This window comes from Somniosus microcephalus, chromosome 31 (genome assembly GCF_052327205.1).
Source record: "Somniosus microcephalus isolate GS21.2 chromosome 31, FLI_Smic_1.0, whole genome shotgun sequence".
NCBI lineage: Eukaryota > Metazoa > Chordata > Chondrichthyes > Squaliformes > Somniosidae > Somniosus > Somniosus microcephalus.
In genome coordinates this window covers 13418070-13560172 of record NC_141017.1, presented here as the reverse complement: position 1 = coordinate 13560172, position 142103 = coordinate 13418070, and the positions used below count along the sequence as shown (strand labels likewise).

The 142103-nt window shown below is 47.7% G+C and overlaps 1 protein-coding gene across 1 annotated transcript; it reads left to right on the top strand.

Moving 5' to 3' along the window:
• Positions 1-21185: 21185 nt before the first annotated feature.
• mcoln1a (mucolipin TRP cation channel 1a) lies at positions 21186-87946 on the top strand (the record flags this gene model as incomplete). Its single annotated transcript, XM_085971539.1, has 14 exons — positions 21186-21288; positions 25682-25914; positions 28407-28574; positions 33991-34147; positions 36360-36447; positions 46014-46110; positions 46733-46832; positions 48746-48855; positions 54217-54366; positions 57856-57957; positions 59119-59241; positions 61313-61519; positions 81570-81700; positions 84608-87946. Coding segments are annotated over 14 exons (1806 nt in total), but the record flags the coding sequence as incomplete, so codon positions are not given.
• Positions 87947-142103: the final 54157 nt, after the last annotated feature.

Here is a 142103-nt window from a genome sequence, read left to right as displayed (position 1 = left end):
AAGAGAGAGACATTCTATTCGATCATGGCTCATCTGCTACCTCAACTCCTGAGCTCCATATCCTTTAATGCCCTTGCATAACAAAAACCTATCATAACTTGGGGAACAAATACAATAGTAAGCTGTGCAACAACAGCGTGCCTTTTAACATAGTAAAAAATCCCAAAGTGCTTCACAGGAGCCTTATCAAAACACCGAGACAAAGAATGAGATAGTGGGACAGGTGTCCAAAAGCTTGGTCAAAGAGGTCAGGGTGATTGGGCAGATGCAGTATAATGTGGATAAATGCGAGGTTATCCACTTTGGTGGCAAAAACAGGAAGGCAGATTATTATCTGAACGGCAATAGATTGGGAGAAGGGGAAGTGCAACGAGACCTGGGTGTCCTTGTGCACCAGTCGCTGAAGGTAAGCATGCAGATGCAGCAGGCGGTTAAGAAGGCAAATGGTATGTTGGCCTTCGTAGCGAGAGGGTTCGAGTACAGGAACAAGGATGTCTTGCTGCAGTTGTACAGGGCCTTGGTGAGACCACACCTTGAGTATTGTGTGCAGTTTTGGTTGCCTTATCTGAGGAAGGATGTTCTTGCCATGGAGGGAGTGCAGCGAAGATTCACCAGACTGATACCTGGGATGGCAGGAATGACGTATGAGGAGAGATTGTGTCGATTGGGCTTATACTCGCTGGAGTTTAGAAGAATGAGGGGATCTCATCGAAACTTATAAAATTCTAACGGGACTAGACAGACTAGATGCAGGAAGGATGTTCCCGATGGCGGGGAGTCCAGAACCAGGGGTCACAGTCTAAGGATAAGGGGTATGCCATTTAGGACAGAGATGAGGAGGAATTTCTTCACCCAGAGAGTGGTGAACCTGTGGAATTCTCTACCACAGAAGGCAGTTGAGGCCAATTCATTAAAGATATTCAAGAAGGAGTTGGATATATTTCTTAAGGCTAAAGGGATCAAGGGATATGGGGAGAAGGCAGGGACAGGGTACTGAGTTTGGATGATCAGCCATGATCGCATTGAATGGCGGAGCAGGCTCGAGGGGCCGAATGGCCTACTCCTGCTCCTATCTTCTATGTTTCTATATTTTAAGGAGCTTCTTAAAGGAGGAGAGGCGGAGAGGTTTAGGGCCTCAGCAGTTTAAGGCATGGCCGCCGATGGTGGAGTGAAGGGAGTGGGGGGGCGAAGAAGAGACCAGAGTTGGAAGGTCCCAGGTTGGATCCCTGGTCAGTGCTGAGTTAGCTCATTTTAGCTGGATTGGGAGGATGGGGATTAGCAGGGAGGTGGGGAGGGGGCAGGGAAGTCTCTTTAATTGGAGTGGAGATGCCGGAGTTGGACTGGGGTGGACAAATGTAAAAAGTTACACAACACCAGTCTTTAATTGGACTATAAGGCTTCTAGAGACGGGGGGAAGGGACGGGACTGGCCCAGGTTCCAGCTCGTTGTGTGTGCGGACACTGGGTGAGGAAGCTGCTGCTGTTTGTGTAACTGTACCTCAGAATGAATCATCGCTTTTTAAGAAAGTGAGGAGCCAGAAAAGCCAGAGGCTTTGGACAGGACCTGGTGCATGTGACTGTTGTTCAGGACGGTTTGCAGCCGACACTTGGAGTTTCTGCACTCGCTTCCTGTTGTGAAATCAGTTTTTCTATGTCGTTTCTCAGCTTTTCTCACAGACGAACAATAAAAGACAGGAACAGACCGTCTGGTCCATCCAGACTATCCCGCACAACAGTCACGGTGGCATAGTGGTTAGCACTGTTGCCTCACAGCGCCAGAGACCCGGGTTCGAATCCGGCCTCGGGCGACTGTCTGTGTGGAGTTTGCACATTCTCCCCGTGTTTGCGTGGGTTTTCTCCGGGTGCTCCGGTTTCCTCCCACAGTCCAAAGATGTGCGGGTTAGGTTGATTGGCTATGATAAATTGACCCTTAGTGTTAGGGGGATTAAATACGTGGGGTTACGGGGATCGGGTGGGATATGTGTCGGTGCAGGCTCGATGGGCCGAAATGGCATCTATCTGCACTGTGGGGTTTCTGTGATTCTGAATACTTGTACATGAATCACAAAAAGTTAGCATGCAGGTACAGCAAGTAATTAGGACGGCAAATGGAATGTTGGCCTTTATTGCAAAGGGAATGGAGTATAAAAGTAGGGAAGTCCTGCTACAACTATGCAGGGTATTGGTGAGACCACACCTGGAGTACTGCGTACAGTTTTGGTCTCCTTATTTAAGGAAGGATATACTTGCATTGGAGGCAGTTCAGAGAAGGTTCACGAGGTTGATTCCTGGGATGAAGGGGTTGTCTTATGAAGAAAGGTTGAGCAGGTTGGGCCTGTACTCATTGGAGTTTAGAAGAATGAGAGGGGATCTTATTGAAACGTATAAGATTCTGAAGGGGCTTGACAGGGTAGATGCAGAGAGGATGTTTCCCCTCGTGGGGGAATCTAGAACGAGGGGGCATAATTTCAGAAGGGGGCACCTTTTAAAACAGAAATGAGGAGGAATTTCTTCTCCGAGGGTCGTGAATCTTTGGAATTCTCTTCCCCAGAGAGCTGTGGAGGCGGAGTCAGTGAATATATTTAAGGCGGAGATAGACAGATATTTGAACGATAAGGGAGTCGAGGGTTATGGGGAGCGGGCAGGGAAGTGAAGTTGAGGTCAATGATCAGCCATGATCTTATTGAATGGCGGAGCAGGCTCGAGGGGCCAAATGGCCGACTCCTGCTCCTATGTCTTATGTTATTATTACCTTGTGCAGCGGAATACAGACACTCCCCATCCCACCCGAAACCATTGATCTCCTGGGAGAGGTGAAAAATCGGATGAAACCCAGGCCAGTTTTTTTTTTGGGGGGGGGGGTGGTGAGGGGATTCTAAAAATTTCCTCTCCGACCCTCTTCAGCGATCGAAACCAGTCCAGACGCTGTACAGATGTAGCCTGAGCATTGATGGCGCGAGTGCATCGGGTCATGTTTTTGGCTCCTGGGATCGCGGCACGTGCGGGGGGGGGCGCCCCCCCCGAGCTTCAAATTGCCCGAATGCTCCAGTTGTTTTCTTCTTCTTCCGCCGCCTGACGACACACGAGGCAGCCCATGGCTTCCACGTCCAGCAGCTCGTGCTTTGGGTTGTTCCCGGAGGCAGATGCCCCCTTTCTCCACTCCAGAGACTGGAGCACAAAAATCCAGGCTGGCACTGGCGGTACTGAGGGGGTGCTGCCGTGGGACGTTCGAGGCGCCATATAAATACAAGTTGTTGGGTCTGTCCCTTTGGAATAGAGCTGCTGCTTCTCTCGAAGGGGGGAAAAAAAGTAGAAAAATCAATTTCTATGAAATAAACGAACAACTTATGGAAGTAAAAGTCACTAATAAATCCAATAGGCCGTTCAGGAGAAACTTCTTTCCCCAGAGAGTTGTGAGAACGTGGAGCAAATAGCATCGGTGCCTTTAAGGGGGCGCTCGATAAACACCAGGGAGAAAGCAATAGAAGGTAGAAAAAGAAAATACTGCGGATGCTGGAAATCTGAAATCAAAACAGAAAATGCTGGAATACAATACTGGAAAGTGTGAGGTTATGCACTTTGGCAGGAAAAATCGTAGAGCAAGTTATTATCTTAATGGCAAGAAACTGGAAAGTACTGAAGTACAAAGGGATCTGGAGGTCCTGGTGCACGAAACTCAAAAGGTTAGTATGCAGGTGCAGCAAGTGATTAAGAAGGCCAATGGAATGTTGGCTTTCATTGCTAGGGGGATAGAATATAAAAATAGGGAGGTATTGCTTCAGTTGTACAAGGTATTGGTGAGACTGCACCTGGAATACTGCGTACAGTTTTGGTGTCCATACTTAAGAAAGGACATACTTGCTCTCGAGTCAGTACAAAGAAGGTTCACTCGGTTAATCCCGGGGATGAGGGGATGGACATATGAGGAGAGGTTGAGTAGATTGGGACTCTACTCATTGGAGTTCAGAAGAATGAGAGGCGATCTTATTGAAACATATAAGATTGTGAAGGGGTTGGATCGGGTGGATGTGGGGAGGATGTTCCCGATGATGGGTGAAACTAGAACTAGGGGGCATAGTCTTAGAATAAGGGGCTGCTCTTTCAAAACTGAGATGAGGAGGAACTACTTCACTCAGAGGGTGGTAGGTCCATGGAATATGCTGCCCCAAAAAGCTGTAGAAACTACATCATTACATAAATTTAAAACAGAAATAGACAGTTTCCTAGAAGTAAAGGGAATTAAGGGTTACGGGGAGCGGGCAGGAATTTGGACATGAGACTAGGTTCGGATCGGTCATGGCCCTGTGGGTAGCGGAGCGGGCCCAGGGGCCGTGTAGCCTGATCCTGCTCCTATTTCGTGTGTCTAATTCTGTTAGATTCAGGAGATGGTTCTGTGATAGTGGATTGGCGGTTAGGATCAGATCAGCCATGATCTTATTGAATGGCGGAGCAGGCTCGAGGGGCCGATTGGCCTACTCCTGCTCCTATTTCTTATGTTCTTATACTCAGCAGGTCAGGCGGCATCTGTGAAGAGAGAAACAGAGTTAACGTTTCAGGTCGATGACCCTTCGTCAGAACTGGAAATAAGCAGGAAATGGCACAGATTTTCTGTTTTTATTAAGGAACAGAAGGTTATGCTGATGGGGTTAGATGTAGTACGGTGGGAGGAGGCTCGTGTGGAACGTACACGCCAGTTGGGCCGAATGGCCTGTTTCTGTGCTGTACACTCAATGTAACTATGGAGTGATGTGAAATAAACTCCCGCTGGCCCAGGCTACTGAGGCCTATTGTACTGTTGCCCCAGCGACGATCAGCTGACTTGGCACAGATGGGCCCTGGAAGCTGGGGCCTCCCTGGCCTGTTTGGCTCTCGGCCACACCGAGCAGGGCAATCCTAACCCGGTCAGGGAATCCTTTCCCAGCTACTCTCCCACCCAGTGCCTGAATTGAAGCGAATATAATTCCGCAATGCGATCGACCAGCAAGAGGGAAGCACAAGAGGCCGAGGTCAGGTGACTGGGGTGCCCACCCCACGAGAGAGAGAGAGAGAGATTGCGTGATGTGGCTGAGCTGGTACGAGGCTCTCTCTTAATCCTCCGAGGCCAGTTTGATGTTTCTCCTCAGTTGTCTGAGTCCTGCCTCGCTCCTTGTTTGTAACATTGTGCACATGGGCTGTTCAAACGTGTGCTGGGAGCAGCTTGCTGAGTGTTACACTGAATCTTGCTGCACAGGAGGGGGTCCCATTCGGCCCTTCTGCCCCTGCCAACTCTCAAAGACCCATTCCCCGGCCCTTTTCTTATCGTTAAAAGGTATATATATTTCATTTTCACATGCTTGTTCCTTTGGTGATGAGCTTAAATTCATGCCCACTGGTTACTGACTCACTGACTAGTGGAAGTAGGTTTTTCCCCCCCTGATTTTGCTTCATCAAAACTTCTCGCAATGACTCCCGTTTACACAGCACCTTTCATAGCCCAAAACGTCCCAAGGTGCTTCACAGGTCGGGATAGGAGCTGGGTTGGAGGGAAATTCGGGGGGTGGGGGGGGGGGGGTCGGGGAGGGGGAGGTGGAAGGCAGAGTTAACAAGGCCTTGGATGGCTGGAGATGAGAGAGGATTTGTGTTTATATAGTGCCTTATACCCGCCCCCCCCGCCCCGGGATGTCCAAAGGGCTTTGCAGCCAGTACATTACATTTTAAGTGCAGTCATTCTTACACAGGTAACACTATTGCCAATTTACACTCAGCAAGATCCCACACAGTAATGAGACAGATGACCAGATAATCAGTTTTGGTGATGATGGTTGAGTGAAAAATTTTGGCCAGAGAGAATCGCTCCTCTTCGAACAGCGTCTTGGGATCTTGTGTCCACCTGATGACACATCTGACAGTGCGGCGCTCCCTCGGCGCTGCCCCTCTGAGGGCGCGGCGCTCCCTCGGCGCTGCCCCTCTGAGGGCGCGGCGCTCCCTCGGCGCTGCCCCTCTGAGGGCGCGGCGCTCCCTCGGCGCTGCCCCTCTGAGGGCGCGGCGCTCCCTCGGCGCTGCCCCTCTGAGGGCGCGGCGCTCCCTCGGCGCTGCCCCTCTGAGGGCGCGGCGCTCCCTCGGCGCTGCCCCTCTGAGGGCGCGGCGCTCCCTCGGCGCTGCCCGCCTAGATTATATGCTCAAGTCTCTGGAGTGAGACTTGAACCCATGACATTCTGATGCAGATGTGAATACTATTGAATTATTCGCTGTCCTTGTTGGGGACATTCGAATGGATATAGCTGCTTTAATGTTGCTCCTTAGTCACTCAGTGTCCACAGCTGCTCCTGTTCTGTGCGGTCGATGGATGGAAGGTCCTGTCATCTTGCTGTGCACAAAATACCTTCTGCATTTGCTGGTGAAGCACTAATTGATTGCATGTGACAGGCGTGTGAATGCAGGTTCTTCAATCTAAGGCCAGGGAGGGGAAGTGGTTTGCAGAGCCTGCAATCTGGAATAAATATAATTGTAGTAACTGTTATTCTTGTGACCTAGAATTGACCCACGCAATGTCCTCACTTGCAGTTGTATGATCAATTTTACAGTCCAATAATGTCTTAACAAATGTTAGGATCAGCTATACCCGTTCTGTATTTTAACCCTGTGCGAGTACAGTGTCCAGGTGTGAGTTAGACTGTTCTGTGCACTATCCTTGTTGTAGTACAGTGCCCAGTTGTTTTATGTGTGGATTTAATCCTGAATTGTGTTTGCATGTCTCTAAACACACTGGTAGCCAAATGCTGACGAGATGCTTGTTTGCGCTGACGAGTGTTGCTTTATACAAAACAGGTTTTTTGTTAATGTAAATGGGAATGAGAGTGTGAGGTGGGGGAATGTGGGATATCTGGGAGGGGCAGTGGACACATGTCTGTGTGCATGGTACCGAGTCCGCTCTACAATCTGTTGTTGCTCCTTACCCTGAAGTCTGAACAGTTGACCTGTTGGAAGTGCTGTGTCTGTGTTTATGGTTTAGTCATTTTGTGCCAGTAATGCATTGAGTTAAATGACTGACTGACTGGTTAATCTGCATTGTTGGTGGTAGCTGTTGAGGGTGAAGTCTTGGTCAGGGCACCGGGGAAAGTCCCTGCTCCCTGTAGAATGGAGACACTCGACCTTTAACTCTTCACGTGAACAAGCCGAAGGAACCTTGGTTTCACGATCCACGCGAGGTGCGGTTAGTGATGTACGAAAGCCGTTCAGTCCGCACTGGAGTAACACGTCTCCTGGCACAAGGAGGTGGGGCGGTCCGGTGTCTGGGAACGGTTTGCTCGGCGTTTGAGGGAGAGATGAGTGCACCAGTGTCTGGGGTCGGGGCTTGGAGTCCTGTTCACCCCTCACCCCTGTGCTCGCTGACCTATATCGGCTCCCGGTTAAGCAACCCCTCAATTATAAAATTCTCATCCTTTTCGAATCCCTCCATGGCTTCGCCCCTCCCTATCTCTGTAATCTCTTCCAGCCCCCCCCCCCGAGATATCTGCACTCCTCCAATTCTGGCCTCTTGAGCATCCCCGAATTTAGTCGCTTCACCATTGGTGGCCGAACCTTCAGCTGCCTAGGCGATAAGCTCTGGAATTCCTTCCCTAAACACCTCTGCCTCACTACCTCTCTTTCTTCCTTTAAGACCAACCTTATCTGCTGTAATATCTCCTAATGTGGCTCGGTGTCAAATTTAGTCTTGTATCGCTCCTGTGGGACAGTTTACTATGTTAAAGGCACGATATAAATATGAGTTGTTCAACATCATTTCAGTAATTGTTATTCTTGTGACCTAGAATTGGACCATGCAACGTCCTCATTGGCAGTTGTATGATCAATTTTGCAGTCCCTTAATGTCTGATCAAATGTTAGGGTCCGGTATACCGTTCTGTATTTTAACCCTGTGCTAGCACAATGCCTCGGTGTGAGTTAGACTGTTCTGTGCTCTCTCCTTGTTGGAGTACAGTGCCCAGGTGTGAGTTAGACTGTTCTGTGCTCTCTCCTTGTTGGAGTACAGTGCCCAGGTGTGAGTTAGACTGTTCTGTGCTCTCCCCTTCTTGTAGTACAGTGCCCAGGTGTGAGTTAGACTGTTCTGTGCTCTCCCCTTGTTGTAGTCCAGTGCCCAGGTGTGAGTTAGACTGTTCTGTGCACTACAATAGCCACTTTTTCCAGTTTCTTGGCCCCAACTGCCTCTTCACCATGGACGTACAATCCCTCTACACCTCCATCCCCCACCAGGATGGCCTGAGGGCACGCCGCCACTTCCTTGAACAGAGGCCCAGCCAGTCCCCATCCACCACCACCCTCCTCCGCCTGGCTGAACTTGTTCTCACATTGAACACCTTCTCCTTTGACTCCACTCACTTCCTCCAAATTAAAGGTGTTGCTATGGGAACCCGCATGGGTCCTAGCTAAGCCTGCCTTTTCGTGGGACATGTGGAACATTCTTTGTTCCAGTCCTACTCGGGTCTCCTCCCTCACCTCTTTTTCCGTTATATTGATGACTGTATTGGTGCTGTTTCCTGCTCTCTCCCTGAACTAGACAATTTCAACCACTTTGCTTCCAATTTCCACCCTTCCCTCACCTTTACATGATCGATTTCCGACTCTTCCCTTCCCTTCCTCGACTTCTCTCTCTCCATTTCTGGGGATAGGTCATTGACAAACATTCACTACATGCCCACTGACTCCCACAGCTACCTGGACTACACTTCCTCCCACCCCGCTTCCTGTAAGAACATAAGAACATAAGAAATAGGAGCAGGAGTAGGCCAATCGGCCCCTCGAGCCTGCTCCGCCATTCAATAAGATCATGGCTGATCTGATCCTAACCGCCAATCTACTATCACTGAACCATCTCCTGAATCTAACAGAATTAGACACACGAAATAGGAGCAGGATCAGGCTACATGGCCCCTGGGCCCGCTCCGCTACCCACAGGGCCATGACCGATCCGAACCTAGACTCATGTCCAAATTCCTGCCTGCTCCCCGTAACCCTTTATTCCCTTTACTTCTAGGAAACTGTCTATTTCTGTTTTAAATTTATGTAATGATGTAGCTTCTACAGCTTTTTGGGGCAGCATATTCCATGGACCTACCACCCTCTGAGTGAAGTAGTTCCTCCTCATCTCAGTTTTGAAAGAGCAGCCCCTTATTCTAAGACTATGCCCCCTAGTTCTAGTTTCACCCATCATCGGGAACATCTTCCCCGCATCCACCCGATCCAACCCCTTCACAATCTTATATGTTTCAATAAGATCGCCTCTCATTCTTCTGAACTCCAATGAGTAGAGTCCCAATCTACTCAACCTCTCCTCATATGTCCATCCCCTCATCCCCGGGATTAACCGAGTGAACCTTCTTTGTACTGACTCGAGAGCAAGTATGTCCTTTCTTAAGTATGGACACCAAAACTGTACGCAGTATTCCAGGTGCGGTCTCACCAATACCTTGTACAACTGAAGCAATACCTCCCTATTTTTATATTCTATCCCCCTAGCAATGAAAGCCAACATTCCATTGGCCTTCTTAATCACTTGCTGCACCTGCATACTAACCTTTTGAGTTTCGTGCACCAGGACCCCCAGATCCCTTTTGTACTTCAGTACTTTCCAGTTTCTTGCCATTAAGATAATAACTTGCTCTACGATTTTGTAGGGGGTTTCTCTTGCTCGTTCTGGTCTCCTGCCAGGCTTTGTGCAATAGTTACCCTTGAGTGGTTCGACCCACTCTCCCCTACGGTTCTAGACCTTGGACTTAGATGCAGAGAACTGTAGTGCAGAGAAAGGACTCAATAGACCAGGTTGAATAGCACGAAATGGATGCTTTTATTTTTAAACAGTTTGAAGCATTTCAAAATACATGTCATAGGCACAGATTAAAGTAACTACAATCATGCACAAATTTATGAACTTGACTCTATGGGAATGGGGAACACACGGCACATCGTAAAAGGGAAAAACACATTACGATTACCCTTAACTCCCTCCCCTATACCTAAACTAAGTTTTGACCTGAGGAACTCGGGATCATGCTCACCACTCTCAAAATCGCGAAAAAGGGGGTTCGCAGCCTTTTGGCACAGCTTTCCGTCGTCACGTGGATTTGGAAACTTCTGGCGCAGTCGATATTCTCTCTCTCTCTCTCTCTCTCTCGAGGCGGCGGGGTAGACACAGCCTCGATGAGCGCTCGTCAAGGTTGGATCAGCTAAAAGCTGTTGAAGAACTGCATGCAAATGGGAGAATCTGAAGGTCCCTGGCCGAATGGTATGTCGAGGACCTTTCTCGCTCCCGCCTGGCTCGGTGGCTTTCCAGAGGGTGTCTTCTCCTTCGGCCTGGGTCGTCGATGATCTCCCGACAACAGTACCCGGGCCACCCTCGTCGTCTTCCCGTCGTCACCGAGCCTTGTCTGGCTGAACACCGACCACGTTGTCTTTTCACCGAAATTGTCCGTCCGAAGCGTCTTTAAAAAGACGAAGCGTCTTCATCGATTCCGAAGCTACCGAGGTAGAAGAGGCGCGCTTGATCCTGGATCTGTGTAACCGTCACCGTTCGTTCGTCCGTAACTTTTTATGGACTTTCAATCCATAGTTATACCCTTTTGGGACAGTCTTATCTCCCGCCAAATCATAGTCCTGTCTTTGTATTAATTTTGGCGGGCAGAAATCTCTGCAGGGGCGCTTTGTCTTGTAACGGGAGCCGGTGATAATTTAACTGGCCTTCCTGGCCGATAATGTCTCTTAATGTCTTTTACATTGTCACCGTGACTCGGTTCGCATATTGATCGGTCTGGAGATTTCCCTTGATGGCTGTTAAACGGTTTCTCCTTTGTACATTAAATGGGTATAAGTGTTTTTGCATTGTCCGCCCATATCTTGATGGGCCCCATCCTGTACTTAGAATCCATTGAATATGTATGCTGTTTCCCTGAGTTTCGGTTCCCCGATACTGGCTTTCGCGGGCTTACTGTCTTCAATCCACAAGCCTGTCTGGCTTGCAGTAACAGAAATTAAATGGTCCAGAAAACTGATCACGAGGCCCGGCGGCCATTTTGTATGCCCTTTTATCAAAGGTTTTTCTGTGCAAGCTTACTTTGGTCAATAAACTGTCTTATTTTATCCTGTTTTCTTGCGTGATTATTGCTGAAAATTTCGAATCTTACAATTTTTCCTGCCAAAGTGCATAACCTCACACTCTCCAGTATTGTATTCCATCTGCCAAATCTCTGCCCACTTACTTAGCCTGTCTATGTCCCCTTGCAGGTTTTTTATGTCCTCCTCACTCACTACTTTCCCTCCCATCTTAGTATCATCTGCAAACTTTGATATGTTACACTCGGTCCCCTCCTCCAAATCGTTAATATAGATTGTAAAGAGTTGGGGACCCAGCACTGACCCCTGTGGAACACCACTAGTTACTGATTGCCAGTCCGAGAATGAACCATTTATCCCAACTCTGCTTTCTGTTAGATAGCCAATCCTCTATCCATGCCAGAATATTACCCCCAATCCCGTGATTTTTTATCTTAAGCAATAATCTTTTGTGTGGCGCCTTGTCAAATGCCTTTTGGAAGTCTAAATACACTACGTCCACTGGTTCCCCTTTATCCACCCTGTATGTTACTTCCTCAAAGAACTCCAGCAAATTTGTCAAACATGACTTCCCCTTCATAAAACCATGCTGACTTTGTCCTATTAAATTATGATTATCCAAATGTCCTGTTACTGTCTCCTTAATAATGGACTCCAATATTTTACCTACCACAGATGTTAGGCTAACCGGTCTATAGTTTCCAGCCTTCTGTCTACTGCCCTTTTTAAATAAGGGCGTTACATTAGCAGTTTTCCAGTCTGCTGGGACCTTTGCTAAATTTCAGGGAGTTTTGGAAAATTATTACCAATGCATCCACAATCCCTACCGCCACTTCCCTCAAGACCCTAGGATGTAAGCCATCAGGTCCAGGTGATTTATCCGCCTTGAGTCCCATTATTTTACCAAGTACCACTTCCTTAGTGATTTTGATCGTGTTTAGCTCCTCTCCCCCCCCCCCCCCCCCCCCATAGCCCCCTGTTTGTCCAGTGTTGGGATAGTCTTAGTGTCTTCTACTGTAAAGACTGATACAAAATATTCATTCAGTGTTTTTGCCATCTCCATATTTCCCACCATTAATTTCCTGGTCTCATCCTCTAAGGGACCAACATTTACTTTAGCCACCCTTTTTCTTTTTATATAACTATAAAAACTCTTACTATCTGTTTTTATATTTTTTGCTAATTTACTTTCATAATCTATCTTCCCTTTCTTAATCAATCTTTTTGTTACTTTTTGCTGTCTTTTAAAGTTTTCCCAATCCTCTATCCTCCTACTAGATTTGGCTACCTTATATGCCCTTGTTTTTAGTCGAATACTATCCTTAATTTCTTTACTTAGCCACGGATGGCTGTCTTTTCTTTTACACCCTTTTCTTCTCAGTGGAATATTTTTTTTTGGAAGTTGTAAAATAACTCCTTAAATGTACACCACTGATCATGTATTGTTTTACCCTTTAATCTATTTTCCCAATCCACTCTACTCGATTCCGCTCTCATACCTTCATAGTCTCCTTTATTCAAGCTTAGCACGCTTGTTTGAGATCCAACCTTCTCACCCTCTAATTGAATGTGAAATTCAACCATGTTATGGTCACTCATTCCAAGGGGATCCTTTACTAGGACATTTTTAATTAATCCTGTCTCGTTACACAGGACCAGATCTAAGGTTGCTTGCCCCCTGGTTGGTTCAGTTACATACTGCTCAAGAAACCCATCCCTAATACACTCAATGAACTCATCCTCAAGGCAGCCCCGCCCAATTTGATTTGTCCAATTAATATGATAGTTAAAATCCCCCATAATTATAGATGTTCCCTTATTACAAGCCTCAACTATTTCCCGATTGATACTCCGTCCAACAGAGTTGCAACTGTTCGGAGGCCTATAGACTACGCCCACTAGTGTTTTTTCCCCTTATTATTCCTTACCTCCACCCAAACTGTTTCATTATCCTGATCTTTTGACCCAATATCATTTCTCTGTATTACAGTGATTCCTTCCTTTATTAACATAGCCACCCCACCTCCCCTTCCTTCCTGCCTGTCCTTCCTGATCGTTAAATAACCTGGTATGTTTAATTCCCAGGCATTGTCACCCTGCAGCCATGTTTCTGTAATGGCCACAAGACCATACCCATATGTAGTTATTTGTGCCATTAACTCGTCTATTTTGTTACGAATGCTGCATGCATTCAGATAGAGAACTTTCAAATATGTTTTGTGACACTTAGTTCCTGCTTTTGCCCTTTTTATTACTTTACCTTTTACTCCATACCTTCTGCCCCTTCCTGACACACTCTGGTTTTTAATTTCCCCACTGCTACCTAAGTCTATGACCTTCTCTGTTGTCATTTTTATTATTTGCTCTTTAGGAACCTCCCCCCCACTAGTTAGTTTAAAGCCCTCTCTACAGCCCTAGTTATATGATCCGCCAGGACTCTAGTCCCAGCACTGGCCAAGTGAAGCCCGTCCCAACGGAACAGCTCCCTCCTGCCCCAGTACTGGTGCCAGTGTCCCAGGAAGCAAAACCCATTTCTCCCACACCAGTCTTTGAGCCACGCATTTAACTCTCTAATTTTATTTGTCCTAGCCAAATTTGCTCGTGGCTCAGGTAATAATCCAGAGATTATTACCCTTGAGGTTCTGTTTTTTAATTTGACCCCTAGCTGCTCATACTCCTTTAACAGAACCGGCTTCCTAGTCCTATCTACGTCGTTTGTACCAACATGGACCACGACAACTGGATCCACCCCCTCCCACTGCAAGTTTCTTTCCAGCCCAGAGAAGATGTCCTTAACCCTGGCACTGGGTAGGCAACACAGCCTTCGGGACTCTCGCTCTCGGCTGCAGAGAACTCTATCTATCCCCCTAATAATACTATCCCCTACCACTACAACATTTCTATTTACTCCCCCCTCTTGAATGGCCCCCCGTTCCACGGTGCTGTGGCCAGGTTGCTCATCCTCCCTGCAGTCCCTGCTCCTATCCCCACAGGGAGTAAGAACCTCGAACCTGTTGGTCAAGAGCAAGGGCTGCGGCTCCTCCAGCTCTACCTCCTGGATCCCCGTACCTGCCTCACTCGTAGTCACACCGTCCTGTATCTGACCATGGGCTACATCTGAATTACTTAACTTCATAGGTGTGACCACCTCCTGATACACAGAGTCCAGGTACTTCTCCCCCTCCCTGATGTGTCGCAGTGTCTGCAGCTCAGACTCCAGCTCATCAACACGGAGCTGGAGTTCCTGTAGCAGCAGACACTTGTCACAGACGTAATCACCGTGAGCCTCAATGGGGTTCACCGGCTCCCACATCTCGCAACAGTAACACATCACCTGCTCCATTCTATTTAATTAATTAAATTTTTTATTGTTAGTTATGGACACCCTCTGCCCGATTTTAGATGCTAGTATCCCCTTTAATTAATTGGATTTAAATTAAATCAATCCCTCTAGTTACACCAGTTAAATGGTTTACCAACAGTCACTCTGCACCAGAAAGGCCTTGGTACACCACAGCAACCTTAAAAACTATAAACCACAGACTTAAAGTTTTAAAACGAGAGAAATACTCCAACCAATCACCTACCTGTTTTGTGGTGACGTCACACCTTGAATACTTTTTACCTCTCTCCTTGCCTGAGATTGGAGATTGGTGAGGCCTACCTGAGCCTCTGGGGTCTCTTGTAGTCGCTCTGCCGCACTGCTCCGCCTCCACCCGCTGCCGATGCCGGACTCTATTCCATTCTCCCAGTTTCGCCGAATCTGCTCCGACGATGCCACCTTCCATGCTAGTGCTTCCGATATGTCTTCCTTTTTCCTCAACCGAGGATTCCCCTCTACTGTGCTAGACACTGCCCTCGACCGTGTCCATTCTATCTCCTGTACTTCTGCTCTCACCCCTTCCCCTTCCTCCCAGAACCACGATAAGGTTCCTCTTGTCCTCACCTTTCACCCCACCAGCCTCCACATTCAACAGATCGTCCTCTGCCATTTCCGCCACCTCCAGCGTGATCCCACCACCAAACACCTCTTCCAATCCCCTTTCAGCATTCCGAAGGGACCGCTTCCTCCGCGACACGCTGGTCCACTCCTCCAGCACCCCCACCACCCCTTCCCCTTCCCACGGCACCTTCCCGTGCAAGCGCAGGAGATGCAACACCTGCCCTTTTACCTCCTCCCTTCCCACTGTCCAGGGCCCCAAACACGCCTTCCAGGTGAAACAGTGATTTACTTGTACTTCTCGCAATCTAGTATACTGTATTCGCTGCTCACGATGTGGTCTCCTCTACATTGGAGAGACCAAACGCAGATTGGGCGACCGCTTTGCGGAACACCTCCGTTCAGTCCATAAGGGGGACCCCGAGCTTCCGGTCGCCTGTCACTTTAATTCTCTGCTCCACTCCCTCTCTGATCTCTATCCTCGGCCTCTTACACTGTTCCAACGAAGCTCAACGTAAGCTCGAGGAACAGCACCTTATCTTCCGATTAGGCACTTTTCAACCTTTTGGACTCAACTTCGAGTTCAACAATTTCAGACTATAACCTCGGCCCCTATGGTTTTTTCTTTCTCTCACATGGTAGCTGTCGATCATTCTGCCATCGCCATCCACACATCATCTAGAGCCATCTTTTGTTTCTTAACTTGTCCCATTACCATCTCCTTTTGCCTTGCACCATCCTTCCCTTTGTCTCTCAATCTCTCCTGCCTTCCATCCTATCACAGACTTTCCCTTTTGTTCTTTCCTCCCCTCCTCCCTTTCCCTGCCCAGGTGTGAGTTAGACTGTTCTGTGCTCCCTCCTTGTTGTTGTCCAGTGCCCAGGTGTGAGTTAGACTGTTCTGTGCTCTCTCCTTGTTGTTGTCCAGTGCCCAGGTGTGAGTTAGACTGTTCTGTGCTCTCTCCTTGTTGTAGTCCAGTGCCCAGTGTGAGTTAGACTGTTCTGTGCTCTCTCCTTGTTGTAGTCCAGTGCCCAGTGTGAGTTAGACTGTTCTGTGCTCCCTCCTTGTTGTTGTCCAGTGCCCAGGTGTGAGTTAGACTGTTCTGTGCTCTCTCCTTGTTGTTGTCCAGTGCCCAGGTGTGAGTTAGACTGTTCTGTGCTCTCTCCTTGTTGTTGTCCAGTGCCCAGGTGTGAGTTAGACTGTTCTGTGCTCTCTCCTTGTTGTAGTCCAGTGCCCAGTGTGAGTTAGACTGTTCTGTGCTCCCTCCTTGTTGTTGTCCAGTGCCCAGGTGTGAGTTAGACTGTTCTGTGCTCTCTCCTTGTTGTTGTCCAGTGCCCAGGTGTGAGTTAGACTGTTCTGTGCTCTCTCCTTGTTGTTGTCCAGTGCCCAGGTGTGAGTTAGACTGTTCTGTGCTCTCTCCTTGTTGTAGTCCAGTGCCCAGTGTGAGTTAGACTGTTCTGTGCTCTCTCCTTGTTGTAGTCCAGTGCCCAGGTGTGAGTTAGACTGTTCTGTGCTCTCTCCTTGTTGTAGTCCAGTGCCCAGTGTGAGTTAGACTGTTCTGTGCTCTCTCCTTGTTGTAGTCCAGTGCCCAGGTGTGAGTTAGACTGTTCTGTGCTCTCTCCTTGTTGTAGTCCAGTGCCCAGTGTGAGTTAGACTGTTCTGTGCTCTCTCCTTGTTGTTGTCCAGTGCCCAGGTGTGAGTTAGACTGTTCTGTGCTCTCTCCTTGTTGTTGTCCAGTGCCCAGGTGTGAGTTAGACTGTTCTGTGCTCTCTCCTTGTTGTTGTCCAGTGCCCAGGTGTGAGTTAGACTGTTCTGTGCTCTCTCCTTGTTGTTGTCCAGTGCCCAGGTGTGAGTTAGACTGTTCTGTGCTCTCTCCTTGTTGTAGTCCAGTGCCCAGTGTGAGTTAGACTGTTCTGTGCTCTCTCCTTGTTGTAGTCCAGTGCCCAGTGTGAGTTAGACTGTTCTGTGCTCTCTCCTTGTTGTTGTCCAGTGCCCAGGTGTGAGTTAGACTGTTCTGTGCTCTCTCCTTGTTGTTGTCCAGTGCCCAGGTGTGAGTTAGACTGTTCTGTGCTCTCTCCTTGTTGTAGTCCAGTGCCCAGGTGTGAGTTAGACTGTTCTGTGCTCTCTCCTTGTTGTTGTCCAGTGCCCAGGTGTGAGTTAGACTGTTCTGTGCTCTCTCCTTGTTGTAGTCCAGTGCCCAGTGTGAGTTAGACTGTTCTGTGCTCTCTCCTTGTTGTTGTCCAGTGCCCAGGTGTGAGTTAGACTGTTCTGTGCTCTCTCCTTGTTGTTGTCCAGTGCCCAGGTGTGAGTTAGACTGTTCTGTGCTCTCTCCTTGTTGTAGTCCAGTGCCCAGTGTGAGTTAGACTGTTCTGTGCTCTCTCCTTGTTGTTGTCCAGTGCCCAGGTGTGAGTTAGACTGTTCTGTGCTCTCTCCTTGTTGTTGTCCAGTGCCCAGTGTGAGTTAGACTGTTCTGTGCTCTCTCCTTGTTGTAGTCCAGTGCCCAGTGTGAGTTAGACTGTTCTGTGCTCTCTCCTTGTTGTTGTCCAGTGCCCAGGTGTGAGTTAGACTGTTCTGTGCTCTCTCCTTGTTGTAGTCCAGTGCCCAGTGTGAGTTAGACTGTTCTGTGCTCTCTCCTTGTTGTTGTCCAGTGCCCAGGTGTGAGTTAGACTGTTCTGTGCTCTCTCCTTGTTGTAGTCCAGTGCCCAGTGTGAGTTAGACTGTTCTGTGCTCTCTCGTTGTTGTCCAGTGCCCAGTGTGAGTTAGACTGTTCTGTGCTCTCTCCATGTTGTAGTCCAGTGCCCAGTGTGAGTTAGACTGTTCTGTGCTCTCTCCTTGTTGTTGTCCAGTGCCCAGTGTGAGTTAGACTGTTCTGTGCTCTCTCCTTGTTGTAGTCCAGTGCCCAGTGTGAGTTAGACTGTTCTGTGCTCTCTCCTTGTTGTAGTCCAGTGCCCAGTGTGAGTTAGACTGTTCTGTGCTCTCTCCTTGTTGTTGTCCAGTGCCCAGTGTGAGTTAGACTGTTCTGTGCTCTCTCCTTGTTGTAGTCCAGTGCCCAGTGTGAGTTAGACTGTTCTGTGCTCTCTCCTTGTTGTTGTCCAGTGCCCAGGTGTGAGTTAGACTGTTCTGTGCTCTCCCCTTGTTGTTGTCCAGTGCCCAGTGTGAGTTAGACTGTTCTGTGCTCTCTCCTTGTTGTTGTCCAGTGCCCAGTGTGAGTTAGACTGTTCTGTGCTCTCTCCTTGTTGTAGTCCAGTGCCCAGTGTGAGTTAGACTGTTCTGTGCTCTCTCCTTGTTGTTGTCCAGTGCCCAGGTGTGAGTTAGACTGTTCTGTGCTCTCCCCTTGTTGTAGTCCAGTGCCCAGGTGTGAGTTAGACTGTTCTGTGCTCTCTCCTTGTTGTTGTCCAGTGCCCAGGTGTGAGTTAGACTGTTCTGTGCTCTCCCCTTGTTGTTGTCCAGTGCCCAGGTGTGAGTTAGACTGTTCTGTGCTCTCTCCTTGTTGTTGTCCAGTGCCCAGGTGTGAGTTAGACTGTTCTGTGCTCTCTCCTTGTTGTAGTCCAGTGCCCAGGTGTGAGTTAGACTGTTCTGTGCTCTCTCCTTGTTGTTGTCCAGTGCCCAGTGTGAGTTAGACTGTTCTGTGCTCTCTCCTTGTTGTTGTCCAGTGCCCAGGTGTGAGTTAGACTGTTCTGTGCTCTCTCCTTGTTGTTGTCCAGTGCCCAGGTGTGAGTTAGACTGTTCTGTGCTCTCTCCTTGTTGTTGTCCAGTGCCCAGTGTGAGTTAGACTGTTCTGTGCTCTCTCCTTGTTGTTGTCCAGTGCCCAGGTGTGAGTTAGACTGTTCTGTGCTCTCTCCTTGTTGTAGTCCAGTGCCCAGTGTGAGTTAGACTGTTCTGTGCTCTCTCCTTGTTGTTGTCCAGTGCCCAGGTGTGAGTTAGACTGTTCTGTGCTCTCTCCTTGTTGTTGTCCAGTGCCCAGGTGTGAGTTAGACTGTTCTGTGCTCTCTCCTTGTTGTCCAGTGCCCAGGTGTGAGTTAGACTGTTCTGTGCTCTCTCCTTGTTGTTGTCCAGTGCCCAGGTGTGAGTTAGACTGTTCTGTGCTCTCTCCTTGTTGTTGTCCAGTGCCCAGTGTGAGTTAGACTGTTCTGTGCTCTCTCCTTGTTGTTGTCCAGTGCCCAGGTGTGAGTTAGACTGTTCTGTGCTCTCTCCTTGTTGTTGTCCAGTGCCCAGTGTGAGTTAGACTGTTCTGTGCTCTCTCCTTGTTGTTGTCCAGTGCCCAGGTGTGAGTTAGACTGTTCTGTGCTCTCTCCTTGTTGTAGTCCAGTGCCCAGGTGTGAGTTAGACTGTTCTGTGCTCTCTCCTTGTTGTTGTCCAGTGCCCAGGTGTGAGTTAGACTGTTCTGTGCTCTCTCCTTGTTGTAGTCCAGTGCCCAGTGTGAGTTAGACTGTTCTGTGCTCTCTCCTTGTTGTTGTCCAGTGCCCAGGTGTGAGTTAGACTGTTCTGTGCTCTCTCCTTGTTGTTGTCCAGTGCCCAGGTGTGAGTTAGACTGTTCTGTGCTCTCTCCTTGTTGTTGTCCAGTGCCCAGTGTGAGTTAGACTGTTCTGTGCTCTCTCCTTGTTGTTGTCCAGTGCCCAGTGTGAGTTAGACTGTTCTGTGCTCTCTCCTTGTTGTTGTCCAGTGCCCAGGTGTGAGTTAGACTGTTCTGTGCTCTCTCCTTGTTGTTGTCCAGTGCCCAGTGTGAGTTAGACTGTTCTGTGCTCTCTCCTTGTTGTTGTCCAGTGCCCAGGTGTGAGTTAGACTGTTCTGTGCTCTCTCCTTGTTGTAGTCCAGTGCCCAGTGTGAGTTAGACTGTTCTGTGCTCTCTCCTTGTTGTTGTCCAGTGCCCAGGTGTGAGTTAGACTGTTCTGTGCTCTCTCCTTGTTGTTGTCCAGTGCCCAGTGTGAGTTAGACTGTTCTGTGCTCTCTCCTTGTTGTAGTCCAGTGCCCAGGTGTGAGTTAGACTGTTCTGTGCTCTCTCCTTGTTGTTGTCCAGTGCCCAGTGTGAGTTAGACTGTTCTGTGCTCTCTCCTTGTTGTAGTCCAGTGCCCAGTGTGAGTTAGACTGTTCTGTGCTCTCTCCTTGTTGTTGTCCAGTGCCCAGGTGTGAGTTAGACTGTTCTGTGCTCTCTCCTTGTTGTAGTCCAGTGCCCAGTGTGAGTTAGACTGTTCTGTGCTCTCTCCTTGTTGTTGTCCAGTGCCCAGTGTGAGTTAGACTGTTCTGTGCTCTCTCCTTGTTGTTGTCCAGTGCCCAGGTGTGAGTTAGACTGTTCTGTGCTCTCTCCTTGTTGTAGTCCAGTGCCCAGTGTGAGTTAGACTGTTCTGTGCTCTCTCCTTGTTGTTGTCCAGTGCCCAGTGTGAGTTAGACTGTTCTGTGCTCTCTCCTTGTTGTAGTCCAGTGCCCAGTGTGAGTTAGACTGTTCTGTGCTCTCTCCTTGTTGTTGTCCAGTGCCCAGGTGTGAGTTAGACTGTTCTGTGCTCTCTCCTTGTTGTAGTCCAGTGCCCAGTGTGAGTTAGACTGTTCTGTGCTCTCTCCTTGTTGTTGTCCAGTGCCCAGGTGTGAGTTAGACTGTTCTGTGCTCTCTCCTTGTTGTAGTCCAGTGCCCAGGTGTGAGTTAGACTGTTCTGTGCTCTCTCCTTGTTGTTGTCCAGTGCCCAGGTGTGAGTTAGACTGTTCTGTGCTCTCTCCTTGTTGTTGTCCAGTGCCCAGGTGTGAGTTAGACTGTTCTGTGCTCTCTCCTTGTTGTTGTCCAGTGCCCAGGTGTGAGTTAGACTGTTCTGTGCTCTCTTTGTTGTAGTATAGTGCCCAGTGTGAGATACGCAGTGATGCCAACCAATGTCCCTGCTGATTTTTTTTGGGTGCGCGGCCCAGTCAAATTATCGCACGTGGGTGTTTTTTTCCCTTTAAAAGCCGGCGAACGGTTTGTCCGGGACGTCCAGACCGCTGCGTGGCCGCGCTGCTTAACAGGAGCGTTGATGTCAACCCCACCGTGTCTCAAATAATGGGACAATCGCTTAAAAATCATGAGATTTTTCGAACATTAACCAATATAGACTTACGGTTTGTTTATAAACCTCATTTGTGGCTTTATTTAATCTCTAGCAGCTCTTTACAAAAACTATATCGCTGCATCTGAAAATGCTTTACGAAAAACCTTTTAAACATCCTACCCGTTATCACCACCCCTCACCTGGTGCCCAACACAACCAGCACAGAGTGCAGCCCTTTGCAGCTACCAATCAAAGGTATTCAGTCAATAAAATATTTTCAGAAGGCTTTTGATAAAGTCCCACATAAGAGGTTAGTGTGCAAAATTAAAGCCCATGGGATTGGGGGTAATATACTGACATGGATTGAAAATTGGTTAATAGACAGGAAGAGGGTAGTAATAGATGGGTGTTTTTCGGGGTGGCAGGTGGTGACTAGTGGGGTACCGCAGGGATCAGTGCTTAGGCCCCAGCTATTCACAATATATATCAATGATTTGGATGACGACACAAAACTAGGTGGGGCTTTGAGGAGGACGCAAAGAGGCTTCAAGGCGATTTAGACAAGTTGAGTGACTGGGCAAATACATGCAGTATAACATGGATAAATGTGAAGTTATCCACTTCGGTAGGAAAAACAGAAAGACAGTATTATTTAAATGGTGGTAGATTGGGAAATGTTGAAGTACAAAGGGACCTGGGTGCCCTTGTACACCAGTCACAAAGCAAACATGCAGGAAGCAGTTAGGAAGGCAAGAGGATTTGAGTACAGGAACAAAGATGTCTTACTACAGTTATACAGGGCCTTGGAGAGACCACACCTGGAGTACTGTGTGCAGTTTTGGTCTCCTTACCTAAGAAATGATATACTTGCCATAGAGGGAGTGCAGCGAAGGTTCACCAGACTGATTCCTGGGATGGCAGGACTGTCGTGTGAGGAGAGATTGGGTCGACTAGGCCTGTATTCACTAGAGTTTAGAAGGATGAGAGGGGATCTCATTGAAACGTATAAAATTCTGACAGGGCTAGACAGACTGGATGCAGGGAGGAGGTTTCACCTGGCTGGGGGGGTCTAGAATGAGGGGTCACAGTCTCAGGATACGTGGTAGGACAGTTAGGACTGAGATGAGGAGAAATGTCTTCACTCAGAGGGTGGTGAACCTGTGGAATTCTCTACCACAGAAGGCTGTGGAGGCCAAGTCACTGAATATATTTAAGAAGGAGATAGATAGATTTCTAGACACAAAAGGCATCAAGGGGTATGGGGAGAGAGCGGGAATATGATATTGAGATAGAGGATCAGCCATGATCATATTGAATGGCGGAGCAGGCTCGAAGGGCCGAATGGCCGACTCCTGCTCTTCTATGTTTCTATCCCTCGAGAACCCTATAAAAAGAAAGACTTGCATTTATATAGCGCCTTTCACGACCACCGGACGTCTCAAAGCGCTTTACAGCCAATGAAGTACTTTTTGAAGTGTAGTCACTGTTGTAATGTGGGAAACGTGGCAGCCAATCTGCGCACAGCAAGCTCCCACAAACAGCACTGTGATAATGACCAGATAATCTGTTGTTGTTATTATGTTGGTTGAGGGATAAATATTGGCCAGGACACCTGGTATAACTCCCCTGCTCTTCTTCAATAGTGCCATGGGATCTTTTACGTCCACCTGAGAGAGCAGACGGGGCCTCGTCTCATCCGAAAGACGGCACCTCCGACAGTGCAGCGCTCCCTCAGCACTGCACTGGGAGTGTCAGCCTAGCTTTATGTGCTCAAGTCCCTGGAGTGGGACTTGAACCCACAACCTTCTGACTCCGAGGCGAGTTGTGCTGCCCACTGAGCCACAGCTGACATCAACTATGCTGTCCATCCAACTTTAACTTGAACTATTAAAATCAGCAGTGATGGAGACCAATGTTCCCTTTAAGCTGCGCTGCGCTCTGGACCTCCCTCGTAACCGCCTCACGGGCTTTTAAATGGAAAAACCGCACGAGCGGAATTTTGAATGGGCCACGCAGCCCGTTAAAGGGGCCGCACCGTCCAAAGAAAAATGAGCGGGAACATTGATGGACGCTATTTGCTCCATTGTGCCATATTTTGGTACTAACCTTTCAACTGGGGCTATCCAATCCCATTTCCTTTACCCATCTGATTTTGTATTCATCCCTTTTCAAATACTTATCCAATTTCCTTCTAAGTAATGCTACAGCGCCTGTCTGAATAGCCACTTGTGGTGAAGCACCTTATGTTGCAACAACCCTGTGTGAAAACATAAGAACATAAGAAATAGGAGCAGGAATAGGCCACTTGGCCCCTTGAGCCTGCTCCGCCATTCAATAAGATCATGGCTGATCTTGGGTTTAAAGCCACTTCCCAGCTCGCTCCCCATAACCCTTCACTCCCAGAATCTGTCTATCTCCACCTTAAATGTATTTAATGACCCAGCCTCCACAGCTCTCTGGGGCAGAGAATTCCACAGATTTACGACCCTCTGAGAGAAGAAATTCCTCCTCATCTCAGTTCTAAAAGGGCGACCCTTTATTCTGAAACTATGCCCCCGAGTTCTAGATTTCCCCACGAGGGGAAACATCCTCTCTGCATCTACCTTGTCGAGCCCCCTCAGTATCTTATAAGTTTCAATAAGATCCCCTCTCATTCTTCTAAACTCCAATGAGTATAGGCCCAACCTGCTCAACATTTCTTTATAAGACAACCCCTTCATCTCAGGAATCAACCTCATGAATCATCTCTGAACTGCCTCTAACTTTGTCTTTGATATTAATTTTGATTGTTACCAATTCAGCAATCAATCTTTCACTATTTACCCAATCAAAACCGTTATGATTTTGGAAACCCTTTATTAGATTCCTCTAAACCTGGAGTGAGAAAACCCCTAATTTATTTGAAACTGCACGTTCCAGTACCCCCTACCTCACAGGGCTCAGCACTCAGTGCTGCTGGCGGTCAGGGCCTCCTGCTGGTCTCTCCATAATCTGGATTAATTTAAGGCTTCAATATTTGACAAGATCCCAAAAAAAGATAGGCTACGCTCTGACCGTAAAATACTCCTCATGATAGAGTTACATAGAACGTACAGCACAGAAACAGGCCATTCGGCCCAACAGGTCCATGCCGGTGTTTATGCTCCACACCAGCCTCCTCCCCACCCTATCCGCATATCTAAAGACGGCACCTCCGACAGTGCCGCAGTCCCTTGGTACTGCACCGGAACTGCCAACCCAGATTTTTGTGCCCAAGTCTTTGCTGTGGGCCTCGAACCTGCAACCTTCTAACTCCGAGGCGAGGGTGCCACCCTCTGAGCCGTGACTGACACTTCAGTGCAGCACTGGGAGGAGGGCCCACCTGCCAGTTCAGGTGGATGTAAAAGATTCCATAGCACCGTTCTTAGCACAGGTGAGCTTTCCTGGGGTCCTGGTCAACATCCATCTCTCATCCAAACACTGGTTATTTATGTCACTGCTGTTTGTGGGGCCTTGCTGTGCGCAGATTGGCTACCGCGTTTCCTACATTACAACAGTGACTACACTTCAAAATTACTTCATGGACGGTAAAGCGCTTTGGGACATCCTGAGGTGGTGAAAGACGCTCCAGAAATGCTTTCTTTCTTTCATGGTGCAGAGTCTGTTGTAGCTCCTTATCCTGAAGTCGGAACAGTTGACCTGTTGGAAGTGCTGTGTCTGTGTTTATGGTTTAGTCATTTTGTGCCAGTAATGCATTGAGTTGAATGACTGGTTAATCTGCATTGTTGGTGGCAGTTGTTGAGGGTGAAGTCTTGGCCAGGGCACCGAGGAAAGTCCCTGCTCCCTGTAGAATGGAGACACGCGACCTTTAACTCTTCACGTGAACAAGCTGAAGGAACCTTGGTTTCACAATCCACGCGAGGTGCGGCTAGTGATGTACGAAAGCCGTTCAGTCCGCACTGGAGTAACACGTCTCATGGCACAAGGAGGTGGGGCGGTCCGGGAATGGTTTGCTTGGAACTTGAGGGAGCGACAAGTGTGCCAGTGTCTGGGGTCGGGGCTTGGGGTCGAGTGGGCCGGGGGTCAGGGGTTGGGGTCGAGTGGGCCGGGGGTCAGGGGTTGGGGTCGAGTGGGCCGGGGGTCAAGTCGGCCGGGGGTCGAGTGGGCCGGGGGTCGGGCTGGGGTCGAGTGGGCCGGGGTCGAGTGGGCTGGGGGTCATGGGTTGGGGGTCGAGTGGGCCCGGGGGTCATGGGCTGGGGTCGAGTGGGCTGGGGCCGAGTGGGCTGGGGGGTCATGGGTTGGGGTCGAGTGGGCCCGGGGGTCATGGATTGGAGTAGAGTGGGCCGGGGGTCAGGGGTTGGGGTCGAGTGGGCCCGGGGGTCATGGGTTGGGGTCGAGTGGGTCGGGGGTCATGGGTTGAGGTCGAGTGGGCCAGGGGTCAGGGGTTGGGGTCGAGTGGGCCGGGGGGGGGGGTCGAGTGGGCCGGGGGCCAGGGGTTGGGGTCGAGTGGGCCGGGGGTCAAGGGCTGGGGTCGAGTGGGCCGGGGGTCGTGGGCTGGGGTCGAGTGGGCCGAGGGTCGGACTGAGAGCTCAGAAGATTGACATTTGCTGCTTTATTGAATGTGTGACTTCAGACCCTGATTGTTGGACTTTCTTTCCTGTCCATTTAGAAAGGGATAAGCTACTGACTCAAGTGAACAGTTATGGCTCCCAGGATAATGTCTACATGAACTCTCCTCGCTCCAGCCTGCCATCCCAGGCTGCATTGGACATGCAGGAGGAGGACCTGAGGAGGAAGCTGAAATATTTCTTCATGAGTCCCTGCGATAAATACCGAGCGAAAGGCCGGAAACCCTACAAACTGCTGGTGCAAATCGTCAAGCTCGTCGCAGTCACGGCACAGGTAAGGCATAACATCTGCAGCCATCCGCTGCATCGGAGTTCCACAGGTCGGAACGTAAGCTGGACTGACTCTGGGGCCTCCCTGTCCTCTGATGGTGATGTTAAACAGAAACCCTGGACTCACTGCCGTCTGTGCTCCCCAGGGGAGCTGGGATACTGGCTGTTGCCCCAGCTGATGAGCTGCATTGGTACAGGCCAGAGATCCTTCATGGTCCGTGTGGCTCGATACAATCATAGGTGGTGTGTTCATCTACACAGGTCTCTGCACTTGTTACTCATTTGTGCAAAGCGCTTTGACACGATGAGCAGTTTTATAAATTGAAGGTTTATTTACCCAGTGTTTAGGAGAACACCACCACCTCCAAGTAACGCACCATCCCGACTTGGTTGTATATTGGCTGTTCCTTCATCGTTACTGGGTCAAAATCCTAGAACCTCCTACCAACAGCACTGTGGGAGTACCTTCACCACACGGACTGCTGCGGTTCAAGAAGGCGGCTCACCACCACCTTCTTGAGGGCAACTAGGGATGGGCAATAAATGCTGGCCTTTCCAGTGATGCCTTTATCCAGAGATTTTTTTTTTTTTTTTAAGTGTGTGGCCACAGGGGTCGTGGGAGTGAGTTTAGCACATGGACATACAGACTCTGGTTCACTGACTATAATCCACTCACATCACTGCTCGTGGGAACTAAGTACTGTAATATTCTAACATGCTGCTAAATCTAAAGAGATTTGTTCTAAATCTATAGTACCTTTCACAACCTCAGGACGTCCCAAAGCACTTTACGGCCAATGAAGTAATTTTGGAGTGTAGTCCCTGTTGTAATGTGGGAAACGCGGCAGCCAATTTGCGCACAGCAAGCTCCCACAAACAGCAATGTGATAATGACAAAAAAAATCTTTTTTAGTGATGTTGATTGAGGGATAAATATTGGCCAGGACACCGGGGAGAACTCCCCTGCTCTACTTCGAAATAGTGCCATGGGATCTTTTACGTCCACGTGAGTGGGCAGAAGGGACCTCGGTTTATTGTCTCATCGAAAGACGGCACCTCCGACAGTGCAGCACTCCCTCACTACTGCACTGGAGAGTCAGCCTAGATTTTTGTGCTCAAGTCTCTGGAGTGGGACTTGAACCCACGACCTTCTGACTCCGAGGCAAGAGTGCTACTCACTGAGCTATGGCTGACACTGATTACGTGTACAGGTGCTGACAGTGAGGCACACACTGGCCGTACAATACCAGACGGGAGTGAATCGTCCCTTTTACCCGACCCAACCGTCTGGCTCAGGCGAGGGTGCTACCAACTGAGCCACAGCTGAAGGGTAGTTGGATACTGGGTTGGGCGAGTTTGGTATTTTGGTGGGTTGGGAGTGAGGTGTAGAGGGGTCAAATAGCTTGTTCTTAGTGTGTGTGTACTGTGGGGGGGAATCACGCTATATATAGGCAAGATGGACTGGGGTGGGGGCAGTAAGGTAAGGGTGCCAAGAAAACTGAGGGAGATTTATCAACATTAGATACTACATAGTGGACAACTGGAGCTGAAGACCAATAATACTGTTTACACAGGTCTGTGACAGGGAATTATACAGCGCCTTTCACGACCACCGGACGTCCCAAAGTGCTTTACAGCCAATGAAGTACTTTTGAAGTGGAGTCACTGTTGTAATGTGGGAAACGTGGCAGCCAATTTGCGCACAGCAAGCTCCCACAAACAGCAATGTGATAATGACCAGATAATCTGTTGTTGTTATGTTGGTTGAGGGATAAATATTGGCCGGGACACCCGGGATAACTCCCCTGCTCTTCTTCGAAATCGTGCCGTGGGATCTTTTACGTCCACCCGAGAGAGCAGATGGGGCCTCGGTTTAACGTCTCATCCAAAAGACGGCACCTCCGACAGTGCGGCGCTCCCTCAGCACTGCACTGGAGTGGGACTTGAACCCACAACCTTCTGACTCGGAGGCGAGTGTGCTACCCACTGAACCACAGCTGACATCGCTATTTGCGCACAGCAAGCTCCCACAAACCGCAATGAGATGAATAAGCAGAATAATTTTTTTAAACTTTTGATTGAGGGAATAAATCTTGGTCCCAAGACGAAGCAGGCTGTCTGCACTCTTTGCCAGTGCGCTCGTTGGGGCAACAAGTCCTGCCTTTATATTTATTTCATGCCCCATTTTATTAGCTCAGGAGCAAAATACTGCGGATGCTGGAAATCTGAAATAACAACAGAAAATGCGGAAACGCTCAGCGGGTCAGGCAGCATCGAGGAGAGAGAAACGGAGTCAACGTTTCGGGTTGCCATGTAGGGACGTACAAGGCTCCCTGCCACAGCCAAGCCATCACAGGAACTTGTCGAAAGTGGAAAGCATCCCCAACATGTACAAGTTTGCTCCCTACAGGACACACAGCTTGATGAGAGAGAGCCCCATTACCAGGGCAGTGAATTCATGTTTAAAAACTGATGCCTCTTGCTGTTTCCCCACAGTTGATCCTGTTTGGGTTGAGTAACCAGATGGTGGTGGATTTTACGGAGGAAAACACCATGACCTTTAAACACCTCTTCCTGAAGGATTACGCGGATGGGTTGGACGATTCCTACGCTGTGTATACACAGAGCGATGTCTACGATTCTATTTTCTACACCGTTGATCAGGTTGGTGGCTGCAGTTGGAACAGGCTTTCTTTCTCTCGTTACGAGTTGAACTCTTTCCCAGTTTTCTCTTGGTGTTATCACGCCAAACTGCAATTTCTGCTGGCAGCCCATGCTCATTATAGAAACATAGAACATAGGAGCAGGCCATTCGGCCCCTCGAGCCTGCTCCGCCATTCAATGAGATCATGGCTGATCATCCAAATTCAGTACCCTGTCCCTGCCTTTTCCCCATATCCCTTGACCCCTTTAGCCTTAAGAAATATATCCGACTCCTTCTTGAATATATTTAATGAATTGGCCTCAACTGCCTTCTGTGGTAGAGAATTCCACAGATTCACCACTCTCTGGGTGAAGAAATTCCTCCTCATCTCAGTCTTAAATGGCTTACCCCTTATCCTTAGACTGTGACCCCTGGTTCTGGACTCCCCGGCCATCGGGAGCATCTTTCCTGTGTCTAGTCCTGTTAGAATTTTATAAGTTTCAATGAGTCCACTTGCTATTTAGCAAGAACTGGATGAAAAGGTACCTCATTATAAAATAGATAGTACATAGGGTTCTACCATGTTGACAGAAAGATATAGCGTTTCACGACCTCAGCACATCCTAAAGCACTTTACAGCCAATGAAGTACTTTTTGGAGTGTAGTCACTGCTGTAATGTAGGAAACGCGGCAGCCAATTTGCACACAGCAAGCTCCCACAAGCAGCAATGAACAGATAATCTGTTGTTAGTGATGTTGGTTGAGGGATAAATATTGGCCAGGACACCGGGGAGAACTCCTCTGCTCTTTGAAGTACTGCCATGGGATCTTTTAAGTTCACCTGAGAGGGCGGACAGGGCCTCGGTTTCACTTCTCATCCAAAAGATGCACCTCTGACCGTGCAGCACTCCCTCAGCGCGGCACTGGAGTGTCAGCCTAGAATTTGTGCTCGAGTCTCTGGAGTGGGACTTGAACCCACAACCTTCTGACTCTCGGGTGAGAGTACTACCCACTGAGCCACAGCTGACAGTGCACAACACAACACTTCAGAAGGTTGTGGTTTCAGCTTGTTCTTGCCCCACGGAACTTATCTCTTCCTATCTCGACTCTATCTTTTCTCCCCTTGTTCAGTCTCTTCCCACCTACATCCGCGACTCTTCGGACGCCCTCCGCCACTTTAACAGTTTCCAGTTTCCTGGCCCCAACCGCTTCCTTTTCACCATGGACGTACAATCCCTCTACACCGCCATCCCCCACCAGGATGGCCTGAGGGCGCTCTGCTTCTTCCTTGAACAGAGGCCCGTCCAGTCCCCATCCACCACCACCCTCCTCCGCCTGGCTGAACTTGTTCTCACATTGAACAACTTCTCCTTTAACTCCACTCATTTCCTCCAAATCAAAGGTGTTGCTATGGGTACCCGCATGGGTCCTAGCTATGCCTGCCTTTTCATGGGATATGTGGAACACTCTTTGTTCCAGTCCTACTCGGGTCCCCTCCTTCACCTCTTTTTCCGATACATTGATGACTGTATTGGTGCCGTTTCCTGCTCTCGCCCCGAACTAGACAATTTCATTCACTTTGCCTCCAATTTCCACCCTTCCCTCATCTTCACATGGTCCATCTCTGACTCTTCCCTTCCCTTCCCTTCCTCGACTTCTCCGTCTCCATCTCTGGGGATAGGTTATCGACCAATATTCACTACAAGCCCACTGACTCCCACAGCTACCTGGACTACACTTCCTCCCACCCCGCCTCCTGTAAGGACTCTATTCCATTCTCCCAGTTTCTCCGCCTCCGCCGTATCTGCTCCGACGATGCCACCTTCCACACCAGTGCTTCTGACATGTCTTCCTTTTTCCGCAACCGAGGATTCCCCTCTACCGTGATTGACACGGTCGTGTCCGTTCTATCTCCCGCACTTCTGCCCTCACCCCTGCCCCTCCCTCCCGGAACCACGATAGGGTTCCCCTTGTCCTCACCTTTCACCCCACCAGCCTCCGCATTCAACGGATCATCCTCTGCCATTTCTGCCACCTCCAACGTGATCCCACCACCAAATGCATCTTCCCCTCCCCTCTCCTTTCAGCATTCCGTAGGGACCGCTCCCTCCGAGACACCCTAGTCCACTCCTCTATCACCCCCAACAGCCCTTCCCCTTCGCCTGGCACCTTCCCGTGCAAACGCGGGAGATGTAACACCTGCCCCTATACCTCCCCTCTTCCCACTGTCCAGGGCCCCAAACACCCCTTCCAGGTGAAACAGCGATTTACTTGTACTTCTTGCAATCTAGTACAGGAAACTTCACGATATCCGGCACCGGCGTGATGCCGATCTATGAAAACTTCCGGACAGACCAGCGCTAATGTTGAAGGATACGGAGGTTTTCATCTCCGTATCTGACAACAAACATTGTTGCTTAGCAACAGCTTGTAAACAGTTGGCCCGTACCTTGGAAGCATCTCTGTAGCTTAGCAACAGCTTCAGCGAGGCTTTCCAGAGACTGACTGTTTTATAAAAAAAAAATTAAAAAAAATTAAAAAATGCTAGGAGAAGAAAAAAAAAGAAAAAAAACCTAACAAAACGGCTGCTGATTTCTGCCGTTAGATCGAGGTTTCCGGCCGTACAACCTCCGGATAAACCAATGTTTCCTGTATACTGTATTCGCTGCTCACGATGCGGTGGTCTCCTCTACATTGGGGAGACCAAACGCAGATTGGGTGACCGCTTTGCGGAACACCTCCGTTCAGTCTGTAAGGGTGACCCCGAGCTTCCGGTCGCCTGTCATTTTAATTCACCGCTCCATTCCCACTTGGACCTCACCGTACTCGGCCTCTTGTATTGTTCCACGGAAGCTCAGCGTAAACTCGAGGAACAGCACCTCATCTTCCGGTTAGGCACTTTGCCGCCTTCCGGACTCAATATCAAGTTCAACAATTTCAGATCATAACCTCGGCCCCTATTACATTTTTACTTATTTTTTTCTTTCCACCCCTTTGTTTTGGGTTTTCCCCCCCCCCCTTCCTTTTTTTTCTCTCTCCCACATGGCAGCTGTCTCTCATCCTGCCAGTACACTTCACACATAATCTGAGCCCTCTTTTGTCTCCGCTGTCCTATCACCATCTCGTCTGGTTTTGAATACCTCTTAATGTCTCTTTACTTCTTTTGTTCTATCGCAGCCCTGCCTTCGATCTATTTCATTTCTTTTCCAGTTTTGAAAAAGGGTTTCGACCCGAAACGTCGACTTTAATTTCTCTCCACGGATGTTGCCTGGCCTGCTGAGTTTTTCCAGCATTTTCTGTTGTTATTTCGGATTTCCAGCATGTGCAGTATTTTGCTATCGTACTTCAGAAGGTGTGTAGCATTAGCTATACAAGACACTTTTCATAATCGGCCAATCTACTAATCAGCAGGTCAGGCAGCATCTGTGAAGAGAGAATGTTTCAGGTCAATGACCTTTCATCAGAACTGGAAAGGGTTCGAGATGTAACCGGTTTTAAGCAAATAGAGGCGGGGGGAGGGGAGGAAAGAACAAAAGAGAAGGTCTGTGATAAGGTGGAAGGCAGAAGAGACTGAATGACAAAAGGGATGATGGTGCGAGGCAAAGGTAATGGGACAAGTAAAGAAACAAAAGATGGGTCTAGAAGAGGTGTAAATGTGATTAGCAGAATCGGCACCTGCTGGCCGAAAAAATGGGGGCAAAGGTTACGATCTAAAATTGTTGAACTCAATGTGGAGTCCTGAGCATTTTACAGCCTTCCGGTCTCAACAAACCATACATAGCAGGGACCCTGGACACTTTCCCCCTCCCCAACTCTGGTGTTGAGCCAATAGTAGGAGACCATACGAGGTTAGCTAAGTGATGTTGGTTAAGGGATAAATATTGGCCAGAACCAGGGAGTGAATTTGGCCAAAGTCCCCGAACCGCCTTTTATTTAAATATAAGCAAAATTGTCAGCTTCCTTCTAGAGCATTACGCTTCAGCTTGGCTCAGCTTGTAGCACTTGGGCCGATCAGCCACAAGGTTGAGGGTTCAAATCCCACTCCGGGAGTTGAGCACATTCTGTAGGCTGACACTTGGCGGAAGTCTGCATTGTTGGAGGTGACATCAATCTGCCTGTTGAGACGAGCAGGAAGTTCTCCAGTGTCCTGGCCAACATTCGTCCCTCAACCAGCAGCACGAGAACGGGTTAACTAATCATTCAGCTCATTTGTTGTTTCTGGGACCTTGCTGTGCACAAACTGGCTGTCATTTTTGCCTCACTTTGAAAGTAACTCACTGGCCCAGAGGGTTACCTCCCAGTCTTTTGGTAATGTCGCTGTGGAATTTCCTTCCCGTGTCTCCTGAAGGTGCACAGAGCCAGCCTCGATCCCAAAGGATTGTTCTTCATGTGAACTATTCTTCAGGCAATGAGTGCCTGCAGCACCTTGCCTTTAACGTAGAAAAAAAGTACCTAGAGGCTTCAGACATGAAAGGATATAAATGGGCAATGAGCCAAAGAAAGATATTGGGAGGGGTAACCAAAAGCTTGGTCAAAGAGGAGGATCGTGAAGAAAGACAGGGAGGGGTTTGGGAGCGAAGTCCAGAGCTTGGGGGGCCTCGGCAGCTGAAAGCACGGCCCTCAGTGGTGAGGTGAAGGGATTGAGGCAGTACACAGGAGGCTGGAGTCCGGTTATTTAGCCTTGGGTTTTGGAGAGGAGGAGGTCGAAATCACAGCTTAACATGGTCCCCAGAGAACTGGCCTGTGATCATTGTCCAGTGGGCCTTGTTGGTAGGCGTGACGTGCAGACAGAGGGTGTGGAGTGGTGCTGCTCAGACAGTGAAGGGAGAGCCAGCACCATCAGGAGAAAGGGGCAAAATCCAAACACCCAGATATTCTCCTCCCCCAGATCTCGCGGGGTCCTTATCTCCTGTATCTTCTGCTCCCAGACACACACTAGTGATACTCTGAGCAAGATCCCACGGCACTATTTTGAAGAGGAGCTGGGGAGGTCTAACTGGTCAACATTTATCTCTCAACCAACATCACTAAAACTGATTATTTGATCATTTATCTCATTGCGGATTCTTGCTGTGCGCAAATTGGCTGCCGCATTTCCTACATTACAACAGTGACTACTTCAAAAAGTACTTCATTGACTGTAAAGCACTTTGGGATGTCTTGTGATTGTGAAAGGTGCTATAGAAATGAGGTTTTTTAAAATGTATTTATCGTGCCCTTCCAAGGTAACATTCTGCAACTCTTACCCTTGAGTACTTCCCTCCTTACCGATGACTTAATTTTATTTTAAATTGTGCGTCTCCATTATTTGACCACGTTTGTCAAATTGCCTGATTGCCCTGAAAGTGCAGTGGCTCGATCCTGCGTTCTATAACTGGGTGGATCTAGAGTAGCTACGGTACGGCTCGAGTGAGATGCCTTATTTTCCTTTTTTAGTACCTTGCTCTGCAAAATATGACTCTGGGACGGTACGCCTACGTGTTTGGAGGTGACGCGAATCGGACCGCTCTGCAGCTCTGCCAGCGCTTTTATAAGAAGGGCAACATCAATCCTGCAAATGACACCTTCAACATCAACCCAGAGGTGATAACAGGTGAGAGAGTCAGTGGCCGTGGCTCGTGAAACCAGCTCATCACGTTTTCTCACCCCAAGCCCATTGTCATTGTGCAGACCACTCGTGATTCGTCCGAGTGTCTCTTCATCCTCCCACCGTCCGCACTTTATAAGATTTGATTTTTGAGATGTGGATGATTCTGCGCAGGTCGGCAATTGTTCTCTTCCCCCCCACCCCCCCACCACCACCATGTGGCCATGAGAAGGTGGTGAAAGTACTCCCACCCATGTGCTGTTGGGGAGTTCCAGGATTTTGACCCAGCAACGATGAAGGATCGGGGATATATGTCCACAAGGCGGGATGGTGTGAGACTTGGGGAACTTGGAGGTGGTGGTGTTCCCATGCGCCTGCTGCCCTTGTCCTTCTAGGTGGTAGAGGTCACTGATTTGGGAAGTGCTGTCCAAGTAACCTTGGCGAGTTGCTGCAGTGCATCTTGTAGATTGTATACCCTGCAGCCACGGTACACCAGTTGGAGGGGGGCTGGCGGGAGGGGTGGAGATGGAGTCCAGTGCCAGGGGCTCTGTCCTGGATGGTGCGAGCTTCTTGAGTGCTGTTGCGTTTCACCCATCTAGGTGAGTGAGTGTTCCACCACACTCCTGACTTAAGCCCTGTAGATGATGGCAAGGCTTTGAGAGGTCAGGAGGTGAGCCCCAGAGTACCCAGCCTCTGACCTCCTCTTGTTGTCATGGTGTTGATATGCCTGGTCTAGTTTAGCTTCCAGTTTTATCTGTCTTTCCCCCCCCCCCCCCCCCCCCCCCGCAAGGTGCTGGCTCGTGCTCTGTGGGCCATGGTGTCCCCATGTACCTTTCCCGAGTGACCTTCCTTCATGTGTGAAACTAGGTGGCGAGCACCAGCAGGTTTGACTGTTGGAATTTGTAGGCCCACGTCGCCGTGTTGCTATAGGAACAGTGCTGAGCCGCAGCAAGCGACACACTTGGGCTCCCACTGGAGGGTGACTGACCCCTGTAGAACCCTGAACCCAGCGAGAATCGGCATCTTCAGGAGAGGAGGGGAGGGCATTGGGGTAACGGCTCGGGCTCTCGCTCTCCATCCTAGGTAGGATCACCCTTTATGCTGTAATTTCTCATCTACATGCTGCCCCTTGGCGACATCATCTGAAAACACAGCATCAGTTTCCACACGTACGCTGACGACACCCAGCTCTACCTCACCACCACTTCTCTCGACCCCTCCACGGTCTCTAAATTGTCAGACTGCTTGTCCGACATACAGTTCTGGATGAGCAGAAATTTTCTCCAATTAAATATTGGGAAGACCGAAGCCATTGTTTTCAATCCCCGCCACAAACTCCATTCCCTAGCCACTGACTCCATCCCTCTCCCTAACATCTGTCTGAGGCTGAACCACACTGTTCGCAACCTTGGTGTCATATTTGACCCTGAAATGAGCTTCCGACCACATATCCGCAGCATAACTAAGACCGCCTAATTCCACCTCTGTAACATCGCCCGTCTCCGCCCTTGCCTCAGCTCATCCGCTGCTGAAGCCGTCATCCATGCCTTTGTTACCTCTAGACTTGACTATTCCAACGCACTCCTGGCTGGCCTCCCACATTCTACCCTACGTAAACTTGAGGTGATCCAAAACTCGGCTGCCCGTGTCCTAACTCGCACCAAGTCCCGTTCACCCATCACCCCCTGTGCTCGCTAACCTACATTGGCTCCTGCTTAATCAGCGCCTCGATTTCAAAATTCTCATCCTTGTTTTCAAATCCCTCTGTGGCCTCACCCCTCCTTATCTCTGGAATCTCCTGCAGCCCCACAACCCCTGAGATATCTGTGCTCCTCTAATTCTGCCCTCCTGAGCATCCCCGATTTCAATCGCTCAACCATTGGTGGCCGTGCCTTCAGCTGCCTAGGCCCTAAGCTCTGGAATTCCCTCCCTAAACCTCTCCGCCTCGCTACCCCTCTCTCCTCCTTTAAGACGCTCCTTAAAACCTACCTCTTTGACCAAGCTTTTGGCCACCTGTCCTAATATCTCCTTATGTGGCTCGGTGTCGAATTGTGTTTGATAATCGCTCCCGTGAAGCGACTTGGGATGTTTTGCTACATTAACGGTGCTGTATGAATACAAGTTGTGGTTGAATGACTGGCAGTGCAAGGGGCTCGACGTGTTACTGCGATTGGGTTTCTTGCATTCTTTGTAGATAATTCTACTCCTTTTCTTGCAGAGTGCGTGAGTGTGAGCCCCAGCCCCCACATCCACCCCAGAGAGAGAGAGACGCAGACGTACAGGAACTTCACACTGAAATTCTACAAGTAAAGTCATCCTCGTTTTAAAATAAGATTTGTGATTTATTTCATTGAACCCAGTTTGATCGGCTGCATGCAGTTGTTAGCCTGAATATGTAACTCCATTGGTCAGACCAAGAGCTAGTGATGAGGCTGTATAAAACTTAGAGTTAGAGCACTAAGTGCAACATTGGGCTCTGTGCAACATTGGGCTCTGCACTACAGGAAAGATGTTGAGGTTTTAGAGGGTACAGAGCAGATTCACGAGGGTGCTGTCTGGTATGAGGAAATACAAATAGGAAGGACTTGAAAACCTGCCGCTTTTTCCATTCGAACAACTCTGATTACTGTGTGATAGAATAGTGTGTCAAATCATGAAAGGATGGGACTGGATAGATGGACACAGACTGCCAGCACGAGGCAGTACCAGATTAAATGTGGGCGATTTCGAACAGAGGGCAGGAGAAACTTCTTCACACAGAGAGTTGTACGGCTGTGGAATTCACTCCCAGGGTTAGTGGTCGAGGCAGAAATTGTAGCCAGATTCAAAGTTAAATTGAATTAGTGTTAAAGTGGTTCCCCCACTCTCGGCAGCACCCCTCCTTTTAAATCTGTGTAGTACACGGCACGGTGGTTGTTGCCAATGGGTAGGGATGCTTGTCACCAGACACTTCGTAGAATGTACAGCACAGAAACAGGCCATTCGGCCCAACTGGCCTGTGCCTCCTCCCAACCTGCTTCATCTAACTGTATCTGCATACCTTCTGTTCCTTTCTCGTACTTCCGTAGCTTCCCTTTAAATACATCTAATATTTTCGCCTCAACCACTCCTTGTAGCGAGTTCCACATTCTAACCACTCTCTGGGTAAAGTTTCTCCTGATTTCTTTATTGGATTTATTAGTGACTATGGCCCCTATTTTGAATATATAATATGTCGATACTGATCATCTCCGAGGTCCTACCGCGGTCAACGTCCCAGTATGCACTGGAAGCCATTTGAATCATAGAAAGTTACAGCACGGAAGGAGGCCATTTCGGCCCATCGTGTCCGCGCCGGCCAGCAACGAGCTATCCAGCCTAATCCCACTCCCCAGCTCTTGGTCCGTAGCCCTGCAGGTTACAGCATCCCAAGTGCACATCCAAGTACAGGAAACTCTTTGGTATCCGGCACCGACGGGACCGGCGTGTTGCCGGTTGATCAAAAATTCCGGATGACGGAGAGGGTTATCTACCGAGGCTATTTTTAACAAAGAAAAATTAAAAAATCAAGAAATGTGCGGTATACAGTAATTGGGTACTCACCTACAGAATGTTGTGTTAAATGGATGGTGGAAGATGCTCGATTAAGTACAGTACTGCCAGTTGAGGGTAATGCAATGCAATGACTACCGGCAGCGTGGGAGAGTCGGACTCCTGTTATTGAGGTGTTCCGACTTCCGACGGCACCAGCCGAGTAGTGGCAGTTTGGAGAACTACCCCCACTGACTAACTCGGCCACCGCGGGAGACTCGGACTCGGCAACATTGACGGTTATTGAGGTGTTGTTTTCAGTGTGAGAATTTTGCCGGTTAATAGAGAATTCCGGAAATTTAGGTGCCGTTTAAATGAGAGTTTCCTGTACTTTTTAAATGTGGCTAGGGTTCCTGCCTCTACCACCCTTTAAGGCCGTGAGTTCCAGACCCCCACAACCCTCTGGGTGAAGAAATTTCCCCTCAAATCCTCTCTAAATCTTCCACCAATTACTTTAAATCTGTGCCCCCTGGTTTTTGACCCCTCTGCTAAGGGAAATAGGTCCTTTCTATTCACTTTATCTAGGCCCCTCATAATTTTATACACCTCAATAAAGTCTCCCCTCAGCCTCCTCTGTTCCAAGGAAAACAGACCCAGCCTATCCAGTCTTTTCTCATAGCTACGATTCTCTACCCCAGGCCACATCCTTGTAAATCTCCTCTGTACCCTCTCTAGTGCAATCACATCTTTCCTGTAATGTGGTGACCAGAACTGCTCGCAGTACTCTAGCTGAGGCCTAACTAGTGTTTTATACAGTTGAAGCATAACCCTCCTGCTCTTGTATTCTATGCCATGGCTAATAAAGGAAAGCATTCCGTATGCTGCCTTAACTACCTTATCTACCTGGCCTGCTACCTTCAGGGATCTGTGGACATGCACTCCAAGGTCCCTTTGTTCCTCTACACTACTCAGTGTCCTACCATTTAATGTGTATTCCCTTTCCTTGTTAGCCCTCCCCAAATGCATTACCTCACACTTCTCTGGATTGAATTCCATTTGCCACTGTTCTGCCCACCTGACCAATTTATTGATATCTTCCTGCAGTCTACAGCTTCCTTCTTCAGTATCAACCACACAGCTGATTTTAGTATCATCTGGAAACTTCTTAACCATACCTCCTATATTCAAGTCTAGATCATTGATATATACCACAAAAAGCCAGGGACCTAGTGCTGAGCCCTGCGGAACCCCACTGGAAACAGCTTTCCAGTCACAAAAACACCCTTCGACCATTACTCTCTGCTTCCTGCCTCCGAGCCAGTTTTGAATCCAACTTGACACTTTGCCCTGGATCGCATGGGCTTTTACTTTCGTGACCAGTCTGCCATGTGGAACCTTATCAAAACCCTTGCTGAAGTCCATATACACTACATCAAACGCACTACCCCATCTACCCTCCTTGTTACCACCTCAAAAAATTCAATCAAGTTTGTCAGACACAACCTTCCCTTAACAAATAACAACAGAAAATGCTGGAAAAACTCAGTAGGCCAGGCAACATCCGTGGAGAGAGAAATAGTCAATGTTTCGGGTTGAAACCCTTCTACAGAACCTTAACCATACCCCCTATATTCAAGTCTGGATCATTGATATATATCACAAAAAGCAAGGGACGTAGTACTGAGCCCTTAACAAATCCGCTACCCTTGCACCCGCTGGCCTTTGGCAGGCCTCTCTCACTGGTGTCTGTCCTCATCCCTCCCAGCTGGGAGCTATTGCAAAAGCTCTCCATCCCTGTAGGGGCGGGGGGGGTGGGGGGGTGCGGTGGGGAGACCAGTGTCTTGAAGCGTTCCTGATGTTGGCTGTAGAGGAAGCACCGCTCGGGACTGCAGCCCTCAAGCGAGTTCATGAGTTACCCTGGACAGCCCCGTTTCCCCTTCGCATTGGAGCACATTGGGATCAGACTGGTGGGGTGAGACCGGAGCCTCGCTCTCGGTTTAACCTGTACAGTGTTCCTGTACCTAAGATGAGGTTTTGCTGGCAATGTTGCTGAGGCAGTTAAGTACTGCCCTGTGTGGAACAGACCAGGAGGATGCCTGCGTCAGTCCCTGCTGCGTGCTAAGTTAGCTGGGATGACTGGTTTCGAATGAGGACAGGGTGTGATAAAGCTTGCCAACACGTTCTGCCTCGGGCTATCTTGAAGAATGGCACTGGTGCGAGCTAAAGGTGTGTGCCCATACCCCAGTGAGAGTCTGTGCCCTCAGGAGAGGAGGGGACCTGTACCCCAGTGAGAGTCCGTGCCCTCTGGAGAGATGGGGACCTGTACCCCAGTGAGAGTCCGTGCCCTCTGGAGAGATGGGGACCTGTACCCCAGTGAGAGTCCTGCCCTCAGGAGAGATGGGGACCTGTACCCCAGTGAGAGTCCGTGCCCTCAGGAGAGATGGGGACCTGTACCCCAGTGAGAGTCCGTGCCCTCAGGAGAGATGGGGACCTGTACCCCAGTGAGAGTCCTGCCCTCGGGAGAGGGGGGGGACCTTTACCCCAGTGAGAGTCAGTGCCCTCAGGAGAGATGGGGACCTGTACCCCAGTGAGAGTCCGCACCATCAGGAGATATGGGGACCTGTACCCCAGTGAGATTCCGTGCCCTCGGGAGAGGGGGGGACCTTTACCCCAGTGCGAGTCAGCACCATCAGGAGAGGAGGGGACTGTACCCCAGTGAGAGTCAGTGGCCTTGTGAGATGAGGGGACTGTACCCCAGTGAGGGTCAGTGCCCTTGGGAGAGGAGGGGACTGTACCCCAGTGAGAGTCAGAGCCCTCAGGAGATGAGGGGACCTGTACCCCAGTGAGAGTCCGCACCATCAGGAGAGGAAGGGACCTTTACCCCAGTGAGTGTCAGAGTCCTCTGGAGATGAGGGGACCTGTACCCCAGTGAGAGTCAGGAGAGAAGGGAGAAGTAGCTGTTTAAATAAAGTGGTATTGAGTTGACCAGAGACACTTCAGATTGTTTTAGTGGGTCTGGAATCTTGGATGGTGAAGACCCTGTCTCAATTGAACCAGTTACGGATAGCCTGATTTGGGCCTGATGAAAAGTTTAGACCTCACTCTCTTTTAAGGGCGGGTTGGCCTGATGTTTGGCGACACACTCCAGGGCGTGTGAACCAGACCCCCAGCCTAACACTGGACTGAAACCGGACGCACGTGGAACCTGGAAGCAAGCCCAGTGAGGCGGACTAGCACGTTCTTAGAGAAGTGGAACGTCTACAGGTTTCCGACAAGCCTTTGATGGTTTGACTCTTGATTGGCCATGTGAACATTGCATAAGGAACTGTTGTGATGCGACAGCCCAGATGTCCCACTCCCTCTGGTCACCTGTCTTCAGCTCGGCCCCCCCAGTTGCTCCCGGGCTTGAGTCCTGAGTTTTATTTTCCAAGAAAGGGAGAACTGTGTTGCCTACCCGGTGCCAGGGTTAAGGACATCTCCTCTGGGCTGGACAGAAACTTGGAGTGGGAGGGGGAGGATCCAGTTGTCGTGGTCCATGTTGGTACCAACGACATAGATAGGACAAGGAAGGAGGTTCTGCTGAGGGAGTTTGAGCAGCTAGGGGCCAAATTAAAAAGCAGAACCACAAGGGTAATAATCTCTGGATTATTACCTGAGCCACGAGCGAATTTGGCTAGGACAAATAAAATAAGAGAGTTAAATGCGTGGCTCAAAGACTGGTGTGGGAGAAATGGGTTTTGCTTCCTGGGACACTGGCACCAGTACTGGGACAGGAGGGAGCTGTTCCGTTGGGACGGGCTTCACTTGGCCAGTGCTGGGACTAGAGTCCTGGCGGATCATATAACTAGGGCTGTAGAGAGGGCTTTAAACTAACTAGTGGGGGGGAGGTTCCCAGAGAGCAAATAATACAAACGACAACAGAGAAGGTCATAGACTTAGGTAGCAGTGGGGAAATTAAAAACCAGAGCGTGTCAGGAAGGGGTAGAAGGTGTGGAGTAAAAGGTAAAGTAATAAAAAGGGCAATAGCAGGAACTAAGTGTCACAAAACATATTTGAAAGTTCTCTATCTGAATGCACGTAGCATTCGTAACAAAATAGACGAGTTAAAGGCACAAATAGCTACATATGGGTATAATCTTGTGGCCATTACAGAAACATGGCTGCAGGGTGACAATGCCTGGGAATTAAACATACCAGGTTATTTAACAATCAGGAAGGACAGGCAGGAAGGAAGGGGAGGTGGGGTGGCTATGCTAATAAAGGAAGGAATCACTGTAATACAGAGAAATGATATTGGGTCAAAGGATCAGGATAATGAAACAGTTTGGGTGGAGATAAGGAATAATAAGGGGAAAAAAACACTAGTGGGTGTAGTATATAGGCCTCCGAACAGTCGCAACTCGGTTGGACGGAGTATCAATCAGGAAATAGTTGAGGCTTGTAATAAGGGAACATCTATAATTATGGGGGATTTTAACTATCATATAAATTGGACGAATCAAATTGGGCAGGGCTGCCTTGAGGATGAGTTCATTGAGTGTATTAGGGATGGGTTTCTTGAGCAGTATGTAACTGAACCAACCAGGGGGCAAGCAACCTTAGATCTGGTCCTGTGTAACGAGACAGGATTAATTAAAAATGTCCTAGTAAAGGATCCCCTTGGAATGAGTGACCATAACATGGTTGAATTCCATATTCAGTTAGAGGGTGAGGAGGCTGTATCTCAAACAAGCGTGCTAAGCTTAAAGGAGACTATGAAGGTATGAGAGCGGAATTGAGTAAAGTGGATTGGGAAAATAGGTTAAAGGATAAGACTATACATGATCAGTGGTGTACATTTAAGGAGTTATTTTACAAATTCCAAAAAAAGTATATTCCACTGAGGAAAAAAAGGGTGTAAAAGAAAAGACAGCCATCCGTGGCTAAGTAAAGAAATTAAGGATAGTATTCGACTAAAAACAAGGGCATATAAGGTAGCCAAATCTAGTGGGAGGATAGAGGATTGGGAAAACTTTAAAAGACAGCAAAAAATAACAAAAAGATTGATTAAGAAAGGGAAGATACATTATGAAAGTAAATTAGCAAAAAATATAAAGACAGATAGTAAGAGTTTTTATAGTTATATAAAAAGAAAAAGGGTGGCTAAAGTAAATGTTGGTCCCTTAGAGGATGAGACCGGGAAATTAATGGTGGGAAATATGGAGATGGCAAAAACACTGAATGAATATTTTACATCAGTCTTTACAGTAGAGGACACCAAGAATATCCCAACACTTGACAAGCAGGGGGCTATAGGGGGGGAGGAGCTAAATACGATTAAAATCACTAAGGAAGTAGTACTTGGTAAAATAATGGGACTCAAGGCGGATAAATCACCTGGACCTGATGGCTTACATCCCAGGGTTTTGAGGGAAGTGGCGGTAGGGATTGTGGATGCATTGGTAATAATCTTCCAAAACTCCCTGGACTCAGCAAAGGTCCCGGCAGACTGGAAAACTGCTAATGTAACACCCTTATTTAAAAAGGGCAGTAGACAGAAGGCTGGAAACTATAGACCGGTTAGCCTAACATCTGTGGTAGGTAAAATTTTGGAGTCCATTATTAAGGAGACAGTAACAGGACATTTGGATAATCATAATTTAATAAGACAAAGTCAGCATGGTTTTATGAAGGGGAAGTCATGTTTGACAAATTTGCTGGAGTTCTTTGAGGAAGTAACATATAGGGTGGATAAAGGTGAACCAGTGGACGTAGTGTATTTAGACTTCCAAAAGGCATTTGACAAGGTGCCACACAAAAGATTATTGCTTAAGATAAAAAATCACGGGATTGGGGGTAATATTCTGGCATGGATAGAGGATTGGCTATCTAACAGAAGGCAGAGAGTTGGGATAAATGGTTCATATTCAGACTGGCAATCAGTAACCAGTGGTGTTCCACAGGGGTCAGTGCTGGGTCCCCAACTCTTTACAATCTATATTAACGATTTGGAGGAGGGGACCGAGTGTAACACGTCAAAGTTTGCAGATGATACTAAGATGGGAGGGAAAGTAGTGAGTGAGGAGGACATAAAAAACCTGCAAGGGGACATAGACAGGCTAAGTAAGTGGGCAGAGATTTGGCAGATGGAATACAATACTGGAAAGTGTGAGGTTATGCACTTTGGCAGGAAAAATCGTAGAGCAAGTTATTATCTTAATGGCAAGAAACTTGAAAGTACTGAAGTACAAAGGGATCTGGGGGTCCTGGTGCACGAAACTCAAAAGGTTAGTATGCAGGTGCAGCAAGTGATTAAGAAGGCCAATGGAATGTTGGCTTTCATTGCTAGGGGGATAGAATATAAAAATAGGGAGGTATTGCTTCAGTTGTACAAGGTATTGGTGAGACCGCACCTGGAATACTGCATACAGTTTTGGTGTCCATACTTAAGAAAGGACATACTTGCTCTCGAGTCAGTACAAAGAAGGTTCACTCGATTAATCCCGGGGATGAGGGGATGGACATATGAGGAGAGGTTGAGTAGATTGGGACTCTACTCATTGGAGTTCAGAAGAATGAGAGGCGATCTTATTGAAACATATAAGATTATGAAGGGGTTGGATCGGGTGGATGCAGGGAGGATGTTCCAGATGATGGGTGAAACTAGAACTAGGGGGCATAGTCTTAGAATAAGGGGCTGCTCTTTCAAAACTGAGATGAGGAGGAACTACTTCACTCAGAGGGTGGTAGGTCCATGGAATATGCTGCCCCAAAAAGCTGTCGAAGCTACATCATTACATAAATTTAAAACAGAAATAGACAGTTTCCTAGTAGAAAAGGGAATTAAGGGTTACGGGGAGCGGGCAGGAATTTGGACATGAGTCTAGGTTCGGATAGGTCATGGCCCTATGGGTAGCGGAGCGGGCCCAGGGGCCGTGTAGCCTGATCCTGCTCCTGTTTTCGTGTGTCTAATGCTGTTAGATTCAGGAGATAGTCCTGTCATAGTGGATTGGCGGTTAGGATCAGATCAGCCATGATCTTATTGAATGGCGGAGCAGGCTCGAGGGGCCAATTGGCCTACTCCTGCTCCTATTTCTTATGTTCTTATGAACTGCTCCTGTTGATTTTAGTGACCGATTCAACGTGGAATAGCAAATCCCTTTTGCACTTTTCCCAGTAAGGTTAATGTGCGGGATTTCCGTAGATGTATCGAGCCACTTGTGATGTATCTAAACAATCCGAGCGAGGTGATAATTCTACTTTACTGATGAACCTGAGGTTTGTACGACATGCAGAATAACTGCAGGGAGAGTTTGGTGAGGTGATGTGCTGGGTGTGCCTTGCCTCTGAGGTTATATTCTACCTGAGTTTGGGCGTCCATGTTTCTGCTATCACTGGTTACTGAGCCTTCCTGATGCCTTATTGAGTAAATAGCACCACCTATTGTCTCTGTTCTACTGCAGCACAAGTCCCAGATTCAACCCCTGGTCTGTACGGAGTGAGCTGATCTGAGTCTGCACGCACACTGCCCAGAACTCCTGGGCAAGGAAGGGGCAAATCGACCAAGATTTCCGCTCCTTGCATCCTGTGCTCACCGGAGTTGTGGGATACGGTGCCCCTCACGGTTGAATGGCTTGTCTGCGTTCACTCCTGAGGAATATGGCCACCTGAGTGTGTGTGACCAACACACATGGAACCACAACCCAGTGTGAGTTAGTGTCTCCGAGAGAGGAGGGAGAGAATTAGTGGTATGGGGAAGAGTTAATGGTTCGATTTTATTTTGCTGCAAGTTGTCTCGCTGTCCCTTCTCTTGCTGTTCACTTGGTGCCTGTTAGAATCGTAAACTTACAGCACAAAAGGAGGCCATTGGCCCATCGTGCCTGTGCCAGCTCTTTGAAAGACCTAACCAATTAACCCCACTCTTTTCCTCCTCTCCCCCCCACTCTATCCCCATAGCCCTGCAAATGTTTTCCTTTTCAAGTATTCATCAAAACCCCTTCTGAAAGTTACTATCGAATCTGCTTCCACTGCCCTTTCAGGCAGTGCATTCCACTGTGGACTCTTCATGTGTGAACCTTGGCCATAAGTGTCAGAAGACTATTCCACCGTGTGGGGCATTTTCGCCAAGCCCAATCCTGACCCTCCTCGACCTCTATGCCCTTGCAGCAGGGGTCAGCCCTGCGCTCTCTGACCCGCTGGCACCACTCCTGCCTTGACAGATGGGCTAACAGCGCAGACCATGGATTGAATTTGGGTCTTTCTCTTTCGTGCTGTGTCGCTCAGTCAGTCACTGGGGAAACTCACTGGGCTTATGGCAGGTGGGGGAGGGAAGGGAAGACACTCACAGCCAGCCTGTTAAATTCTATTCTCGTTGTGTTCTCAGGCTTATAAATGTCTCCATAAGGTTTAAACTGAAGGCCATAAACATCCAGACAATCATCAACCATGAAATCCCGGATTGTTACACATTTCAGATTCTAGTAAGTGCGATCCTCATTCATGTTTTGTGAATAACCTGTCCCCCTCTCCAAGTGGGTAGCTTAATGTTACGCTCTCTTGCATGTTATCTCGTGAAATGAGCCTGTTCAGCTGCCCACATGACGGCGATGATGTAGGAATCGATCTTGAACTGATATAGTGCAGCAAAAAGCTTAACGTCCACAAAGATTACATATCCCTCTCCACCACCGGCACACCGTGGCTGCACCGCGGCAACTCGCCAAAGCTTCTTCAGCAGCACCTCCCAAACCTGTGATTTCCACCAGCTAGAAGGGCAAGGGCAGCAGGCGCATTGGGAACACCACCACCTCCAAGTTCCCCTCCAAGTCGCACACCACCCTGACTTGGCCATGTATCACCGTCCCCCTCATGGTCGTTGGGTCAAATCCAGGAACTCTCTCCCGAACAGCACTGTGGGTGAATAGCCTACTGCTGTTCACTGGTTCGGCTCTTGGATAAGGAGGAATAGTAGCTTTGGGAAGCCGGGACCCACAACCCCAGCAGATAGGTGGCACGTTCAGGAGATTGTGGGGGGGTGGGGGTGGTGGGGTGGGGGAGCAAGAGAAGAGGAAATTGTGACTAATTATTTCAATTCCATTGCAGATCCTGTTTGATAATAAAGCGCACAGTGGCCGGATAAAGATCAGTCTGGATAACGATGTGGTTATTAACGAGTGTACTGATCCCAGTGTTTTTGGATATGGTGAGGATACCTAATAGACATAGGCCCTCTAAACAAAATGCTGCTAGCTTTAATCGGGTAACCTCTGTCTGATGTGGTCTATGGGGAGAGAGCGGGGCAGTGGGGTTAGTTTGGGATTGATACAGGGCTATGGGGAGAGAGCGGGGCAGTGGGATTAGTTTGGGATTGATACAGGGCTATGGGGAGAGCGAGGCAGTGGGATTAGTTTGGGATTGATACAGGGCTATGGGGAGAGAGCGGGGCAGTGGGATTAGTTTGGGATTGATACAGGGCTATGGGGAGAGAGTGGGGCAGTGGGATTAGTTTGGGATTGATACAGGGCTATGGGGAGAGCGAGGCAGTGGGATTAGTTTGGGATTGATGCAGGGCTATGGGGAGCGAGCGGGGCAGTGGGATTAGTTTGGGATTGATGCAGGGCTATGGGGAGAGCGAGGCAGTGGGATTAGTTTGAGATTGATACAGGGCTATGAGGAGAGAGCGGGGCAGTGGGATTAGTTTGGGATTGATACAGGGCTATCACAGGGTAGCCAGGGGTCCCGAGGCCAATTGTAGCATCCCATACTGCTGTATCCCGGCTGAAATCGGGCTATAGATTTATACAGCGCCTTTCACTACAACAGGACAGCCCAAAGCATTTTACAGGCAATGATGTACTTTTGAAGTGTTGTCTCTGTTATAATGTAGAAAATGTGCACAGCAAGCTCCCACAAACAGCAGCGTGATAAATGACCAGATGATCTGGTTTAGTGATGTTAGTTGAGGGATAAATATTGGCCAGGGTACCGGGGAGAACTCCCCTGCTCTTCGAATAGTGCCGTGGGATCTGCTACGTCCAGCTGAGGGGGCAGGCAGGGCCTTGGTTTGATGTCTCATCCGAAAGGCGGCACCTCCGACAATGCTGCGCTCCCTCAGCACTGCACTGGGAGTGTCCGCCTAGATTTTATGCTCAAGTCTCTGGAGTGGGGACTTGAACCGTCTGACTCGGGCGAGAGGGTTACCCACCGAGACATGGCATGTTTTATGGTGCAGTTGAGCCTGGCGCGAATTCCGGAGGCTGCATCTTCTTGAACGTTGTTCCCAGTAAACCTCTCCAGTCTATTCCCAGGAACACGTGCCGTGTTGTCATTGGGCTGACTTAACTGTACTGCTTCCATTGCACGAGAGGAGCTCCCACTTAACCCTGCAACCGTTTGGTGTGCCAGTGCACCTCTTGGTTGGCGCGCGATTCGCCCCCCCCCCAGCTCCACCTCCTCCAGGGACCAGCCCGCACCCACCTGTACTGCACCCCAGTCCTTGTACAGCTCAAAATGACCCCTGCGGATATGACCCAAGTGTAGCACTGCCTGAAAGGACGGTGGAAGCTGATTCAATAGTAACTTTCAAAAATACTGGAGTAAATACTTGAAAGGGAAAAAAATTGCAGCGCTGTGGGGAAAGAGTAGCAAAGTAATGTTCCATTTAGGCCACATGGCCAAGCAGCGCTCCAGGGGTCTCGCGCAACCAGGGAGCTGGCTTCTAAATTGAAAACACTGTGCCGCGCGGGGAGCATTGCAGGGGAGTGGGACTAATTGGATAGCATTTTCAAAGAGCCGGCACGGACACCATGGGCCGAATGGGGGCCTCCTGTACGGTATGATTTTATGAGAAGTTTGGAAGGATAGCTGTACTTGGTGCTTTATCTGTTTTTAAACAGTTCAAGTGGAAGTAAAAAAAAAAAATCCACCCGCTTATTGAAGTCCCAGTGGCAACACTGAATAATGCATACACGAGCCGTAATAGGCCCCGAGACCTGGAATTGTAGGCATACTGAAAGGCTGTGCGGTCTCGCTCACCCCTGCTCGTCAAGATCCCACAGTGGTTTTACTCGCTTTTAAAATTTTTGGCTTCTCTCTCTCTCTCCCTCTCCCTCACAGCTGATGATAACGCTAGGAGACTGATCTTTGACATTTGTGTCATTGTGCTTTGCGTGCTGTCCTTTGGCCTGTGCATGAGGTCACTCATCCGAGGATTCACGCTGCAACGCGTGAGTACTTGCATTTTTCCATCACCCGAAGGTGCGGGCTGTCGACTGTGGGGCATGGGATCGTTTTACACAGTTTCTGGCCCAGTGTTGAAAGTCCAGCACTGCCAGCTTGAGCTGTCCAAACCATGGCGCACTTGCCACGCGTGGGCCTTGGGCTCGGACCATGAAACGCCATTCTCCCTCACTCTCTCTGCGCTTGCGTTTCTCACTCGCCCATTTGTCCTGTGTGAACTCTGTGCCCCAGAAGCTTTGTGAAGGATTTTTGTCGGCAGTGTTGCCTCATTGGTGGATTGACCCAGGATCAGAACACCTGAGATCTATTGAGCAATTCTGCCGAAGCTTCTTTACCCTAAGAATGTGGAACTTGCTACCACGGGGAGTGGTTGAGGCGAATCGCACAGATGCATTTAAGGGGAAGCAAGATAACCACATGAGGAAGAAAGGAATAGAAGGTTATGCTGATGGGGTTAGATGAATTTCAATTTCAATTTTATTGGTCACATAACTAAATACAAGAAGTGTAATCTAGTCAGTGAAATGCTTTGTTCTTGACGAGCCAAGAGCACCAAGCAGCAAGAACACTGAGCTGCCTGGTACGCTCGGAGCTCGCAAGGACGGCAGCCATCTTCATCGGCGCCATCACAAAAAGCACATACCAACATATACACGCATACATACTTTAAATATAAATGAAGCAGACATAAAATAAATAAAAGACATAAAAAGACAACACATAAAATGAACAAGCAATAACGTAAAAAAAGTAGTTTCTACAGTAATTACATTGATATTTCTACCCAGGCTTCTAGAATAATCTCTGGTTACAGGGTGGCCGCACTGGGAGAGCATCGTGAGGAACTCACAACTTATAATTAAATAAATTTAATTAATTAATTAATTAATAAAATTAAATAAATAAAGTGCCCCCTCAGTCTTTCTTGATGTTTCCATCTTGGTCTCTCTCGATGTTTCCCCTCTCTCTCGATGTTTCCTCTGTCTTTCTCGATGTTTCCTCTCAGTTTTTCTTGATGTTTCCCCTCGGTTTCTTCCACACACCTGGCCTGCACATTACCCCTGGCTGTCCAACTTGGCGTCCTGGTAACCGGGTTCCGCTCCAGCTCTCATCCTTCAAACTGTCTCTCCAGCTCTCGACCTTCAAACTGTCTCTCCAGCTCTCGACCTTCAAACTGTCTCTCCAGTTCTCGACCTTCAAACTGTCTCTCCAGCTCTCGACCTTCAAACTGTCTCTCCAGCTCTCGACCTTCAAACTGTCTCTCCAGCTCTCGACCTTCAAACTGTCTCTCCAGCTCTCGACCTTCAAACTGTCTCTCCAGCTCTCATCCTTCAAACTGTCTCTCCAGCTCTCATCCTTCAAACTCTCTCCAGCTCTCATCCTTCAAACTGTCTCTCCAGCTCTCGACCTTCAAACTGTCTCTCCAGCTCTCGACCTTCAAACTGTCTCTCCAGCTATCGACCTTCAAACTGTCTCTCCAGCTCTCGACCTTCAAACTGTCTCTCCAGCTCTCGACCTTCAAACTGTCTCTCCAGCTCTCGACCTTCAAACTGTCCTCTCTCCAGCTCTCGACCTTCAAACTGTCCTCTCTCCAGCTCTCGACCTTCAAACTGTCTCTCCAGCTCTCGACCTTCAAAGTGTCTCTCCAGCTCTCGTCCTTCAAACTGTCTCTCCAGCTCTCGTCCTTCAAACTGTCTCTCCAGCTCTCGACCTTCAAACTGCCTCTCCAGCTCTCGTCCTTCAAACTGTCACTTCAGCTCTCGACCTTCAAACTGTCTCTCCAGCTCTCGACCTTCAAACTGTCTCTCCAGCTCTCGACCTTCAAACTGTCTCTCCAGCTCTCGACCTTCAAACTGTCACTTCAGCTCTCATCCTTCAAACTGTCTCTCCAGCTCTCGACCTTCAAACTGTCTCTCCAGCTCTCGACCTTCAAACTGTCCGCCCCAGCTCTCGACCTTCAAACTGTCACTCCAGCTCTCGACCTTCAAACTGTCTCTCCAGCTCTCGACCTTCAAACTGTCTCTCCAGCTCTCGACCTTCAAACTGTCTCTCCAGCTCTCGACCTTCAAACTGTCTCTCCAGCTCTCGACCTTCAAACTGTCTCTCCAGCTCTCGACCTTCAAACTGTCTCTCCAGCTCTCGACCTTCAAACTGTCACTTCAGCTCTCATCCTTCAAACTGTCTCTCCAGCTCTCGACCTTCAAACTGTCTCTCCAGCTCTCGACCTTCAAACTGTCCGCCCCAGCTCTCGACCTTCAAACTGTCTCTCCAGCTCTCGACCTTCAAACTGTCTCTCCAGCTCTCGACCTTCAAACTGTCTCTCCAGCTCTCGACCTTCAAACTGTCTCTCCAGCTCTCGACCTTCAAACTGTCTCTCCAGCTCTCGACCTTCAAACTGTCTCTCCAGCTCTCGACCTTCAAACTGTCTCTCCAGCTCTCGACCTTCAAACTGTCTCTCCAGCTCTCGACCTTCCAGCTCTCGACCTTCAAACTGTCTCCAGCTCTCGACCTTCAAACTGTCTCTCCAGCTCTCGTCCTTCAAACTGTCTCCCCAGCTCTCGACCTTCAAACTGTCTCCCCAGCTCTCGACCTTCAAACTGTCTCTCCAGCTCTCGACCTTCAAACTGTCTCTCCAGCTCTCGACCTTCAAACTGTCCTCTCTCCAGCTCTCGACCTTCAAACTGTCTCTCCAGCTCTCGTCCTTCAAACTGTCTCTCCAGCTCTCGACCTTCAAACTGCCTCTCCAGCTCTCGTCCTTCAAACTGTCACTTCAGCTCTCATCCTTCAAACTGTCTCTCCAGCTCTCGACCTTCAAACTGTCTCTCCAGCTCTCGACCTTCAAACTGTCTCTCCAGCTCTCGACCTTCAAACTGTCACTCCAGCTCTCGACCTTCAAACTGTCTCTCCAGCTCTCGACCTTCAAACTGTCTCTCCAGCTCTTGACCTTCAAACTGTCTCTCCCGCTCTCGACCTTCAAACTGTCTCTCCAGCTCCCGACCTTCAAACTGTCTCTCCAACTCTCGTCCTTCAAACTGTCTCTCCAGCTCTAACCCTTCAAACTGTCTCTCCAGCTCTCGACCTTCAAATTGTCCTCTCTCCAGCTCTCGACCTTCAAACTGTCTCTCCAGCTCTCGACCTTCAAACTGTCTCTCCAGCTCTCGACCTTCAAACTGTCTCTCCAGCTCTCGACCTTCAAACTGTCTCTCCAGCTCTCGACCTTCAAACTGTCTCTCCAGCTCTCGACCTTCAAACTGTCTCTCCAGCTCTCGACCTTCAAACTGTCTCTCCAGCTCTCGACCTTCCAGCTCTCGACCTTCAAACTGTCTCTCCAGCTCTCGTCCTTCAAAATGTCTCTCCACCTCTCCTTCAAACTGTCTCTCCAGCTCTCGTCCTTCAAACTGTCTCTCCAGCTCTCGACCTTCAAACTGTCTCTCCAGCTCTCGTCCTTCAAACTGTCTCCCCAGCTCTCGACCTTCAAACTGTCTCTCCAGCTCTCGACCTTCAAACTGTCTCTCCAGCTCTCGACCTTCAAACTGTCTCTCCAGCTCTCGACCTTCAAACTGTCACTTCAGCTCTCGTCCTTCAAACTGTCTCCAGCACTCGTCCTTCAAACTCTCTCCAGCTCTCATCATTCAAACTCTCTCTCCAGCTCTCGACCTTCAAACTGTCACTCCAGCTCTCGACCTTCAAACTGTCTCTCCAGCTCTCGACCTTCAAACTGTCACTCCAGCTCTCGACCTTCAAACTGTCTCCAGCTCTCGACCTTCAAAACAAAGTAGGGTGGGAGGAGGCTTGTGTGGAGCATAAAGGCCGAATGGCCTGTTTCTGCATTGTAAATTCTATGTAAAGGAATCTGATTATAATTTTAAAAAATTCATTCATGGGATGTGGGCGTCGCTGGCAAGGCCGGCATTTATTGCCCATCCCTAATTGCCCTTGAGAAGGTGGTGGTGAAGGTACTCCCACAGTGCTGTTTGGGACTTGGAGGGGAACTTGCAGGTGGTGGTGTTCCCATGCGCCTGCTGCCCTTGTCTTTCTAGGTGGTAGGGGTCACGGGTTTAGGAGGCGCTGCCGAATATGTTCACTTGCTGTGACGTGAAGCAGCTTAACGATTCATACCTGGCCTCGTCTTATCGAATGTTTTAAAGGTCTACTTTCAAAAGCATTGGAGTAGGACATGTGGGAAAAATGCAATATCTAGTTCAGATTACAAGGGGGCGCTATTATCACACCCCCAGGTTATTGGGCAGCTCGGGCGCACTCCTGAACACAAGACGCTCAGACCGCTTAGGGGAATGACCAGCAGTGTTGTACTGAGAGAATATCAAAGGCAATTTGTAACGGGTACATAGTTTTGGCTCCATGGTATTCGCACAGCTCCCCCCGGAAGGCAAAAAGCTTGGACATTCCTGAAGTTACAACACGGATCAGCATCAGAGTGAAGCTCCCTCTGCTCCGCCCAAACAATGAGGAACTATTTGCTATAGTTAATAATAAGGTAGACATAATTAAGATTTCTTATGTTTGCCATTTCTTTTGAAATTGTGAGAGTCTGTTAAAACCTTTGCCCCTCCCCCGCACCCAATGTCCCTTTAATCCCATCCCCTACTCTGGCCTGTTTCCTCCTCCAGTCATCCTTGCCGTCTCTCCATGGGACTTCCAAGTTGTCAGAATCTGGTCCAACCCCACGAGTTAACGGTTAGCGATCGTTCTCCACGTCGTTGAGCTGGGAGCTCTAAAGCTAGCAGAGAGGGAACTTTAATCTCATCAGTCTGGGTCTGGCCAGGTCAGAGGGGTGGACGGGCAGTCTGTAACCCCCTGCGCCTCCCGATGGACAGTGCTGTCCAAGTGTTTGATGACCGTACTTCTCATCACCGTCATTCTGAGCGCGCAGGCCCCAGAACAATTCCCTTGCAGCACACTGCACTGAAAGTGGCTGCGATTCATCAGGACAATCACCCCACTGCATCCTGTGCCTAGTCCACACAGGCTTATAGGTTTGTCTGGAAGTGCCCCTTGGTGTCTCTCCTAACGAACCTCATTCCTCATTGTCTCCATCTCTCTCTTGCCACCTGTCTGGAGCCTCATTCCCCGCTGTCTTGTCCATTCTTCCATCTCTGGTGCTCTGTAATGTGAAAATCTGTCTGCGCTGAATACAGACATTTTCTTTTCTCGGAGGGAGCAGTAAGTGTTAAGGTGCTCTGTGTTACCTGCCCTTTTCGGGCAGAGTTTCGGCACTCTTCCCCTCGCTGACCCCGGGGCAGTGATGATGCTGGAGCCTGGGGTTGCCGAGAGATTTGAAACCGCAGATCCTGGAGGAGCCAGTAAACACCTCCCTCTGTCCCCAGGAATTTGGGAAATTCTTCCGGCTAAAGCACAAGAAGGAGATGTCGTGCGACACTCGCATGGAGTTTCTCAACGGCTGGTACGTCCTGCTCATAGTCAGCGACATTCTCACCACCTTTGGAACAGTCATGAAGATAGGAATCGAGTCCAAGGTAAAGGAGGTTGTGCCATTTCATAGTGACTGCTGGCTGGTCTGTGATTTCACCCAGTGCTGGCCCGGGTAGAATTCTGTCAAAGGATGGTTTAGTTCATGAGGAAAGGGCAGCTCGACGGAATTACTGCTGTGAACACGTCAGTGAGATAAAAACAGCTGGATGGTTTGTGTCAATTTAGCAATATTTGGTACTGGGTGCGAAGGTGAGGAGCGTGTGCGTGTGCGCACGCGTGTGTGTTCAGTGATTGCGGCGGGGGGGTGAGTGGGGCTGGGGGGAGTGTGATCAGTGTATGGGGAGGGGGGGTGATGGGGGTGAGTGGGGCTGGGGGGAATGTGTGATCAGTGGATGGGGAGGGTGGTGGTGATGCGGGTGAGTGGGGCTGGGAGTGAGTGATCAGTGTGGGGGGTGGGGGGTGATGTGGGGTGAGTGGGGCTGGGAGTGAGTGATCAGTGTATGGGGTGGGGGGTGGGGGTGATGTGGGGTGAGTGGGGCTGGGAGGAGTGTGATCAGTGTATGGGGATGGGGGTGAGTGGGGCTGGGGGGGGGGGGGAGTGTGATCAGTTTTTGGGGAGGGGTGTGGGGGTGATGCGGGGTGAGTGGGGCTGGGGGGGAGTGAGTGATCAGTGTATGGGGAGGGGTGGGGGCGATGCGGGGTGAGTGGGGCTGGGAGTGAGTGATCAGTGTATGGGGAGGGGTGGGGGCGATGCGGGGTGAGTGGGGCTGGGGGCGGGGGGGGAGTGTGTGATCAGTGAATGGGGAGGGGATGGGTGGTGATGGGAGTGAGTGGGGCTGGGGGCGAGTGATCAGTGTATGGGGAGGGGTGTGGGGGTGAGTGCGAGGTGAGTGGGGCTGGGGGAGTGTGATCAGTGTATGGGGAGGGGTGTGGGCATGAGTGGGACTGGGGGGAGTGTGATCAGTGTATGGGGAGGGGATGTTGATGCAGGGTGAGTGGGGCTGGGGGGGAGTGAGTGATCAGTGTATGGGGAGGGGTGTGGGGTGAGTGGGGCTGGGGGGAGTGAGTGATCAGTGTATGGGGATGGGGGGTTGATGGGGGTGAGTGGGGCTGGAGTGAGTGATCAGTGTATGGGGAGGGGTGTGGGGGTGTGTGCGAGGTGAGTGGGGCTGGGGGAGTGTGATCAGTGTATGGGGAGGGTGTGGGGTGAGTGGGGCTGGGGGGAGTGAGTGATCAGTGGATGGGGAGGGGGGGTGATGCGGGGTGAGTGGGGCTGGGAGTGAGTGATCAGTGTATGGGGAGGGGTGTGGGGGCGATGCGGGGTGAGTGGGGCTGGGGGGGGGAGTGCGTGATCAGTGTATGGGGAGGGGTGATGGGGTGAGTGGGGCTGGGGGTGAGTGTGATCAGTGTATGGGGAGGGGTGGCGAGGTGAGTGGGGCTGGGGGGGAGTGAGTGATCAGTGTATGGGGAGGGGTGTGGGGGCGATGCGGGGTGAGTGGGGCTGGGGGGGGGAGTGAGTGATCAGTGTATGGGGAGGGGTGTGGGGGCGATGCGGGGTGAGTGGGGCTGGGGGGGGGGAGTGAGTGATCAGTGTATGGGAGGGTGTGGGGGCGATGCGGGGTGAGTGGGGCTGGGGGGAGTGAGTGATCAGTGTATGGGGTGGGGGTGATGGGGATGAGTGGGGCTGGGGGGGGGGGGAGTGGTGTGATCAGTGTATGGGGAGGGGGGGTGATGCGGGGTGAGTGGGGCTGGGGGGAGTGAGTGATCAGTGTATGGGGAGGGTGTGGGTTGATGCGGGGTGAGTGGGGCTGGGGGGGGGAGTGTGATCAGTGTATGGGGAGGTGTGTGGGTTGATGCGGGGTGAGTGGGGCTGGGGGGCGGTTGCATGACTTGTTGGCGGTTAGAAATTGGAGAATTTTTTCGCAGTGTAAAACGAATCAGTGTGCAGTGGGGACCTTCAGGTGCTGGAGGTGGGCTGGATAGTCTTTTGCTGTCCTATAAATGCTGGAGGTTTTCTATTGTGCTTTTTTTATACCCGGAGCACTCCTGGTTCCTGTCGGAATCTCAAATCTGTCTCCATAAAGTGAGACCAGGACTGGATCCACAGTGCCACCCGGTGGGACCTGGTGGTACTGTCGTGCCATTGTGAAAGTCAGTGCAATAAAGACTTACATTTATAAAGCTCCTCGATCATGTTGCAACATCTTCGTATGGTGTACTTCACACGAGTTACTTCTGAAGTGCAGTGACTGCTTTGTAGAGAGGTGCAGCAACCACCCTTGAACAGCAAATGAGATAAAAGAAAGACTTGCATTTCTATAGCGCCTTTCATGACCACCGGACGTCTCAAAGCGCTTTACAGCCATTGAAGTACTTTTGAAGTGTAGTCACTGTTGTAATGTAGGAAACGCAGCAGCCAATTTGATCACAGCAAGATGAATAACTATTTATTTAATTTTTTTTGGTGGAGGGAGCAATGTTGACCAAGGCACCTTGAATAGTACAATGGGATCATTCCCACCCACTGCAACAGGCAGACAGGGCTTCGGATTCATAGCTCGACTGGTGACTGGCCTCTCTGCTCATGCAGCACGCCCTCGGTACTGCGCTCGAGTGTCAGCATGTGCAATTTGTCAGCTTGGCTCAGTTGGGAGCACTCTGACCCGAGTCGGGAGGTCGTGGCTCGGAGCCCCACTGCGGGACCCGAACACTTAATCTGGGCTGACGCTTCAGTGCAGTACCGAGGGCGTCTTGAATGATCAAAAGCGTCATCCTGCAGCTGAGACACTAAACCGAGGGCCCTTGCGCCTGTTCAGGTGGATGTTAAAGATCCCAGGGCACTATTTAAACTAGAGCAGGGAGTTCTCCCGGTGTCCTGTCCGGTATTCATCGCTCACAAAAAGGTTGGTCATTTGTCTCCGCACTGCCGGCGCAGAGCGGCTGCTGTGTAAGGCTCCGTAGCAGTAACTGAGATTAACAGGTGATTCATTGGCTGTGAAAGGCTTTGCACCACCCCAAGAGATAGGATAAAAGCAAGTTTGTTCTGTTCAAGTCCTGAGGTGGTGGGGCTGGAATGTTGAGACCCTGAGGTGAGCGTACTGACCGCTGAGCCCTTCTACAGCACCTTTCATGACCTCGGGACGTCTCAACGCGCTTTACAGCCAATGAAGTACTTTCGAAGTGTAGTCACTGTTATAATGTGGGAAACGCGGCAGCCAATTTGCGCACAGCAAGCTCCCACAAACAGCAATGGGATAATGACCAGATAATGTGTGTTGAGGATGCTGGTTGAGGGATAAATATTGGCCCAGGACACCGGGGAGAATGCCCACTGCTCCTCTTCAAATAGTGCTGTGGGATCTCTTGCATCCCCCTGAGAGGGCAGACGGGACCTCGGTTTAATGGCAGCAAAAGTTTACAATGTTTGAGTCTTTGGAACGTTAGACTGAAAAAAAGGCGCTCGCTATTCCACACCTATTCAATGACCCTCACCCATGACATGCTGCTTATTCCAAATTCTTGGGCTTTTTCAGAATTTTGCATCCTACGACGTCTGCAGTATTCTACTCGGAACCTCGACCCTGTTGGTTTGGGTTGGAGTTATTCGATATCTGAGTTTCTTTCAGAAATATAATGTAAGTATGAGCGCTGTGCCTCCCCGCAGATTGTGGTGAAATCCGAAACGTCACTCTCATCGAGCCAAGAGATTGGACAAAGAAGGATGTTGCATTTAACCAGCACCTTTCACAACCTCAGCCCCTCCAGCCTGTTCCGTCACTCAGCTAGATCACGGCTGATCTGTATCTCAACTCCGTTTACTTGCCTTGGTTCTGTATCCCTTAATACCCTTGCCTAACAAAACTCTCTTGATTTCAGTTTTGAAATTTTCAATTGACCTCCAGCCTCAACAGCTTTCTGGGGAGAGTTTTCCAGATTTCCACAACCCTTTGTGTGAAGAAGTGCTTCCTGACATCACCCCTGAACGGCCTGGCTCTAATTTTAAGGTTCTGCCCCCTTGTTTTGGACTCCCCCCACCAGAGGAAATAGTTTCTATCGACCCTATCAACTCCTTTAAACTTTTCAATTCCTCAATTAGATCTCTTAATCTTCTATGATCAAGTGAATACAAGCCTAGTCTGTGCAACGTGTCCTCATAATTTAGCTCTTTTAGCCCGGTATCATTCTGGTGAATCTGCACTGCACCCCCTCCAAAGCCGATACAGGAAACCCTTTGGTATCCGGCACCGACGGGACCGGCGTGGTGCCGGTTTATCAAAAAGTCCGGATTACAGAGCGGTATAGTTTAAAAGGTACGAGAGCTCTGTACACAGCAACAAATCCAGGCTTCCCTGTTGCTTAGCAACATGTGCAGGAACCCGGCCACAGACCAAGCGTCCCTGTTGCTTAGCAACAAGTAGGAGCCCCAGTTACACGGCCACAGATCCAGGAACTGCCACTAATATGAAGTAAAACTTACCTGAACCTACTCCTGAATTTTGCCGGTTAACACAGATTTCCGGTTATTTAGGTGCTGGTAAATCGAGAATTTCCCGTATATCCTTCCTGAGTTGCGGGGCCCAGAGCTTGAACATCTCGCCTTGCTCCCTGTCTCCCTCCTTCAAAACCTTTCTGACCCATGACCCATGCTTTCAGTCCTCTAACTCCAACCCGACTTTCTCTGTTTTCCAACACTCCCCCCAGAAGTTACTTGCCATGTCACGGTGTGCGCCGCGGCTGTGTGATGCACCCTGTGCCCTTGTACCCGGGTTACTGAGGTGGCGCTGCTTTCTCCACAGATCCTCATCGTGACTCTCCGAGTGGCTTTCCCCAACGTGATCCGATTCTGCTTCTGTGTGGCCGTTATCTACATGGGTTACTGCTTCTGTGGGTGGATCGTGCTGGGGCCTTATCACGACAAGGTATGTGGGGGGAAACGCTGGTCTGTGAGAGGCGGGGGTAAAGAATGAACCTGCATTTCGATAGCGCCTTTTACGACCTTGGGACCTCCCAAATCGCTTTACAGCCAGTGCAGTACTTTTTGAAGTGTAGTCACTGTTGTAATGTAGGAAACATGGCAGCCAATTTGCGCACAGCAAGATCCCACAAACTGCAATGTAGTAAATGACCAGATAATCTGTTTTAGTGATAGTTGCGAGATAAATATAGACCAGGATACCGAAGTGGCCATGTGATCTTTTACATACACCCAAGAGGGCAGACGATGCTTCAGTTTAACATCTGAGTGCAGCACTCCCTCAGTACTGCCCCTCCGGCAGTGCAGCGCTCCCTCAGTACTGCCCCTCCGACAGTGCAGCGCTCCCTCAGTACTGCCCCTCCGACAGTGCAGCGCTCCCTCAGTACTGCCCCTCCGACAGTGCAGCGCTCCCTCAGTACTGCCCCTCCGACAGTGCAGCGCTCCCTCAGTACTGCCCCTCCGACAGTGCAGCGCTCCCTCAGTACTGCCCCTCCGACAGTGCAGCGCTTCCTCAGTACTGCCCCTCCGGCAGTAGTGCAGCGCTCCCTCAGTACTGTTCCCTTCGACAGTGCAGCGCTCCCTCAGTACTGCCCCTCCGACAGTGCAGCGCTCCCTCAGTACTACCCCTCCGACAGTGCAGCGCTCCCTCGGTACTGCCCCTCCGACAGTGCGGCGCTCCCTCAGTACTGTCCCCTCCGACAGTGCGGCGCTCCCTCAGTACTGCCCCCTCCGACAGTGCAGCGCTCCCTCAGTACTGCCCCTCCGACAGTGCAGCGCTCCCTCAGTACTGCCCCTCCGACAGTGCAGCGCTCCCTCAGTACTGCCCCTCCGACAGTGCAGCGCTCCCTCAGTACTGCCCCTCCGACAGTGCAGCGCTCCCTCAGTACTGCCCCTCCGACAGTGCAGCGCTTCCTCAGTACTGCCCCTCCGGCAGTGCAGCGCTCCCTCAGTACTGTTCCCTTCGACAGTGCAGCGCTCCCTCAGTACTGCCCCTCCGACAGTGCAGCGCTCCCTCAGTACTACCCCTCCGACAGTGCAGCGCTCCCTCGGTACTGCCCCTCCGACAGTGCAGCGCTCCCTCAGTACTGTCCCCTCCGACAGTGCGGCGCTCCCTCAGTACTGTCCCCTCCGACAGTGCGGCGCTCCCTCAGCACTGTCCCCTCCGACAGTGCGGCACTCCCTCAGTACTGCCCCTCCGACAGTGCGGCGCGCTCTCAGTACTGCCCCTCCGACAGTGCAGCGCTCCCTCAGCACTGCACTGGACTGTCGGCCTAGATTTTGCGCTCAAATGTCTGGAGTGGGACTTGAACCCACAACCTTCTGACTCTGAGGCGAGAGTGCGACCATTGAGCCAGTAGGTGCCTCACTGCTGTGCATGTGCTCCAGCTCTCTTGTGCATTAGCAACAGGTAGCGTTGGATGGGTAACGAGTTCACGTCTCGTGGTGAAACAAACCTTGAGGACTTAGGAGCTGGCGGTTGGCAAAGATCAGAGCCTATCCCCGTTGGGGAGCCTAGGCTAGGCTGTGTCGGTGCAAGGACCATGCAGCATTTATCTCAGTCCTGCTCACCCATCACTTCTGCCCTCACTATTGCTCCCAGCTCCTCAACGCCTCACATTTAAAATTCTCGCCCTTGTGCTCCAATCCCTCCATGGCCTCGCCCCTCAAATTCTCCAATCCTTTGACTCCAGATCCTTGTGCTTCCCTCCCTCAACCGCTCCTCCCCTCCACCTCGCCTCCTCCCTCCCCCCTTGCTCCCCTCCGCCCCCCTTTCTCCTGAAAGCCCACAACCCTCCTAATCTCGCTTGCTTTGGCTCGGTGTGGGTTTTTCGTGTCAAAGCTGCTCTACAGATTCTGGTGGTTGAACATTTCTCGCCTTCAGCACCTGTCACTCTGCCAGGGCTGACGCTGCGAGAGGCAGGCTAACGTTTTGTGGGTCAGTGTTTGAGCCCGCTCACTGGAGGCAGAGAGGGCCTGTTGAACTTGTACTAACGCTTCTCGTCATTGTCTTGCAGTTTCGATCGCTCTCCATGGTCTCCGAGTGTTTGTTCTCGCTCATCAACGGGGATGACATGTTTGTGACGTTCGCTCAAATGCGGCAGAAAAGTACGCTGGTGTGGCTGTTCAGTCAGCTTTATCTGTACACCTTCATCAGCCTCTTCATCTACATGGTTCTCAGCCTCTTCATCGCCCTCATCACTGGCTCCTATGAAGCCATAAAGGTTCGTACGAGCGGGGTTGTAATGACGGGCACGTGTAGTTTATTAAATTTGAGGCAAATAGCATAGATGCCTTTAAGGGGAAACTAGTTAAGTACACAAGGGAGAAAGGAATCGAAGGATATATTGCTAGGGTGAGATGGGGTGGGAGGAGGCTCGTGTGGAGCATAAAGTAGTTGGAATAAATGGCCTGTTTCTGTGTTGTGAAATCCTCTGTATTTCTGTGTAAATAGAATAAGTGCGTTGCGCTGTATAGAATTATATATTACAGGAAACTTTGGTTTATCCGGAGGTTGTATGTCCGGAATACTCGATCTAACGGCAAAAATCAGGAGCCGTTTTCTTTAAGTTTTTTTAGATCTCGTTTTTTTTTTCCCAGTCAGGCACTGAAAGGTCTGTAGCTATAGCAACAGCTTCAGCTAGAGACACTTGCAGCTGCAGCCGATGCTTTAGAAGCTGTTGCTAAGCAACAGTGTTTGTTGTCAGATACGGAGATGAAAACCGCCGTATGCTTCAACATTAACTTTGTATGTCCGGCAGTTTTGATAGATCGGCAACACGCCGGTCCCGTCGGTGCCGGATATCACAAAGTTTCTTGTATTGAGCAAGAATTGTTGGGTTAAAACATGCTTCAGAAAGGCCCACAGCTGTATCAGACCAGTCTTTGATTGGGGGCAGTGGTGAAGCAATAAAGATCAGAAGAGATGAGACATCAAATGCGTACACAACAAAGGGCAACAGCCAATCTTAAACTAGACGATAGCAGCACACAACGTGATGACATAGGAGATCCGCATTTTGTCCTATAAAAGTACAACACACTGAATCTCTCGAGGAACTTCAATCCACTCCGCCTCAGGCTAGTGAAAGCAGCAAAGGCAACACGCTCGTGATCTCCTGATGAATTTTTTGCAAGTGAGTTATAATGGGAACCGATCTCGTGTGCAACGTATGTAAGGAGTTGTGTTTTATTACATCACTGACTTGGTTTAATAAAAAGTATTAACCAAGTATTTTCAGTTTTTCCCCAGTCCTCAAACTTGTATTAGAGCTAAAGGATCTATGACAATATCCTATAGTACCCCCATATAAGGGCAATATGGATATACGACAAAATCCTATCATCCCTCCGCATGAGGGTGTTGGAGTGCCGCCTTGTTACTTTTCGTCTCGTTGCTTTAAACGGCAGATTACACAGACACTCAGTTGTAGCAATGCAGGATTAGGTCATTATTGAGACAACATACTACACAATACCAGTATGAATTACTGCACAATACCAGTATGAATTACTACACGATACCAGTATGAATTACTGCACAATACCAGTATGAATTACTACACGATACCAGTATGAATTACTACACAATACCAGTGTGAATTACTACACAATACCAGTATGAATTACTACACAATACCAGTATGAATTACTACACAATACCAGTATGAATTACAACAGAATACCAGTATGAATTACTGCACGATACCAGTATGAATTACTGCACGATACCAGTATGAATTACTACAGAATACCAGTATGAATTACAACACAGTACCAGTATGAATTACAACACAGTACCAGTATGAATTACTACACAATACCAGTATGAATTACAACACAGTACCAGTATGAATTACTGCACAATACCAGTATGGATTACTGCACAATACCAGTATGAATTACTGCACAATACCAGTATGAATTACTGCACAATACCAGTATGAATTACTACACAATACCAGTATGAATTACTGCACAATACCAGTATGAATTACTGCACAATACCAGTATGGATTACTACACAATACCAGTATGAATTACTGCACAATACCAGTATGGATTACTACACAATACCAGTATGAATTACTGCACAATACCAGTATGGATTACTACACAATACCAGTATGAATTACTACACGATACCAGTATGAATTACTACACAATACCAGTATGAATTACAACACAGTACCAGTATGAATTACTACACAATACCAGTATGAATTACTACACGATACCAGTATGAATTACTACACAATACCAGTATGAATTACTACACAATACCAGTATGAATTACTACACAATACCAGTATGAATTACTACACAATACCAGTATGAATTACAACACAGTACCAGTATGAATTACTACACGATACCAGTATGAATTACAACAGAATACCAGTATGAATTACAACACAGTACCAGTATGAATTACTACACAATACCAGTATGAATTACTACACGATACCAGTATGAATTACTACACGATACCAGTATGAATTACTGCACAATACCAGTATGGATTACTGCACAATACCAGTATGAATTACTACACGATACCAGTATGAATTACTACACAATACCAGTATGAATTACTGCACAATACCAGTATGAATTACTACACAATACCAATATGAATTACTACACGATACCAGTATGAATTACTACACGATACCAATATGAATTACTACACGATACCAGTATGAATGACTACACAATACCAGTATGAATTACTACACAATACCAGTATGAATTACAACACAGTACCAGTATGAATTACTACACAATACCAGTATGAATTACTACACGATACCAGTATGAATTACAACAGAATACCAGTATGAATTACTACACAATACCAGTATGAATTACTGCACAATACCAGTATGGATTACTACACAATACTAGTATGAATTACTACACGATACCAGTATGAATTACTACACGATACCAGTATGAATTACTACACGATACCAGTATGAATTACTGCACAATACCAGTATGGATTACTGCACAATACCAGTATGGATTACTACACGATACCAGTATGAATTACTACACGATACCAGTATGAATTACTACACGATACCAGTATGAATTACTACACGATACCAATATGAATTACTACACGATACCAGTATGAATTACTACACAATACCAGTATGAATGACTACACAATACCAGTATGAATGACTACACAATACCAGTATGAATTACCACACGATACCAGTATGAATTACCACACGATACCAGTATGAATTACTACACGATACCAGTATGAATTACTGCACAATACCAGTATGAATTACTGCACAATACCAGTATGAATTACTACACAATACCAGTATGAATTACTGCACAATACCAGTATGAATTACTGCACAATACCAGTATGAATTACTACACACTACCAGTATGAATTCCCCGGTCTTTAAGACTTCGCAAATCCAGTATGAGCTGCTATACAGTGGTTCACTCGCAACTCTTATACCAATTTTACCTTCTATCTCTGCATTCCATGCATACCACCAATAAATCATAGTACAACAAAGATGCATACAAATGACATGAACCCAACAAACATGCACTTAACTCTTCTCAATCTCTTATCATTTTATTATCATAAACACAAGTGATCTGATCCCTGACCTGATAGGCACACAAGTCAGCCCTCTGCTCTGATCTGTGGAGATACAGTTGCTGACGATCTCATGCTCAGCAGAAAGCTGTTTTAACTCATCGTGTGCTGATCCCACAGGCAGACCAGAAAGGACATCGAGGTACTCGGGTAGTGCAGACTTTCACTCCCACAAAGCGCAATAGGAATTTGTGACCATATCCCCATCTGCGCTCTCGGATGGAGAAAGATCCCATCGCACTATTTGAAGAAGAGTAGGGGAGCTCTCCAGGTGTCCTGGCCAACAATCGTCCCTCAACCAGCACCACCAAAAACTGATGAACCGACCGTCCTTCACATCATTGTTGTGGGATCTTGCTATGTGCAAAATGGCTGCTGCATTTGATTACCTCGTCTCCGAGCAGTTCACTGAATTTGAAGTGTTTTGCGATACTTCTGAGAGAAGTGATGATGTACAAGTCTTTCCTTCGCTGCCCTCTTCCCATGGCTCGCGAGCCGCCATTGCTTCTGGGATGGGTCTTGTTTAGACGCGCCCCATTGGCTGGATCGATTCCCAGGGCCGAGAGGCGGTCTGAGTCCGCACTGCGCGCCTCGGTTTGGTAATTGAATGGGGGAGCTTGGGAGGGTGGCCTTCTCAGCCCAACCACGTGAGGGCGCTGTTGCGTCAAATGCAATCATTGGCCAATTTGCCTCAATGTCTGTGCTGAGCCCCGGAAACACTTTCTCCTCATTGTCATCCTCGCCCCTCAGCACAAACTGCACCAGGAACATTAAAATAACGTTTTTAAAGACGCACTCCTTATGTAAAGGTGACACATGACTGTGGCAGCCTCGCCGCTTTCCAACCAGTTAAAAACATTTGTAATGTCGGAAACGCGGCAGCCAATTTGCGCACAGCAAGCTCCCACAAACAGCAATGTGATAATGATCATCTGTTTTAATAGAATTAATTTATATAGCGTTTTTCACGACTACCGGACGCCCCAAAACACTTTACAGCCCAAGTGGTACTTTTTTTGAAGTGTAGTCACTGTTGTAATGTGGGAAATGATATTGGTGGAAGGATAAATATTGGCCAGGACACCGGGGAGAACTCCCTTGCCCCCCTTCGAATACTGCCGTGGGATCTTTTGCATCCACATGAGAGGGCAGACGGGACCTCGGTTTAACGTCTCATCTGAAAGGCTGCAGCTTCGGTGTCCTCTGTTCGATGGACCGGCGAAGCGACGGCTGACCTTGAAGAAAGCAGCCCACAAAGATCTTACGATCTCTGTGGCGAAAACTTTAGCTTTCTCGGCCTTAATTTGATTGTAGCGCTGGCTATAGGAGTCTCCAGCGTACAGCTGCAGTGATGTCATCAAGCTGTCTATACAGCCAATCGCATTGAAGAACTCGGATAGCAAACTAGGAAATAAAAAGCACTGATTATTAAAAAAAAAATGGATGATAGAGAGCGAAATAAAGATTGGGGCATATACATGGGGTTAAGGTAGAACCTGAAATATCATAAACCAAACGTTAAAAATAATAAATAAAAACAGAAAATGCTGGAGATACTCAGCAGGTCAGGCAGCATCTGTGAAGAGAGAAACAGAGTTAACGTTTCAGGTCGATGACCTTTCGTCAGAACTGGAAAAAAGCAGGAAATGGAACATATTTTTAAGCAAATGTAGGGGCTGGGAAATGGGGGAGGGGATGAAAGAACAAAAGGGAAGGTCTGTGATAGGATAGAAGGCAGGAGAGGTTAAGAGACATTAAGAGATATTAAAGGCAAAAGGAGATGGTAATGGGGCAGGTTAAGAAACAAAGGATGGCTCTAGATGAAGTGTAAATTGCGCTGGCAGAATGAAAGACAGCTGCCCTGTGGGAGAGAAGAAAAAAAGACACAAACAAAAGGTGTGGATAAAAAATATATATATGTATATATGATGGGGGCTGAGGTTATGATCTGAAATTATTGAACTCAATGTTGAGTCCAGAAGGCTGTAAAGTGTCTAATCGGAAGATGAGGTGCTGTTCCTCGAGCTTACGCTGAGCTTCCGTGGAACAATGCAAGAGCCCGAGGACGGTGAGGTCTGAGTGGGAATGGGGCGGTGAATTAAAATGACAGGCGACCGGAGGCTCGGGGTCCCCCTTACGGACTGACCGGAGGTGTTCCACAAAGCGGTCACCCAATCTGCGTTTGGTCTCCCCAATGTAGAGGAGACCGCATCGTGAGCAGCAAATACAGTATACTAGATTGCAAGAAGTATAAGTAAATCACTGTTTCACCTGGAAGGGGTGTTTAGGGCCCTGGACAGTGGGAAGGGGGGAGGTATAGGGGCAGGTGTTACATCTCCTCCGCTTGCACGGGAAGGTGCCGGGGAAGGGATGCTGGGGGTGATAGAGGAGTGGACTAGGGTGTCTCGGAGGGAGCGGTCCCTACGGAATGCTGGGAGGGGAGGGGAAGATGCGTTTGGTGGTGCGATCACTTTGGAGGTGGCGGAAATGGCGGAGGATGATCCGTTGAATGTGGAGGCTGGTGGGGTGAAAGGTGAGGACAAGGGGAACTCTGTCGTGGTTCCGGGAGGGGGGGGGCAGGGGTGAGGGCAGAAGTGCGGGAGATAGAACGGACACGGTCGAGGGCAGTGTCAACCACAGTAGAGGGGAATCCTCGGTTGAGGAAAAAGGAAGACATGTCGGAAGCACTGGTGTGGAAGGTGGCATCGTCGGAGCAGATTCGGCGGAGACCGCGGAACTGTGAGAATGGAATAGAGTCCTTACAGGAGGCGGGGTGGGAGGAAGTGTAGTCCAGGTAGCTGTGGGAGTCAGTGGACTTGTAGTGAATGTTTGTCAATAACCTATCTCCAGAGCTGGAGACAGAGAAGTCGAGGAAGGGAAGGGAAGTGTCAGAGATGGAGCATGTGAAGGTGAGGGAAAGGTGGAAACTGGAAGCAAAGTGAATGAAATTTTCTAGTTCAGGACGAGAGCAGGAAACAGCACCGATACAGTCATCAATATAACAGAAAAAGAGGTGAGGGAGGGGACCCGAGTAGGACTGGAACAAAGAATGTTCCACATATCCCACGAACAGGCAGGCATAGCTAGGACCCATGCAGGTTCCCATAGCAACACTTTTAATTTGGAGGAAGTGAGTGGAGTCAAAGGAGAAGTTGTTCAATAATATATTTTTTATTATTTTTAAAAATCTAGTAATTTTAAAAGTCTAGTAATTTTTATCACCATGGAGAAATTTGACACTCCACAAATATAAAATTAGATTTTCAGGGCCAGAACGGTTGTTGAGTCAATCCGCCATTTAAAAACCCAGTTACACCTCTTTCAACAAGGCTTCACTTTTCATGGGATGTTTAGCAGCGAGATTCGAGCGGAAAAGCTTAGGTTTTCGTCAGTTTCACTGATTGCCGGCTATGGGGAGTTGCACAGCGCTGCCTGTGGCGAAGCAGGGAATGAATGACCGCAACTTCACCATTTCTGCGTTTATCTGCACATGCACTAAATCCTGAAGTTACCGTCAGTTTCCGAGAGGTAAGGACAGTGAACACTGACAGTTTCGCCATTATTACCACCACAACATCCAGGCCCATGTGTTTAGTTCAGTGTATCCTCTATCCAGTGTGTTTAGTTCAGTGTATCCTCTATCCAGTGTGTTTAGTTCAGTGTATCCTCTATCCAGTGTTTAGTTCAGTGTATCCTCTATCGAGTGGGTTTAGTTCAGTGTATCCTCTATCCAGTGGGTTTAGTTCAGTGTATCCTCTATCCAGTGTTTAGTTCAGTGCATCCTCTATCCAGTGTTTAGTTCAGTGTATCCTCTATCCAGTGGGTTTAGTTCAGTGTATCCTCTATCCAGTGTTTGGTTCAGTGTATCCTCTATCCAGTGTTTAGTTCAGTGTATCCTCTATCCAGTGTTTAGTTCAGTGTATCCTCTATCCAGTGGGTTTCGTTCAGTGTATCCTCTATCCAGTGGGTTTAGTTCAGTGTATCCTCTATCCAGTGTTTAGTTCAGTCTATCCTCTATCCAGTGTTTAGTTCAGTGTATCCTCTATCCAGTGGGTTTAGTTCAGTGTATCCTCTATCCAGTGTGTTTAGTTCAGTGTATCCTCTATCCAGTGTGTTTAGTTCAGTGTATCCTGTATCCAGTGTTTAGTTCAGTGTATCCTCTATCCAGTGGGTTTAGTTCAGTGTATCCTCTATCCAGTGTGTTTAGTTCAGTGTATCCTCTATCCAGTGGGTTTAATTCAGTGTATCCTCTATCCAGTGTTTAGTTCAGTGTATCCTCTATCCAGTGGGCTTAGTTCAGTGTATCCTATATCCAGTGGGTTTAATTCAGTTTATCTTCTATCCAGTGTGTTTAGTTCACTGTATCCCCTATCCAGTGTTTAGTTCACTGTATCCTCTATCCAGTGCTTAGTTCAGTGTATCCTCTATCCAGTGTGTTTAGTTCAGTGTATCCTCTATCCAGTGGGTTTAGTTCAGTGTATCCTCTATCCAGTGTGTTTAGTTCAGTGTATCCTCTATCCAGTGGGTTTAATTCAGTGTATCCTCTATCCAGTGTTTAGTTCAGTGTATCCTCTATCCAATGGGTTTAATTCAGTGTATCCTCTATCCAGTGTCTAGTTCAGTGTATCCTCTATCCAGTGGGTTTAGTTCAGTTTATCTTCTATCCAGTGTGTTTAGTTCACTGTATCCCCTATCCAGTGTTTAGTTCACTGTATCCTCTATCCAGTGCTTAGTTCAGTGTATCCTCTATCCAGTGTGTTTAGTTCAGTGTATCCTCTATCCAATGTGTTTAGTTCAGTGTATCCTCTATCCAGTGTTTAGTTCAGTGTATCCTCTATCCAGTGTTTAGTTCAGTGTATCCTCTATCCAGTGTGTTTAGTTCAGTGTATCCTCTATCCAGTGGGTTTAGTTCAGTGTATCCTCTCCAGTGTGTTTAGTTCAGTGTATCCTCTATCCAGTGGGTTTAATTCAGTGTATCCTCTATCCAGTGTGTTTAGTTCACTGTATCCCCTATCCAGTGTTTAGTTCACTGTATCCCCTATCCAGTGTTTAGTTCACTGTATCCCCTATCCAGTGTTTAGTTCAGTGTATCCTCTATCCAGTGTGTTTAGTTCAGTGTATCCTCTATCCAGTGTTTAGTTCAGTGTATCCTCTATCCAGTGTTTAGTTCAGTGTATCCTCTATCCAGTGTGTTTAGTTCAGTGTATCCTCTATCCAGTGTGTTTAGTTCAGTGTATCCTCTTTGCAGTGTGTTTGGTTCAGTGTATCCTCTCTCCAGTGTGTTTAGTTCAGTGCATCCTCTATCCAGTGGGTTTAGTTCAGTGTATCCTCTATCCAGTGTTTAGTTCAGTGTATCCTCCATCCAGTGGGTTTAGTTCAGTGTATCCTCTATCCAGGGTTTACTTCAGTGTATCCTCTATCCAGTGTTTGGTTCAGTGTATCCTCTGCCCAGTGTTTAGTTCAGTGTATCCTCTATCCAGTGGGTTTAGTTCAGTGTATCCTCTATCCAGTGTTTAGTTCAGTGTATCCTCTATCCAGTGGGTTTAGTTCAGTGTATCCTCCATCCAGTGTTTGGTTCATTGTATCCTCTATCCAGTGTTTAGTTCAGTGTATCCTCTATCCAGTGTGTTTCGTTCAGTGTATCCTCTCTCCAGTGGGTTTAGTTCAGTGTATCCTCTATCCAGTGTGTTTAGTTCACTGTATCCCCTATCCAGTGTTTAGTTCACTGTATCCCCTATCCAGTGTTTAGTTCACTGTATCCCCTATCCAGTGTTTAGTTCAGTGTATCCTCTATCCAGTGTGTTTAGTTCAGTGTATCCTCTATCCAGTGTTTAGTTCAGTGTATCCTCTATCCAGTGTGTTTAGTTCAGTGTATCTTCTATCCAGTGTTTAGTTCAGTGTATCCTCGATCCAGTGTGCTTAGTTCAGTGTATCCTCTCTCCAGTGTTTAGTTCAGTGTATCCTCTATCCAGTGTGTTTAGTTCAGTGTATCCTCTACCAGTGTGTTTAGTTCAGTGTATCCTCTATGCAGTGTGTTTGGCTCAGTGTATCCTCTCTCCTGTGTGTTTAGTTCAGTGTATCCTCTATCCAGTGGGTTTAGTTCAGTGTATCCTCTATCGAGTGGGTTTAGTTCAGTGTATCCTCTATCCAGTGTGTTTAGTTCAGTGTATCCCCTATCCAGTGTTTAGTTCAGTGTATCCTCTCTCCAGTGTTTAGTTCAGTGTATCCTCTATCCAGTGTGTTTAGTTCAGTGTATCCTCTATCCAGTGTGTTTAGTTCAGTGTATCCTCTATCCAGTGTGTTTAGTTCAGTGTATCCTCTATGCAGTGTGTTTGGTTCAGTGTATCCTCTCTCCAGTGTGTTTAGTTCAGTGCATCCTCTATCCAGTGGGTTTAGTTCAGTGCATCCTCTATCGAGTGGGTTTAGTTCAGTGTATCCTCTAAGCAGTGTGTTTAGTTCAGTGTATCCTCTATCCAGTGTTTAGTTCAGTGTATCCTCCATCCAGTGGGTTTAGTTCAGTGTATCCTCTATCCAGGGTTTACTTCAGTGTATCCTCTATCCAGTGTTTGGTTCAGTGTATCCTCTGCCCAGTGTTTAGTTCAGTGTATCCTCTATCCAGTGGGTTTAGTTCAGTGTATCCTCTATCCAGTGTTTAGTTCAGTGTATCCTCTATCCAGTGGGTTTAGTTCAGTGTATCCTCTATCCAATGTGTTTAGTTCAGTGTATCCTCTATCCAGTGTTTAGTTCAGTGTATCCTCTATCCAGTGTTTAGTTCAGTGTATCCTCTATCCAGTGTGTTTAGTTCAGTGTATCCTCTATCCAGTGGGTTTAGTTCAGTGTATCCTCTCCAGTGTGTTTAGTTCAGTGTATCCTCTATCCAGTGGGTTTAATTCAGTGTATCCTCTATCCAGTGTTTAGTTCAGTGTATCCTTTATCCAATGGGTTTAATTCAGTGTATCCTCTATCCAGTGTGTTTAGTTCACTGTATCCCCTATCCAGTGTTTAGTTCACTGTATCCCCTATCCAGTGTTTAGTTCACTGTATCCCCTATCCAGTGTTTAGTTCAGTGTATCCTCTATCCAGTGTGTTTAGTTCAGTGTATCCTCTATCCAGTGTTTAGTTCAGTGTATCCTCTATCCAGTGTTTAGTTCAGTGTATCCTCTATCCAGTGTGTTTAGTTCAGTGTATCCTCTATCCAGTGTGTTTAGTTCAGTGTATCCTCTTTGCAGTGTGTTTGGTTCAGTGTATCCTCTCTCCAGTGTGTTTAGTTCAGTGCATCCTCTATCCAGTGGGTTTAGTTCAGTGCATCCTCTATCGAGTGGGTTTAGTTCAGTGTATCCTCTATGCAGTGTGTTTAGTTCAGTGTATCCTCTATCCAGTGTTTAGTTCAGTGTATCCTCTATCCAGTGTGTTTAGTTCAGTGTATCCTCTATCCAGTGTTTAGTTCAGTGTATCCTCTATCCAGTGGGTTTAGTTCAGTGTATCCTCTATCCAGGGTTTACTTCAGTGTATCCTCTATCCAGTGTTTGGTTCAGTGTATCCTCTGCCCAGTGTTTAGTTCAGTGTATCCTCTATCCAGTGGGTTTAGTTCAGTGTATCCTCTATCCAGTGTTTAGTTCAGTGTATCCTCTATCCAGTGGGTTTAGTTCAGTGTATCCTCCATCCAGTGTTTGGTTCATTGTATCCTCTATCCAGTGTTTAGTTCAGTGTATCCTCTATCCAGTGTGTTTCGTTCAGTGTATCCTCTCTCCAGTGGGTTTAGTTCAGTGTATCCCCTATCCAGTGTTTAGTTCAGTGTATCCTCTATCCAGTGCTTAGTTCAGTGTATCCTCTATCCAGTGTGTTTAGTTCAGTGTATCCTCTATCCAATGTGTTTAGTTCAGTGTATCCTCTATCCAGTGTTTAGTTCAGTGTATCCTCTATCCAGTGTTTAGTTCAGTGTATCCTCTATCCAGTGGGTTTAGTTCAGTGTATCCTCTATCCAGTGTGTTTAGTTCAGTGTATCCTCTATCCAGTGGGTTTAATTCAGTGTATCCTCTATCCAGTGTTTAGTTCAGTGTATCCTTTATCCAATGGGTTTAATTCAGTGTATCCTCTATCCAGTGTGTTTAGTTCACTGTATCCCCTATCCAGTGTTTAGTTCACTGTATCCCCTATCCAGTGTTTAGTTCACTGTATCCCCTATCCAGTGTTTAGTTCAGTGTATCCTCTATCCAGTGTGTTTAGTTCAGTGTATCCTCTATCCAGTGTTTAGTTCAGTGTATCCTCTATCCAGTGTGTTTAGTTCAGTGTATCTTCTATCCAGTGTTTAGTTCAGTGTATCCTCGATCCAGTGTGCTTAGTTCAGTGTATCCTCTCTCCAGTGTTTAGTTCAGTGTATCCTCTATCCAGTGTGTTTAGTTCAGTGTATCCTCTATCGAGTGGGTTTAGTTCAGTGTATCCTCTATCGAGTGGGTTTAGTTCAGTGTATCCTCTATCCAGTGTGTTTAGTTCAGTGTATCCCCTATCCAGTGTTTAGTTCAGTGTATCCTCTCTCCAGTGTTTAGTTCAGTGTATCCTCTATCCAGTGTGTTTAGTTCAGTGTATCCTCTATGCAGTGTGTTTGGTTCAGTGTATCCTCTCTCCAGTGTGTTTAGTTCAGTGCATCCTCTATCCAGTGGGTTTAGTTCAGTGCATCCTCTATCGAGTGGGTTTAGTTCAGTGTATCCTCTATGCAGTGTGTTTAGTTCAGTGTATCCTCTATCCAGTGTTTAGTTCAGTGTATCCTCCATCCAGTGGGTTTAGTTCAGTGTATCCTCTATCCAGGGTTTACTTCAGTGTATCCTCTATCCAGTGTTTGGTTCAGTGTATCCTCTGCCCAGTGTTTAGTTCAGTGTATCCTCTATCCAGTGGGTTTAGTTCAGTGTATCCTCTATCCAGTGTTTAGTTCAGTGTATCCTCTATCCAGTGGGTTTAGTTCAGTGTATCCTCTATCCAGTGTTTGGTTCAGTGTATCCTCTATCCAGTGTTTAGTTCAGTGTATCCTCTATCCAGTGTGTTTCGTTCAGTGTATCCTCTCTCCAGTGGGTTTAGTTCAGTGTATCCTCTATCCAGTGTTTAGTTCAGTGTATCCTCTATCCAGTGTTTAGTTCAGTGTATCCTCTATCCAGTGTTTAGTTCAGTGTATCCTCTATCCAGTGTTTAGTTCAGTGTATCCTCTATCCAGTGTTTAGTTCAGTGTATCCTCTATCCAGTGTTTAGTTCAGTGTATCCTCTATCCAGTGTTTAGTTCAGTGTATCCTCTATCCAGTGTGTTTGGTTCAGTGTATCCTCTATCCAGTGTGATTAGTTCAGTGTATCCTCTATCCAGTGTTTAGTTCAGTGTATCCTCTATCCAGTGGGTTTAGCTCAGTGTATCCTCTATCCAGTGTGTTTAGTTCAGTGTATCCTCGATCCAGAGGTTAGTTCAGTGTATCCTCTATCCAGAGGTTAGTTCAGTGTATCCTCTATCCAGTGGGTTTAGTTCAGTGTATCCTCTATCTAGTGGGTTTCGTTCAGTGTATCCTCTATCCAGTGTGTTTGGTTCAGTGTATCCTCTATCCAGTGTGTTTAGTTCAGTGTATCCTCTATCCAGTGTGTTTAGTTCAGTGTATCCTCTCTCCAGTGTGTGTAGTTCAGTGTATCGTCTCTCCAGTGTGTCTAGTTCAGTGTATCCTCTATCCAGTGTGTTTAGTTCAGTGTATCCTCTATCCAGTGGGTTTAGTTCAGTGTATCCTCTATCCAGTGCTTAGTTCAGTGTATCCTCTAGCCAGTGTGTTTAGTTCAGTGTATCCTCTATCCAGTGTGTTTAGTTCAGTGTATCCTCTATCCAGTGTGTTTAGTTCAGTGTATCCTCTATCCAGTGTGTTTAGTTCAGTGTATCCTCTATCCAGTGTGTTTAGTTCAGTGTATCCTCTATCCAGTGGGTTTAGTTCAGTGTATCCTCTATCCACTGGGTTTAGTTCAGTGTATCCCCTATCCAGTGTTTAGTTCAGTGTATCCTCTATCCAGTGGGTTTGGTTCAGTGTATCCTCTATCCAGTGTTTAGTTCAGTGTATCCTCTCTCCAGTGTTTAGTTCATTGTATCCTCTATCCAGTGTGTTTAGTTCAGTGTATCCTCTATGCAGTGTGTTTGGTTCAGTGTATCCTCTATCCAGTGTTTAGTTCAGTGTATCCTCTATCCAGTGTGTTAAGTTCAGTGTATCCTCTATCCAGTGTTTAGTTCAGTGTATCCTCTCTCCAGTGTTTAGTTCATTGTATCCTCTATCCAGTGTGTTTAGTTCAGTGTGTCCTCTATCCAGTGGGTTTGGTTCAGTGTATCCTCTATCCAGTGTTTAGTTCAGTGTATCCTCTATCCAGTGTGTTTAGTTCAGTGTATCGTCTATCCAGTGTTTAGTTCAGTGTATCCTCTATCCAGTGTTTGGTTCAGTGTATCCTCTATCCAGTGTGTTTAGTTCAGTGTATCCTCTATCCTGTGTTTAGTTCAGTGTATCCTCTATCCAGTGTTTAGTTCAGTGTATCCTCTATCCAGTGGGTTTGGTTCAGTGTATCCTCTATCCAGTGTTTAGTTCATTGTATCCTCTATCCAGTGTTTAGTTCAGTTTATCCTCTATCCAGTGTGTTTAGTTCAGTGTATCCTCTATCCAGTGTTTAGTTCAGTGTATCCTCTATCCAGTGGGTTTAGTTCAGTGTATCCTTTATCCAGTGGGTTTAGTTCAGTGTATCCTCTATCCAGTGTGTTTAGTTCAGTGTATCCTCTATCCAGTGTTTAGTTCAGTGTATCCTCTATCCAGTGTTTTGTTCAGTGTATCCTCTATCCAGTGTTTAGTTCAGTGTATCCTCTATCCAGTGTTTAATTCAGTGTATCCTCTATCCAGTGGGTTTAGTTCAGTGTATCCTCTATCCAGTGTTTAGTTCAGTGTATCCTCTATCCAGTGTGTTCAGTTCAGTGTATCCTCTATCCAGTGTGTTTATTTCAGTGTATCCTCTATCCAGTGTTTAGTTCAGTGTATCCTCTATCCAGTGTGTTTAGTTCAGTGTATCCTCTATCCAGTGGGTTTTGTTCAGTGTATCCTCTGTCCAGTGTTTAGTTCAGTGTATCCTCTATCCAGTGTGTTTAGTTCAGTGTATCCTCTATCCAGTGTTTAGTTCAGTGTATCCTCTATCCAGTGTTTAGTTCAGTGTATCCTCTATCCAGTGTGTTTAGTTCAGTGTATCCTATAGCCAGTGGGTTTAGTTCAGTGTATCCTCTATCCAGTGTTTAGTTCAGTGAATCCTCTATCCAGTGTTTAGTTCAGTGTATCCTCTGTCCAGTGTGTTTAGTTCAGTGTATCCTCTGTCCAGTGTGTTTAGTTCAGTGTATCCTCTATCCAGTGTGTTTAGTTCAGTGTATCCTCTATCCAGTGTTTAGTTCAGTGTATCCTCTGTCCAGTGTGTTTAGTTCAATGTATCCTCTATCCAGTGGGTTTAGTTCAGTGTATCCTCCATCCAGTGGGTTTAGTTCAGTGTATCCTCTATCCAGTGTTTAGTTCAGTGTATCCTCTATCCACTGTGTTTAGTTCAGTGTATCCTCTATCCAGTGGGTTTAGTTCAGTGTATCCTCAGTCCAGTGGGTTTAATTCAGTGTATCCTCTATCCAGTGGGTTTAATTCAGTGTATGCTCTATCCAGTGTTTAGTTCAGTGTATCCTCTATCCAGTGTTTAGTTCAGTGTATCCTCTCTCCAGTGTTTAGTTCAGTGTATCCTCTATCCAGTGTGTTTAGTTCAGTGTATCCCCTATCCAGTGTTTAGTTCAGTGTATCCTCTATCCAGTGGGTTTACTTCAGTGTATCCTCTATCCAGTGTGTTTAGTTCAGTGTATCCTCTATCCAGTGGGTTTAGTTCAGTGTATCCTCTATCCAGTGGGTTTAGTTCAGTCTCTCCTCTATCCAGTGTTTAGTTCAGTGTATCCTCTATCCAGTGTTTAGTTCAGTGTGTCCTCTATCCAGTGGGTTTAGTTCAGTGTATCCTCTATCCAGTGGGTTTAGTTCAGTGTATCCTCTATCCAGTGCTAAGTTCAGTGTATCCTTTATCCAGCGTTTGGTTCAGTGTATCCTCTATGCAGTGTTTAGTTCAGTGTATCCTCTATCCAGTGGGTTTAGTTCAGTGTATCCTCTATCCAGTGTTTAGTTCAGTGTATCCTCTATCCAGTGTGTTTAGTTCAGTGTATCCTCTATCCAGTGTTTAGTTCAGTGTATCCTTTATCCAGTGTTTAGTTCAGTGTATCCTCTATCCAGTGTGTTTGGTTCAGTGTATCCTCTATCCAGTGTTTAGTTCAGTGTATCCTCTATCCAGTGTTTAGTTCAGTGTATCCTCTATCCAGTGTGTTTAGTTCATTGTATCCTCTATCCAGTGTTTAGTTCAGTGTATCCTCTATCCGGTGTGTTTAGTTCAGTGTATCCTCTGTCCAGTGTTTAGTTCAGTGTATCCTTTATCCAGTGTTTAGTTCAGTGTATCCTCTATCCAGTGTGTTTAGTTCATTGTATCCTCTATCCAGTGTTTAGTTCAGTGTATCCTCTATCCAGTGTTTAGTTCAGTGTATCCTCTATCCAGTGGGTTCAGTTCAGTGTCTCCTCTATCCAGTGTGTTTATTTCAGTGTATCCTCTATCCAGTGTTTAGTTCAGTGTATCCTCTATCCAGTGTGTTTAGTTCAGTGTATCCTCTATCCAGTGGGTTTAGTTCAGTGTATCCTCTGTCCAGTGTTTAGTTCAGTGTATCCTCTACCCAGTGTGTTTAGTTCAGTGTATCCTCTATCCAGTGTTTAGTTCAGTGTATCCTCTATCCAGTGTTTAGTTCAGTGTATCCTCTATCCAGTGGGTTTAGTTCAGTGTATCCTCTATCCAGTGTTTAGTTCAGTGAATCCTCTATCCAGTGTTTAGTTCAGTGTATCCTCTATCCAGTGTGTTTAGTTCAGTGTATCCTCTATCCAGTGTTTAGTTCAGTGTATCCTCTATCCAGTGTGTTTAGTTCAGTGTATCCTCTATCCAGTGGGTTTAGTTCAGTGTATCCTCAGTCCAGTGGGTTTAATTCAGTGTATCCTCTATCCAGTGGGTTTAATTCAGTGTATGCTCTATCCAGTGTTTAGTTCAGTGTATCCTCTATCCACTGTGTTTAGTTCAGTGTATCCTCTATCCAGTGTGTTTAGTTCAGTGTATCCTCTATCCAGTGGGTTTAGTTCAGTGTATCCTCTATCCAGTGGGTTTAGTTCAGTGTATCCTCTATCCAGTGTTTAGTTCAGTGTATCCTCTATCCAGTGGGTTTAGTTCAGTGTATCCTCTATCCAGTGGGTTTAGTTCAATGTATCCTCTATCCAGTGTGTTTAGTTCAGTGTATCCTCTTATCCAGCGTTTGGTTCAGTGTATCCTCTATCCAGTGCTAAGTTCAGTGTATCCTTTATCCAGCGTTTGGTTCAGTGTATCCTCTATGCAGTGGGTTTAGTTCAGTGTATCCTCTATCCAGTGTTTAGTTCAGTGTATGCTCTGTCCAGTGGGTTTAGTTCAGTGTATCCTCTATCCAGTGGGTTTAGTTCAGTGTATCCTGTATCCAGTGGGTTTAGTTCAGTGTATCCTCTATCCAGTGTGTTTCGTTCAGTGTATCCTCTATCCAGTGTGTTTAGTTCAGTGTATCCTCTATCCAGTGGGTTTAGTTCAGTGTATCCTCTATCCAGTGTTTAGTTCAGTGTATCCTCTACCCAGTGTGTTTAGTTCAGTGTATCCTCTATCTAGTGGGTTTAGTTCAGTGTAGCCTCTATCCTGGGTTTAGTTCAGTGTATCCTCTATCCAGTGTTTAGTTCAGTGTATCCTCTATCCAGTGGGTTTAGTTCAGTGTATCCTCTATCCAGTGTTTAGTTCAGTGTATCCTCTATCCAGTGGGTTTAGTTCAGTGTATCCTCTATCCAGTGTGTTTAATTCAGTGTATTCTCTATCCAGTGTTTAGTTCAGTGTCTCCTTTATCCAGCGTTTGGTTCAGTGTATCCTCTATCCAGCGTGTTTAGTTCAGTGTATCCTCTATCCAGTGGGTTTAGTTCAGTGTATCCTCTATCCAGTGGGTTTAGTTCAGTGTATCCTCTATCCAGTGGGTTTAGTTCAGTGTATCCTCTATCCAGTGCTAAGTTCAGTGTATCCTTTATCCAGCGTTTGGTTCAGTGTATCCTCTATCCAGTGTTTAGTTCAGTGTATCCTCTATCCAGTGGGTTTAGTTCAGTGTATCCTCTATCCAGTGTTTAGTTCAGTGTATCCTCTATCCAGTGTGTTTAGTTCAGTGTATCCTCTATCCAGTGTTTAGTTCAGTGTATCCTTTATCCAGTGTTTAGTTCAGTGTATCCTCTATCCAGTGTGTTTGGTTCAGTGTATCCTCTATCCAGTGTTTAGTTCAGTGTATCCTCTATCCAGTGTTTAGTTCAGTGTATCCTCTATCCAGTGTGTTTAGTTCATTGTATCCTCTATCCAGTGTTTAGTTCAGTGTATCCTCTATCCGGTGTGTTTAGTTCAGTGTATCCTCTGTCCAGTGTTTAGTTCAGTGTATCCTTTATCCAGTGTTTAGTTCAGTGTATCCTCTATCCAGTGTGTTTAGTTCATTGTATCCTCTATCCAGTGTTTAGTTCAGTGTATCCTCTATCCAGTGTTTAGTTCAGTGTATCGTCTATCCAGTGGGTTCAGTTCAGTGTCTCCTCTATCCAGTGTGTTTATTTCAGTGTATCCTCTATCCAGTGGGTTTAGTTCAGTGTATCCTCTATCCAGTGTTTAGTTCAGTGTATCCTCTATCCACTGTGTTTAGTTCAGTGTATCCTCTATCCAGTGTGTTTAGTTCAGTGTATCCTCTATCCAGTGGGTTTAGTTCAGTGTATCCTCTATCCAGTGGGTTTAGTTCAGTGTATCCTCTATCCAGTGTTTAGTTCAGTGTATCCTCTATCCAGTGGGTTTAGTTCAGTGTATCCTCTATCCAGTGGGTTTAGTTCAATGTATCCTCTATCCAGTGTGTTTAGTTCAGTGTATCCTCTTATCCAGCGTTTGGTTCAGTGTATCCTCTATCCAGTGCTAAGTTCAGTGTATCCTTTATCCAGCGTTTGGTTCAGTGTATCCTCTATGCAGTGGGTTTAGTTCAGTGTATCCTCTATCCAGTGTTTAGTTCAGTGTATGCTCTGTCCAGTGGGTTTAGTTCAGTGTATCCTCTATCCAGTGGGTTTAGTTCAGTGTATCCTGTATCCAGTGGGTTTAGTTCAGTGTATCCTCTATCCAGTGTGTTTCGTTCAGTGTATCCTCTATCCAGTGTGTTTAGTTCAGTGTATCCTCTATCCAGTGGGTTTAGTTCAGTGTATCCTCTATCCAGTGTTTAGTTCAGTGTATCCTCTACCCAGTGTGTTTAGTTCAGTGTATCCTCTATCCAGTGGGTTTAGTTCGGTGTATCCTCTATGCAGTGGGTTTCGTTCAGTGTATCCTCTATCTAGTGGGTTTAGTTCAGTGTAGCCTCTATCCTGGGTTTAGTTCAGTGTATCCTCTATCCAGTGTTTAGTTCAGTGTATCCTCTATCCAGTGGGTTTAGTTCAGTGTATCCTCTATCCAGTGTGTTTAGTTCAGTGTATCCCCGATCCAGTGTTTAGTTCAGTGTATCCTCTATCCAGTGGGTTTAGTTCAGTGTATCCTCTATCCAGTGTGTTTAATTCAGTGTATTCTCTATCCAGTGTTTAGTTCAGTGTCTCCTTTATCCAGCGTTTGGTTCAGTGTATCCTCTATCCAGCGTGTTTAGTTCAGTGTATCCTCTATCCAGTGGGTTTAGTTCAGTGTATCCTCTATCCAGTGGGTTTAGTTCAGTGTATCCTCTATCCAGTGGGTTTAGTTCAGTGTATCCTCTATCCAGTGTTTTTAATTCAGTGTATTCTTTATCCAGTGTTTAGTTCAGTGTATCCACTATCCAGTGTGTTTAGTTCAGTGTATCCACTATCCAGTGTGTTTAGTTCAGTGTATCTTCTATCCAGTGTGTTTAGTTCAGTGTATCCTCTATCCAGTGTTTAGTTCAGTGTATGCTCTGTCCAGTGGGTTTAGTTCAGTGTATCCTCTATCCAGTGGGTTTAGTTCAGTGTATCCTCTATCCAGTGGGTTTAGTTCAGTGTATCCTCTATCCAGTGTTTAGTTCAGTGTATCCTCTACCCAGTGTGTTTAGTTCAGTGTATCCTCTATCCAGTATGTTTAGTTCAGTGCATCCTCTATCCAGTGGGTTTAGTTCAGTGTATCCTCTATCCAGTGCTAAGTTCAGTGTATCCTTTATCCAGCGTTTGGTTCACTGTATCCTCTTATCCAGTGTTTAATTCAGTGTATCCTCTATCCAGTGTGTTTAATTCAGTGTATTCTCTATCCAGTCTTTAGTTCAGTGTATCCTCTATGCAGTGTGTTTAGTTCAGTGTATCTTCTATCCAGTGGGTTTAGTTCAGTGTATCCTCTATCCAGTGTGTTTGGTTCAGTGTATCCTCTATCCAGTGTGTTTGGTTCAGTGTATTCCCTATCCAGTGTTTAGTTCAGTGTATCCTCTATACAGTGGGTTTAGTTCAGTGTATCCTCTATCCCGTGTGTTATTTCTGTTCCAGCACCATGGGATCTGTGGGGTTCACCCAATCGAGCTACGTGAGTTCATCGCGGAGTGCACGGACGCTCCGAACTCTGGCAAGTTCCGCGAGGTGGAGAGTTCGGTCTGCTCCTTTTTCTGCTGTTGCGACAGGTAAAGTAAAAGTGGCGAGACGGTCGTTTCTGTGCCCCTGGTAAGGTGAGCTTTAAGTAGTCGGCAGAATCCCCCTCCTCTAAGGGGAGCTGTAGGCCAGTGAAGAGATGCACACCCGGCGAGGGCTCAAATCCACACTTGCCAGTTGTCTCATGGTCAACTCATGACCACCCCGGGAAGGAGTTTGGATGCAAGATTGCAACATCGGAACAGGAGGAGGCCATTCAGCCCCTCGAAACTGTTCCGCAATTCAATTAGCTCATGGCTGATCTGTATCTTAACTCCATTTACCTACCTTGGTACCATCTCCCTCGATACCCATACCCAACAAAACTCTCTTCAATCTCAGTTTTGACATTTTCAGTTGACCCCTGCTGCCTCTTTTTCCCCCCCCCTCTCTTCCCCCTCCCCCCCCCTCTCAACAGCTATTTGGGGGGAGTGAGTTCCACATTTCCACTACCCTTTTTGTGAAGAAGTGCTTCCTGACATCACCCTTGAACGGCCTGGCTCTGATTTTAAAGTTATGCCCCCTTGTTCGGGACTCCCTTAATCTTCTATACTCGAGGGAATACAGGCCGAGTGACATGAATCTACTGAGTGGCCTGCGGGTGGCGCTGTCCGGGGAGCGTATAAATACTCGGGCACGGGCCCAGCTTGCGCAGGACATTCTTAACGGGAACTAGTGACGGACACAATTGGACCTCCATGTTGTAAAACAGTTGATTAAAACTTTGTTTAACGCTTAGACCAAGTGCCTAGTAGTTTTCTTACGTCACCGAGTCTGTAACCTGTCCTCATAATTTATCCCTTTTAACCCCGCTATCAGTTTGCTGAATCTGTGCTGCACACCAACGTTCCCTCTAAGCTGCGCGGCTCTCTGCTGGTCCCGGGCAGCCCAGGACCGGCTTTTTCAATGTTAAGTTTTGCGCAACTGTGAATGGCCACGCAGCCCCTTAAAGAGGCCGTGCACCCAAAAAAATAATTACGGTGAACATTGCTGCACCCCCTCCAAGGCCAGCATCTCCTCCGAGGTGCAGTGACCGGGACTGAACACAGTTACTCTAGATGGGGTCTAACCCGAGCTCAGTACAGCTGGAACATAACTCCCACCCCTTGTGTTCCAGCCCCCTCGAGATAAAGGACAACATTCCATTCGCCTTTCTCATTATTTTCTGTACCTGTCCACCAGCTTTTAGTGATTTCTGTACTTGGACCCTGAAAAATCTCTCTGCTCCTCCACAGTTCCCAGCTTCTCACCATTTAGAGAATCCTCTGATCGATCTTTCTTCGGTCCAAGGTGGATGAGCTCACACTTCCCCACACTGAACTCCATCTGCCACAGTTTTGCCCACTCACTGAATCTATCGATGTCCCTTTGCAACTTTCCGTTCCCATCTACACTATTTACTGTGCCACCTAACTTGGTGTCATTGGATCCTGGTGATGATCAACCGGCCAGGCTCCTTAATGGGAGATGGAGACCCGTTGGTGAGGGCCTTCTGTAACTGCAGGCCAGTGCCCTAACTGGTCAAATGCTGCTGGAAGGACAAGTGGGGATCTAACTGGAGCTGCGTGCATTGCCACAGCCTTCATCCTCGCTGATGCTGTGCCCCAGTCCCATCGCTCCTATCCTTTCCAAGCTCCACCCCTTTCCCTGTGTCCCAGTTTGTCGATTTCAATATTCTCGTCCTTGTTATGGACTCTCCATGGTCTCGCCCAGCTGCCTCCTCCGCTATCTCCTCCAGCCTTGCGTCCCCGTCTTCTGCTCCGGTTCACCATTGACGGGCCACTTGTTCAACCGCCGCCCTCTGGAGTTCTGTGCCCTGCTCCCGCCAACTCGCCACCTCCCTCTGTGCTTCCAAAAACCTCAAAACCCACCTCCTTGAGGGTGTCTTTGGTTCCCCAGCCCAGTCTCTCCATTCCCCTCCCCTTTTGGTGCCCACTCCTCTCCTTGCTGTGAAGTCCTCGAGACACCGTCCTGGATTATGGAGAAATGCAAGGTGACGCTGGTTACTCTCCAGCGAGTATACCCAGGAGTCCCTACGCCATTGGATTGTGGAAACCTGCACCCGAACACTGGGTGTGTCCCTACAGGGAGAGAATGTTCGCTCCACACTGGGCAAACGGAGACTCCGCCCGTGTGGCTTTTCCAGCTTGGGTTGGAGACTCTTCAACACGGTGTTTGGGCTTTCTGGACGTGTTAAACATCTCTTCCCGCGGCCCCCCCCCATCCCCAGGGACAGTGTTCATGCTAGTTTGCTTGCCCCTCTCGAGTGGCATCAATCCCAGAATGAGACATGGTCTCGGGCAATGTTCCCTCTAAGCTGCGCTTTGTTCTGCATGGCCTGTTTATTTCAATGCGCGGTCCCTTTAAATTTCTGCGCACACGCGGTATTTCCATTGCAAAGGCTTGTGAGCGGCCTGCGTGGGATCATGCAGATCACTGCGCGGCCGCGCACGTGTGTAGCTTAGAGGGAATGTTGGTTTCGGGCCTATTTTGAAGGACCAATAAGAGCGACACTGAGTTGCTCCAATGTGGCCTAATGAGAATCAGCACAAGAGATGCCCCTTTCAGGGCACCACTAATAAACAACCATTAAACTAAGAATGCTTAAAGTAAAGCGACAAAAAATCAACGAAATGATAACTCTGTCTTTAAGACTCTCTATATTCTGCGGTGCCCACCGGTCACGGAAGGTCTGCTGCACCTGGCATTCCCAGGCGGTCTCCCATCCTAGTGCTAACCAAGCTTAACTCTGGTCAAACCGGATCAGGAGCTTCACAGCGTAGTTTGGATCAGTGTTGATTAATTAATTGGAAAAATAATGAATTGTTCTGAGAGTTTGGGAGCTGTGCTTATGCGGCAGAATCTAATTGGCACCCGTCTCTGCCCCCTCCCTCCCGCAGGATGACCACCTACGAGGACACCCTCTTGGTAAACTGAACGCCGTGTAAGCTCGAGGGGCTGCCCGGACCTTGCCCAGTGATCCCACCTGGCCACACGCAGTGTACAGTAACTGAAATCTTCCAAACAAACGCAGTGTGTCGGGGAGGCTTCACAAAGGCGATGTCCGCGGTGCTTTCAGGGGACCCTGGGAGATCCAGCAGAGTGGGTCGCGGGTGCCATCTTCTGGAGTAACGGAAACCCTTCCTCCAAACAACCGATCAAAGAAATGGACAACGCGTTTATCATACGGAAGAATATTTTTGAATGCAGAGATATGATATTAATTTTTTAATGTATTAACCTGAAGGGAACATTACTGAGAGACAATCATGTTATTTAATGATTTTTAAGGCATTGAAATTCCTCTGCCTCCCTGCTATCCCACTAATTGATATGAAGTATGACAGTAACTGCTCCTCTTACCCGATGGTAGGCTAGACTTGACCAGGTTTCAAGAACGTGCTGGTCTGTGCCGGACAGTACTCCCTGCTAAACCGCTCTGTGTCCTGTGACTATCTTAGGCCGGGTCATTTTTTCCTGCTTTCCTGCATTGCTGAACTTGATCAACGTGTTGGCAAATGGGACAGAATTAAACTTTGGGGACTGTGTAGCGCTCTGAGGTCAGTGGTCTCGCTGTAATCTCCACAGTGATCACGCTGTAAGCCATTTAATTAGATCTGTATCTTAACTCCATTTACCCACCGTGCTTCCATAATCATTTTAAACACCTCAATTAGATCACCGCTTAATCTTCTATCCTCAAGAGAATACAAACCTAGTCTATGCAACCTGCCCTCATAATTTAACCCTTTTAGCCCCGGTATCAGTCTGGTGAATCTGCGCTGCACGCCCGCCAAGGCCAATATATTCTTCCTGAGGGGCAGTGTCCAGAACTGAACGCAGTACTCCAGGTTTTTTTTGTATGCTCGTTGTTGACTTTCCCACCAGGCTGGTTGATCAACTGGAAAGGCCAGTTGGTGAGTGGACTGGGCATCAGAAGTGTCTCTTTAAAAGACCAGCCCTTTTTTTTGGCTCCACTGATGGCCAATGAGTTGGAGGTGGTGCAAAACTTACGGCAGGACTTACAGCAGGCAGTGTATCTTACAGCAAGCAAAGTCTGTTTACTCCGCCAAGTCTGTTTAAACAGCGCACTACAGCAAACAGTCTACAGAGTCTATTTAATTAGAGTCTCTATAAATGCCTCCCAATAAAAGCAGGGCGATTTCTCCAGCCAAATGCAGTGAGTGGAGGATAGTTACATACAAATTATGTGCATATAATTAACCCAGTCACTTCTAGCAGTGCGGTCTCCAGGCGTGATTGATGGGGAATTACCCAATCATCTCCATTCTGGCCATGACTTGTGGTCTCCCTATACGCAGCCTTTTTGGGTTTTTTCCCCCCCATTTGCCTCTTGGGCGGTCTGATGCGGAGACGTTAAGTATTGAGGTGGTTCAGGTTTTCGGTGAATGTTCACACAGCAGCCCAGGACTCCCCCCGCCCCCCCCCCCCCCCTCCTGTCCCTTGTCTGGTTTCGGGTTTAGGTCTGAGGCCGTTTATCACACGGCACTGGTGGGACGACTTTCTGTGGCATCTTCGAGCAGCAGGATCCCCTTCAGCACTTTTTGAAATCATGTCTTAACTAAGAATAGATTCATGTATGAGAGGGGTCCCTACTTATTTGGCGAGCGGTATTGGGGCTAATAGAGCCAGCACCAGTAGCAGAGGGGCTGAAAATTTAAGGAGTCTAACTTTTTTATTTTTAATTACTTTATTTTAAAACTTTTTTTTTAATCATGGTTTTGGTACCTTTTTAAGGCCAGACTGCGTGAAGTGGAAGTCCAGTCACAAACTGACTGAGCCGCACTGTTAGCCCGCAGCTGTGGTGTGACAGCCGGGCGCTGTACTTGCATTGCTTCCAGTCGCTGAGGTGGCCGGGGTTATGGGGGAAAGGGGGTGGGTGGGGTTTTTGCAGGGGGGCGCGGCGCGGCGGGGAGGTTTGAGGGGAGGGGGCGCCGCGAAGGTGGGGGTGTGGGTTTGTGGGAGGGGCCGGCACAAGAGCAATAGGAAAGCCACCAACAGGACACTGAGACAGTCTTATGCCTTCCCCAGGCCCACCCCCACCTTCCTAAGGCACCTTTCCCGGGCTGCTGCCTGAAATGCTTCGTGCAGGTAGGTGCGAAAAAGAAAAAGGCGAATGCTCGGAATCTGAAGTGAAATCCGAAAATGTCGGAAATGCACAGCAGGTCGCTCAGCAGCTGAGAGGGAGAGCGGACACGTTCACTTCAGGCTCAACTCCCCATCTCATCCGCTGCTCGAAAAAAAGAGTGTCTACAGCCGACCCCCTCGGATGTTTGGATTGGGTTTTGATGAAGGGTCTACACCTGACCAACGTTCCCGCTAATGGTTTTTTGGGTGCGCGGCCCATTCAGATTACCGCGCATGTGCGTTTTTTCCCCCCCCATTATAACTGCGCGGGACTTCCAGATCAAAGGGAATATTGCACCCGACCCCCTCGGATGTTTGGTTCTGGCTCTGATGAAGGGTCGACACCAGTGTTCCCGTTAAGCTGTGCGGCCGCCCGGCGGTCTGGAGGTGCCGCGCTGGCCGCTCACCGGCTTTTAAACGGGAAAAACTGCGCATGCGCGGAAATTTGAATGGGCCGCGCAGCCCGTTAAAGTGACCGCGCACCCTAAAAAACTAGTGATCATTGGTCGAGACCTGACCCCCCCCCCCCCCCCCCATCGGATGTGCTGGTTCTGATGAGTCTACACCTGACCCTCTCCGATACTGATGGGCCTGTGCATTCATCGTGTGTTGAGTATGTTTGTGCCTGTGTCCATGCTTTAGACGGCTACTGCCCATAGATTGTGCGCATTGTACAGGAGTGATTAATCTCGCAGGGAAGCGTGGGTCATTCTGGAAACTTGCGATCCATGTGTTGAGGGTTTGTGTTCCACTAAACCAGGAACTTCACGCCTCTTCATAGTTTGGGATCATTTTTAGGTATGAACAAAGCACTTTAGGGAATTAGAATACTTAACAGCTGATTAGGTTTGTATTCGACTTGACAGCTTCTTAGGCCCATTTTCCAGCACAGGCTGATTGGCCTCCTTCTGTGCTGTAACCATTCTGACTCTAACCAAACATCCCGTGTGTGTGTGTATTTTTCCTGCCTCTGCTGTGCTGGTCAGAATTCAGGAGCAGTCTGTTCCGAGATAATATAACGGCCTGTGTACAATTTCCTGTATTATACTTCTGTTTCCTAGATGCACAACTAATAAATTAAATCTCATGTATTTCCCTTGTTCATTGTTTTATTCTAGATCTTGTCTCTGGTTCATTGTTGCCAGCAACTCCTGCAAGTGTATTCATGTCCCCTACGATCTGGAGTGCAGCTTATTTTTACTGCCCAGTATCTAGTTAAGTGATAGTGTAACGTACACCCTTTGTTGCATAACCTACTGTAAGCTTGCATGCTTTTTCCAGTCTTCACAGCCAGCGGACTGAAAAGCAATCTTGTGCGATGAGACATGATGGTAAACTAACGACCTCATTTACATAAAATATACAAATGAGCGGAAAACAGTCTTCACGATGAGCTCTGTTAACTTACTACCGTTCTTCATTTCCTGAAAATAACAAGGTCTAAACTCTGCTAATACTTTGGGTGAAAGCCCACTTGCAAGCCCTAAGTTCTGTCTTTCTGTTACGATATTCATATGTTCATTCTATGATTTTGTTATCTTTCTGCAAAAGGGAGAAAGAAAAAGATTAAGTGTCCTTCGCCCCCCTCCCTGAACTCTGCATTTGGGAGATTGGCCTGTGAGTTGCCAATCAAAGTTAGCATTCTAATATTTTCTCCCCTTTGATGTGGGAGCCTCGGGCACCTGAATGATCATTCAGCCAAGTCCCCTACTGGGTACATTGAATGAAAACCATTCTTGGCCATTTAGATGTGTAAAGAAACCATTTCATCATCATGGCATGAAATGCTTAGACTAGACATACTTTTTACTAAATTACAATGGCAACAGTCTAGATTCCGTGCCTGCTGGTTTAGGAGTTTTATATATAAATCACAAATAATAAAAGGGACAGTGGCAGCATGGATATGGAATTGGCTACGTGATAGGAAACAGAGTAGTGGTGAACGGTTGTTTTTCAGACTGGAGGAAGCTATACAGCTGGTGTTCCCCAGGGGTTGCTTCCAGGACCACTGCTTTTCTTGTATGTTAATGACTTAGACGTGGGTGTACAGGGCACAATTTCAAAATTTGCTGATGACACAAAACTTGGAAGTATAGTGAACAGTGAGGAGGCGAGTGATAGACTTCAGGAAGACATAGGCAGGCTGGTGAAATGGGCGGACACGTGGCAGATGAAATTTAACGCAGAAAAGTGTGAAGTGATACATTTTGGTAGAAAGAATGAGGAGAGGACATATAAACTAAATGGTACAATCCTGAAGGTGCATGAACAGAAAGACCTGGGGGTATGTGTGCACAAATCATTGAAGGTGGCAGAGCAGGTTGAGAAAGTTACAATGATAGACTGGAGAAGCTGGGGTTGTTCTCCTTGGAGCAGAGGAGATTTGATCGAGGTGTTCAAAATCATGAGGGGTCTGGACAGAGTAGAGAGAGAGAAACTGTTCCCATTGGCAGAAGGGTCGAGAACCAGCGGACACAGATTTAAGGTGATTGACAAAAGAACCAAAGGTGATGTAAGAAAAAACTTTGTAACACAGCGCGTGGTTAAGATCTGGAATGCACTGCCTGAATGGGTGGTGGGGGCAGACTCGATCACGGCTTTCAAAAGGGAGCTGGATAAGTATCTGAAGGAAAGAAATTTGCAGGGCTACGGGGAAAGGGGGGGGAGTGGGACGAGCTGAAGTGCTCTTGCAGAGAGCCGACACGGGCTCGAGGGGCTGAATGGCCTCCTTCTGTGCTGTAACTATTCCATGATTCTAACATGGATACAGGCCATTTGGCCCAACCAACCCATGGTGACCCCTTTTAAGCTAAATCATTATTATAGCAACATCCCATTAATTGAAGAAAATCCTGTACGAAATGCTACAAATATTCCCACCCCAGGAATTTGGCCCACACAGATCAGGAAGAGTGCGGGTTTGATGCATGGTGTCTACGTTGGACTAAGTTGGTGGTAGAAGTTCTGCTATTGGCCCTGATGCCCCTCCCTGGTGAGGAAAAGGAAAAATTAGATCGGGTTCCTGCTCCTGATCCAGCAGGCCCTCTTACCTGTGTACCAGTAGCTTCATGATCCCCCTGGGCTGGGGGAGGGTCTGATGGAATGGGATGCCTGCCCCGCCCTCCGGGCTGAAGTTGAGTAACACACTGTCCAGGCTCGAGTATGAAGATCGAGGCAGCAGCAGGTTATCAGCACCCATCAGATGATGGGGGCAGGGACATCCTCTTCACCCCTCTCCCTTTGTCCAAAACTGGTGCTGAGGCCAACTGCAGAGCCCTAACTCTTACCCTGACTGAGATTGGCTGACTCACCAGAGATCAGCAATTGCATGTGAACTCCTGATCTGTATGGAGTACCACAGAGGAAAGGACGTATAGCACCATCTCATGGCCCCGATGGTGGTGGTTGTACTGAAAGGGTGTCTGATGGGTAACTACAGGCGTGGAGTGTTCAATGGCCAAGATTCCTGTGTACCACAACCTTACCTTTAATACGTGGCCCTGTGTACCACAACCTTTAATACGTGGCCCTGTGTACCACAACCTTACTTTTAATACGTGGCCCTGTGTACCACAACCTTACTTTTAATACGTGGCCCTGTGTACCACAACCTTACCTTTAATACGTGGCCCTGTGTACCACAACCTTACCTTTAATACGTGGCCCTGTGTACCACAACCTTACTTTTAATACGTGGCCCTGTGTACCACAACCTTTAATACGTGGCCCTGTGTACCACAACCTTACCTTTAATACGTGGCCCTGTGTACCACAACCTTTAATACGTGGCCCTGTGTACCACAACCTTTAATACGTGGCCCTGTGTACCACAACCTTACCATTAATACGTGGCCCTGTGTACCACAACCTTTAATACGTGGCCCTGTGTACCACAACCTTACTTTTAATACGTGGCCCTGTGTACCACAACCTTACCATTAATACGTGGCCCTGTGTACCACAACCTTTAATACGTGGCCCTGTGTACCACAACCTTTAATACGTGGCCCTGTGTACCACAACCTTACTTTTAATACGTGGCCCTGTGTACCACAACCTTTAATACGTGGCCCTGTGTACCACAACCTTTTAATACGTGGCCCTGTGTACCACAACCTTACCTTTAATACCTGGCCCTGTGTGGCTGATCTGTTAGAGAGCTCACCTAATCCGTGTAGCTGCTGAGTTATGGTAGTACGGACCTCTGTCAAGCCTCTGTTCCCTCGCCACCGATTCCATTCCCCTCCCTGGCGATTGTCCGAGGCTGAACCAGACTATTTGCAACCTTGCCATCCTATTCGACCCCGAGCTGAGCCTCCGATCACACACCCCCTCCATCACCAAGACCGCCTACTTCCACCTCCTCCTAATACTGTTCATCTCCGCCCCTGCCTCTGCCCGTCTGCTGCTGAATCGCTCTTCCGTGCTTTTGTTGCCACCAGACTCGAGACTCGACTATTCCAACGCTGCCCTGACCGGCCTCCCGCCCCCCCCCCCCCCGGCTCCATAAACTTGAGCTCATCCAAAACTGCTGCCCGTGTCCTGACTCGCACCTCGTCCTGTTCACCCATCACCAGTGTCCCCTTTAAGCTGTGTAGCCGCGCAGTGCTCTCGAGCTCCCATGCAGCTGGTGAGCCGGCTTTTAAATGGGAAAAACCCGCTCGTGAGCGGAATTTTGAATGGGCCACACAGCCTGTTAAAGGGACCGCGTGCTCCAAAAATAATTACAGGGATCATTGCCCGTCACCCCTGTGTTCACTGAGCTACATTGGCTCCCAGTCCGGCAGTACCGCAAATTTAAAATTCTCTATCTCTAAGACGTTCCTTAAAACTTACCTCTTTGACTAAGCTTTTGATCATCTGTCCTTATCTGTCCTCCTTTGGTTTGGTGTCAGATATTGTTTGGTTACGCTCCAGTGAAGCACCTTGTGATGTTTTAAAGGGGCTACACAAATGCAAGTTGTTGGGATATTTGGCTGTAGAAGGCTTCACAGCTGGGCCTGAACAACCGACACAGACGTGCGTTCCAGAAGGAGTTCACAAGGTAACAATCGGGGGAGGTGGGGAAACTCTGGCTGCTTTATTTTCCATTTTCCACCCCCTCCCGTAACCCGCTCCAGATCTGGAAGCAATGAGACCAACTGCGCTGTCCTGTTACCCCAGAGAGCTGCTTCCTCCGCACAAGCTGGGAATCAACCCCGGGGGGGCCCTGTGGTCCTTTGGGCTCGGTCACACGCTGCCTTTACTGATTGCCCTCGGGGAGCTGTGTGGGTTTTACGGGGGTTTGGTGCAGTCTCGTAAATGACCCTCGTAAATCTTTGCCTCGAGCTTTCGGAAGTTACTTTCAAAGATTGGTGCCTTTTAAAAAAAAATCTAGTTATAAAGTCTGAGGCAGTTGTAAAAACACGAGGCCCCACTTTGATTGGGGGAATGCATTGCGTGTCAGCAAGCTGTGTTGCGCTTTGATGTGAAGAAGTGGCGATCCTTTCGTCCCTCTCGTGTGGCCGCCTGAACTTTGATGCCAGCAGCTGAAAGTCATTACTCGATTGCTGACGGGTGATTTCCCAGCCGTGTCTGAGCTCATTCTGGAATGACTTAGCCTGAGGGAAGCAGCCAGGGCTCCTGTTGCTGATCACTGTCCAAGTGACTGGGCTGCAACGTGCCTTGGTGTGGATTTCAGCCAAGGACCTCGCACACGCACACACACAAAAAACATGGCTGCTTGGGCAATATAACAGGGAGGGACTTGCCAGTGTCCAAGGACCTGTAGCCTGCCAGGAGTTGGTGCCTTGAAGAGGAAAAGGGGGCCAGAACTGACACAGAAAATTCGCAATAACAACAGAAAATGCTGGAAAAACTCAGCAGGCCAGGCAACATCCGTGGAGAGAAAATAGAGTCAACGTTTCAGGTCAAGACTGGAAAGGCACAGGAAATGAAATAGATTAAAAGGCCAGGCTGGGGGCTGGGAGAGAACAAAAGAGAAGTGAAGAGACATTCAGAGGTATTCAAAACGAGACGCGATGGTGATAGGACTAGTAAAGAGACAAAAGTCGGCTCAGATTAAGTGTGAAATGCGCTGGCAGAATGGGAGACAGCTGCCATGGGGGAGAGAAAAAAAAAGGAGGGGGGGCACAAAACAAAGGTGTGGATAAAAAATAAGTAAAAATGTAATCACAGCTGTGTGCAAAGACCCCACCGCGTTTAAGGCGGAGCTCCAGTCTCCTGATCAAGGCGCTGCTTTGATCTGCCCGCTACCCCCGCTGCTGGTGCTGCAGTGCAGCCTTGTAGGCTCCGTCACACCCCCCCCCCTGTCTGGGGCAACAGAGGGCGGGGAGAGGTGGTGGGGAGGGAGCGAGGGAGAGGCGATGCTGAGGAACCGTTTCTTCCGCAAGAGCCCTGCCTTCAGAAGAGTTGCGGAGAAAATACGCGGATAAGAAACGGCGATCAAGGTGCACGGTCTCTTTTCCCCCCAAGTGTTAATGCTCGGGCATGGATTACAAGCCAGTAACATTGCTGGATGAACGAGTAATAACTCTCAAATAACAACAGAAAACGCTGGAAAAACTCAGCAGGCCAGACAACATCTGTGGAGAGAGAAACAGTCAACGTTTCGGGTCGAAACCCTTCATCAGGACTGAAAAAACACAGGAAATGAAACAGATTAAAAGGCAGTTTGGGGGCTGGGAACTGGGGGCGGGGATGAAAGAAGAGACATTAAGAGATATTCAAGGTGAGATGAGATGGTAATAGGATAGGTAACGAGACAAAGGATGGCTCGAGATGAAGTGTGAAATGCGCTGGCGGAGTGAGAGACAGCTGCCATGTGGGAGAGAGAGGAAAGGAAAAGGCACAAACCAAAAGTGTGGATAAAAAATATAAAAATATAATAGTAAAAACTCTCTCCTTGTGTAATAAACCAGTAATACTAGGTCATCATAACCGAGAGACGGTCGAATGATGCAGCTTTGTTCTTGTAGTTTTTCCGATCTGTGAATTCCTGGCACGATCTGCTGCCAAGCAGCGCCCCAGGAATTAGTTTTTGTGTAATTCCAGCGAGATGACCAATCCTTCAACACATTGAGCATTGTTTGTAAAAGCAACTGTATCCTCTCGGTAAGGGAGCAGCCCTCTCGAGCTGCCAGAGTGGAGCAACGGGAATACGGGGCCGCATTAAAGGGGAGGTCAGAATACAGAGGCCACGAGTACCTTTAAATGGGTATTACTTGTTTGAGAAAGAGGAAGATTAAAGGGCATGTGGAACAGGCCAGAGAGAGTGGGATTTTTTAAAAATTCATTTATGGGATGTGGGTGTCGCTGGCAAGGCTGGCATTTATTGCCCATCCCTAGTTGCCCTCGAGAAGGTGGTGGTGAGCCGCCTTCTTGAACCGCTGCAGTCCGTGTGGTGAAGGTACTCCCACAGTGCTGTTAGGTAGGGAGTTCCAGGATTTTGACCCAGCGACGATGAAGGAACGACGATATACTTCTAAGTCAGGATGGTGTGTGACTTGGAGGGGAACTTGGAGGTGGTGGTGTTCCCATGCGCCTGCTGCCCTTGTCCTTCTAGGTGGAAGAGGTCGCGGGTTTGGGAGGTGCTGCCGAAGAAGCCTTGGCGAGTTGCTGCAGTGCATCTTGTAGATGGTCCACACTGCAGCCACGGTACGCCGGTGGTGGAGGGAGTGGATGTTTAAGGTGGTGGATGGGGTGCCAATCAACTTACCTGCCACTTATCAGCCCAAGCCTGAATGTCGTCCAGATCTTGTTGCATGCGGGCATGGACTGCTTCATTATCTGAGGAGTTGTGAATGGCACTGAACACTGTGCAGTCATCAGCGAACGTCCCCATTTCTGACCTTAGACCTTCCGACTGATTAGACTCAGTGACTCGTGGAGGAAAAACCCCGGTGCAGACTCGGGTCGATTGAGCTCTTTCTGTGCGGTGCCATTCTATGACTCAGTGCCAGCTGCTGTCGGTGAGCCCGTTGTGTGGATCTGGCAGATGGCATGGTGTTGGAAGTGGCAGGGTGGGTCCCACTCCACACACACGGACCAGAGGGACTGGACTGAATCAGCATGGAGGGGGGGAGAGGAGGAGTTCTACAGGCTTGAAGTCACAGGAAGCAATAAATTAGGGAATCAGAATAGGAGCGTCTCTATTTCCAGGTGTAGGGCAGGATTTGGGGTATTTGGAGCAATAAATGAGGAAAGTTCGGAGCAGCTTTAACCCCAGTGGTACAGTTAGAATCGAGAGAGCCGTTTTATCTCGTGAATCTAATCGTGCATATATCTCACTCTCAAGTCCACTTACTCCGATCTCTCAGCTTTTCAGTTTTCTCCCTCCTGCACTTCACCTCCTTAACCTTCTCATCCATCCCTTCTCTTCCCCTTCTTCTCCTATACCTTCTCTCTACCCTTCTCCTCTTCCCCCTTTCTCTTTTCCTCTTTTTTCCTCTTCCCTTCTCCTCTTTCCTCTTCCCCTTTCTCCTCTTCCCCTTCTCCTCTTTCCCCTTTCCCCCTTTCCCCTCTTCTCCCCTTCTCTTTCCTCTTCCCCTTTTCCCCTTTCTCCTCTTCCCCTTCTCCTCTTTCCCCTTTCCCCCTTTCCCCTCTTCTCCCCTTCTCTTTTCCTCTTCTCCTCTTCCCCCCTTCTCCTCCTTTCCAGCGGGCCCTGATTCCTGCTACAGTTTTTCTGGCACTATCTGTCCTCTATTACCTGGCCCAGGTGATCATCTTCCACCTGTGAGTCTAAACACTGGTTGTGGCCAAGCTGTTTTGACTGTGGGAAGCATTGTTGCCGAGTGTGGTCCTGTCATTGGTCAAGGTGAGCTCACACATGCACGCTGCGGCAGGAGACATTGGATGGTGTAATGTATTGTCACATGGTTTAGTATGAGCATGCTCAGTTCGCTCTGGCCTAATAAAACAAGCACATGGACCAGCAACTCGTCCTGTCTCTGTCCTTTATTTGTTCTACCCACATATATTACACTTTGGCAATGAGGATTGGATCCCAAAGCCAGGGATCATGGAAGGACATAATGTTCAACCTTCAAGTGGAAAGGTTTAAGGTGAATTTGTGACACCTAAACTGAATTTTTGCGATGTTTTACTGTTAATGCTGATGCAGAATCGACTGTGATTTGCCTTCCTGTGTATGTATACACAGCAACAGCGACGTTGATTCTCACAGGTACACAGGTAGCGTGCCGAGTCACTGTTCAACGGGATTGGGACAATCATGGCCGGACTTACGGGATTCATTCAAAGCCTCGGCATGTATGACCGAGCTCGCGAACCATTCAGTTCTTACACTGAGCGGATGGAGATGTTTTTAAGGCCAATAACATTATTGAGACCGAAGGTGCAGATGAGAATGTTTAAGCTCAAAATAAAGTAATTTGTGAACGGAAGAAAGCAATTATTTTTTACGGAGATTTGGCCAGATGTCTACGCAACGTTGACGAACCTACTCGCACCAGGGAAAGCGAAGGATGCGTCGTTTGAAGACACTCGAGAAACTTGAGGACCATTTCGACCCAAAGCCATTGGAAATAGCAGAGAACTATAAATTTGGTACCAAAAACCAAAAAGAAAGTGAAACCATCAGTGAGGACATTGTAGTTCTTAACCTGTCTTTGTATTGTAACTTTGGCACATTTTTGGATCGTGCGTTGCGAGATAAGTTTGTGTGTGGACTGGTGGATGAGCGCACACACTGAACACTCCGAACCTAAACATTTGACATAACATGCAAATTTGCCCTATCTATGGAGATGGCATCTAAGAATGCTCGGAAGCTCCGTCCACCTCAAGTGACTCGTGCAGCTGAGGTCTACAGTCACAAAGCCACCACCAAACTTAAAGCTGTGAGATTGGGTCAAAAGCATGTCGGTGAGAGCAGTTCAGTGAATTGTTATCGCTGCAATGGAAATCACTCGCCACAGTCCTGCCAATACAGAAATGCAAAGTGTTTTCACTGCCAGAAGTGAGGCCATATTTCCACAGCTTGCAGAGCTAGATCTAAAGCAGGAAGTAAGAACCATTCTGGTGGTAATGCAAAGCAGCGACGACAAAAGGGAGGAGTTCACAATATTGAAGTGAACACACCTGATGTTGAAGAACTAGGCATCTGCAATATCTATGTCACTAGCAGCAACACCAACAGTCGTGAGAAAGACTTCCGTACAAAACTTTTGATCAATGACCAATATATTGATATGTGTATCGACACAGCGGCGGACTGTGTAGAAATATGAACTGATGCCTTTAGAAAATGGTCGAGGACTGCGAAAACTGCAGCCAGTGAGATCTCAAATAAACAAAAACGATGCTGGGAGCCTAGGGCTGCTCAAATAACATAGTTAACAGGCCTGCAAAAGATGACAAGCTTGCAGGATGATCGAGTCTACAACAATAATTAACTCAAGATAAGGGTGACAATCTAGTCTAACGGTTGAGCAGTCGCAAATCACATAATAGGGGACCTCGGGAATTCCCTAAACGACCAAGGATACTGATTGGCTAAGGATGGACACATCTCAGACACAATGGCCGAATCTGCACACGGCACGCCTTGACCATTCTGTTGTGATGATCACAGAAGCTGTGAGCTAACTTTCAAGAGGTCTCATGACTGATTAGAGCAACTTTGTGCAAACGGTCTTATCAGGGGCGAGGGGAGAGGGGAGGGGGGAGGGGGAGGGGGGCGGCACATAGGTAGTAAAATATAGGTATAAAAGAAGGGTGCCAAGAGCTAGTTGAGCAGCGAGAACCTAGGAATCACATTCGAGAAGGGAGGAGCCACAAGTCTGGGACTTGTTGTAGAACACCAGCGCAAAGGCTGATCAATTTTCAAATGGGTAATATTGTTTCAAGCTAGCACACAGGGAAGTGAGTCCCGTGTCATTTTCCTTGTAAGTTATTCAAACAACTTGTTAACCAATAAAGTACTGAATGTATGCAACTTACTGAGTCCGACCGACATTTGACACTCTGAACTAAGAACGATAATTGTTGAACTGTTGTTCAGCTGACTACTTATTACTAGCTCAATAGATAGTGAATTTGGGACAACAAACTGGCGACCGCGGCAGGACTTTTGACTTGAGAAGTGGGACTTTTCAAGAAGGACAAATTAAGAGTATCAAACGGAACGAGTTGGTTACCTTAAAAATAGATGCTTGAGAAGTGGGACTTTTCAAGGAGGATAAATTAAGAGTGTCAAACAGAATCAGTTGGAATCTTAAAAATAAGACGTTACGTTACAGGATAACAATGGCAAGTAATAAAGGGGAGACCGCCCAGAGTTGGGAAGAACAGTATAATAAATCAATGGTAGGAAATGATAAAAACTGGGCACTCACCGCAGCTAGAGTATGGCCCACCCAGAATATGGGGCAAAGGTTTATGGAAACCTCCGTAACCAGTACAGGAAAGAAAATTAAGAAAAGAGAATATAAACACTTCCTAATGGTGGCCTGTTATCTTGAATTAGTAAACGAACACGATTTGGTTCAAGAAGTGAAAGATGAGCTGCAAACGGCGAACAACCAGCTGACCGATGATTCTGAAACCGATAGGAACAATATTGAGGAGTTAAAAAGGGAGGTGAGTGAGCTCTGAGATGAGAAGTGATTACATACCCTCCACATGGCTGCCAGCATAACGACTGTAGATTTGAGCAACTCCCAAGTTCAAAAATATAAAACCCAGGTAGAGCAATTACAGACAGAGCGACATGCCTTAGAAGATAAATGTCAGGATTTAAAATCAGCCCTTAGGGTAATACAACAATCCCACCAACAGGAGAAATATGTGCATGCCGACTATACCCATTGTAATAAAGACATTGAGGGATTAAGATCACAGTTGTCCTCACTAAAAGGGGTAATTTGCGCCTTTTCAGATGAAGGGGATGCCGATATACGTGACTCAACTCTAGCTGAGGCTGGTCACGCATATGATCAACGGGAAACATAGTAACATAGAAGATAGGAGCAGGAGTAGGCCATTTGGCCCCTCGAGCCTGCTCTGCCATTCAATGAGATCATGGCTGATCATCCAAATTCAGTACCCTGTCCCTGCTTTCTCCCCATACCCCTTGATCCCTTTAGCCTCAAGAAATATATCCAACTCCTCCTTGAATATATTTAATGAATTGGCCTCAACTGCCTTCTGTGGTAAAGAATTCCACAGGTTCACCACTCTCTGGGTGAAGAAATTCCTCCTCATCTCTGTCCTAAATGGCTTACCCCTTATCTTTAGACTGTGACCCCTGGTTCTGGACTCCCCGACCATCGGGAACATCCTTCCTGCATCTAGTCTGTCTAGTCCTGTTAGAATTTTATAAGTTTCAATGAGATCCCCTCTCATTCTTCTAAACTCCAGCGAGTATAAGCCCAATCGACCCAATCTCTCCTCATACGTCATTCCTGCCATCCCAGGTATCAGTCTGGTGAATCTTCGCTGCACTCCCTCCATGGCAAGAACATCCTTCCTCAAATAAGGCAACCAAAACTGCACACAATACTCAAGATGTGGTCTCACCAAGGCCCTGTACAACTGCAGCAAGACATCCTTGTTCCTGTACTCGAACCCTCTCGCTACAAAGGCCAACATACCATTTGCCTTCTTAACCGCCTGCTGCACCTGCATGCTTACCTTCAGCGACTGATGCACAAGGACACCCAGGTCTCGTTGCACTTCCCCTTCTCCCAATCTATTGCCGTTCAGATAATAATCCGCCTTCCTGTTTCTGCCACCAAAGTGGATAACCTCGCATTTATCCACATTATACTGCATCTGCCATGCATCTGCCCAATCACCCAACCTGTCCAAATCATACTGGAGTTTCTTGGTATCCTCCTCACAGCACACACGCCCACCCAGCTTTGTGTTGTCTGCAAACTTGGAGATATTACATCTAGTTCCCTCGTCTAGATTATTAATATATATAGTGAATAGCTGGGGTCCAAGGGCCGATCCCTGCGGTACCCCACTAGTCACTGCCTGCCACTCGGAAAAAGACTCGTTTATTCCAACTCTGCTTCCTGTCTGCCAACCAGTTCTCTATCCAAGTCAGTACCTTGCACCCAATCCCATGTGCCTTAACTTTACACGCTAATCTCTTATGCGGGACCTTATCGAAAGCCTTCTGAAAGTCCAAATACACCACATCCACTGGTTCTCCCTTATCTATTCTACCGGTTACATCCTCAAAAAATTCCAGTAGATTAGTCAAGCACGATTTACCGTTTGTAAATCCATGTTGACTTTGTCCGATCCTGTCACTGTTTTCCAAGTGCTCTGCTATTACATCTTTTATAATGGACTCTAGCATTTTCCCCACTACCGATGTCAGGCTTACCGGTCTGTAATTCCCCGTTTTCTCTCTACCACCTTTTTTGAACAGTGGGGTAACATTAGCTACCCTCCAATCCATGGGTACTGTTCCAGAGTCTATAGAATTTTGGAAGATGACCAGCAATGCATCTACTATTTCTAGGGCCACTTCCTTAAGTACCCTAGGATGTAGATTATCAGGCCCTGGGGATTTATCAGCCTTCAATCCCATCAATTTCCCGAACACCATTTCCCTACAAATACTGATTTCTTTCAGTTCCTTCCTCTCATTAGAAAGGGAGGACTGGCCTGAACCAGAGGAGAAAGGGAGACCAGCACCCTACGCCCCCGAACCGTCTGATAAAACTCCAACTCCGGAGCTACCCATGAACCCTATGGTAACAACTCCAACCCCAGGGTAAAATGTCAACGACCCCATCAGCTATTCTACCCCGTTTAGTCTTTCCTAACTAAACGACATTGCTAAGAATGTCCCGAAATACGATGGGAAAACTAGTTTTGAGTTACGGAAAGCCACTGTCAAACAAGCCTCTGAAACCCAGGGTTTAGATGACGGGGAACTCAGGAAATTGATAACCCTGTGTCTAGGACTGATTATTGATAACCCTGTGTCTGGGACCGATTATTGATAACACTGTGTCTAGGACCGATTATTGATAACCCTGTGACTAGGACCGATTATTGATAACCCTGTGCCTAGGACCGATTATTGATAACACTGTGTCTAGGACCGATTATTGATAACCCTGTGTCTGGGACCGATTATTGATAACCCTGTGCCTAGGACCGATTATTGATAACCCTGTGTCTAGGACCGATTATTGATAACCCTGTGTCTGGGACCGATTATTGATAACCCTGTGTTTGGGACCGATTATTGATAACCCTGTGCCTAGGACCGATTATTGATAACCCTGTGTCTAGGACTGATTATTGATAACCCTGTGTCTGGGACCGATTATTGATAACCCTGTGTCTGGGACCGATTATTGATAACCCTGTGCCTAGGACCGATTATTGATAACCCTGTGTCTAGGACCGATTATTGATAACCCTGTGTCTGGGACCGATTATTGATAACCCTGTGTCTGGGACCGATTATTGATAACCCTGTGTCTGGGACCGATTATTGATAACCCTGTGTCTGGGACCGATTATTGATAACCCTGTGTCTAGGACCGATTATTGATAACCCTGTGCCTAGGACCGATTATTGATAACACTGTGTCTAGGACCGATTATTGATAACCCTGTGTCTGGGACCGATTATTGATAACCCTGTGCCTAGGACCGATTATTGATAACCCTGTGTCTAGGACCGATTATTGATAACCCTGTGTCTGGGACCGATTATTGATAACCCTGTGTTTGGGACCGATTATTGATAACCCTGTGCCTAGGACCGATTATTGATAACCCTGTGTCTAGGACTGATTATTGATAACCCTGTGTCTGGGACCGATTATTGATAACCCGGTGTCTAGGACCGATTATTGATACCCCTGTGTCTGGGACCGATTATTGATAACCCGGTGTCTAGGACCGATTATTGATAACCCTGTGTTTGGGACCGATTATTGATAACCCGGTGTCTAGGACCGATTATTGATAACACTGTGCCTAGGACCGATTATTGATAACCCTATGTCTAGGACCGATTATTGATAACCCTGTGCCTAGGACCGATTATTGATAACCCTGTGTCTGGGACCGATTATTGATAACCCGGTGTCTGGGACCGATTATTGATAACCCTGTGTTTGGGACCGATTATTGATAACCCGGTGTCTAGGACCGATTATTGATAACCCTGTGTCTAGGACCGATTATTGATAACCCGGTGTCTGGGACCGATTATTGATAACCCGGTGTCTAGGACCGATTATTGATAACCCGGTGTCTAGGACCGATTATTGATAACCCGGTGTCTGGGACCGATTATTGATAACCCGGTGTCTGGGACCGATTATTGATAACCCGGTGTCTAGGACCGATTATTGATAACCCGGTGTCTAGGACCGATTATTGATAACCCTGTGTCTGGGACCGATTATTGATAACCCTGTGTCTAGGACCGATTATTGATAACCCTGTGTCGAGGACCGATTATTGATAACCCTGTGTCTAGGACCGATTATTGATAACCCGGTGTCTGGGACCGATTATTGATAACCCTGTGTCTAGGACCGATTATTGATAACCCTGTGTCTAGGACCAATTATTGATAACCCTGTGTCTAGGACCGATTATTGATAACCCTGTGTCTAGGACCGATTATTGATAACCCTGTGTCTAGGACCGATTATTGATAACCCGGTGTCTGGGACCGATTATTGATAACCCTGTGTCTAGGACCGATTATTGATAACCCTGTGTCTAGGACCGATTGTTCAGAACCCTGTGTCTAGGACCGATTATTGATAACCCTGTGTCTGGGACCGATTATTGATAACTCTGTGCCTAGGACCGATTATTGATAACCCTGTGTCTGGGACAGATTATTGATAACCCTGTGTCTAGGACCGATTATTGATCACCCTGTGTCTAGGACCGATTATTGATAACCCTGTGTTTGGGACCGATGATTGATAACCCTGTGTTTGGGACCGATTATTGATAACCCGGTGTCTAGGACCGATTATTGATAACCCTGTGTCTAGGACCGATTATTGATAACCTTGTGTCTAGGACCGATTATTGATAACCCGGTGTCTGGGACCGATTATTGATAACCCTGTGTCTAGGACCGATTGTTGATAACCCTGTGTCTAGGACCGATTGTTCATAACCCTGTGTCTAGGACCGATTATTGATAACCCTGTGTCTGGGACCGATTATTGATAACCCTGTGCCTAGGACCGATTATTGATAACCCTGTGTCTGGGACAGATTATTGATAACCCGGTGTCTAGGACCAATTATTGATAACCCTGTGTCTAGGACCGATTATTGATAACCCTGTGTCCAGGACCGATTATTGATAACCCTGCGTTTGGGACCGATTATTGATAACCCGGTGTCTAGGACCGATTATTGATAACCCTGTGTCTAGGACCGATTATTGATAACCCTGTGCCTAGGACCGATTATTTATGGGGGCTTGACACAAGAACAGAAAGAAGGAGGAGGTACCACAGCCGAACTCTGGGCTGCGGGATGCGAGGTAGCAGGGATAAACAGTAAGGACCCTGTGATGGGATTAGCAAGTTTTAAACGGGCCACTGGGGAACACCCCCGCGCCTATGCAATTTCTGCAATGTCTTTGGAACACTGGAGCGTGACGACTTGGATGATACCCAAAAACCATTGTGGCTAAAGTCCATCATCTCGCACGCTTCTGACCATGGCCAAGAGGCCTGTAGAACGTTTGACCCTAATGAGGCCACTCACAATGAAGCTCGGGTCTTAAGACGAATGATGGTGGCCTGGCAAAATGACCAAAATAAACCCCCATCCCAGCAAAAAGGGAAGGTGCATGCGTTTCAGCAGAATCAAGGGAGGAATGGTCCTCCAACATGGAAGACTGAGGGACCACCGGGATACACAGGAGGAAACCAAGAGTACAGGGGAATTGGAGTACCGAAGGGAGCGTGCTTTAACTGTGGGAAACAGGGACACTGGTCCCGAGAATGTAGAGCCGCGAAAAGAAGTACTAGGACAGGAGCGGTAGGAGGCTTAGTGTTGTGTATGTACCTTTAAGGGAATAACTGGTCTTAGACTGCAGTACCGGCAGTGACCACCCCTGTATAAAAGGCCCTAGCAGGCTTCTGTATTTTCAGTCTGACGTTGCCTCCTGTTCAGTAAAGTACCTGTTAAACTGTTCTCCCGAAGTCCGTGTATTATTGAGGCGCGGACTTTACAGTGGCGACGAGTAAGTTCGAACTCACCTGCAGTGTGGCATCATCTCACGGGGATCTCGCCCTGAGAGGAGGGTTCTGGAAGGTCGTAGTCTGAGCAACGGGCGTCGACCGAGGGCAACCGCCCAAAGAATTCATCGGTGTTCGGAGAATTGCGGGAGAGACTGTGGAGAGCTGTGCTTGGCTCCCCAGTTAAGGTGTTCCAGCAAATCGTGCTGGTAGCAGGTAGCGCGCTGACCCTTCCGGACTGCGGCGGGCTCAAGCTTGATCGAGCGGCTCTACAAAACGGGCCGCGCAGCGTCGCCAGGAAAAGAAAACAAGAGAGAGAGGGTAGAGCGCATAGGGCACGGTCGGTGCTCAAGAACAGGGCAGCGGAGAGAAACTAAACGGGGGGAAGGAAAGTGAGACGCGCCGAAGCCGCGGGTCGCCGCCATCACCCCGTAGAACGCTAGGAGCAGCGTGGCAGCAAGGGGAAGAAGCAAAAGCGCGGGAGGCGCCATTTTATCCCGTTAGGGAAGAAGCAAAAGCGCGGGAGGCGCCATTTTATTCCATTGGGGAAGAAGCAAAAGCGCGGGAGGCGCCATTTTAAATCACCCAAGAGGCCGAAAAGTGGCAGTATCACTGCTTTCGACAACGAGGTAGAAGACTGGACCACGTATGTGGAAAGAATTGAAGTGTACTGCAAGGCAAATGAGGTGGCCGATGGAAAGAGGGCGTCGGTATTATTAAATCTGATGGGTGCGAGTACGTACGGCCTATTGCGGAATTTAATTACCCCAGCTAAACCAATGGAGAAAAGTTTTGAGGAGATTGTTCATATCTTACAGGAACACCTAAGCCCTACACCACTGCTGATAGCAGAAAAATTCAAGTTCCATAAAAGAAACCAGCACAAAGATGAGAGCAATGCTGACTATCTTACGGAACTACGCAAGTTATCGAAGCACTGCCAGTTCAGAGCAGGACTGGCAGACACCTTACGGGATAAGTTTGTCTGCGGGCTCCAGAGTGAAGGAACCCAGAAACGACTACTTTCAAAAAAGGACCTGACGCTAGAACAGGCTTTCAGTGTGGCAGTATCCTATGCAGCAGCAGCACGGGGAGCTACGGAAATACAACAGAAACCACAAGAATACAGCGCTAACGAAATGGCGTATGGAGCAGAAAAGTGCTATCGCTGCGGCAGAACAACCCATGAGCAGAAGGACTGCTGGTTTAAAGACAAAATATGCAGGCAATGCGGAAAAATGGGACATATAGCAAGAGTCTGCAGGTCGGGAAAGAAAACCAACACGACAAGAACTACTAAGGAACAGTACAGGAAAGTAAAGAAACTGACAGACAGTAGTTCAGAAGATCAGGAGAGTGATAAGGACTCCGGGAGCAGGAGACTAAGTTAAAGTTACACAACGTGATCGCAAAGGAAGATCACCGAACCATTTGGGCCACCCTCATGATAGCAGGGTCCCCAGTAAAGATGGAATTGGACACAGGATCAACCCTAACTGTCATGAATCGACGAGACTATGAGCGGCTATTCTCACACATACCCTTAAAGGACATGTCCATTGTATTGAAGACATACACGGGGCAAAAGGTCTACCCCGAGGAAAAATAAGGGTGCCAGTTGAATATAACGGAAAGGAAACACAGAAACTATACATGTATATACTACGAGATGGAGGACCACCATTATTGGGACGTGAATGGATCCGAAAAATACAATTGGATTGGCATTCCATTCTGGCACAAACTGTGACTGACAAAAAGGATGATGACGTCGCACCTGGACATCTGTCACAAATTCTATCTGATGCGGAAGAGGTGTTCCAACAAGGACTTGGAACTCTAAAAGGAGTAAAGGCAACCATAAAGATTGAGGATAACGCAACCCCAAAATTTTTCAAGGCCGGACCAGTGCCATACGCGATCCGCCCAGCCGTTGAAGCTGAACTGGAGAGTCTGGAGCGTTCGGGGGTGCTGTCTAAGGTGGACTGGAGCGAGTGGGCCACACCCATCGTTCCTGTAATGAAGAAAGCATTGAGCAGCACGCCTGGGGAGCCAAGGAAGGTTCGCATCTGTGGGGACTTCAAGGTGACTGTGAACCCAGTCCTGCACACAGTACAGTATCCACTTCCGCGGATAGAAGATATTTTTGCCTCACTATCTGGAGGGAAACGTTTTACAAAGATTGATCTGGCTCAAGCGTATCTATAAATGGAGGTGGAAGAAGCATCTAGGAAATACCTCACGATAAACACTCACAAAGGCCTTTACCAGTACAATCGACTGGTATTCGGGGTAGCATCGGCCCCGGCTATTTGGCAGAGGGCAATGGAACAAGTCCTGCAAGGGATCCCGGGGACCCAGTGTTATTTGGACGACATCCTGGTTACGGGCGAAAATGACAATGAACACCTTGCCAACCTGGAACAGGTGCTCACGAGATTGCAGGAATATGGGCTACGAGCCAACCACCCCAAATGCGAGTTCTTCAGGAGACAAATCTCGTATTGTGGCCACATGATTGATGAGGAAGGGTTGCATAAGTCGCCGGACAAGATTGAGGCTGTAGTCAAGGCTCCAGCACTGGAAAATGTGTCGCAACTGAGGTCGTTCCTCGGGTTGGTGAACTACTACCATAAGTTCTTGCCGAATTTATCTACAATTCTGCACCCACTGAACGCCCTGCTTCAAACTGGTATAACATGGAAATGGAGTGATGAGTGTAAGCGTGCCTTTCAGGAATATAAATGCTTAATCACTTCAAAAGAAGTATTGGCCCACTACAACCCAACACTACCGATTCGGTTGGCATGTGATGCGTCACCTTACAGCATTGGAGCGGTGCTGTCACACAAATTCCGTGACGGTTCAGAGAGGCCAATAGCCTTTGCATCACGCTCGCTAACCTCAGCCGAGCGTAACTACGCCCAGATTGACAGGGAGGCCCTCAGCCTGGTGTGGGGGGTGAAGAAGTTCAATCACTATCTGCACAGGCAGAAATTCACCCTACTGACTGATCATCAACCCCTGGTCTCAATTTTTAACCCAAAGAAGGGCGTTCCAGTGATGACGGCGCAACGGCTGCAAAGATGGTCACTTTTTCTAGGGTCGCATCAGTACAACATAGAGTACAAAGGTACGAAACAGCATGGAAACGCTGATGGGCTGTTGCGCCTACCGTTGCCTACGGCGGAAGAAGCACCGGCAGTGGACCCTGTGGAGATATTCCATGCGACCATAGTCGAATGTTTGCCTGTTACAAACGCAAGTATTGAGAAGGAAACCCGAAATGACCCGACACTCTCTCGGGTCTATGATTTGACGGTGAAGGGATGGCCAGCATATGGCAACTCACTGTTGCCAGCATTCTCGCCAAGGAGAGAACAGCTGTCAGTGTGCCAGGGAACCTTGATGTGTGGATCCCGAGTGGTAATTCCACCCAAGTTGAGAGATAGAGTGCGCAATGAGCTTCACGAGGGTCATCTGGGAGGGGTAAAAATGAAGAGCCTAGCCAGGGCGTTTGTGTGATGGCCGGGAATCAATAAAGAAATCGAGGATATGACCAAGAGATGCACAGGATGCCAGAAGGTCCAAAACGCTCCACCACAGGCCCCGCTACATCCATGGGAGTGGCCCTCATCTCCATGGCAACGGGTACACATTGATTTTGCTGGTCCATTTATGGACTCAATGTTTCTAATCGCTGTGGACGCCCATTCGAAATGGCCAGAGGTCATTAAAATGTCCTCCACCACCACGGAGAAAACTATTGCAGTCCTAAGGACCATCTTTGCCAGGAATGGGTTGCCAGAACAGATTTGCTCCGACAATGGCCCACAGTTTGTGTCTGAGGATTTCCGGAGGTTCCTGAAGAATAATGGGGTGAAACATTACACATCTGCCCCATATCATCCAGCCACAAATGGATTGGCTGAGAGGTTTGTTCAGACCTTTAAAAAGGCCATAAAGGCAATGTATAGTGACGACGTACCACTACAACACAAGGTGGATAATTTCTTGTTTGCTTACCGGAATGCGACACATGCAGTAACCAACCAAACTCCAGCCATACTGTTTTTCAACTGAAGACTAAGATGTCGCTTGGATTTGCTCAAACCAAACATAAGACGAGATGTTGAGGATAAGCAGTTCCAGCACATCAACGAGAAGCCAACCAGGAGCTTCAAGATAGGGCAACCAGTCTTGGCCCGCGACTACCGAACAGAAAAATGGCAGGAACGATATGCACACAGCAGGGACCACTAATGTACACAGTGGACGTTGGAGAGATCATCGTGAGACGCCATGCTGACCAGATTCTAGAGTCACAGGAACAAGCCAAACCTGTACCACAAGCAGGTGCACCTGGTAATTGTTAAGTATGTGTATTGTATTGAACAATTAACACAAAGACTTAAACGTATAACTCAAACAGGTCTTTACTGGTTGGAGGTAGGGACTATACTGAATACAAGATTACTGCACAGTGCTTATATACCGGTGTGTTCACCCCCGGTATTACGTCTACAGCAGCCTGAGAAAGTAGTACATCTCTTAAGGTGGAACAGGTTACATACACAACACTCCTCCCTTCTTAGCTTTATAGTCATCCCCCCCATTTAACATAACGTAATAACATATATACATATATAACTTCATGTTTAACGTAACATATCACAGATTCAGTCTCTGCGGAAAACAGTTCACAGATTCAATCTCTACGAACAGTTGCAACATACTCTTAGTGGGAACAGTTTACAGGTTCAGTCTCTGTGGGAACAGTTCGTAAATTCAGTCTCTGATCTTAATTCGTTCCAGACAGCATCTTTTCGTAGTGTTCGGCCGGAGGTAGTAGAAGTAACAATATTTTAAACAATTATTATTTTCGGCCTCTTCTTTTTCTTTTCTGCCTTTTTACAACTCTTGTCGTTCCCATCTTCTCGGCGGACAGCTGTAATGCTACCAACTCTCTATGTTCTTTAGACCTTAAGTGCTTCCTCCGGATTTCAGCACTTTGGGAGTTTCCATCACAATTTGGGCATACCACATCCTCGTAGTATTCACTATCACTCAACAGGTCGAGAGGCCCTTCTACTTCTTCCTTACCCAACTGGACGCTATCCGACTGCTGTTCCTTCTCTATCTCTCTTACTTCCCGTAGTAGAGCCACCTTCTTCCGATGTTCCGTAGACTTTTGGTGCTCCTCCATGATTTCTGCACTTTGGGGGTCGAAGTTACAAGCTGGGCAGGACAGGACATCGTAATATTCGGAGTCGTCCGACAGGTCATGGTAATATTCGGTGTCGTCCTGAGCTAGGCCAGCGAGAGGGTCGTCTATTTCCTCCATACCCAGCTGGACGTTAGCCAGCTCTTGTTCCAAATCCAGACATCTTTCCTGAAGAGACTTCTTCATGTGTACCTCTGCATCCAGCTTTTTCTGGGCTTTCAGCAAGTCGTTTACTAGTGACCTCATTTGTGATTTTAATACTTCAACTTCCTTTGGAGATTGATTGCTCGGACTATTCAGTCCCTCTACCGGAGCAGCTGTTTCAGCGGTCTGTTGTTCTACATTGACGTGAGTCAGCGTACTTTTGGCATCCAATGGCTGCTCTGTTGCAGTCGTTTCAGTCTGTGTCGTCACATCAGCCATCTCAATGACTTTTGAGAGCTCCGAACCCTTTTCCTTTGAAGATCGCAGCTCGTGTTCAAGTTTTTCCCATTTCAGAGTCTTGTCCCTCAGCATATGAAGGAGTTGGCTGACCGTTAACTCTTCTGACACCAGATTATGGCACGCACCTTCAGAACCTGAATCAGCTTTGATTCGTTCGGCCTCCTCGCGCAGATGGTTGGTGTGCTCCTGCTCCATTTTCTCCATCAGTTGCTTCTGTTGACTTTCCAGATTCTCCCACTCTGTAACAAAGAACTTTTTTATTTCATTCATCTCTTGCTCAAAACAGCGAATCATTTGTTCTAATTGCTGTTGTAGTTTGAAATGGAGTTGAGTTCGAGCCCAGTGTCCCTCAAAAATGTGCATATCAGTAGACTTGACAGACTCAGAATTCTCTGTTAAACTATGTTGTTGTTGCTCAGTGGAATTCTGTGCTGAAACTTTGTCTTTTGCACATGGGTTGGTCTTACCATCATCAGTTCTAGAGTCTGGGCTGATTATCTGCACCGAGTTCTCACTCTTTATGGCTTTTAGTGAATGCCAGTCCATATTTATGTTTCTAAACCACTCCCGGCCTAGTAGTGGTGGACCTCCCTCCGGTAGCACATATAAGTCCATTATTTGACTTCCTTCGCCCTTGTTGGCCACTGCAACCTTTATTGTCCCGATGGGGTACACTCTCTGCCCCGTGTAGGTTGTCAATATAATCTCCGTATCCTGTAGGGGAATATGTTGGAATAACCTTCTGTAATCTTTCTTATTCATGACCGACAATGCCGATCCAGTGTCCAATTCCATTTTTACTTGGACTCCTTCTATCTGAAGAGTAACCCAAATTGTCTGGAGGTCTGCACCCTTACCAACGTTGAATACCCTTAAGCTAGCCAGTTCAATACTGCTTGCGTCTGAATCGGACTCCTGTTCGGCCACCTTGTGTACCTTTGCGTATTTCCCTTGCGGTGACTTCTTGTTGCTGGTCTTCTTCCCTGACCTGCATACTCTAGCTATATGTCCAAGCCTACCACAAGTTCTACATTCTTGGTTTTTAAACCAACACTGGTTCTGATCATGCGTTGTCTTTCCACAACGATAACATTTAACAGAACTCACACCCAATTTGTGTGCACTGAGCTCCGGTGACCGTAGCTGCATTACTGCCGTGCCTCTCGCTGCGGCTTCGTGTGCTGCTGCCATAGTGACCGCCTTCTCAAGCGTCAGCTCATTCTCCTCGAGCAGTCGCTTTTGTGTATCCTGTTTAAATAACCCACACACAAATTTGTCTCGTAGTGCATCTGTCAGTCCCGTTCGAAACTGGCAATATTTCGCTAATTTACGCAATTCCAGCAAATATTCAGCATTGCTTTCATGCTGTAGCTGCCTTCTGTCGTAAAATTTAAATCGTTCCGCTAGCATCAGCGGCGTGGGGTTTAGATGATCTTTCAGGACAGTAACAATCTCATCGAACGTCTTATCCGCCGGTTCATCTGGTGATAACAGGTGTTTCAATTGCCCGTATGTCTTCGCACCCATTAAATTTAATAATGTTAGTGCTTTATCAGCCTCACGAATTTTATTGGCCTTACAATAATTTTTAACTCGTTCAACATATATGGCCCAATCTTCGATGTCACTATCAAAGTTGCTAATATTCCCGTGTTTAGGCATTGTAGTACTTTATCAGATTTGCAATTTCTCAGATTTTTTTTTTTTTTTACTGCTATCCAAGATGGCGGCTTCCCGCTCTTGCCGTCATCCTCCGCCCACAAAATGGCGGTTTTCCCGCGCTTGGCGGTCTTCACCCGTCCCCCGACGCCGTCTCCCTTCAGCCCCCGAGTGCGGCCCTTATCTCCGCCGCGATCGATAGCCCGCGCTGTGCACCGCGGCTCTCGCACCTTGAGCTTCTGCAGCCGCCGCGCCTTTCAGCCCGAGTGCGGCCCTTATCAGGGATTTCGATCGATGGCCCGGCTGCGCCTCGCACTTGAAAGCGGCCCGGCCCTGCCCTTATCTGCCGATCGCTATCGCCCTGTACCTCTCTCTTCCCCAGTCCTGTCTTCTACTCCGGTTCACAAGCTGATGGAGGCTTCAGGGTCCTAATGCCTGTCGCTTCCAGTGGGGTGGTGAGTGGTGAGGTTTGAACCCTCTCTTCAACCGCCGTGGAATAACTGCCGCAGGGTAAGAACCTGACTCGTCGCCAGTGTTAAGTATGTGTATTGTATTGAACAATTAACACAAAGACTTAAACGTATAACTCAAACAGGTCTTTACTGGTTGGAGGTAGGGACTATACTGAATACAAGATTACTGCACAGTGCTTATATACCGGTGTGTTCACCCCCGGTATTACGTCTACAGCAGCCTGAGAAAGTAGTACATCTCTTAAGGTGGAACAGGCTTAAGCTCTCTTAAGGTGGAACAGGTTACATACACAACAGTAATGAGCCCGAAGTACAGATTGCGTCTACCTCAGAAGCAGGGGTATTGGAAGCTGACGAACCAACCAATGACAATGAGCCAGAATTGACTCCACCGCAAGAACAGGATACTCGAGAAAGGCGCTATCCAGTCAGGATCAGGAAGCCTCCTCAAAGACTGAACTTATAAATGACTATTTCAGTTGATGTATATAGTACCGAGAAAACTGTAATTGTAATTAGTTATTATTTAGTTGTTAAATGAATGTTATGTACTGTTTATCTAAAAGGGGAGGAATTGTTGTGGAGGGGGGCATGGTGGCATAGTGGTTAGCACTGTTGCCTCACAGCGCCAGGGACCCGGGTTCAAATCCGGCCTCGGGCGACTGTGTGGAGTTTGCACATTCTCCCTGTGTCTGCGTGGGTTTCCTCCGGGTGCTCCGGTTTCCTCCCACAGTCCAAAGATGTGCGGGTTAGGTTGATTTGGCTATGATAAATTGACCCTTAGTGTTAGGGGATTAAATACGTGGGGTTACGGGGATAGGGTGGGATATGTGTCGGTGCAGGCTCGATGGGCCGAAATGGCCTCTATCTGCACTGTGGGGATTCTGTGTCTGTGTCTGTATGTACCTTTAAGGGAATAACTGGTCTTAGACTGCAGTACCGGCAGTGACCACCCCTGTATAAAAGGCCCTAGCAGGCTTCTGTATTTCAGTCTGACGTTGCCTCCTGTTCAGTAAAGTACCTGTTAAACTGTTCTCCCGAAGTCTGTGTATTATTGAGGCGCGGACTTTACACTTAGGACGAATGGCACCCTACCAGGAACAGCCAGGGCCAGAGCAGGGAGACCAATGACCGGGTCCAACCTCAGACATCGTATGTGGGATAGGATATGACAAACATGGGTGACCTATAGTGTCAGGTACCGTTGGAGGTCACGATACCACATTTTTATGAGACACAGGTGGATCCAGGATGTGGCTGGGAAACCAGCACTCTCACACAGCGATTTGACAGACGTGACAGTTTTACTGGACACGGGCAAATGGCCACATTTACTAAACCGCTGGACATCCAATTGGGTAATTTAAAATTTAAGCATGCCTGTTTATCGGTACCACAAATGCAGGGAGAAGAAGCGATACTCGGGATAGATTTCATGAGGAAATTTAATCTAGCCTATGATCCCGCGAACAGACATATTTGGAGATTGCATGAAATATGTAATGATGGTTTGATACCGACCGGTCAATATGATGAATGGGTGTGTTGTATGAACATTTTTTCCTTTAACCCCATGTTAATGACAAGTGAACCAGGGTTGCAGAAGGTGCTAAGTCAGAATTTAAATGCCACTCACAAACATGAATGTGGTAGGACCACCGGCGAGGCGTTAATTATGGGACCCGATCCCCCACCCCAGAAACAGTTTAAAATCCCAGTAGAAGCTGAAAAGGATGTGGATAACATTATCCATAGCCTCCTGGAACGAGACATACTTAGACCTATCACGTCTACCAATAACTCGCCCATTTGCCCAGTCCAAAAGCCTGATAAATCATGGCGCATGACTATAGACTACCGAGTATTAAATAAAGTCACGCCTTCAGCAGCGCCCACGGTCCTCATCGCACCAGAGGCTGCTCTCAATTTTTTCCCAACCGCAAAATTCTTCACAGTATTGGATATTAGTAATGGATTTTGGTCCATACCGTTGGCCAAGGAATGTCAGTATAAATTTGCATTCACTCATAAAGGACAACAATACTCTTGGACTTGTTTGCCCCAAGGTTTCCATAATAGCCCCTCGATATTCTCGAATATGATGGCAAATGGGTTAAAGGGATTTTCTCAACCCTCAACCCTTGTTCAGTACGTAGATGATATCCTACTCCAAACAAACGCCCTTGAGGAACACGAGATCCTGTTACAAGAACTATTAATAACTCTGTACAGATTAGGGGTTAAAATAAACCCGAAAAAGGCACAGATTGGAAAACCAAAAGTGCAATATTTAGGGATGCAAGTAACCCAGGGGGCACGGGAGGTGACCGAAGATAGAAAGACGTCTGCCACCACCTTACCCACCCCCACAGATGTAAAATCCCTCAGGTCCTCAGGTTATTCAAGGTGTTGGATATATTTCTTAAGGCTAAAGGGATCAAGGGGTATGGGGAGAAAGCAGGGACAGGGTACCGAATTTGGATGATCAGCCATGATCTCATTGAATGGCGGAGCAGGCTCGAGGGGCCGAATGGCCGACTCCTGCTCCTATCTTCTATGTTTCTATGTTTCTATGTCCTTTTTAGGGATTACAGGGTACTGCCGGGATCATACTGAGGACTGGTCACCAAACCCTTGCATAATCTACTGGGAATGGACCCAAGTACATGCAAACTCGTTCGGTAAATTAAAATCAGCATTGATCCAAGCCCCTGCACTACGAAACCCAGACATGTCTTCGAGCTTTTATCTGGAAACGGCCTCTAGTGACGATGGTCTGTCAGCGGTATTACTGCAGGAACACTCGGGAAAGCTCCAACCTGTTGGTTACGCATCCAGAGTTCTGACCCCCGTAGAAACAGTGTTCTCACCCTGTGAGAAAAACTTACTCCGTGTATTTTGGGCCGTACATAAATTCTCCCCTACAGTCGGACTTAACTCTTTGATCATTCTCACCCCACATACTCCTATTAAAATGCTCCTGGATGGAAACTTTAAAGAAGGGGCAGTTAGTTCACAACGAGTAGGTGGATGGACGTTACTCCTACAAAGAAGGGATATCCATATTCGATATGAGCCAAAGCAAACTAGCCTAGCACAAACCATGTTATACCCTGGGGACCAACATGAGTGTAAAGTTTTGTCATCAAGTGCCCTGACCGGTCCCTTTCAGACAAAATTAAGGGAGGGTGATAACGATATAAGAATTAAAACTCATGTTTACGTAGATGGTTCATCATCAATACGGGAAGGACAACAGTGTACAGGGTTCGGAGTGGTAACTATGACCGAGGATGGGAAAAAGGTTCTTGAAACAACCCCAATTAAACTAGAAGGATCAAAAGGAGCACAAATAGCTGAATTAAGTGCCATAGCATATGTAGTATTGCACCCAGAATCACTTCCCCCACCGGTGAAACTTCATTCAGACAGCAGTTACACCTGCAACAGCCTAACAGACTTTTTACCTGTGGTGTATGTAACCTGTTCCACCTTAAGAGATGTACTACTTTCTCTGGCTGCTGTATACGTAATACCGGTGGTGACCACCGGTATATAAGTATTGTGTAGTGATATTGTATTTAGTATAGTCCTGACCTCCAACTAGTAAAGACCTGTTGAACTTTATTCTTGTAGTCTGTGTCAGTAATTAATCTTAATACAACTGGAACACACAGACTTAACATTACCCATTTGGCAAGCGAGAGGTTTTACGTCGGCAGACGGGAAACCATTAACAGCGGGCCCACTTCTTAAAGTTATCTTTGACGCAGCCATGGCCAATCAGGGACACTATATAATGAAAAAGGTTAAAGCCCATGTAAAAACCACAGCATTAGGAAATCAATTAGCAGAAGAAGCAGCAAAACAAGGAGCCATTGATGGTTACCTATGGGACCCTCGGCAGGGAAAGGAAGGGACACTAACAGAAACCCTCTCGGCTGTCAAGGTATCCTCCAAGACCGTGATAGATCTACGGGAGAGCCAAAGCTCTGACCTGGATCTGAACACTATCCAATTAGGAAAGCCTTATCCCGAACCATATAGTCAATATAGAACCGGTTTAACTTTAAATCAAGGAGTGGTGCGAAAGAACAGAAAATGTGTGGCACCAGAGGTGGAAAGACCCGAAATAATTTACCAGTTCCATGATGTGGGAGGACACCAGGGGAGAGATAGAACTACTGCCAAGATTAGGGATGTATGTTGGTGGCCAGAAATATAATCAGATGTAGAGAAATACGTCAAGAACTGTTTGATTTGTGCTCAAAACAACCCTGGGAAATACAAGAATCTGGCTTTCATGGGACGCACTCGACAGGGCAACGGCCCCTGAGCCCAACTTCAGAGATTATATCGGGCCACCTGCCCAGGAGGAAAGAAGTACATATTGGTAATAGTAGATGTATTTTCTAAATGGATTGAGGCCTTCCCAACCAATAACAATTCAGCTGCCACTACCACCAAAATCCTAATGGAAGAAGTGTTCTCCCGATGGGGATTACCCGAAAGCATCGACTCAGATCGAGGGACCCATTTTACTGGGCAGGTCATGGGGTAAAACAGGATTTTCACATTTCATACCATCAAGAGTCCAGTGGGATAGTAGAAAGAATGAACAGGACCCTAAAAACTATGAGGAGGAAATTGGTCTAACAAAAATCATCCCTCCTGGCATAGGGTGCTCCCTTATGGACATCCGGGACACGGTGGTAGCATCCACCGGCTACTCACCACAAGAGTTCATGACAGGAAGGATTGTGAAAGGTATCAAGGCATTTATGGGTCTGGACCGAAGTGAAATCCAGAAGACATCCTTGCCATCTGAAAAACACATGACTGATTTGGTGAAGTATTCGGAAGCGGCAAAAATGACCGCAGCCGTAAAAATGGGAAAAAGGCATCAGAAAAGTAAAGCCTATTTTGACAGGAAAACCCACCCATGGGAAGTCAAGATAGGTGACCAGGTCATGGTTAAGGTCCAAAGAGAGGGAACATTCCTGAGCCCAAAATATGCAGGACCCTTTAGAGTAATGGAAAAAGCTAGCCCGTCCGTATATAAGATAATGGACGGACAAGGAAAGTACAAATGGCACCACATCAATCAGTTAAAAACTTTTGGGAAAGTGGATAGTTTTCACCAGTACCATGTACAACTGGATGCTTTAGATCCCCAGGGATTGGATGAAGGAAATGATGGTTCAGATGACGGTAACCAATCAGATAGGTCCGATCAGGACTTGACAGATCTGGTGGACGGAGTAGGGAACCTGTTCCTAAATGACGAACGGGACCCAAATGAATCTCCTCCTAACTCACCAATAAGGGAGACAGCGAGTACCGGGTCACCAAATCTCGTGGCCGCCACTCACCAACTCTAGGGTTGGGCATGCCTCCCTGGAATGGATCGCTCCTCAAAGACCCCTCGTTTACAAAGGGTGACTGATATATAAGAAATAATTCATAAACTGGACATAAGAGCAGCTAGTATCTTGATCATGTTTGATCATGTTTAGAAATGAATGCCGGAAATAATTCCAGTCGAAACCTCAGATGACTATCGCAAGCGCGATCAAGAATGGAGCGAGGAGCTGTTCTGGACCCTTTTTCCATCAGGGACTTTTGATGTTTGGGACATTCTTTATCCTATGGATCATCCATCAAATATGAAAGAATAGGGGACACCAACAGAACAACGAAGAAGGACAAGAGGATATAGAGGCGGTTCGACAATGACGTGTTATATAATAATAACTTGTGTACTTATGATATGTATAGAATTAAACAGGGTACTAGGTGAACACCTCCGGGGAAAAAGACTTTAATAGCACGAATTGTATCACTGAGTTTAGGAAGGCCCCGACCCATGGAAACCATGAATGTAGCTGTAGTGGGATGGCTGGGACATGCCATGAGACTGGCTATGCGGGGAACCTGACTAGGGTGTGTGTGACTCGCAGCCATACTAACCAAGGTAAACGATATATAGTCTGGCAGGCAAAGGCCGAGAAGGATGGAATATACACAGTATCGTCAGGAGCCAATCCGCTAAGTAGACCAAATTGTACCATCGAGGGGAGAAAGGTATGTTGTCACATGGATCCACAGGCAAAGAGTTTACACTTATTCGTGGGATGTAGTAGTAATAGGGTATAGTAACTAGAGTAATAGTAGTAACCTGACTTCTAATGCAAGGGTCTCCCAGAGACCTAATTGCTCCCGCGAAAGTCAAGGGAAGATCATAGTTCATCAGCTCCCTTCCACCCCCACCCCAGGACCAACTACCACCCCATGACCACTTCCCCATTACTCCCACTCTGGCTCCTCCAAGAGAATGTCCCCAAGAAACGTCATGACCAAAGGGAGGAGTTGTATTCAGAACCAGTGGCAAGATTGTGTATGATAATGTACAGTATGCATTGGTACCCGTCGTTTTGAATATGTCAGATCTCCAGCTGCCCGCCTGGTGTCCTACTAACCTGTAAGAAATTTACTGAGACTTGATTAAGGGGTTGCTCCAACAGGAAAGAGGCAATAATACTGGGGGGAACCGTACCCAGGAAGGAACAAGTGAGAGCAAGAAGGAATGAAGTTAGTGGAGGGTAATAATATAGGGATAATACAGGAAGGAATATTGAAGAGATCGCAAAGTCTCTGAAGAATGGACTCAGTCGGGAATATTTTGTGGACTTTATGGGATTTTTCTGAGGGTATTTTCCCTGTTATGGGATCGCCCTGTGCAGATACGTGGGGGATTGGTTTGTTAAAACTCCAGAGAACGCACGGCAGTTGGCTGTGACAAAAGAACTGTCAGTCATCCAGAATGTATGGGTTCACCTGACAGTCCTGGAAAAAGGAAGGGGGCCATTGAACTTGATTAGAAAAACCACTCTAATGTGCAAAAACATTTCTCACCTCCATCTCAGAAGAGAAGCAGAACAATGAACCCACTGGCCTCAGCCAGCCGAAAAGGAGCCAGTTTTTTTTTCCCAATACAAAGACCAAAAGATATGTCCCAGACTTAGGGCCATTAAATCCAATACGCATGGGTCCGATGATGACCCATCACTGATTAAGCACCGGAGTGCTTAGAAACAACAGGATTTTAAAGATTGGTGGGAAAAGATAGGGAATACTATAAAGATAGATTCTTTTCCACCATTCTCTCTCTCTTTCTCGCTCCCTGCTCCAACAAGATCGAACTGACAAGGAGTACCAGAGAAGCCGACGAGCGGAGCGATCAAAACCGACCGCGTGTGGGGGTAAGCACAGTCTCTCAGAAGTGAAGCTTTTGGGCTATTCCGAGGGTGGGAGCTTCGTTTGGTTCAGCCAGGCGAAGGGGTTTATGCAACTGGGTAATTCGTTGGTAGGGGTGGAATTAGAGTCCACCATAGCAACAAGGGAATTACTGCTTGTTATAGTCCCCAGTTTTGTACTGTATGTATGTTGATTGTAATCTGGATTTTATTCTCCACAGGGATTGTGATTTCGTTTAGTAGTGCATGTTTTAGCCAGTGCATGTTAGACCAAATAAGTTTGATTTTTCACCGAAGCATTCCTGTCCGTGGCTTATTTCATTGACACTCTGAATAATAATTCCAGGGTATAGAATTTTCGTAAGGCGGGGGCGATTCGAACCATCCGTCTAGCAATTGGGCTGGGATCAAAAACCGCTTACAATATGGATGAGGTTTGATAATCTGTTACCATATGCTGTCGAACTAGATGGTACCCTAGTTGGTACCACCCTAAATCAATGTCAGCAAACCGACCAAACGGTAATATGCCCCTATAAGATTTATCCAACTAACGCGGCAAGATGTGGGTTCAATGGGATCAAAACCCTAAATTGTACACTGGTAGTGGAATCTACCACTGGAAGAATCGTGAGAACCGGCTATCAGGGAAATGGAACTTACTGTTTTACCACAATCGAGGTCAGCTATCACTATGGGAACAGGGAATGTCCCACAGAAACCCAAACTTTCTGTCTGCACCCTTTAATACCTATGAGATTGGGTAATGAAGAAAGTATCGATATTGAGCGAAGAGAAACTGTTCAGATTAATGTGGCTGACAGCCTTAAAGGAAACTTGGACAATTACTTTGGAAAATATGACATCAGTTTCCAATTAGAGAAGGAACATTTGATTAGGATCACGCATCAGCTTGTATTGGTACATCAGACTCACATACGAGTGGAACAGAACACAAAGGAAATTGGCAAGGACATAAAGAGCATCAATTCAATTCAATTCAATTCAAATCGCTTTATTGGCATGATAAGGTACATCTTATGTTGCCAAAGCATCAAAATACATTTATGGTTGAACACATAAACGCAGTTCTATTCATACAGTGTATAAACAGGTATATCCCTGAGTGTATAAATATACATTCGCATTATTTATATATACTCTTTTCTTAGTTTACTGGTTGTCCCTCTGTTCATGGCAAGCTGTAACATAGTGTGCCGCCAGTGCTACACAGCTTCTCTCCTCCCCCAGTAGGTATGGGAGTTTTTGGTTGTCCTTCAGATTTCTGAATTCAGGGCATATTTGTGAGAATTTTTGGTAGAAATTCTCCCTGATGCCCTGATATTTTCCACAGGCTGTGAGGAAGTGCATCTCTGTCTCCACTACTCCCTGACTGCAGTGAGAGCATATCCTGTCCTCTCTTGGCAGCCTGGTCTGCCTGTGTCTGCCTTTTTCGATCGCTAGGCTATGTTCGCTAAGTCTGTACCTTGTCAAGGTTTTTCTCAGTTTGTTATCCTTTACCATGGTCAGGTAATCAGCTATGTTGTATTGTTTGTTTAGGGCCAAGTAGCAATTGAGTTTGCTTTGGGTTTTTGTTGTTTCTGCCCAATATGTCAGATATTTTTCCTTTTGCTTAGCGACGATTGTGTTGGGTCGAATTCTTTGTGTTACGCTGTCACTGTCCCGGGGCTGGTTATTGTTAGTAGTGTTAGTAGTTACTTCACTGAGTCCCAGGACTAGTTGACTGAGGGTATTCTTCTTTATGGTCAGCTCTTGGCATTTCAGGGCGTCGTAGTGATAGCATTGGGGGTTGCTCATTTGTAGGTGATTCCAAAATTTGGTGGCTCTTTTTTGGATAGTGATTATTAATGGATATTGGCCTAGTTCCGCCCTGCATGCATTGTTTACTGTTTTCCTTTGAGTCCGGAGGATACTTTTACAGAATTCTGCATGTAGGATCTCAATTGGGTGTTTGTCCCATTTTGCAAATTCTTGTTGTGTTCGCGGTCCCCATACCTCACTGCCATAGAGTGCAATTGGTTCAATTACTGATTTGAAAATTTTGAGCCAAATGCTAATTGGGATTTCTATTTGGATTGATTTTTTAATGGCATAGAAAGCCCTTCTTGCTTTCTCTTTCAGTTCATTCACAGCCAGTTTGAAGTTTCCCGTAGAACTGATTTTTAAGCCCAAGTATGTGTAGTTAGTGGTTTGTTCAATTTTGGTTGTTCCTAGTGTGAAATTTATTTTGGGTCCCTGATGTTTGGATCTTTGCTGGAACACAAGGACTTTGGTTTTTTGGGGATTTATTGTCAGGGCCCAAGTCTGGCAGTACGACTCCAGCAGGTCCAGGTTCTGCTGTAGACCCTCCTTAGTTGGTGACAGCAGAACCAGGTCGTCTGCATAGAGGAGGAATTTAACCTTGGATTCATATAGGGTGAGGCCGGGTGCTGTAGATTGTTCAAGTAGTTTTGCCAATTCATTTATGTAAATATTAAAGAGTGTCGGTGAGATTGGCGAGCCCTGTGTCACCCCCCGCCCCTGTGGGAAGTATTTTGTTTGTTTGTCTCCAATTTTAACTGCACATTTGTTGTTTGTATACATTGATTTAATTACATCATATGTTTTTCCCCCTACCCCGCTTTCGATAAGTTTCAGGAATAAACCGTCATGCCAGATGGAGTCGAAAGCCTTCTGGAAATCTATAAAGCATGCGTAGATTTTGCTTTTGTTATGGTGAACGTGTTTGTCAATTAGGGTCTGTAGGGTGAAGATATGATCTGATGTTCTATAGTTTGGCAGGAATCCAATTTGGCTTTTACTCAAGACATTGTGCTCCTCAAGGAAGTTTATAAGTCTTTTGTTTATGATGCTACAGAATACCTTCCCCAGGTTACTGTTTACACAGATGCCTCGATAGTTATTTGGGTCGACTTTGTCCCCACTTTTGTATATGGGCGTTATGAGTCCTTTGTTCCAGATATCAGGGAAGTAACCGACACTCAGAACCAAGTTGAAGAGTTTTAGGATAGCCAGTTTCATTTTGTCGTCTGTGTGTTTAATCATCTCGTTTAGTATGCCATCTGTCCCACAAGCTTTTCCTGGTCGCAGGTCCTTGAGTTTTTCAAAAAGTTCTTTTTCTGTTATTATGGAGTCTAGCGGGTTTTGGTTATCTTTTATGGCCATTTCTAGCTTTTCCAGTTTTTTGCATATTTGGTGTTGCTCTGGCCTTAGTGTGTTTTTCTGGTATAATTTTTCAAAGTGGTTTACCCATGTGTCCCCATTTTGAATGGCCAATTCGTCGTGTTGTTTTTTGTGTAGTGTATTCAAGTTGTCCCAGAAACAATTGGAATCAATGGATTCCTCCATGGAGCTGAGTGTATTCTTAATATATTGCTCTTTTTTGGTTCTGAGTGTGTTTCTGTATTGTGTTAGTGTCTGACAATAAGTAAGGCGTAATTCCTCGTTTTCTGGATGTCTGTGTTTTTGGTTTGATATTTTTCTAAGTTTTTTCCTCATGTTATGGCAATCTGGGTCAAACCATTTTTCATAGTTTTTTGTTTTGGGTTTGTTCTTGCGAGCTTTCAGGTTTGCACTTGTTGCCAAATTATCAAAAATATTGTTTAGGTTATTTACTGCCCGGTTTACGCCTTCTTTATTGTGAGTGTATATGTTATCCAGAAAGGTGTCCAAGAGAGCTTGAGTTGATGCATTGCTAATTGTTTTCTGGTATTTTTCCGTGTCGTTTTTGGCCCATCTGTACGATTTTTTGGTGTTGTACAGTTTACTGGGTTGTGTTTCTATGTTGTTTGTTTCTGTCTTTTTGAGATACATAGTAATTTGACTGTGATCTGACAGTGTTGTTTGTGGTTTGACTGTGAATGCTCTGAAAGAGGATGGGTCCAAATCTGTAATCATATAGTCTACTGTGCTGCAGCCAAGAGGTGAGCAATAGGTCGATCTTCCTAGGAGGTCTCCTATGAACCTACCATTGACAATGTACAGACCCAGGCTTCGACAGAGCTGTAGTAGCTGTTTTCCGTTGGTATTTGCCTGCTTGTCGCAGTTATGCCTGTATGGAAGGGAAGGGATATCAAAGTGGTTATTCCCGAATACGTAATTGTTTCCCTGATTATTGGTGAAGTCTGGTTCTTCGCCCGTTCTTGAATTGAGGTCCCCACAGATCAACACGTTCCCCTGGGCCTGGTATTGGATAATTTCCCCCTCTATGTTGGAGAAGGTGTCCTCTTTAAAGTACGGGGAATCCATTGGGGGGATATAAATTGCGCAAATGTAAACATCTTGTGTGTTAGAGATAATCTCCCTCTCAATTTTGAGCCACATGTGGTTTTCGCCCTTTTTTATAAATTTAATGTAATTCTTAAGTTCTGTTTTAAACCAGATCAGTATGCCTCCGGAGTCTCTGCCTTGGGTTACACTTGGTAATTTATTGGAGGGGACCACCAGCTCAGTGTACCCTTGGGGACAGCCAGTGTGTCCTTTTCCTTTATACCAAGTTTCCTGTAAAATGATAATATCTAGATCTTTAGTTTCATCTATGAACTCTGGGGTCCTACTCTTCACGTCTAGCACCGAAGAGCGTAGACCTTGGATATTCCAGGTCGAAATATATAAGGATTTCATGTTTACTTTGATCTTTTACTATGATAGGTTAAAGAGTGGTACGTGTTTGTCGTGTCTAAGTGTGGGAAAAAAAGATCATCTCAGTTGTCTATAAAAGTTAATACTATTTGGTTACAGTTCTTTCTATTAATTAGTCCTTGATCCATAAGGCGGAAGTAGATGTTGCTGCACATCTGCTTATTGTCTCTTAATGGATTGTCTCTGTCTGAGGTATTGCGTACGTCCTGTGCATCTCTCCCTCTGTCTGGCTGGGAGCGGTCCTGTTCCCCTGTGGGACAGGAGTGGTGCAGGTCTGATATTGTTGTTGTGCATGGGGATCCTCTCTGGTCTCGGTTGGGTGGTGGTGGTCTTTGTAGTGGTCCTGATATGTACCCCGCTGATCTCTGGTGGTTGGGGGGGGGGTCCTCTTGGAGTCTGGGTATGGACCCGGTTAAAAGCGATGTCCTTCAGGGCTTTAGCAAAGATCGATATTCTTTTCCTTTGGATGTGGACATGGTCGTAAAGACATTCCTCATCGAGGGTGGGGTGTTGGGCCAGGTGCACGTTGTGTTTTGATTCGCAGTCTCTTGCTATGCTGGCATTTATCTCATGAATTGTGTTGTTGTTGAAGTCTGTTCTCGGCAATATTGTGGAAACAGTGATTCTAGTGTTTGGAAATGTACTGCTTGCCTTCCTAATCACTGCTCTGAGCGATGTTGCTACCTCTTTCTGTTGGGCCTTTAGGTCATTTGTGCCCGTGTATATTATTATGTGTTGGGGGGAGCCTAATCGGGCTTTGGTCAGCCATCCCATGGCTCTGTCTGTTGTTGGGCACCAGATCTTTTCTACTTTACTTCTAGGGAAGAGCTTTTTCTCCCATAGAAATTTCCCATTTGAGTCTATGAGTATTACGATGTCAGCCTTGTTTGTAAGAAGTCACACGACACCAGGTTATAGACCAACAGCTTTATTTGAAATCACAAGCTTTCGGAGCGCTGCTCCTTCTTCAGGTGAAGTGGAGAAATGCATAAAGACACAGCTTACATAGTCAGAGAATCATGTCAGATGTTTACAGGTAACCTTTCCAACTGCCATTTATCACACCTCGGCAGAGAGATAATCACAGCAGTCAAAGGTGTGAATGGTGTCCAAACAGGTCAGTCAGGGAAACATTACATCAAAGAACAATGAGGTGGGGTCACAAGGGGTCAAATATTGCAGATGCTGGGGTCTGTATGAAAAACAAAAAAACAGACAAAAAACATTTTTTTGGCTGGAAATCACAGCAGGTCCGGCCGCATCTGTGTAGAGAGAACAAGCCAATGTCGACTCGAGTCTGGATGACCCTGCATCAGGTGGGGTTACATGTAGCGTGACATGAACCCAAGATCTCGGTTAAGGCCGTCCTCATGGGTGCGGAACTTGGCTATCAGTTTCTGCTCGACGATTTTGCGTTGTCGTGTGTCTCGAAGGCCACCTTGGAGAATGCTTACCCGAAGATCGGAGGCTGAATGTCCTTGACTGCTGAAGTGTTCCCCGACTGGGAGGGAACACTCCTGCCTGGTGATTGTTGCGCGGTGTCCATTCATCCGTTGTTGCAGTGTCTGCATGGTCTCGCCGATGTACCATGCTCCGGGGCATCCTTTCCTGCAACGTATGAGGTAGACAACGTTGGCCGAGTCACATGAGTATGTACCATGTACCTGGTGGGTGGTGTCCTCACGTGTGATGATGGTATCTGTGTTGATGATCTGGCATGTCTTGCAGAGGTTGCTGTGGCAGGGTTGTGTGGTGTCGTGGTCGCTGTTCTCCTGAAAGCTGGGTAATTTGCTGCGAACGATGTGTTTACTGTCTGGTGGCTTTCGCCTGGACTCATAGTGTGTGCGTTGGGCTGGGGTGTCTGGTGTGTGCGTTCCTCTTGTGAGCGGCTCGCTTGTGGTTCCACGGTGGTGGGGGAAGATTGAGATTCAGTATGCTGGTCGGTCTGTGTGGCACCCCTTGTATTGTGTGTCTGCTGCTGTTGTTCCGTGTGGGAGTGCAGCCGTTCCGTCGGGCTCTGTCTTGTCTTATCTCTAGCCTCTGGTTGCTGGTCTAATGGTGTTGTCTCTCCTCTATGGCTCTCTTCGTTTTTCTGCAGCTCTTTCACCCGATTCCCAAGTAGATTCACCTGGTTCTCAAGTAGATTCAGCTCTCTCTTGTGTCTCTCCCTCTCTTGCTTTTGTTCGTGATTCATTTTAAGGAACTCCTCTCTAAGTTTAACCATCTCTATCCCTAATTGATTAAATTTATCTTTTAGTTGTATCTGGCTGTGTGATCCCGGGGTATGTGTCTGGTCGACCCTGGAAGGCTCACTCACTTCCTGGCTATGCTGCTCTTCTCTTGGTGAGCTGGAATTGGTAGGGGGACTATGTGTGGCTTCCTCCCTGGTAGTTATGCTGGGGTTTGTCAGTTGTATCATGTGGCTGTGGGTCCCCGGGGTTAGTGTCTGGTTTGAACTGTGTGGCTCGTTCACCTCCTGACCAGGCTGATTTCCTCCTGGTAAGTTGTCAATGTTGGGGGGAGTGCGGGTCGCTTTTCCCCTGTTAGCCACTCTGGGGCTGTTCCTTCCCCTCTCAGTTATTCCTTTCAGTGTCTTGAAGGCCGTTGCAAAGTTGTCGAGGTTGCCTTGCACTAATATTGTTCCGGTATTGTACATGTTGACAGTCGTGGTTGCCTTGTCTCCTGGTGTGTTAATTTTCATTTTGGACCCATTAGATGTTTTTTCTATCTTAACACTGGTATAGTGTGATTTTATTGCTGTGATCCAAGCCGCTGGCTGATCTGAGTAGAAAATGAGGTTACATTTTGTCCCAGTGTTGTACCAGTCAGCAAAAAGAGTTTCTGGTTTTTCTCTCATCTGCTCATGCTTGATCGATTTTATAGCATTTTTTGTGGTGTTGGGGGGAATCTGGAAGCGGTTGCTCTCAGTGTCCCTCGGGGGCTGTTGTGGCTCTTCTGATTCGCTCATTATTGGTAGTGTAGAGAAAGTATTGTTGATCTTAGAATAAGCTTTTCTGGGGCCCCGGGTTTGGTGTTTCCCTCTCCCTGTTCGCAACCTTTCCCGGTCCCCCTCTCCGACCCCGTGGTCCCTGGGCCTCGGCTCTTGGGTTCACCCTTCCCAGGTCTGAGTCTGTGAGCCGCTGTTTCCCGGTGCCTTCGGGCTGTTCCCCTCCCCCTCAGAGGTCTCTGGGCCTCTGTCTCGGCCTGGCTCCTCGCCCTCCCTGGGCCCTGTACTCACAGTCTTGGTTGGGAGCCTTCTGGTTGCTCCCCTTCTCCTCAGAGGTCTCTGTGCCTGATGGCCTGGCTCCTCGGGCCTTTCCCGTGCTTTCTTTCTCACCTCGGCTGTGCCTCGTTCCCGTTTGGATGCTGGATTGCTGGACTGCGGCTCGAGTCCCCTCGGCTGTGCCCCGTTCTCGATCGGGTGCTGGATTGTTGGGCTGCGGCCCGAGTGACCTCGGCTGTGCCCCGTTCCCAATCGGGTGCTGGATTGTTGGGCTGCGGCCCGAGTCCCCTCGGCTGTGCCGGCTGCTGGATTGCCAGAACCAGGGGTCACAGTCTAAGGATAAGGGGTAAGCCATTTAGGACAGAGATGGGGAGGAATTTCTTCACCCAGAGAGTGGTGAACCTGTGGAATTCTCTATCACAGAAGGCAGTTGAGGCCAATTCATTAAATATATTCAAGAAGGAATTAGTTATATTTCTTAAGGCTAAAGGGATCAAGGGATATGGGGAGAAGGCAGGGACCGGGTACTGAATTTGGATGATCAGCCATGATCTCATTGAATGGCGGAGCAGGCTCGAGGGGCCGAATGGCCTACTCCTGCTCCTATCTTCTATGTTTCTATGTAGACACATGGTGGGATGAAATATGGAATTGGGGTACAAATGTCAATATACACCCATGGATTAGAATATTCTCACACATTACAGTTATTCTAATTACTGTAATATTCCTGAGCCTGTGTGTTAACTGGAGAAGTATGATGTGATTGGAAAAAAGATTGAAGGGGCGACTCGAAATGATGGAAATGGGGCAAGTGATGAAGGTTGAAGACCGGAGGAGGCTACTAACTACGAAAGGCGATCAATATAATCTATGATTAAAATGATCAAAGGGGGGAGTGTAGAAATATGAACTGATGCCTTTAGAAAATGGTCAGGGACTGCGAAAACTGCAGCCAGTGAGATCTCAAATAAACAAAGATTTGACACTGAGGGCCTAGGGCTGCTCAAATAACATAGTTAACAGGCCTGCAAAAGATGACAAGCTTGCAGGATGATCGAGTCTACAACAATAATTAACTCAAGATAAGGGTGACAATCTAGTCTAACGGTTGAGCAGTCGCAAATCACATAATAAGGGACCTCGGGAATTCCCTAAACGACCAAGGATACTGATTGGCTAAGGATGGACACATCGCAGACAAAATGGCCAAATCTGCACACGGCACGCCTTGACCATTCTGTTGTGATGATCACAGAAGCCGTGAGCTAACTGTCAAGAGGTCTCATGACTGATTAGAGCAACCTTGTGCAAACGGTCTTATCGGGGGCGGGGGCAGGGGAGGGTGGGTGGGTGGCACATAGCTAGTAAAATATAGGTATAAAAGAAGGGAGCCAAGAGCTAGTTGAGCAGCGAGAACCTAGGAATCACACGCGAGAAGGGAGGAGCCACAAGTCCGGGACTTGTTGTAGGACACCAGCGCGAAGGCTGATCAACTTTCAAACGGGTAATATTGTTTCAAGCTAGCACACATGGGAAGTGAGTCCCGTGTCATTTTCCTTGTAAGTTATTCAAACAACTTGTTAACCAATAAAGTACTGAATGTATGCAACTTACTGAGTCCGACCGACATTTGACACACTGAACTAAGAACCATAATTGTTGAACTGTTGTTGAGGTAACTACTTATTACTAGCTCAATAGATACAGTGAATTTGGGACAACAGACTGCTCTATCATGAGTACGGATACATATGAGAGTAAGTTTAATCAAATACCACTTACAAAGAGTACCGTAGAGTTAAAAACCTACTCCAGAGAAATCCTAGAGACATGTGGACAAATGGAATGTACAGTTCAGCACAATGGCCAGTCAGTAAAGCTGCCTATTATTGCAGCGAGCTACAACAACAGGCCAGCCCTCATGGGCAAAGACTGGTTGAGAAAGTTAAAACTAGACTGGAAAAACGTCTTCCGTGTAGATGCTTCAAAGAAGCAACTCGACACAATGCTGAACAATTCCGAAAGCATGTTCACAGACAGTTATGAGGGTATCACTGGGTCTGATGCGCATATCCGCCTCAAGTCCAACGCGAAGCCTGTCTATTGTAAGGCAAGGCCGGTCCGCTATGCATTGAAAAGTCAGGTGGAGGAAGAGCTAGAGAAACTGAGAGAAAACGGAGTGCTAGTAAAAACTGACAAAAGTGAATGGGCTCCCCCGATTGTGGTAGTGCCCAGAGCAGACAAACTGTATGCTTGTACAGCGACTACAAAGTTACTATCAGCCAAGCAGCTGACGATGAGCAGTACCCGTTACCTACTTCACAAGATTTGTATGCAGCACTCTCTGGATCAAAGGTTGACCTGTCGCACGCTTATGCTCAGCTGAATGTTGACAAAGCAAGTCAACAGTATTTCACCATCAACACACACAAGGGACTGAACTCATACATCAAGCTGCCGTATGGTGTAAAGTCCTCCCCCAAAATCTTCCAGGCTGCGATGGATCAGATTTCGCAAGGAGTTCCAAATTGCTTATGCAATCAAGATGATGTGCTGATCGCAACAAGCAGTGAGGAAGAAAATCTAGAAGTGTTAGATTTAGTGCTTCCAAGGTTGAATGCCCACAATGTCAAATTGAAAAGGAGCAAATGTGCTTTTGTGCAGCCTGAGGTTGTGAACCTTGGTCTGAAAGTTGATGCAAATGAATGCAACCAGTGAAGGAAAAGGTTGGTGCTGTCATCAATGCTCCAAAGCCACAGAACGTGTCTGAGTTAAGATCTTTCCTTGGAATGGTCCAGTACTACGAACGTTTCTTACCTGAGTTAGCGACCATGTTAGCCCCATTGCACGAGCTCCTCAAGAAAGATGCCCAGTGGAAGTGGACGGAAGTGCAACAGAAAGCTTATGACGCTTGTAAGAGAAGTCTCTCTAGCGATGCTCTACTTGTGCTCTACGACACACAGCGTGAACTTAAGTTAGCGTGTGATGCTTCCAGCTATATTGTGGGAGCTATCATAAACCACGTAATGGATGACGCCCAAGAGAAACCAATCGCGTTCGCATCACGAACCCTCACAAAGAGCGAAAGAAACCACGCACAAATTGAAAAGGAAGCACTCACCATAGTGTGTGGAATCAAGAAATTCTAACAGTTCCTGATCGGTAGAAAGTTTACCCTGGTAACCGATCACAAACCGTTCCTAGCAATATTGGGGCCCAAATCTGCCATCCCTGCAATGGCCGCATCAAGAATGCAACATTGGGCAGTGTTGTTGTTACATGACTACACGATTGAATATCGCACTTCAAAGCAAAACACAATCACAGATGTCTTGTCCAGGTTGCCACATGAAGACTCGTGCTGGGAGTGAAGGTGTGATTTTCACGCTAGGTGCAGTTGACAAAGACTTTCCCATGAATGCAACTGAGATTGCAGATGAGACTAAAAAGGATTCAGTACTGAAAAGAGTGTCTGAAAACACCTTGAATGGATGGACTGATCAGTGTCTGGACACAGAGTTGAAACCATTCCATAACCGTCGTACTGAATTGTCCTAAACATAAGAAATAGGAGCAGGAGTAGGCCAATCGGCCCCTCGAGCCTGCTCCGCCATTCAATAAGATCATGGCTGATCTGATCCTAACCGCCAATCTACTATCACAGAACCATCTCCTGAATCTAACAGAATTAGACACACGAAATAGGAGCAGGATCAGGCTACACAGCCCCTGGGCCCGCTCCGCTACCCACAGGGCCATGTCCGATCCGAACCTAGACTCATGTCCAAATTCCTGCCCGCTCCCCGTAACCCTTAATTCCCTTTACTTCTAGGAAACTGTCTATTTCTGTTTTAAATTTATGTAATGATGTAGCTTCTACAGCTTTTTGGGGCAGCATATTCCATGGACCTACCACCCTCTGAGTGAAGTAATTCCTCCTCATCTCAGTTTTGAAAGAGCAGCCCCTTATTCTAAGACTATGCCCCCTAGTTCTAGTTTCACCCATCATCGGGAACATCCTCCCCGCATCCACCCGATCCAACCCCTTCACAATCTTATATGTTTCAATAAGATCGCCTCTCATTCTTCTGAACGCCAATGAGTAGAGTCAAGTCAAGTGGGGAAACAGAGTGGTGGTACCTATTTCTTTGAGAGCTAGAATTCTGGCCAAACTTCATACTGAACATCCAGGGATCGTCAGTATGAAATCAATTGCAAGAAGCTTTGTTTACTGGCCTGGATTGGACAGTGATCTTGAATCACTTGACCATGAACACATACATGAGTCTGACTCAGGTCAGACTTCAGTAACTGAAGTGTGAGGTTCACACAAGTTTGAGATAGAAACAGGATCATCTTTGAGTTCGAAACCAAAACAAAACCGCCCGAAAATTGGTTCAACACCAAAACCTTCTGTAAGGAGACCAGGAAGGCTCCGCAAACCTGTTAATAAACTGGATTTGTTGTTCATTTAAAAGGAAAAAAGCCGGGAATTTTCGTTATGTGGTACATATAATGCTGGGAAAGGTGGGACTGTAGTTTTGTTGTATTTGAGAGGAGAATATGTACATTTTGTTATGGGGAAAGCAGGGTCACATGGTTTGTCACATGGTTTAGTATGAGCATGCTCAGTTCGCTCTGGCCTAATAAAGCAAGCACATTGATTAACAACTCATCCTGTCTCTGTCCTTCATTTGTTCTACTCACATATATTACAGATGGTGATCAGGAGTGGGAACTCTGCCTGACCCCCCTCCCCCCAACCCAGATTGGGGGGGGAGTTGCGGAGATTAATTCCAGTGCCCCAACTGTTGACCAGGCTCAGATCAACAGACTCAGCACAGGCTGAGATACAGTAATGCCATTGTCATATCTATGGTGTGACTGTATGTCACTCATCTTCACGCATCAGTGTGCTTATTCCTAACTGGCCAAATTCACCTCGTGCTGTGCAGGCCCGACTGCTGTGCATTGCACTGACAAAAATAGAAAGGCAGAGTATTTCCTAAATGGTGAAAGATTGGGGAATGCAGATGCTCAAAGGGACCTGGGTGTCCTTGTACATGAGTCACTGAAAGTGAATGTGCAGGTGCAGCAAACCATTAGGAAGGCACATGGTATGTTGGCCTTCATTACAAGAGGATTTGAGTACAGGAGTAAAGAAGTCTTAATCCAATTATATAGGGCCTTGGTGAGACCACACCTGGAGTACTGTGTACAATTTTGGTCTCCTTACCTAAGGAAGGATATACTTGCCATAGAGGGAGTACAATGAAGGTTCATGAGATTGATTCCTGGGATGGCGGGACTGTCGTATGAGAAGAGATTGAGTAAACTAGGCCTGTATTCTCTTGAATTCAGAAGAATGAGAGGGGGTCTCATTGAAGCATACAAAATTATTACAGGGCTTGATAGGGTGGATGCTGGGAGAATGTTCCCCTTGGCTGGGGAGCCTAGAACCAGGGGCCACAGCCTCAGGATAAAGGGTAGGCCATTCAGGACTGAGATGAGAGGAAATTTCTTCACACAGAGGGTGGTGAATCTTTGGAATTCTCTACCCCAGAGGGCTGTGGAGGCTCAGTCATTGGGTATATTCAAAACAGAAGTCGATAGATTTCTGACTAGTAAGGGCATCAAGGGATATGGCGATAGGGCCGGTGAATGGAGTTGAGGCAGAAGATCAGCCATGATCTCATTGAATGGCGGAGCAGGCTCGAAGGGCCGAATGTCCGACTCCTGCTCCTATTTCTTATGTTCTTCTGTTCTTACATCCCTTTTGTCATTTAATCACTCCTGCCCGCCATCCTATTGCAAACCTTCCCTTTTCCCTGACTCTGTATTTGCGTAAAAGTCGTTCATCTCTTCACATCTGAGAGGTGACAGGGTAGATGCAGGGAGGATGTTTCCCCCTGGCTCGGGAGTCTAGAACCAGGGGTCACAGTCTCAGAATAAGGGGTCGGCCGTTTAGGACTGAGAGGAGGAGAAATTTCTTCACTCGGAGGGTGGTGAATCTTTGGAATTCTCCACCCCAGAGGGCTGTGGATGCTCCTGAGCTGGGGGCAGGGGGAATGAGTTAAATCTGCACTCCCCTCCCAATCTGAGGCCGTGACCTTTGTCTCAATTGGGTTGGGCTTTTGTTGGTAGAACTGGCTGCCTTTTAAATGGGTGAATTTAAATTCCCGGGAGCTGCCGATCGGTCCCGTCGGCCATCCCGGGTCGCAGGAGTTTCGAATCCGGCGGTTTAAATGTGCGGGCCGTGCTGGTAACGCCACGAGCTGGGGTCACTCGGGCTCCTTTAGTGGCAGAGCTTGCACTCAGGATTAATCACTTCCTGCCTTGAACTGACCCTGATTGACCCCCTCGGGTAGGGAGACAAGATGGTGGGTCACAGAAACAGGAGCAGGTCATTCAGCCCCTCTGATCCTGTTCCGCCATTCAATTAGTTCATGGCTGATCTGCATCTGAAATCCATCTACCCGCCTTGGTTCTGTATCCCTCGATACCCTTACCCAACAAAATCTCAGTTTAGAAATGTCTATTTGACCCCCAGCCACAACAGCTTTTTGGGGGAGAGTGTTCCAGATTTCCACCACCCTTTGTGTGAAGAAATGCTTCCTGACATCACCCCTGAACGGCCTGGCTCTAATTTTAAGGTTATGCCTCCTTGTGCTGGACTCCCCCCACCAGAGGAAATAGTTTCTCTCGCTTTACCCTATCAAATCCTTTAATCATCTTAAACGCCTCAATCAGATTACTCCGTAATCTTTTATACTCAAGGGAATACAGGCCGAGTCTATGCAACTGGGAACTCTTAGGAATTATCCGATGGATAGCTTTGTTCGAGGCCTCGTGGATGGGAGTGTTGGAGACGCTTCACCCTAACGCTGTCCGTCTGAGATGTGATGGTCCGAGCTCTGAGGCAGCAAAGGGATCAGGAGCGATACAGACCGTGGATTGGGATGGAGAGGAAGCGGGTACAGAGGAGATTTACCTGGATGGTACCAGGGATGAGGGAGTTCAGTTATGCGGAGAGGTTGGAGAAGCTGGGATTGTTCTCCTTGGAGCAGAGAAGGTTAAGGGGGCTTTGATAGAGTAGATAGGGAGAAACTGTTTCCTCCGGCAAGTGGGTCTGTAACCAGGGGTCACAGATTGAAGATAACTGGCAGAAGAACCAGAGGGGGAATGAGGAGAATGTTTTTTCACACAGAGGGTTGTTAAGATCTGGAATGCGCTACCTGAAAGGGTGGAATCAGATTCCAGAGGAAGACACAAAAGGCAATTGGACATGTTCTTGAAGAGGACTAACTTGCGGGATTATGGGGAAAGAGCGGGGGAGTGGGACTGAGTGGATTGTTCTTTCAAAGAGCCGGCACAGGCACGATGGGCCGAATGGCCTCCTCCTGTGCCGTTGGATTCTATGACTCTAAGACCAAGAGAGGAGGCAGAGAGAGGGGAAAAAGAGCAGAAAACAATAGACCGAATCCGCAATGTGTGCGGAGAAACCGTCCAAATCAAACTTGCTGTGCCTACCTGTAGGCAGTGCCAGAGCTAACAATGCCAGTTCACAGTGAGTGGGCACCTGGGCCCTGTAAAGAAAGTAAGACTTGCATTTCTATAGCGCCTTTCACAACCTCAGGACGTCACAAAGCACTTTACAGCCAATGAAGTACTTTCTGAAGTGTAGTCGCTGTTGTAATGTAGGAAACATGGCAGCCAATTTGCACACAGCAAGGTCCCACAAACAGCAATGAAATAAATGACCAGATAAACTGTTTTAGATGTTGGTTGAGGGATAAATATTGGCCAGGACACCGGGGAGAACTCCCCCTGCTCATCTTGGAACAGTGCCATGGAATGCTTTACGTCCACCTGAGAGAGCAGACAGGGCCTCGTTTTAACGTCTCATCCGAAAGACGGCACCTCCGACAGTGCAGCACTCCCTCAGCACTGCACTGCAGTGTCAGCCTGGATTAGGAGCCCAAGTCTTGCTCCCCTAAGTTGGTGCATGTGCCCCAGTATGATTTCTGGAGATTATTATTCTTTGTCTGTCTAGAGGGAATTGCCTGGAATGTAACTGACCTAATTGGACAATGATCTGGGAATTCACAGCTCGAGCAGAGAAATGGGCTGTATTGCTAAGGCCACAGTGACTCTGACTGTCCTTATTGAATCCAACTGTTTAGAATCGCATGACTCGCTGAGTAAAACTCTTAATAAAACACCATGCGACCCAAACTCCTTCCAACCAATCAGAACCCTCGCTGGCAGGTTTCCAGCTAGCCATGCCCTAGACCTCATGCACAATCTATCAGAAAGTCCTGCACTGACCGCTCCAACATGTTCCGTGTCTCTGAAAGATTCAAATCTCATTTCAGAAAACACAAAATTTTGCCAGTTTGTTCATTACTTGCAAGCAGGCCAAGGTATTAGTCACACTCAACTGTTAACCCAAATCTGTGGACAGTGTCACAGATTGAGGGAGAGAGAATCACCAGGAGAGCTCGAGAGTCAGAGTGAGAGAATCACTGGGAGTGATCGAGAGTGAGAGCAAGAGAATCACTGGGAGTGAGCGAGAGTGAGAGCGAGAGAATCACTGGGAGTGAGCGAGAGTGAGAGCGAGAGAATCACTGGGAGTGAGCAGAGTGAGAGAGAGAGAATCACTGGGAGTGAGCGAGAGTGAGAGCGAGAGAATCACTGGGAGTGATCGAGAGCGAGAGTGAGAGAATCACTGGGAGTGAGCGAGAGTGAGAGCGAGAGAATCACTGGGAGTGAGCGAGAGTGAGAGCGAGAGAATCACTGGGAGTGAGCGAGCGTGACAGCGAGAGAATCACTGGGAGTGAGCGAGAGTGAGAGCGAGAGAATCACTGGGAGTGAGCGAGAGTGAGAGAATCACTGGGAGTGATCAAGTGAGAGCGAGAGAATCACTGGGAGTGATCGAGAGTAAGAGCGAGAGAATCACTGGGAGTGAGCGAGATTGAGAGCGAGAGAATCACTGGGAGTGAGCGAGAGTGAGAGTGAGAGAATCACTGGGAGTGAGTGAGAGTGAGAGAATCACTGGGAGTGAGCGAGAGTGAGAGCGAGAGAATCACTGGGAGTGAGCAAGAGTGAGAGTGAGAGAATCACTGGGAGTGAACGAGAGTGAGAGCGAGAGAATCACTGGGAGTGAGCGAGAGTGAGAGTGAGAGAATCACTGGGAGTGAGCGAGAGTGAGAGAATCACGGATTGAGCGAGTGTGAGAGCCAGAGAATCACTGGGAGTGAGCGAGAGTGAGAGCGAGAGAATCACTGGGAGTGAGCGAGAGTGAGAGCGAGAGAATCACTGAGAGTGAGCGAGAGTGAGAGTGAGAGAATCACTGGGAGTGAGCAAGAGTGAGAGCGAGAGAATCACTGGGAGTGATCGAGTGAGAGAGTGAGAGAATCACTGGGAGTGATCGAGAGTGAGAGCGAGAGAATCACTGGGAGTGATCAAGTGAGAGAGTGAGAGAATCACTGGGAGTGAGCGAGAGTGAGAGCGAGAGAATCACTGGCAGTGAGCGAGAGTGAGAGCGAGAGAATCACTGGGAGTGAGCGAGAGTGTGAGAATCACTGGGAGTGACCGAGAGTGAGGGAATCACTGGGAGTGAGCGAGAGTGAGAGAGGGAGAATCACTGGGAGTGAGCGAGAGTGAGAGAATCACTGGGAGTGAGCGAGAGTGAGAGCGAGAGAATCACTGCGAGTGAGTGAGAGCGAGACAATCAATGGGAGTTAGCGAGAGTGAGAGTGAGAGAATCACTGGGAGTGAGCGAGAGTGAGAGCGAGAGAATCACTGGGAGTGAGCGAGAGTGAGAGCGAGAGAATCACTGGGAGTGAGCGAGAGTGAGAGAATCACTGGGAGTGAGTGAGAGTGAGAATCACTGGGAGTGAGTGAGAGTGAGAGAATCACTGGGAGTGAGTGAGAGCGAGAGAATCACAGGGAGTGAGCGAGAGTGAGAGCGAGAGAATCACTGGGAGTGAGCGAGCCTGAGAGCGAGAGAATCACTGGGAGGATCGAGAGTGAGAGCGAGAGAATACCTGGGAGTGAGCGAGAGTGAGAGCGAGAGATTCACTGGGAGTGAGCGAGAGTGAGAGCGAGAGAATCACTGGGAGTGATCGAGAGTGAGAGTGAGAGAATCACTGGGAGTGAGCGAGAGTGAGAGAATCACTGGGAGTGAGCGAGATTGAGAGAATCACTGGGAGTGAGCGAGAGTGAGAGCGAGAGAATCATTGGGAGTGATCGAGAGTGAGAGCGAGAGAATCACTGGGAGTGAGCGAGAGTGAGAGTGAGAGAATCACTGGGAGTGAGCAAGAGTGAGAGCGAGAGAATCAGTGGGAGTGATCGAGAGTGAGAGCGAGAGAATCACTGGGAGTGATCGAGAGTGAGAGAATCACTGGGAGTGAGCGAGAGTGAGAGAATCACTGGGAGTGAGCGAGAGTGAGAGCGAGGGAATCACTGGGAGTGAGCGAGAGTGAGAGAGGGAGAATCAGTGGGAGTGAGCGAGAGTGAGAGCGAGAGAATCACTGGGAGTGAGCGAGAGTGAGAGAATCACTGGGAGTGAGCGAGAGTGAGAGAATCACTGGGAGTGAGCGAGAGTGAGAGAATCACTGGGAGTGAGCGAGAGTGAGAGTAAGAGAATCACTGGGAGTGAGCGAGAGTGAGAATGAAAGAATCACTGAGAGTGAGCGAGAGTGAGAGCGAGAGAATCACTGGGAGTGAGCGAGAGAGAGAGAATCACTGGGAGTGAGCGAGAGTGAGAGAATCACTGGGAGTGAGCGAGAGAGAGAGTGAGAGAATCACTGGGAGTGAGCGAGAGTGAGAGCGCGAGAATCACTGGGAGTGAGCGAGAGTGAGAGCGAGAGAATCACTGGGAGTGAGCGAGAGTGAGAGCGAGAGAATCACTGGGAGTGAGCGAGAGTGAGAGCGAGAGAATCACTGGGAGTGAACGAGAGTGAGAGCGAGAGAATCACTGGGAGTGAACGAGAGTGAGAGCGAGAGAATCACTGGGAGTGAGCGAGAGCGAGAGAATCACTGGGAGTGAGCGAGAGTGAGAGCGAGAGAATCACTGGGAGTGAACGAGAGTGAGAGCGAGAGAATCACTGGGAGTGAACGAGAGTGAGAGCGAGAGAATCACTGGGAGTGAGCGAGAGTGAGAGCGAGAGAATCACTGGGAGTGATCGAGAGTGAGAGCGAGAGAATCACTGGGAGTGATCGAGAGTGAGAGCGAGAGAATCACTGGGAGTGAGCGAGAGTGAGAGAATCACTGGGAGTGAGCGAGAGTGAGAGCGAGGGAATCACTGGGAGTGAGCGAGAGTGAGAGAGGGCGAATCACTGGGAGTGAGCGAGAGTGAGAGTGAGAGAATCACTGGGAGTGAGTGAGAGTGAGAGAATCACTGGGAGTGAGCGAGAGTGAGAGCGAGAGAATCACTGGGATTGAGCGAGAGTGAGAGCGAGAGAATCACTGGGAGTGAGCGAGAGTGAGAGAATCACTGGGAGTGAGCGAGAGTGAGAGCGAGAGAATCACTGGGAGTGATCGAGAGTGAGAGCAAGAGAATCACTGGGAGTGAGCGAGAGTGAGAGTGAGAGAATCACTGCGAGTGAGCGAGAGTGAGAGTGAGAGAATCACTGGGAGTGAGCGAGAGTGAGAGCGAGAGAATCACTGGGAGTGATCGAGTGAGAGAGTGAGAGAATCACTGGGAGTGATCGAGAGTGAGAGCAAGAGAATCACTGGGAGTGATCGAGTGAGAGAGTGAGAGAATCACTGGGAGTGAGCGAGAGTGAGAGCGAGAGAATCACTGGGAGTGAGCGAGAGTGAGAGTGAGAGAATCACTGGCAGTGAGCGAGAGTGAGAGCGAGAGAATCACTGGGAGTGAGCGAGAGTGAGAGAATCACTGGGAGTGACCGAGAGTGAGAGCGAGGGAATCACTGGGAGTGAGCGAGAGTGAGAGAGGGAGAATCACTGGGAGTGAGCGAGAGTGAGAGCGAGAGAATCACTGGGAGTGAGCGAGAGTGAGAGCGAGAGAATCACTGGGAGTGAGCGAGAGTGAGAGCGAGAGAATCATTGGGAGTGAGCGAGAGCGAGAGAATCACTGGGAGTGAGCGAGAGTGAGAGAATCACTGGGAGTGAGCGAGAGTGAGAGCGAGAGAATCACTGGGTGTGAGCGAGAGTGAGAGAATCACTGGGAGTGAGCGAGCGTGACAGCGAGAGAATCACTGGGAGTGAGCGAGAGCGAGAGCGAGAGAATCACTGGGAGTGAGCGAGAGTGAGAGAATCACTGGGAGTGAGCGAGCGTGACAGCGAGAGAATCACTGGGAGTGAGTGAGAGTGAGAGCGAGAGAATCACTGGGAGTGAGCGAGAGTGAGAGTGACAGAATAATTGGGAGTGAGCGAGAGTGAGAGAATCACTGAGAGTGAGCGAGAGTGAGAGCGAGAGAATCACTGGGAGTGAGCGAGAGAGAGAGAATCACTGGGAGTGAGCGAGAGTGAGAGCGAGAGAATCACTGGGAGTGAGCGAGAGAGAGAGAATCACTGGGAGTGAGCGAGAGTGAGAGCGAGAGTATCATTGGGAGTGAGTGAGAGTGAGAGCGAGAGAATCACTGGGAGTGAGCGAGAGTGAGAGAGAATCACTGGGAGTGAGCGAGAGAAACATAGAAACATTGAAGATAGGAGCAGGAGAAGGGCATTCGGCCCCTCGAGCCTGCTCCGCCATTCAATGCGATCATGGCTGATCATCCAAATTCAGTACCCTGTCCCTGCCTTCTCCCCATATCCCTTGATCCTTTTAGCCTTAATAGATACATAGATACATAGAAGATAGGAGCAGGAGTAGGCCATTCGGCCCTTCGTGCCTGCTCCGCCATTCGATGAGATCATGGCTGATCCTTTAATTCAGTATCCCGTCCCCGCCTTCTCTCCGTAACCCTTAACCCCTTTTGCCCGTAGAAATATATCTAATTCCCTCTTAAATATATTTAATGAGCTGGCGTACACTGCCCTCTGTGGCAATGAGTTCCACAGGTTCACCACTCTCTGAGTGAAGAAATTCCCCCTCATCTCTGTCCTAAATGGTTTAGCCCTTATCCTTAAATTATGTCCTCTAGTTCTGTTCTCACCCGCCAAGGGAAACATTCCTTCTGCATCCAGTCTGTCTAGACCTGTCAGAATTTTATACACTTCTATGAGGTCCCCTCTCAATCTTCTAAACTCCAGTGTGTACATCCCTAAACTACATAGTCTCTCCTCATAGGTCATTCCCGCCATTCCTGGTATCAGCCTGGTGAATCGCCGCTGCACCCCCTCCATGGCAAGAACATCCTTCCTCAGATGAGGCGACCAAAACTGTACACAGTACTCGAGGTGTGGTCTCACCAGTGCCCTGTACAGCTGCAGCAAGGTATCCCTGTTCCTGTATTCTAACCCTTTTGCTATGAAGGCCAGCATACCGTTTGCCTTCTTGACCGCCTGTTGCACCTGCATGCTCGCCTTCAGTGACTGGTGTACAAGAACACCCAGGTCTCTCTGTACTTCCCCCTCTCCCAATCTATTGCCATTTAAATAATAATTTGCCCTCCCGTTCCTGCACCCAAGGTGGATAACTTCGCACTTGTCCACATTATAGTGCATCTGCCATTTATCCGCCCAATCGCCCAGTCTGTCCAAATCGCTCTGGAGCTTCCTGGTCTCTTCCTCTGAGCCCACCCCACCTCCTAGTTTAGTGTCGTCTGCAAATTTGGAAATGCTGCATCCGACTCCCTGATCCAGGTCATTAATGTAAATTGTGAACAGCTGGGGGCCCAGGACAGATCCCTGTGGTACCCCACTTGTTACTGCCTGCCATTCAGAAAATGAGCCGTTTATTCCAACTCTCTGTTTTCTATCTGACAGCCAGTTCCCTATCCACGCCAAAACTTTCCCCTTTATCCCATGAGCCTCAATTTTCCATGCTAATCTTTTATGTGGGACCTTATCGAAGGCCTTTTGGAAGTCCAGGTACACCACATCTACTGGCTCTCCCCCATCTATTCTACCAGTTACTCCCTCAAAAAATTCCAATAGATTAGTCAAGCACGATTTACCCTTTGTAAATCCATGTTGACTCTGTCCTATCCTGTCCCCATTTGCTAAGTGCTCCGCTATTTCATCCTTAATGATGGACTCCAGCATTTTGCCCACAACTGATGTAAGGCTTACAGGTCTGTAATTACCTGCTTTTTCCCTACCCCCCTTTTTGAATAGTGGGGTAACGTTAGCTACCCTCCAATCCATCGGCACTGTTCCCGAGAAATATATCCAACTCCTTCTTGACTATATTTAATGAATTGCCTCAACTGTTTTCTGTGGTAGAGAATTCCACAGGTTCACCACTCTCTGGGTGAAGAAATACCTCCTCATCTCAGTCCTAAATGGCTTACCCCTTATCCTTAGACTGTGACCCCTGGTTCTGGACTCCCCCGCCATTGGGAGCATCCTTCCTGCATCTAGTCTGTCTAGTCCTGTTAGAATTTTATAAGTTTCAATGAGCGAGAGAATCACTGGGAGTGATCGAGAGCGAGAGTGAGAGCGAGAGAATCACTGGGAGTGATCGAGAGAGAGAGCGAGAGAATCACTGGGAGTGAGCGAGAGTGAGAGCGAGAGAATCACTGGGAGTGATCGAGAGTGAGAGCGAGAGATTCACTGGGAGTGAGCGAGAGTGAGAGCGAGAGAATCACTGGGAGTGAGTGAGAGTGAGAGAATCACTGGGAGTGAGCGAGAGTGAGAGCGAGAGAATCACTGGGAGTGAGCAAGAGTGAGAGAATCACTGGGAGTGAGCGAGAGTGAGAGCGAGGGAATCACTGGGAGTGATCGAGAGTGAGAGCGAGAGAATCACTGGGAGTGAGCGAGAGTGAGAGCGAGAGAATCACTGGGAGTGAGCGAGAGTGAGAGCGAGAGAATCACTGGGAGTGAGCAAGAGTGAGAGCGAGAGTATCACTGGGAGTGAGTGAGAGCGAGAGAATCACTGGGAGTGAGCGAGAGTGAGAGAGAGAGACTCACTGGGAGTGAGCGAGAGTGAGAGCGAGAGAATCACTG